We start from the raw sequence: 106,350 nt of genomic DNA on the forward strand, positions 1-106,350 counted from the left end.
CATGAAATGGCTAAGTTAAATAAATGTATGTTTAACTTCTTTAGGAACTGCCAGTTTTTCCAAAATCTCAGACTACAGTGTATGAGAGTTCCAATTGCTCTTCATCTCCACCTACACTTGATATGGCGTCTTTTAAAGTTTTAGCCTTTCTAATATGTGTGTAGTGGTGTCTCGCTGTGGTTTTAATTTGCATTTCCCCAGTGACTAATGATGTCAAGCAATTTTCATGTCTTTTTTTTTTTTTTTTTTTGCCATTTATAGATCTTCTTTGGTGAAGCGTCTGGTCAAATCTTTCACCTTTTTATTGGCTTGCTTTCCTATTAAGAGAGTTCTTCATATATTCTGAATACTGGTCCTTTATGAAGCATGAATGAAATTCACAAGTATATTCTGTCTGTGGCTTTTTATTCAATTCCTTGCAGTCTGTTTTACTGAGGACCTCGGTTCCTTACTGGCTGCTGGTTGGAGGCTGCTGTCAGCTCCTTACAAAGTGGGCCTCTCCATAGGAGCTCATAACAGACTGCTGCACAGAGGCAAATGAGAGGAGTCAGAGAGATTGGCAAAAGTATTTTTCATAATCTAATCTTCAAAGTGGTATCTTATCACTTTTGCTGTATTCTGTTCCTTAGAAGCAACTTACCAGGTCCAGTCTATACTTAGAGGAAAAGGATCCTACAAAGGCATGAATACCAGGAGGCAGCAATCAGGAACTATTTTAGAAGCTGCATTCTATGCAGATGCTTATCATAAATACTGTCTTCATTTTCAGTACTTTAGTTCTTGCTTTTTTAGCTTTCTGGAATTGCTACTAGAAGTTGCTATGTGTACTATTATCCTCTTAATCTTTTCTATTTCTTTGCTTTCTAGTGAAGGAGTTCCTCAATTCAGTGTTCTCACTAATCAGTGGGATGCAGTGTATGTACCATTTATCTAATGTGTTCCTTACTTCAACTATTTTTCACACTTAATAGTTGTATTTGGTTATTTTGATTCTTGCCCCATATTGCTAGTATCTCCACTCTTCAATATTTATCACACCATTTTAGTCTTTTTGAGTATTTCTACTCCAGATGGTATTCACTTTTTCTAAACTTACTTACTTACTTACTTACTTACTTATTTATTTATTTATTTATTTATTTTTAAGACAGAAAGAGGGAGTGTGAATGGGGTAGGGGCAGAGAGAGGGGACAGAGGATTTGAAGCAGGCTCTGCACTGACAGCAGAGAGCCTGACATGGGGCTCAAACTCACGAACCGTGAGATCATGACCTGAGCTGAAGGCAGATGCTTCACCGTCCTGACTCACCCAGGCGCCCCAGTATTCACTTTTTCTTTTGAGGCAGTTTCAGGTATCCAACTACTCTGGCTTGTGGCTCCAAATTCTCCTGGGGGTATGTGTTACAAGTCTGGGAAGGTATACTGGGCAAAGGACAAAGACCAGAATGTCGTGTTTAAGAAGGGGAGGAGACAAACTGTGGGACAGAGTTCCAGGAACCACAAGACCATACATGTAGCTGCTCCCATTCAGTAACATCCCACTAAACCACACTTTATTTCAGAGTCTTACCTTTAAACTAGTTTAGGAAGAAGCAGCTTTGCAGGGGGCAGTCACCTAGATTACAGCTCATTAACGCAAGTTTTAAAAGGGAAAGGCTAGAGAGTGAGTGAAAGGCCTAAGGCAGGCAGGTCATTCTCCACCTATTTTCAACAACTCCTCACTTAGTTTACACTGCCCTGATATTACCCCTGTGGACACCTGTACCCGTAGTCTGGCCTGTAGCCTCCCTTTCTGTAGTAAGGGAAATAGCTATCATTTGTGCCAAGGCAAGGGCCAGCTCTTTTTTCTGTAAAGGGCCAGACAGTAAATATTTTTGGCTTTTGGGGCCATTCTGTCACAACTACTCAACCCCACCTTTGCAGTGAATTCCAAAAAAAATTTAATTTAAAAACAGGTAGCAGGCTGGATGTGGTGGGAGGGCAGGAGTTTGCTGTCCCTGTCCCTAGGCAAAGGTGGGGTTAGGAGGAGGCAAAAGCAGAATGTAAATTACTTTTCTTAATATATTATTGCCTCTACCAGTGTCCCTGTCTTTCAAGTTGTAGCCACTCATCCCCATTTGTAAGAGCTGAAAAGTCTTCTGACTCCCTAGGGGTTTCTTAGTGCTGTTTTTTTATTTTTCTGGATTTCAAGTTCCCTTTATAATTCTAAGGAGGAAGTAAGAAATTCATACTAACTTACTACCTTGGCAGGAATAGAAACCAAGTCAATAGTTGTTTTTGTGTTTTATTTATATATTTTTGGCAGCAAAATTGTTTATTAAAAAAAAAATCTAGACTATGAACACACTTCACTGCTTCAGTTGAAGAACCCCAGGCCAAATAAAAAGACCGATATTAAAAAGCAGCATAACTGATTACTGTTTTAAAGATACATAAAAAGAATCATACACTACAGTGTAGGAAGACAATCACCCCCATGTCAGAAATCACAACTTCTTCTAAATAAAGAATATGACCCATCTGCCATATTGAATTGATATTTATTTCAGGACATGCCATGTCAAAATAAAAACAAAAGAGTCAACCCTTGCCTTTAACAATAATATTGTATTATAAAAGCACTTTACAACTCCATCCCATCTTTGAGTATAAGTTACTGGTATGTGGGCTAATGATTATCTGAAAGCATTTCTCTATTCAGACCCATAATCCAAGTGCTCTCTGAATATTACAAGGTGACAGTAAGTGGGAACTGGAGAAGGAAGAGGAAAGAGAGGGGAATAAGGTTCCCAGTTAAGGGTTTTGTTGCAATGAGGGGATGAGGAAGTATGAAGATATTTTTGTTGTCTTTTCATCTTTATACTGTGTTAAGTAATGCTTACAACGTAAATTCAGCAGGCTTTTCCTGAGCTGTAACTCAGAAATTTTCGTCCTGCAAATAATGTATTTACAAATGTGTTTATTAACTTACACAGCAATCTCACAATAACTAGTAAAGATTAAAATGGTGCACTCCTAGTATATTTGTTTACAGTGTTTTAAGGGAAATATATATTGCCATGGTGATGAAGCTCTAAATAGATCAGACAAAACATCTAAAAACTGAAAGCAGTTTAAAAAAAAAGGCAAAGAAATAAATATCAACAAAGAAAAAAGATTAATTGTAGCTTAAATATAAAACTAAATCACTAGTTAATTAACCAAACTAGACAGATCTAATAAAAAGCAAAACCAGCCTGAAAGACCCAACATTAAAAAAAAAAATGCTAAAAAATAAGGCATAAATCTGCATAATATTAAGTTTTACTTCCATTCTCTCCTTTCCCTCTTCTATGTATGCTTTTCCAGATCTGCCACTAGGGGCTTATAAGAAACCTGTTTCCATTTTCAATTTGACCTCAAATGTCCTGAGCAAAGTATTTGCTATTCTGTTGAGGATTCTTTTGTTGTTAAGCTTTAGATATCATTGTTTCTACAATGATAGCTTTAGATATCATTGTTTATTGTAGTTTTGATAACGGTACCAAGTTTAAATTCTTCCGCTGGTTCTTCTTAAAAGAATTTATTTCTGTAGTGCCTTGCCTGCATAGCATTTTTTGAAACAAAGAAAAACCCAAGAGAAATCTATTGCTTACAAAAGTTTTCTTCTTTTTTTAAACAAACAGAATAACTCTATGTTGAGAATTTTAAAATCCTGGGAGAAATAGTTCACTGGGAGAATTCAGTATTAAAAACATGTTCTGAAGCACTGTTAACTCTTCTCTCCCAGGGACTAACATGTGAAAGGGTCATTTGTTTTGGTCTGAAATACATTTTATGTTCATTTAATTTGAAAGTACTCACTGTGTTCATTAGGACTCATTTTGAAGATGCATCAGAACCCTTTTCTTATTCAAGCACTGCCTACCATGATAGTTGAGTTTTGACCTCAAATAAAGTCTAAGTAATTTATATCAGCGCTCAAGAATAATTTTGGACATCTTGGCCCAAGGCCTAGAGCAAGTGATATCACTAAATTTGAAGGATAACTCCATTGGGTTTGGTCTAACTCCTGCTTTGTCATACCTCATTTGTTTTGAGGGAGAGATGGTAAGAATAGGGAATGCAATAAGGGAGAGGTGAGAAAAGCAGAGAGAGATCAAGTAGGTAGGCAAGTGCTGCTGTGAACAATTGCTCCTTAACCTAGCCACAGACTGTTGGAATTTCCATCATTTTGAAGTACGTTATCCTAACATTGCAAAGGAAACAAAAACTGAGAAAACGTATCTAATTTTTAAAGTTATCACTGGAATATGTTGGAATCATTTGGCTTTTTGTAAAATATAAATAATGAAGACACTGACTTTTTTGTGCTTGTGAAGCTAATAGATCATCTCCACGAGACAGGCAGCAATGATGAATTGCAATACGTTATTACTGAAGGGAAAAGGTTCAAGCCAATATTCACACTGCAGTCAATGAAAGAGTAAGGGGGCCAAAGCAGTGAGCTTCTGAAGAAAAGTTGAAGATGCCATGGAAGATTAGCAGGAACAGCCTCCTTCACTGACTGGTTGCTCCTGAGGCTTTTCCAGTTTTATGTCAATCACTGAAACAAAAGTTAAGGAGCTATAAATGGGAAAGTACAATTCCAATTCTGCTGAACACTGACATCTCTTGCAAGCTCCTTCCATTCTTAACTGGCTTCAGAACTGATACAGCCATTATTTTCTAGTATAGCTAGCTCACTATAACGAGATGCTCAAAGGGAATAAACTTGTTTATATCTACTATATGCAACAAGGGTCAGAATAAAGTTAAGCCCTATTCATGAGAATTTGTTTTAAGGAAATTATAGGAGCAAGAAACCATGTAAAGATTATGTTCCATATGAGATTATCTGAAACTCTGAAAATAGCTTACAAAAGAGTTCAGGGAGAGAATTTAATAAATAATGGGACTTCAACTCCATAGAACACATTATGCTATTAGAAGTAATAAAGGCTTAGGGGCACCTGGATGGCTCAGTCAGTTAAGCATCCGACTCTTTTTTTTTTTTTTTTTCAACGTTTATTTATTTTTGGGACAGAGAGAGACAGAGCATGAACGGGGGAGGGGCAGAGAGAGAGGGAGACACAGAATCGGAAACAGGCTCCAGGCTCTGAGCCATCAGCCCAGAGCCTGACGCGGGGCTCGAACTCACGGACCGCGAGATCGTGACTTGGCTGAAGTCGGACGCTTAACCGACTGCGCCACCCAGGCGCCCCAAGCATCCGACTCTTGATTTTAGCTCAGGTCATGATCTCACGGTTCATTAGATTAGATCAAGTCCCATGCCAGGCTCCATTGCTGATAGTAGAGCCTGCTTGGGATTCTCTCTTTCTCTCTCTCCCTCTCTCTCTCTCTCTCTCTCCCTTCCCCACTTGTGCACACTCTTTCTCAAAATAAATAAACTTAAAAAAAAAAAACCTTAAAAAAATAAAGGCTTAGAAAACATAAAACATCTAGCAGTGGGAAAAGCTGAACACAAAGTGCTATGAATTCTATGGCTTAATTAAAATGCATATGGAAAAACGCTAAATATAAAACAATTAAAATATTAAGATTCAAAATCCTTTGAAATAGCTATTATTACATGTACTTCATTATGTCCTGTTTCTGAAAGCAGAGGCCACAATAACACTCAAGACTGAATTATTTCTTGCCTGTGCCAAGCAGAAAGCTCAAGAAAAAGCAAGGGAGGAAAATATGATCTATACTGTAGGGAAAAAGCCCAGAGCCAATGGGACTCAAAATTAAGAGGCAGAGGGCGGTGATTCTAAGTTTCCTGCTCATTAAAAAGCAAGTAAACAAACACAAACCCTCTCACTGATTAATTGCAGTGAGAAGCGGGCTACAAAGGATGCCCTTGAACCACCAGATCTCATGTGCTACAGAAAACCTTGGAGCTTCAGGGTCCCTAGGTGGCTCAGTCACTTAGGCATCTTGACTTCGACTCAGGTCATGATCTCACAGTTCGTGGGTTTGAGCCCTGCATCAGGCTCTAGGCTGACAGTTCACAGCCTGAAGCCTCCTTCAGATTCTGTGTCTCCCTCTCTGCCCCTCCTTTGCTCGCTTGCTCTCTCTCTCAAAAAATAATAAAATGTTAAAAAATGTTAAAAAGAAAAAAAAAAGAAAATCTTGGAGCTTCTACATTCCTAAGTCATCAATTCCTGGCTGTAAAAGGTGATGGCATATTCCTTAGCCAACCAAGTGGAGCTCTAAAGACTAATGTTAACAATAAAATTTTCTGATGAAACAAAAAGGATACTGTCTTCTCTGCTTCTGTCCTGTGTGCTTTCCATTCCAGGCAAAGCTGCTGCAACACGTCGGAAGAGCTGTGGAAGAAAGAAATGTGATAATTGGAAGGGAAAATTTAGCAAATGGTATCAAGTGAAAGTGGATGACCACTGGATGGTGAATTAAAAGATATGGCTTCTGGGTTATTTCTCATTTAGACCTTAGCATAATGAAAACATATAAAAATGTCTATTTATTCTATAAATGAGTACTATGTGCAGTATGCCACATACAAAGAGGTACAAAAATATGATCCTTACTTTCCAACTGGTGATATCAGACATGAACAAAGAGCTAAGAAGCAAGCAGCAAAAATGCCATTTGAGTCATAAAAACAAACTTCTATAACAACTCCAAGAAAGGATAGATTGCTCATTTAGGAAAACTGGATAGTGGTATTCCTGTCTTTTATAAAGGGTTAGCTTCTAAAGCCAGTGAATATATAGTAAAAGTCTAGTCAAAATTACCCTGGATAATTCCTTAGGAAAGCACTATGTTAGAGACTAACATACCACCTCTCATATCCAACACAGATGGCTTTTCTTCCATCACTAGAAAAAGCACCAGTGGAAGTAGTTGGCTTGTGTCTGAGGTATGATGTTATGAAAAATCTCTTCAAAAGAATCACACTCAAGCCAATGAGGTGGTCACTTTGAGAGACATGTGGGAACAACAGATTCATACCTCCTATCATATGCCCAATACTAGGCATCAACTCATTGGGTAGAATGGCAGGTGAAACTGCCTGATTATTTCATTCTTTTTGGGTTTTTTTTTTGGTACGCAGTGTAAAATTCCTAGAAGTTAAATACGCATGTGATATAACTCCCTTGTACAAAATACCTGCTTGTTTGAGTCATTGTCTCAGGTTCTTTGAGGACATAGAAATGAACAAAATGTAGTTTTTTAATTCAAGGAGCTCACAGTCTAGTGAAAGAGATAGATGCAAACAATTCTTTATGTCACAATGTGATAAGTGCTGTAAACCAATGAAGTACAGGGAAACTTGGGTGGCTCAGTCAGTGCGTCTTTTATTTTTTTAATGTTTATTTATTTTGCGGAGAGAGCATGTGTGTACAGAGAGGGGAACAAAGGATCCAAAGGGAGCTCTGTGCTGACAGCAGGTAGCATAGAGAGCCCGATGTGGGGCTCGAACTCAAGAACCCCGAGATCATGACCTGGGCTGAAGTCTGATGCTTAACTGACTAAACTACCCAGGCGCTCCAAGCGTCTGACTCTTGATTTCAGCTAGGGTCATGATCTCACGGTTCACAAGCCCACATTGGGATCCACACTGACAGTGTGAAGCCCGCTTGAGATTCTTGCTCTCTTCCTCATTTTCTGCCCCTCCCCCATTTGTGGGCGCGCATGCGCATGCTCTCTCTCTCTCAAAAAAAAAAAAAAAAAAAAAGGGGGGGAGGGGGCCCCTGGGTGGCTCAGTCGGTTGAGCGTCTGACTTCAGCTCAGGTTACAATCTCATTCGAGCCCCGCGTCAGGCTCTAGGCTGATGGCTCAGAGCCTGGAGCCTGCTTCAGATTCTGTGTCTCCCTCTCTCTCTGCCCCTCCCCCATTCATGCTCTGTCTCTGTCTCAAAAATAAACAAACATTAAAAAAAAATTAAAAAAAAAAAAAACCAAGGAAGTACAAAATGGTATGAGAACACAGATATAAGAAAAGAAGGCTCTGGGGCGCCTGGGTTGCTCAGTCGGTTGAGCATTCGACTTCCGCTTGGGTCATGATCTCACAGTTTGTGGGTTTTGGCCCCGCATCGGTCTCTGTGATAGCTCAGAGCCTGGAGCCTGCTTCAGGTTCTGTGTCTCCCTCTCTCTCTGCTCCTCCTCCGTTAGTGCTCTGTATCTGTCTCTCAAAAATGAATAAAAATATTAAAAAACATTAAAAAAAAATAAAAAAAGAAGGCCCGTCTCAGGATACTGGGAAAAATCTTTAGGTGGTAACATTTCGGTTGGGATTTAAAGGCAGTTAAAAGTTTTTATTGGCCAGAGTGCCTAGGTGGCTCAGTTGGTTGAGTGTCTGACTCTTGATTTTGGTTCAGGTCATGATCCCAGGGCTGTGGCATTTGGCTCTGCATGGGGCTCCATGCTAAGCATGCAGCCTGCTTAAGATCCTCTCTCCCTCTGCCCCTCTCCCTTGCTCTCCCTTTAAAAAAAAAAAAAAAAAAAATCACTTGGTTGTATTTCACTATGCCAAGTACTCAGAGTTTAAGTGTTCCACAAATGTTGCTGAATTAAAGTGAGAAGGAACAGAAACAATAGAAGGCCAGCAAAGGGATGAAAGACTGGAACTCTAATCTGTTTAGGGAAAGGAATACAGAAAAGGACAAAATTTTCATCTGTAGGCAACAGTCTGGTGGGATAGGATTAGGGAAGACTTGAGAAAAAGTATAATTGTTTTGGTTCTTTAAGGTTTAGTGGCATTTTAGAGATGTACTAAAGTAAGGGCTAGCCTCAATATTCCCCCTTGTGCCTGAATCTACTGAAATCAGAAATGTGGGGACTATACATTATGGCTACACAGCTAAGTGTGAAAATCACTGAGGCCAAGACTGAATATCACCATTATAGAATGAATTTCCAGGATGCACAGTTTGATCTAGCACCACATTTGTCTGCTGCTAGACAATCGAATCCCTGAACCATGTTCAGAGAAAAGCAAAAGGTATATTCAAGAGTATTTAGGTAGTCCAGACTGGCTACAGCACAGAATATATAAAAGGATTAGAAAGAAGCTGTATATATTAAAGACCAGACTAAGAACGTTCTGGTAAGCATATTAACTTTGTCCTGCAGGTAAAAGTAGGCACTAAAAACTGCAGTTTGCATAAGGAATTTTATCGGGGGTTCTATTTATTTTACTATGGCTACAAAGATCTACAAAGCACATATTGAAAGTGAAAGGGAGGAATGGCAAAACCCTAAAAGCTAAAAGGTGAAGTGCAAAGTTTATATTGTGGGCAGGCCACTTAGGGGACAGGTCTTTTTTCTGTTCCTCAGTTTTCTCATCCATAAAATGGGCTTAAAATAATAGTATACTTAACTGACTAGATTATTGTGGAAATTAAGGGAAATCATTAGGTAAATTGCTGAGAACCAATATGTTATACAGAAAATCTATAATAAACAGTAGCTCTATTTCTACTAGAGACTAGCCTAGCCCTGTGGGCTAGGGAAACAAAATTTTTCCACATTATGAAATCTGGCAGTGAATTCTAGGACTACAGCAAAACACTAACAGGTGTAAAATTCTGCTTTAAGAAGCTATTTAAAACTGGTGGGAAAGGTGTGGGAGTTGGGAAAGACCTTCCGAAAATATCAGGGCAGAAATGAAATGTTCTTACTTAGGAATATCTAGAAATCTTTCCTAAGATCTCATAGTTCGCTTCTGACATGAAATATTTATTAAACTGTTTATGTGTTCAAAATGTACAACATTTTCAGCTTTTAAGAATGTCAAAGTTTATTACAGGCTAGCTTAAAAATGGATTTTTTGCGGGGGATGCCTGGGTGGCTCAGTCAGTTAAGGGTCCAACTTCAGCTCAGGTCATGATCTTGGAGTTTGCAAATTCGAGTCCTGCATCAAGCTCTCGACTGTCAGTGTGGAGCCTGCTTTGGATCCTCTGTACTCCTTCTCTCTGCCCCTCCCCAACTTGTGTACATGTTCTCTCTCAAAAATAAACAAACATTTAAAAAAATCATTTAAAAAATGGATTTTTTGTGTGTGTGGAGGAGACATTGGGAAGGTTTATTTACTTTCTGTGAAAATGGAATAAAATGGTTTTTAAGTTTTGATGCTTAAAAAAAAAGTACATATCTAATGAGGTCTTTCAGAGAGGGTATTATTATATTCTTACCTGTCTACCTATTCTCATAATATAACACAGTTTTTAATGTGTTTCTGGAAAGAGTATAAAATTTGAGCCAAGAAACTATACTAACTTCCCCGTTATTATAGCTTTGTGACCTCGAGGATATTAATTTCTCTAATCCTTAGATTCTTTCTAATAAAAACAGGGCTACAGTTGTGACGTTCAACTTATTATTATTATACCTTTGAAAATAATTAGAAAAAAGTTATGTTAGGAATTTCCTTGAAAGGTTATGTGTGAAATCATTCCCTCTAGACCAGTGATTCTTGATACCTACCATGCATCAGAATTACCTGGGAAACTAAAAACAAAACCAGATGTTTGGGTCCTACCGCCAAAAATAGATTTAACTAATTTGGGGTTGGACTGGGCCCTTACCATTCATTAAAAGATCTCTGGATGATTCTAATGTGCAGCAATGGTTAAAGACCAATGCTGTAATACTAATTTGTAAGGAGTGTGAAGTAATCATCAAATAAAGCAAGAAAGAAGCTAATACTGAGTGGCTACTTTGTAGAATCTTCATGTTTTCTCATTTTAATATCTTCCTATGAGGAACATATTAGTGTCCTCATTTTATAGAAATCTAAGGCTGAAGAGAGAATTTACAATAACCAAATAAAATAGCAGAGCCAAGACTCCGAAATTCATATTTTTTTCTACTACCTTATGTTGCCTAGTATAAATAGAAGTCTCTTCTATATGGAAAAGCATTGTGGAAAGGCCTGTGTGAAGAAACAGCTAACAATCCTGAGTAAGAGGAGTTTGCTTTGTGAAATACTATTATTACACACAAATCACAGACATAAAAACTTAATCCATTTTCAAGGACTTAAAGTTTTTAGGGGTGCCCAGATGGCTCAGTTAGTTAAGCATCTGACTTAGGCTCAGGTCATGATCTCGCAGTCTGTGAGTTTGAGCCCCATATCAGGCTCTGTGCTGACAGCTCAGAGCCTGGAGCCTGCTTCAGATTCTGTGTCTCCCTCTCTCTCTGCCCCTCCTCTGCTCACTCTTGCTCAAAAATAAATAAACAGTAAAAAAAATTTTTTTTAATTTATCTATAGTTTTAACCAGTGTATTTGAAAATTTTAGTGTTCCCTCAAAATATTTCAATTAGATTAAAAGAATTGATGCCATTAACCTAAACTCAACTCAGGACATCCTTAAAATGAGCCAAGAAAAAGCTTTTTACAAAAGCAAAGTTCTATCCTTACAGAAACATATGTAAGACAGGAATGAAAAAAACCTTAGAGGATTAAGTTGTCTTAAATAATCATTAAAGGAAAATCAATTTTTTAAATGTCAATGATATGCTAACAGAGCTCTTGCTTTATTAGGAATCACAGATGACTAAGCATGGGGCCTTCCTTGATCATCCTATCTGTATGTGATCTTATTCATTTCTTCAACAAATACACCTCCTTGTGCCAGAACTGATTTTACATCTCAATAATTACTGTGGATCTTACTGTCTCTGTAGCATTGGCTAGGCATTTATCATGTACTACTTACCCTTTACTATATAGTTTTCATGAGAATGTGACTCTTCTCAACTGTATCATAAGTTTTTTAGAAATCAAGAATCATATTTTACGTAAGTTCTCCAAGGAACCTACGATGGTCTTACATACTGTAGGTAATTGATACTTGTGGCTTAAGGTACATGATAAAAGTAGAAGATAAAAGTTCTGATCAAGAACTAAGGCAGACATAGAATAGACTGGTACAGAAAATACACTATCCCTACCAATGCTTAAAGTAAGGTAAATATAATTTACACACACACGTGTATGTGCGCAACCCCCCTGTACACATGCAAGCTTTCATTGATCTGTTAGCACTGATGCACATCAGCTATCACTAATTTTTCACGAAGTCCTTACTTTCTTTCATATAAGATGTTTTTCTTCTGACAAGCATTGATGAGTTTAGAAGTTAAAGATCAAGAAGTATTTCTGTTCTTTTCCCATTTCCCAGTACTGTAAAATTATAGAATATAATAAGAAAGGTGACACCCACACACTTAATACTCCACTAAAAGAATGTACTAATTCTCAGATGAAAAGTCAGGTGAAGCCTTAAATAATTACTTTCTCATTACCATTTCCTTTAGCAATTTAAACACCATACCACTTTCATAAAAGAAAGCAATATTACTGCATTTTAAAAAACAGAAAAAAGAGGGATAAAATTTTTTTCATAGACTATCTTTTTATGAAATATTGAATGCAATGAAAAATATTACTTAAATATCTTATATAATACAAATGATTATGTGAGGTATTATTAGTTATTATAGTTCTAGCCCTGATAGTATTTTTATTAAAAAAAAAAAACAACAACTATGACAATATTCTTTAAGACATAAATAGGATCTTAGAGTTGAATGCTTAAACCAGATTAAAGAGCAAAGGGCTGGGGCACATGGGTGACTCAAGTCAGTTAAGTGGCCGACTTTGGCCCAGAGCATGATCTCACAGTTCCTAAGTTTGAACCCCACATTGGGCTCTGTGCTGGCAGCTCAGAGCCTCGAGCCTGCTTCGGATTCTGTGTATCCCTCTCTCTGCCCTTCCGCCACTCACGTGCTCTGTCAAAAATAAACATTAAAAAAAAAAAAAAAGAGCAAGTCTTATGCACAGAAGAGCAGTACTGTGCAGGAATAAATTTGCTTTATTTTAAGCCAGAATTCACAGGCATTAAGGCCCAATCACTTGAATCATGGTCAGACACTAATGATGCATTAATAAAATCTCTCCCAGAATTACTTATAAATTTTTTACATTTATGAGAGAGACAGAGCACAAGTGGGGGAGGGGTAGAAAGTGGGGTAGAGGGAGAAAGGCAGAGAAAGAGAGAAACAGAATCTGAAGCAGGCTCCAGGCTCTGAGCTGTCAGCATAGAGCCTGACACAGGGCTCGAACTCACAAACCAGGAGATCATGAGCTGAGCTGAAGTTGGACACTTAACCAACTGAACCACCCAGGTGCCCAAATTATTTAAAAAGTAAATGGAGCAACAGAGAAAGCCCATTTTCAGCTTTTATTATGTATATTATAATCCAGTATATAAGGGAGTAGGGAGAAGGAATCCAATTAGCAGATGAGCAGAAAGCTAGAAAACATCTCTGTGCATGGAAAATACAACCAGATGGTACCTTTAATACTGATAAACATATCCTCTATATGGTAAGACTATTACGTACCTTCCTGTGAAAACACATGATGATTTTGTCAAAATCAGTACAATGCACAATCATCAAAAGTAATTGTGCTTTTGAAAACATATACGGCTGAACAAACACACACAATGCTTACTTAACAGGCATGTAAGACTGTGATCCCCAGTGTTTTCCAAGATAGTGACTGAACTGTGAAATTTACCTGGTGAATTTCTGACCACCAGGACCAATTCTGAGTTGTGACTGACCTACAACAAAAACTCAGGAGTCTGAGATTATTTCTTCATAATAATTTCTGCCAATATGTGTTACTTATTGAATATATAATTTAAGTAATAAATCTATTTATTTTGTTATTAGATAACATACAGAATTCAGGAATAAACTAGCTTTCCATGTTAAAAAAACAAAACAAAACTAAGCATGTACATGCTAAATAGTTGTTACATTGATCAGATATATTAAGTTTTACCCCCATAAATTTAATATTAACTCCAGTTTTGGTAATAGCAGTCTAGCTTGTATAGGACTAACACTCTTGCAGGTAGCAATTATTAACTCTGGAGAAACTATAAAAAAAAAAACAACTATTTAAAGGTTCTTAAGAGCAACAAAAAGCAGATACGAATTAGGGGGAATTCAACCCTGGGAAGAAGGGAACTCACATTCACTGGGTAGGATCCATGTTTATACAGGTTTCCCCAAGAGCTATTCCTACTGGGCCTGTACAAAATGGGGTGGTGAGAGCTCATGCAGAAAACTAGAATTTTAAAGGTTTGAGGTGCCAGTGGACTGCTAGTGTGGCTGGACTGAGAAAGGAAATAACAAAAAGGAACAAGCCAAGAGGAGGAACCCTAAAGTCTACATATAAATTTCCTGCAGATCTCAGTTGACTCTTTAATGGTACATATGTAGGAGAGACTACAAGGAGTCCATCTGAAAACAACAGCTAGAAGGCAGGAAGAAATGAGCAGACTTTAGTTACTGCCTGCTTCAGGGATAAAGTTTAGAGTCTGAATCCCACAAAAACAGAAAAAGCTTGATAAATACTACAGGCTTTCTACAGATCCATCAAAGCAAAACATAACATTAAGATCCCACAAGTTCAAGGTGATCAGTCAGCAATATAAAACACTGCCATAATAAAACTCAGCATTTTGCAGAGAAAAGTAACAGAAAGCAGAGTCTCTATGTATTATACACAATGCTGAGCATATGACCAAAACTTACTAGACACATAAAGAAACAGGACAATTTAACCTAAAGGCAAGAGAAAAACTGCCAGTAGAAACAGACTCAGAGATGACTCATATGTTGGATTAGACAATAATTTCAAAGCAACTACTATAGGTATGTTCAAGGACTTGAAGGTAACAATGCCACAATTATCAAACATTGGGGTATTCCAAAAGAGATATGGAAACGTAAAGAAATAAAGGACAAATCTATGACTGAGTATGGTATCTGAAGCGATAAATTCACTGGATGGACTCAATAACAGTTTGGATACGGAAGAAAAGGATTGGTGAACTTGAAGACACATCAAGAATATTATCCAATCTGAAAGAGTAAAAACAGGATAAAAACAATGAGCAAAAGCCTCAGTGACCAGTGGGATAATATGTCTCTCAAGCCATTTAACAGATGTGCCATTGGAATTCCAGAAGAGGAAAGAAGAAAATGGAGGAAAAATACTTAAAAATGACACATTACCTATAGAATTATTCTTAAAATGGCCTTTTAGTCTAAGTGAAAGCTGAGCAAATTCATCACCAGGAGACCTTAATAAAAAACAGTAAGGTTGGGGTGCCTGAGTTGGTTAAACATCTGACTTCGGCTCAGGTCATGATCTCATGGTTCATGGGTTTGAGTCCCATGTCGGGCTCTGTGCTGACAGCTCAGAGCTTGGAGCCTCCTTTGAATTCTGTATCTCCTTCTCTCTCTCTGCCCCTCCCCTGCTTGTGCTCTGTCTCTCAAAAATAAATGTTAAAAAAAAAGAAAACCCACAAAAACCATAAGGTTAAGTTTCCTTGATTTTGGCTCAGGTATGAACTCATGGATTATGACATCAATCCCCATGTTGGGCTCTGAAATGGCAGTGCAGAGCCTGCATGGGATTCTCTCTCCCTCTCTCTCTGCCCCTCCACTCACACTCTCTCTCTCAAAATAAATAAATAAACATTAAAAGAAAAACAGTAAAGACAGTTATATATGCTAAAGGGAAGTGATACCAGGTGAAATTTCTATCTGTAAGAAGGAATGAGGAGCACTAGAAATGGTAAATATATGGGTAAACAGAAAAAGCTGTCCTTTTCTTCTATTACTGTTTATTTATTTAAAAAATTTTTAGGGGCACCTGGGTGGCTCAGTCAGTTGAGCGTCCGACTTCAGCTCAGGTCATGATCTCACAGCCTGTGAGTTCGAGCCCCGCATCGGGCTCTGTGCTGACAGCTCAGAGCCTGGAGCTTGCTTCAGATTCTGTCTCCCTCACTCTCTGTCCCTCCCCCTCTCATGCTCTGTCTCTATCTCAAAAATAAATAAACATTAAAAAAATTAAAAAATTTTTAGCGTTTTTATTTATTTTTGAGAGACAGAGAGACACAGAGCTCAAGAGGGGGAGGGGCAGAGAGAGAGAGGGAGACACAGAATCCCAAGCAGGCTCCATGCTCTGAGTGGTTACCACAGAGCCTGATGCATGGCTGGAACCTACAAACTGTGAGATCATGACCTGAGCTGAAGTCAGACACTTAACCAACAGAGCCACCTAGATGCCCCTCTTAATTATCGTTTAAAGCAAAAATTAAGACATTTATCATGGGGGCCATGATGTATGTAAATATAAAATGTGTGGCAAGAATAACACAAAGGATAGGTGCATAGGTGCAAAGGATGAAATGGTATATACACTCTAGTATAATCCCTAATGCAACCACTAAAAAAAAGTTATGAAAGGTTTAGCTAAAAATAAAGAGGAATTAAATTACAATATAAAAATATTTGATTAAACTAAAAATGACAGAGGGGCAAGCAGATAACAAAGAGCAAATGACAGACATAAACCCAACTATTTATTAAATCTAAATAAACCAAATACTCCAATTAAGAAGTAGAGATTTTTCAGACTGGATTTTTTAAAAACGTGAGATGCAGCTATATGCCATTTAAAAGCAATCCACTTTACAAGGAAAAAGATATACCAAGCAAACAATAGCAATAAGAGAGCTAGTGTGGCTATATTAAGATCAGATAAAAAAATTGGAGACAAGGGAGTATTATTAGAGATAAAGGAACATTTGTGAAGACTTAAAAAGTTAAAGCATTAGGAAGACAATAATAATCCTAAATATGTATGCACTGAATAACAGAACTTCAAAATACATGAAATAAAAGCTGACAGAACTAAATGGCAAAACAGGCAAATACAAATGTTGTACATTTAATACCTCGCCCTTCAGTAACTGATAGAACTACAGACAAAAATTAGTAAACTCTTCAAGATTTGAACAATGCTATCAACCATCTTGATATAACTGAGATCTAAAAACATTATACCTGACAACTGTACAGAAACATTATTTTCTGTATACATGGAACCTTCACCAAGACAGGCCATATGGTAGGCCATAATACAAATATCAATAAATTATGAATGACTGAAATGTTACATAGTATATTCTCTGACCACAACAGAATTAAATCAGAAGCTGGAATAGTATAAGTATCTAGAAATGCTTCAAATTTTTGCAAATTAAATAACATTTCTGTATCTTCATTGATGTAGTCATTACATCCACATATACACTTATCAAAATTCATCTAATTGTAAACTTAAGATATGTGTATTTCACTGTATACAAGTGTTTAGCTCAATAAAAAAATTAATGGGAAAAAAGTTCAATATATGTTTACCTGAATTCAAAGAAACTCAAGATGTAGGAGTATCTACATCTAAGTTGCAGTCAAAATACTGAATGAAGGACAATTTCTCATGTAACCTAGATTCTCTACACTTGTTCAGTCTATGAAAATTCTTAAGACAGAGTCAAGCTCATTAAATAGATCTTTTTCTTATGGCATAACATGGCAGCTCTAAGCATCTGTTAAAAAAATACAGCATATTATTCTCTTATTCAATGAACATTTATTGAGTTCATTATGGTGGGAGGCAGAATTGACAAGAAAACTTCTATATTAAAAGTAAGGAGTGCTACTTCAATTATTAGGAAAGGTATTTAATCTAAATTTGATTATGTTTGAACTGACTTTTTAAATTACAAATAGCAGGTAGAGAAGAAATAGTATTTTACAGAGGGACAGTAACATACAATGGCAATATGGGAACACAGTAAACCCAGGAGACTTTGAGCAGTGTAGTATGGGTATATAGTGGCCAAAGATCAAGATAGCAATGTATACGGGGGCCAAGATTTTGAATAGCAGGGCATAGCATACTAAGGACTTTGCTTAAAATTCAGGATAAAATTCATAAGTAACCTGTTCAAATGTGTATTTTTAAAAAAAATTTTTTTTTATGTTTATTTCTGAGACAGAGAGAGACAGAGCATGAGTGGGGGAGGGGCAGACAGAGAGGGAGATACAGAATCAGAAGCAGGCTCCAAGCTCTAAGCTGTCAGCACAGAGCCTGACACGGGGCTCGAACTCACAAACCGTGAGATCATGACCGGAGCCAAAGTTGGTCACTCAACCGACTGAGCCACCCAGGCGCCCCTCAAATGTGTATTTAAAAACGAAGACCGTGATAGCAGGATGGAGAGTAATCTCAAGTGGGGCAAGACTGAAGGCAGATGTCAGTTAATAAGCTATGGCAGCAGGCAAGGCAATAGACAACAGGGCCTTAATACAGGAGAATCAACAAGAGTAGGTATCTAAATGACTGCTTATAAGACTTGAATACAAATGAGTCAAAAGAAATGAGTTTCACAGGTTTGTTCTCCTACTGCATGGAGGCACATTTTGGCACCGGGATATGTATTTAATTCCTTATTTTGGCTGTACACAAGACAGGGCCTTTTAAGTGTGGGAAATCTGTCTTTTGTATCTAGCAAGGGTTAGAGAATCAATATTTGTCCTATCAAAATGAGTAATTTGACATACTTGCTGAACCATCTCCATGGCTTAATAGATCTTCTTACAAAGTATAGTTTGCATGAGAAACTTCTTGAAATTCGTGTTAAAAATGTAGATTTTTAGGGCACTATCCTAGACTTACTGAATCAATATGCAGAAGTTGTGCCCCAGGAACCTGTTATTTTATATAGGTTTCCAGGAAACTACTATCCACATTAAAGTTTAAAACCATTAAGCCATTCTTTAATGGTAGGAGATCTTCCTAGGGACAATGTGTCATTCTAAAAACCTCTGTACTTTCTTACCTTTGTTTGGATATCAGGTATTCTACTCTCTACCAAAGATAATAGGATGGAGGAAAAACACATTCCTAATCTCAATAGTATGCTATATGAGTTTCAAAAACATCTGTCTTAGGGAAAACTTGTCACTAAGGTTTTGTCCCCTACTGCCAACGTTTCCAAAGGCATGATAAACATTAGATCTGCAAAATAGGCACTGAACTCCAGCCACACAAAGTTTACTGCCCAAAGTCAGGAGTAAGTAGATTTGACTTAGGCTTTATTTTTAAAAAATCTGAATATTTCAGGGCTGCCTGGGTGGCTCAGTTGGTTAAGCATCTCACTCACTCTTGAATTTGGCTCAGGTCATGATCTCATGGTTTGTGAGTTTGAACCCCACATAGTGCTCTGTGCTGACAGTGCGGAGCCTCCTTGGGATTCTCTCTTTCCTTCTCCCTCTGGCCCTCCCCTGCCTTCACTCTCTCTCTCTCTCAAAATAAATAAAATTAAAAAAAAATTTTTTTTAAATATTTCCATATGGCCAATATATTAAGTGATATCAAAGGATATGTTTTTTGACTTTTAAACTTCGGGGTAGTTTGTGAGTGCAACCACAAGAAAAAAAAAACATTTCTTCCATTCCTAGTCATTTAAATAATTAACACTTTAAATGATACCCTATTTGTTTAGTTTTAAGGTCCTTTATAAAAACGAATTCAAGGAAAAGACAACCCATTATAATGAGATGTATTTTTTAGCTAAAATTTAAAATCAACCAGTAATTTTCCCACATGACAGAAATATACTCCATATGATTAATCACTGACAAAGGGGAAGATCTGAACCTATTATTTAAATGTGCTTATTAACGTAAGATTTAAATTCATTTTTTGGTTTCATTGTCTTAATTGGTGGGGGAGAGGGAGAGTGGTTCCAGGATTTTTGTCTTAACTAAATTATGCAAGATTACAAAGCAAAGGTCTATAAATATTGAAATAAAATTCTATTACTATGGTAGTCCCTATAAAATGCAAAGTAATGGTTTTCATGAGTTAAGAAAGAAGCTACAAAAAAAAAAACAAAACCGAAGGCAGCTAGCTCTCTTCCAAATTTGAAAACATTAATTTTAATCATATTTGTATTTAAAAGACAATAAAATCAAGTCCCAGTAGAATTAGGCACTTCAGCAAGATCACATATTCAGATGTATCTAAATAAGGAGAAATAGGGGCACCTGCGTGGCTCCGTCAGTTGAGCATCTGACTCCTGATTTTGGCTCAGGTCATGACCTTGCAGTTTGTGGAATCGATCCCCAGGTCAGGCTCCTTACTGACAGTATGGAGCCTGCTTGGGATTCTCTCTCTCCCTCTCTTTCTCTCTGCCCCTTCCCTGTTCATGCTTGCACATTCTTTCTCTCTTTCTCAAAATAAGTAAATAAACATTAAAATAAAACAAATAAATAAGGAGAAATAATAAAGTAGCAAATAGGTTTTGCATTCAGAGTAAGATTGTTTTGTAAAAGAATTCTCCCTTCGTTATCACTGGCTAGCTATATCTAGTGTTTGTATGGGTCAGGCTTTTAGAAAAAATTATGTGCCAAATGCTGAAAAAGTTCTAAAATCAAATTGAGGTAATGGTTGCACAATTCTATAAATTCCCTAAAAAAAACCCTAGATGTTCAACATCGTTCATCATCAAGGAAATACAAATCAAAACCACAATGAGATACCACCTCACACCTATTAAAATTAACTATTCTACAACCCAGCAACTGCACAACTAGGTATTTATTCAAAGGATACAACAATGCTAATTTGAAGGGGCACATGCACCTCAATGTTTATAGCAGCACTATCAACAATAGCCAAATTATACAAAGAGCCCAAATGTCCATCAATTGATAAATGGATAAAGAAGATGTGGTGTATGCGCACACGCGCGCACACACACACACACACACACACACACACACACACACACAGGAATATTACTCGGCGATCAAAAAGAATGAAATCTTGCCATTTGCAACAACATGGATGGAACCAGAATGTATTATGCTAAGTAAAATAAGTCAGTCAGAGAAAGATAAATATATGATTTCACTCATATGTGGAATTTAAGAAATAAAACAGATGAACACAGGGGAAGGGAAAGGAAAATAAGATAAAGAGAGGGAGGCAAACCATAAGAGACTCTTAAATACAGAGAACAAACAGGGTTGCTGGAAGGTTGCTGGGTGGAGGGATGGGCTAAATGAGTGATGGGCATTAAGAAGGGCACTTGTTGAGATGAGCACTGGGTAAGTAACTGATGAATCACTAAACACTACTCCTGAAATCATTATTATACTATATGTTAACTAACTTGGATTTAAATAAAATTTTAAAAATTAGAAGAAAAAAAAGCAAGAAAACCCTGAATTATTCATTTAAAACAAGTGATTTGTGGTATGGAAATTATGCTTCAATAAAACTATTAAGAAATAATGTGCTTATAAAATAGCAAATGAATGACATACCTCATTTTCTCAACATCCTGAGAGTTATCTAAACTTAGAAGCAATTAAATATCATCAAGATGCTAGCTGTCACTAGTGACCAATGTATGCTGAGGACTTTAGACCTCCAAACCTATGAGACTTCTCAGTGTTAGGACTAGAGGGCCACAGCAATCCCTTCAGACATTAACCCAGCCTGAAAGATGTCCCAAAGGCCATACTTTGACATATAAGCAACTAGCTCATATCCTTATCAAAATGTCTGTAATAGAAAAAGCTAGATGAGGCTACCCACTGCTTTGTCCTAGAACAGTGACAGATGATAATAATTGTGCTAATTACTTCTATTACTCAAAAAATTTTTTTGAAGTTTTATTTATTTTTGAGAGAGAAAGAGCATGAGTGGGGGAGGGGCAGAGACAGAGAGGGAGACAGAATCTCAAGCAGGCTCCAGGTTCTGCGCTGTCAGCACAGAGCCCGATGCAGGGCTCAAACCCACAGACTGCGAGATCATGACCCGAGTCGAAGTTGGATGCTTAACTGACTGAGCCAACCAGGCACCCAAATATTACTCAAAATGTTAAATTATCTGTGGTTCCAATGGGTTCATTTACTTATCATTTTCTTTCTTTCTTTTTTTTTAAACATTTTTTAATGTTTATTTGTGAGAGAGAGAGAAACAGAGACAAAGCATGAGCGGGGGAGGGGGACAGAGAGAAAGGGAGACACAGAATCTGAAGCAGGCTCCAGGCTCTGAGCTGTCAGCACAGAGCCCAACATGGTGATGGAATCCATGAACCACGAGATCATGACCTGAGCTGAAGTCAGACACTTAACCAACTGAACCACCCAGGTGCCCCTACATATCATTTTCTAAATTCCATAGACATTGGCAGGCTCTGGGAGTACATAATTTTGATGGGAGAAATATTTCCAGTATAACGTGGTAACTTCTATGACAGTGGTTTCACAAAGGTCAGGGGCCTGAGAAAACACAGAAAACTCATTTACTGCTAAACAGGATAGCGTGTAGATACAGTATGGTAAAGAATGTCAGGAAAAAAAATGTCTTTGAAGAGCTGACATCTAAAATGAAACTTAAAAGGATGAATACGTTATCAGTCAAGAAAGAAACTGAACATTCTAATCAAAGAGAACACCATGAACAAAGATTTAGAGCCATGGAAGAGTATGCTACAAGGAGGGAATTAGTAACAGTTCAAAATTACTTAAATATATCTCAAGACAAGGAGAGATGGGAAAGAAAGTGTCAAAACTGAAAATAATATATAAAATTTTTCTTAAAGCTCAACTTATTCAGTTTATAGGATTTTATTTTAACCTTCTACTGATCACCTAGAAATAAAAAAAATCATTTATTGGTTTGAAAATCCTATAAATCTGGGACCACTACTCTGTATGATATGCAGCCCTAGAAAATTAAGGAGTTCAGTTTTTGGCTACTCCATCTTTTAGAGAAGTTTGATAATGTGAGGTCTCTTCATATTTTCCAGCTTCCCCAAAACACTGCTGTTATAAACACTGTTAAAACAGCAGCAGTTATTAAGGATAAAGTAACCAGAATATACTTTCACAACCACAAGCAAAATACCATTTTCATGGCATTTTCTCATGGTACTTTCTTTTGTCATTAAACTCTAAAATTAAAAAAAAAAAACAAACTTTTTACCTTGAAACAATGCAATAGGAGGCAGGGTATGGTTAAGTTTACAACCTTGCGATCATAATGAAATAGTTGTCCTGTGCACAATCTGAAAAGTTTGGCAAGCCTTTTCTCTTTTTCCAAAAACTGTGTCACATTTATCTTTTTTCACTGTTTATCATGTTACTAGTTCATGAGGTCTGCTGTCCAACCAAAAGAAAATCTTACACTAGAGAATACTCCCACAATTATTTTATAACATCTCTTTTCAATTTGATAACCTCTATCCATACTCTAAGGACACTCACCTGTTTTACATTGTATCCTGCTTTTGCACTTGTTTCAATAAACATAACATTCAGCTCTTTGGCTTTCCTCTCTCCTTCCTCAATTGATACTTGCCTGTAAAACAAATTCAAAAGATAAATTCCTCTTTTTGCAAGATGGTATTGTAAAGAATATAAATAAGATTCTGAAAATAACTTTTCTTTTTGTTAAGTTTATTTATTTGAGAGAGACAGCACGAGTGGGGGATGGACAGAGAGAGAGCGAGACAGAGAATTACAAGCAGACTCCATGCCATCAGCATGGAGCCTGATGTAGGGCTCGAACCCATGAAACTGCAAGGTCATAACTTGAGCTGAAACCAACAGCTGGATGCTTAACCAACTGAGCCACCAAGATGCCTATGAAAATAACTTCCCTCGTATGTGTGCTGGTTACACAGATAAGAATAGTTTGAAAATTCATCAAGCTGCAGTACACTTAAAATTTGGGTACTTCTTTGTGTATGTTATACCTTACTAAAATTTTTTAAAAAGGCATTTTTTAATGATTTGCTTTTATTTGGCTGACCTCATCCTGTAATTTTTTTATTTTTAAAATCTTAATAGCCTGCTATTTTCTCTTAATATTAGATCATAAGCATTTAGTCTTATGATTAAAAACTTCATGTAAAATAATTTTTTATTACTGGACAATTTGTCAATTTGCTACTATAATTTATGTAACCACTCCCAAACTGTTAAAAATGCTAAAATTTTTTTTTTCAAATTTCATACTACTGTGAAAAATGTTGCTATAAATATCTTTGTGCATAATATTTTATGCACTGTGGATCTTTAGGATAGATTTTGTGGATTTCTCTAAGTGGAGTCAAAAGGCATGTATATTAAATTCTCTTGATACATTTTATAGGGCATTTGGTGACACATTATAATTAGCATCAATGTGTCTCAAATTGTAATATGTTCTTTAAGTACAAGATTATGTCACTTATCTTGGTGTTCCTAGTGCCTAGCTGGCATATAGATATGTAATAAATATTCAAATATTCTAATTAAATGGATCTAAAATATCAGCTGACAAACTCAGCTTCCTACAACACAGAAAACCAAAGCAATGCAAGAGAATTTCCACAAGCTCTCACATCTATCCACCAATCTATGTGTGTGTACCCTTATATTCTACTTCTAGTCCTGCTACTATGGAGGAAACTGTCCTTACTCCCCAAACTTCACCTTTGTACTAGATTCCACTCTCTTCCTGCCTACAAGATATTATTCTAGAAATTCTCCACTCTCTATAAAAGTTAGGAAAGAAGAAAATGAGTATTCTTAAGCAAAGAGAACAACAGCACAGAAATTCTCTTATATAGCAATCCACCTGTTAATAATGTTTTACTACATCTGCTTGTTTTATCCTCTCATTTCTATGTATTTATGTATGTGTGTGTGTGTATGTGTGTGTGTGTGTATAAATTAAAAAAAAAAAACACACACTGGAGAGTAAGTTGACAATTTGCAGACCTTTAGCCCTAAATATATCAACAATGTGGGTTTTTTTTTAATGTTTACTTATTTTGAGAGAGTGGGGGAGGGAGAGAATCCCAAGCAGGCTCTGTGCTGTCAGCGCAGAGCCCAACATGGGGCTCAATCTCACATACCATGAGATCATGACCTGAACCAAAATCAAGAGTCAGATGCTTAACTGATTGAGCTATGTAGGTGTCCCAACAGTGTGCATTTCTTTAAAACACTTCTATCAGACACCCTAAAATTTACTCTTTGGACCTCTTCTCTATTTATAATTACTCCCTTGGTGATCCCAGGCAGTATTATGGTTTTAAATACCCATCTACATGCTGATTAATCCCAAACTTATTTATCTAGCCTGGACTGCTGCTCTGAATTCCAGGCTCATATATCCAATTGCCTACCTGACATCTAATTACATATTAGAATATCTAATAGCAATTCTAAATTTAAAATGACCAAAATTGAAGTCATAATATTCCATCCTAAACCACCTCTTTATGAAGTGTCTCCCTATCTCAGTTAATGACAGTTAATCAGGCCAAGAATCTAGGCATCATTCTTGACACCCCATATTCTGTCCATCATTATGTATTCTATCCATTGCATGAGTATATCTTCAACAGTTCTACCTTCAAAATGTATCTGAATTTGACCACTGATCACTACACATGCTACCACTATCCTGGTCCAAGTCATCATCATTTCTTGCTTCGATTTCAGCCTGGATTACTCTCTTCACTTCTACTCTTACATATTTTCCACAGAGCAAACAGTGATTTATGAAAAGTTACTCTTTTGCTTGAATCCTCCAATTTTTTTTTTTAATGTTTATTTCTGAGACAGAGAGAGACAGAGCATGAGTGGGGAGGGGCAGAGAGAGAGGGAGACACAGAATGTGAAGCAGGCTCCAGGCTCTGAGCTGTCAGCACAGAGCCTGATGCGGGGCTTGAACCCACAAACCATGAGATCATGACCTGAGCTGAAGTCAGTTGCTCAACTGACTGAGCCACCCAGGCACCCCATGAATCCTCCAATTTCATTCAGAGTCTTTACTTTGCCCTACTTGACCTGGTCTTTATTGTCTTTTTCAAAAACTATTATTTTTTAACCTCATTGCCTACTACACTTTCCATTATTCTCCTCACCAGCTATATACGATTCCTTGCTGTTCTTCAAATAAACTAAATGTATTCCCAACTCAAGGATTTTGCATTTTCTGGGCCATCAGCTTAGAACCTTTTCCTCCTCAGGATATCTGCATAGTTGACTCCCTTGCTTCCTTAGCATATTTACTCAAAACTCACCATTTTCTCAATGAAGTCTTCCATTTCTATTCCATCTAATATCTTAAACTCACACCTGACATTTCATATTTCTTTTCCCTGCTTTCTTTTGTACTTTTAGCATGTTATCATTATCAAACATACCATGCTTTTTTTTTTTAACTATGTTTTTTTGACTTATTTATTTGCCTGGTTCATTTTCTGAAATAAAAGTTCCTTGAAGACTTGGCTTTTTTTGTTTACTATTCTACCCTAGAGTAGCATCTTCTGAAACATAAGTGGTACTCAATAAATACTTCTGAATGAATGATTATTATGAGTGAATGACTATCCTACATGTAAAGGATTCCAGAGAAATTCTTCCTACTTTTAAAACTAGGAGTCACCCTAATCAAATGGTTGAAGGTCAGCTATAGCAATGGTCCCAACTGTGGTTTGATTTTGTCGGAATCATGGGAATGCAAGCTGGTGCAGCCACTCTGGAAATCAGTATGGAGGTTCCTCAAAAAACTAAAAATAGAACTACCCTACGACCCAGCAATTGCACTAGTAGGCATTTATCCACGGGATACAGGTGTGCTGTTTCAAAGGGACACATGCACCCCCATGTTTATAGCAGCACTATCAACAATAGCCAAAGTATGGAAAGAGCCCAAATGTCCATCGATGGATGGATGATAAAGAAAATGTGGTATACATATACAATAATTTTGTCAGAATCAGCTAGACGATTCATTAAAATACAGATTTAAGGATACCATTCTAAACTCATTGAATCACAGCATCTAAAAGTAGGATCTAAAACCCTCAAATTTAACTGCTGAAACAACTACAGCACCGTAAGTTAACTAAAATTTAAATAAAACAAAAAACAAAAAACAAAAATTGAAAAAGTTGACCATGATCTTTATAGCCAGAATCTTAAAAGAGGGTCTAATAAGCCAATTTACCCACTGATTCTCAAAATTTAAACATCTGGGAATCACTGGGCTACAGGGGACAGAAAGTATTGAGCATCAGGACACTTATTTTGAAACACTGAAACAGATATACTCTGGTCTTTTCTACAAGTTTTTACACACAACAAATGTAATTCTCAATGTGATAAAGACATTTATCTTTGAATCATTTTTATTAAAACTTTTTCTCCTAATTACCAAAGTAATTTTTAAAAAGGGCAATCATTAGGGGTGCCTGGGTGGCTCAGCTGGGTGATCACTGGACTTCGGCTCAGGTCATAGTCTTACGGTTCGTGAGCTCAAAACCTGCGTCAGGTTCTGGGCTGACAGTTCAAAGCCTGGAGCCTGCTTCAGATTCTGTGTCTCCCTCTCTCTCTGCCCCTCCTTCACTTGTTCTCTCTCTCTCTCTCTCAAAAATAAACGAACCTTTAAAAAAAAGAAAGGGCACTCATTAACATTAGAGTCCTCCATAATCCTACTCCTTCTCAAAGATGTAGAGACAGACAGTTAAGTCCCATGTATGCTTATACAGATTTATTCTAAAAAAAAAAAAAGAAAAAATATATATATACATCTACCATCAATTTTCTTTAAAAAAATTTTTTAATGTTTATTTATTTTTGAGAGAGACAGAGACAGAATGCGAATGGGTTAGGGGCGGAGAGAGAGGGAGACACAGAATCCAAAGCAGGCTGCAGGCTCTGAGCTGTCAGCACAGAGCCTGACGCGGGGCTTGAACTCACGAGTGAGATCATGACCTGAGCCGAAGTCGGAAGCTCAACCGAAGTCGGAAGCTCAACAGACTAAGCCAACCAGGCACCCCTACCATCGATTTTTTTTTTAACACAAAGAATATCATGCTATACATACTGATCAAATCATTTTTTAAGCTTCATGTGTTAGACATCAATAAATTCCTCTCATTCTTTTTAGTAGCTACGTGTACTTCATTTATAAAATGCTACTGCTACTGATGGACATTTAGATTGATTTTAATTTTTAATATTACAAATAATGTTGAAATAAACATTCTTTTTTTTTTTTAATGTTTATTTATTCTTGAGAAAGAGAGCATGAACAGGGGAGGGGCAGAGAGAGAGGGAGACACAGAATCTGAAACAGGCTCCAGGCTCTGAGCTGTCAGCACACAGCCCAACGTGGGGCTCGAACACACAAACTGTGAGATCATGACCTGAGCCGAAGTCAGACGCTTAACTGACTGAGCCACCCAGGCGCCCCTGAAATAAACATTCTTATATGTTCATTTTTTTCCCCACATTTGTGCAGGTGTATCTGTGCAATTACTGGAGGTGGGTTTGAGTCCATGAGTATTTTAAATTCTGATACTGTTAAACTGCTTCATCCCAATATATTAGTTACATTTTCAGTATATGAAGAGTTCTTGTTTATTAAATTCTTGTCAATACTGTGTATTATCAATCTTCTGAATAACGGTTGATCTAACAGGTAAATATGATCTTCATATCGATAATATTCAGACTTAACCAATCTTTGTCTTTATGGCTTTAAGGTTTCATGTCATGATTCTAAGAAAAAATTTTTATTAAAAACAATATTTTTTATTTAATTTTTTTATGTTTATTTATTTTTGAGACAGAGAGAGACAGATCATGAGCAGGGGAGGGGCAGAGAGAGAGGGAGACATAGAATCCGAAGCAGGCTCCAGGCTCCGAGTTGTCAGCACAGAGCCTGACACAGGGCTCGAACTCATGAACCATGAGATCATGACCTGAGCCGAAGTCAGATGCTCAACCAACTGAGCTACCCAGGCTCCCCTTATTAAAAACAGTATTTTTTAATGTTTGTTTTTGAGACAGAGAGAGATAGAATGTGAGTGGGGGAGGGGCAAAGAGAGGAAGACACAGAATCTGAAGCAGGTTCCAGGCTCTGAGCTGTCAGTACAGAGCTCAATGTGGGGCTCAAACTATTGAACAGTGAGATCATGGCCTGAACCAAAGTCAGACACTTAACCCACTGAGCCACCCAGGCGCTCTTCATGTCATGCTTATAAAAGGTCACCCACTCACTACCAAAACATTTTTCTTCTAATTCTTTTTTAACAAACATTTAAATCTTTTTCTCATTTTAAAATTAATTTAGTGGAATGAACAAGGCTTTAATTTTTAAAAAATGTTAACAGTTGAAGGGTGATAGTCTGACAAAAATTGCTGAGAAAGGCAGTAATTCCAAACCAATGGACATACATTACCTTGAAGAAAAAATTACTTCAAGTATAATTTTCTAGCATTTGTGTACTCAACTGAAATATTACATAATAAGATAAAAGATGATATACTCATCCATTTGGCTAACTCTACCTGTTAAAACAAAACAATTCAGATACACAATTTTTCTATTTAAAAATTAAAGTATTGGGGGGGTGGTGCTCAGTCAGTTAAGCATCCAATTCTTGATTTCAGCTCAGGTCATGATCTCACAGTTCATGGGATCAAGCCCTGCGTTGGGCTCCATGATGACAGTGTGGAGCCTGCTTGGGATTTTCTCTCCCTCTTTCTCTCTGCCCCTCCCCTGCACACACGCGCACGCACTCTCTCTCTCTCTCAAAATAAACATTAAAAAAGAAAATAAAAGAACTAGAGAGTCTCTACTAGAAGAATATATACCTATATCATCTTTAAATTCTCATAGTGTAGATAAATAAAATAGTGAAAATTTATGATGCCAATTGATGTCCAAACAATTATTTTCATAAAGGAAAGATGATTATACTCTGAGTTTACTTTTAAATCAAGAAAAACTTTTTTGTCACTGTACTGCCAATTCCAAATGAAGTACCATGGGAAGAAATGGGCTTAACATTTGCACAAGCCTTGGAACATATTGGATTTCTTTGCAACATTTTAATTAATAGTACAAATTCAATACCCGAATTTCAATATCCGTCTCATGAATAAACAAACAGCAATAGTAAAAGCTTCTACTATTAAGTGAAATGGTCAAGACTATTTAAAGCAGAAAGACTATCCAGTAGATTACTTAGGATGCTGAAGGCAGATATTCAAGCCATGGGCTCTACAGTGAATGTTAATAATTTTGCATCCTGTGACTTGAATATGGCTTTGCTCATTTGACTAAGGTATTACAATCAAGCTATTCAGTTCAACTACACAGTCTGGTTCAACCATACAACTTATAAAAAGAAAAGAAAAACTACACCACTGAATTATAATGAATATTTATAAGAAGTCTACCAAAAGAGTGTGCATTTAATCATTATGAATAATTTTTAAAGATAGGATTTGTTTCCTCAAACATTTTGTCCTTTAACAAAATACTGCTCATGTTTATGAGGCCTAAAAAATGCAAAATAGTTACCAGCTTCGTGTGTAAACAATCTTTGTTTCCCCCCACATGTAAACAATCTTGCACAAGAACTATTTACACACGGGCTTACACAAAACAAAAAAACTCATTTTCCTTTAAGGAAATGTTCAATGTTTACATTTATATTTCAGGTTCTCACACTGAAGAAAAGGGGGGTATAAACTTAAGAATTAAACATGTCTCCTTTCAAAACAATTCTTTAGTAATAAAAATAACAGGTTGTTTAAGGAAGAAATCAAACATTTGATACACATACAAAATCACTCTATACCTCTTGTCAGCAAGATCTGTTTTATTTCCTACTAGCATGATGATAACATCACTTCCTCTTTCTGTTCTGACATCATCAATCCATTTTGTAGTTTGCTGGAATGAGTTAACATCTGGTATAGGAGGGTGGACAGAGAGATTAGTGTTACCGCAAAGTCTCCCCAAGTGACAGACTAAAAAAACAAAAATAAACGAAAACAAACCCTGGAAGTTGGAGGGGGGGTGGCACATTAGGACCCACTTTTAATGTGCCTGCAACATAACTCCATTTTATCTGAGTACAACTGTCAGTGACAAATCACAAAAATAAAGTCCTCAAAGTTCCTTTTATAGTATAAAAATTTTGAACATGACCAAATGAATGCAATGTACCATATATAATAAAAATTTTTAAAAAAAAAGCGTTTTAAAATTTACGGACAGCTACGGCAGATAACATGGTGTCACATTGCCACAACGTTTTTTTGATTACTTACACATACCCAACATGACAAAGAAAGCATCTCCAAAAGTATGTCAGCCAGTAAATCCCAACACATCCAGAAAATTTGTAAAGCTTTAAATAGCTTTAAACACCACTGTTTGCACGGCTTGTTCAGTTTGTGATCACTTTAACTTGAAGTTTATTAGTTTAATGCACCAGAATCACTTGTAACAAAATCCATCTTTCCTAGCACCCAATTCTAAGTAGAATACTTAAACACTTTTTATAGCAGCTCCAGAAAACAGTTTACTAATATTTTAACCACATGTGCATTTTTAAAGAAAAAGACACCAGGTTTCACTTGATTTGGTTAAAGTAAGCACAAACATTTTAAAGCTGCAAAACTTGTCAATGCACAATGAACATACATTGTTTTAAACAAGTAGCAACCCAAAGTAAAGCTTCAAGAAAAGAAAGATTGCATATAGCACATACCCCACCCCCCCAAAGGTCTCTGAATGCAAACTTATAACTTATAATCCTGCCATTGCAATTATTAAGTAGGTATGACTTCTAGCAGATATACAAAAATGTATAGTATCACTAACGCAAATCAATAGTTTGTATATGTAACACTCTTTTTGAAATAAGTCTAAGATGTGACACTATTCTGGTTTTCCTACAAATTATGGACTACTATATGGAATGATGGCTTAATATTGCCTGATATATATAATAAACCAATTTACAAAGACAATTTTAATCAGAGAGCATTTCTGTCAGTCACCATGTTCTGTGGGAAATTTACAGGCACTTAAAATGCCAAAGACATTATTCAGTCTTTAGGGAAAAGAAAAAGGAAGATCATCACTTGTTTTAGTCTCCTATTTAAAATTTCTTTTTGGAGAGAAATGAAAGTGTAATTTGTTAGCAAAAAAAGTCAGTCACAGAATCCAGATGTGATTCAAATGAAAATGATTAATAGAAAACTGTACATTACATGTTTTCTCTGCCTTCTCTAGAGAGAGGATGGCTGGAAGTGGAAAGCAGAGAAAAGTTGGCTAGCAGAAGCTTTTAATAGCCTCAACAGAGAGCCTTGGAGAATCTGAAAATTTTGGCAAGAGGCTTAAATGCAGATTATTTTATTTTAGAGAAATCTGAGATCAAGTTAAATGAAAAAGGAGACATTCTTCCAACCATAATTATGGTGTGACTTAGGGATAACAGGATACTAAGAAAGCCTTGGAGAGAATTCATGATTAGATCTGAAGGAAAATTTCCATGGCAAAAAAACCTGGCACAGTGGAAATAAAGCATATTGGTACAAACACAAAAGCAAATATTTCTGACCTAGCTGGTCTATAAGGTTTGCTATGACAAAACTCATTTTTACATGCTAGTATAGAAAACAAGCACAAGACAAGAACATGCATGCAGCTAAGCTAAAGGTTGAAAGAAGATTAGAAATGCATAATTCCCCCCACTCACTTGTGATATCATAAACAACAACTGCCACAGTGGAGTCACGAATGTAGCTAGGAATCAAGCTCCTGAACCGCTCTTGACCTGCTGTGTCCCACAATTGCAATCGTACCTAACAACAAAATCAGTCAAACAAGCAAGAAAAATAAGAAAGGTCAACCCATTGCAAAATACCTACTTGTGATATCGTAAACTACTACGGCTGCAGCAGAATCACGGATGTAACTGGGAATGAGGCTACGGAAACGTTCCTGACCCGCAGTATCCCACAGCTGCAGCCTGATCTGTGGGATGGGAAAAAATAAATAAAAAAAAAAAAAAAACCAAACTCATACTAAAAAGAAAAAAGAAATAATGTTTTTAAAGGGGAGAAGGTGGGAAGGAGGTAAAAAGTAGACTCATGCAAAAGGTTGCAGGGATGAGAAGAATGAAAATAACACAAAACTCCTTTCCTTTTTCAAAAGAGAATAGTATTAAAAATTTGCTCTGAAGGTACAGGACTTAAAAATGGCAATAGGGGAATATTTCACAGAATCAGAAATACAGCTCCCTTTTTTTCACTCCCTATAACCTCTCTTTGAATCTTATGCCTTCCAGACAGCAAAAAGTAGATTCTGTTGACGTTCAGTGAGCATAAAAGGGAAAAATGAAAGTAAATGTCAACAAGCAGCCCTGGCTATCAGAGTAAAGGAGTGAATGCTTCTCTGAAAGCCTCTCTGAAGTTAAAAGCATCTCTTTTCTATTGAGTCCAGAAATTGGGTCTTTGACTACTGTGCTTATGTTTCTCCCACATGTTTCTTCCCAGAACACTGTACATAACCCAACAAAAAAGGAAAAATATCTTTTTGCAACTCTACATAAAAATTTCTTTATTTTCTTACTTTTTCACATCTACATTTGAGGAAGAAAAGCCTGAAAACAAGTAGTACTGTACTATTACAAAGCAATTTCTAAGCTTTCAAAATTTAAGAAATGGCATGCTAAACATTAAAACATAAAAGAAAAACCCACACACTTCTAGGAAATAATATTAGAAGCACAATAATGTTTTTTTGGGTCTAGGTCCTGAAATAATGCATTTAAGACAGTCACTGCTTAGTTGATAGGAATCTCTTCCAGAGACAATAGGCTGGAATACACTGTGCTTAAAGGGAGCATTCCAAAAGACAGGTGTCTAAATCCAACAAATAAATACATATTACTTCTTCTATTCACAGTCACTTTGGTATACATCATATTCTGACAAATTAAATCTCGAAATTCACAAATGATGTGATATTCAAATGAAATATTTCTGAATGCTTCAAGAGTAGCACTCAAAAAGTCTTTAGCAGCTCTAATTTCTTGATGAAAATACTCTTCATTATCTCAATGCTATCTGTTATCATTTTTCCAAATCAGGATGACATATTTTATTTAGCAAGCCTAGGGCCTTCAGGGCTTTCCAATAACTTGGCCTTCTCTCCCCTTTGCATTTTACTTGGGGATTAAGTCAGAATGCTAAGTACTACCACTCTGTAATAACAGTTTTTCTCAAAGCTTATACACTAACTCTGTCAACTTTACTAAGAACTTCTTACGATGACAATTACTGATTACAGCTTTGATCACAGTTTTCTATCCTGGAGTGCTGCAGAAAATTGCACACTGAAAACATTACTCACTGTTCGATCCTCCAAGTACATTGTTTTTGATAAAAAGTCAATACCAATTGTTGCCTGTAAAACAAAATAAAACAAAAAAATTAAATAATAATAATAGTTTAATGGCAGTCATCAGTTTAGGGTTCAAATGATAATTATGACTTCTATAATTAGAAGAAATAATTAATAAACATATCACAGCTAAGTATAAATGACCAAAATTTTTAGTGATAATGGCTTCCACCACTGAACATGTGCTATGTAGTAAGGGATTCTTTAAGGCCCTTTACATGACCATCTCTAATCCTCATACATCTCTGCAAGGGTAGCTATTGTCATCCCTATTTTAATCTTTTATAGTTAATAATATTGGGGTTCAGAGAAGTTAAAAAACTTGTCTAGGGAAACAAAGCTTTTGCTATGGAGCTGAGAGTAAAAGCCCAGCTTTTTCCAATATATAAAGGTACAGAGATTTTCCACATACCCCCTACCCCCACATATGCATAAAACCCCCTACTATCAACATCCCCCACCAAAGCAGTACCATTGTTACAGCTGATGAACCTACTGACACTGATTTCATACATATACATAAGTATATATAAAATATAAACATTATATATTATACAAATAAATAATGTATATAAAATATATGAACTTAAAATTATATATACATATAATTACACACACACACATATATATATACACATATATATAATTTCTTTTAAGTTTATTTATATATTTTGAGATAGAAAGCACAAATGCGCCAGGGAAGGGGGGATGGGTGGCAGAGAGAGAGAGAGAGAGAGAATGAGAGAATGAATCCCAAGCAGACTCTGCACTGTCAGAGCAGAGCCTGATGTGGGACTCAAACACACAAACCATGAAATCATGACCTGAGCCTAACTAGGACACTTAAAAGACTGAGCCACCCAGGCGTCCCTGACACTCATGTATTTTTTTAAGACAGATTTTACTTCTAAATTGTGGTAAAATATGTATCATAAAATGTGACATTTTGACCATGTTAAGTGTACAATTCCACGGCAGTGATTGCATCCACAATGATGTACCACTGTCAACACTATCTGTTTTTAACACTTTTTTATAACCCCAAACAAAAACTCTGTGCCCATTAAGCAATAACTTATTATAATGTATGGATATACCAAAATTTCTTTATCCATTCATCTACTGTCGGACATGGGTTGTTTCCATCCTTTGGCTACTCTGAGTTCCTATTTTCAATTCCTCAGTATATACTTAACAGTGGAATTGCTAAGCCATATAATTCTATTTAAACTTTGTGAGGAAATGCTAGACTGTCTTCCCACAGTAGTAGCATCATTTTAAATTTCCAATAGCAATGTATGAAGATTCCAATGTTTCCACATCCTTGTCAGCATCTGTTAGTTTCTCTTTTTAAATATAATACTCAACCTAGAAGGTAGGAAATGGAATCTTTTTGTGGTTTTGATTAACAGTTCTCTAGTGACTAATAATGTTGAGCATCTTTTCATGTGCTTACTGGTCATATGTACATCCTCTCTGAAGAAATGTCTATTCAAGTCCCTTGCCCATTTTTAGTTTTTTAATTTTTTTTTTTTTTACATTTATTTATTTTTGAGAGACAGAGCACAAGTGGAAGAGGGGCAGAGAGAGAAGACACAGAATCCGAAGCAGGCTCCAGGCTCTGAGCTGTCAGCACAGAGCCCAACGTGGGGCTCCAATTCACAAACCATGAAATCATGACCTGAGCTGAAGTCCGATGCCCAACCAACTGAGCCACCCAGGTGCCCCTCCCTTGCCCATTTTAAAATTGTGTCATTTTATTATTGATTTATAGTTCTTTATATATTTTAGATATCAAGCCCTTATCAGATATGTAATTTTCAAATATTTCCTCCCATTCTATAGGTTGGGCCTGGTGCTTTAATTGAAAACCAGTTGTCAATAGATATATGCATTTATTCATGAACTCTTAATTCTATTCCACTGGCCTATATGTCTATCTTTATTTTGATTACTGTAGCTTTGCAGTAAATTTTGAAATTGGGGTTGGGGGAGCCTGGGTGGCTCAGCTGGTTAAGCACCAACTTTGGCTCACGTCATGATGTCACAGCTCATGAGCCTGCTTTGGATTCTGTGTCTCCCTCTCTCTCTCTGCCCCTTCCCTGCTTCCACTCTGTCTCTCTCTCTCTCTCTCTCTCTCTCTCTCTCTCTCTCTCTCAAAAATAAAATAACTGTTAAAAAATTTTTTTGAAATCAGTATTAGTCTTCCAATTATTATTTTCCTTTTTCAAGACTATTCTGGCTTCTGTAAATTAAAATTGACTCTTTCATTTCTACACAAATGGCAGTAGAAATCTGACAGGGATTGCACTGATTCTGTAGACTGCTTTGAGTAGTTAGTATTGACATCTTAATATTAAGTCTTCCAATCCCTTTGCCTGGGATGTCTCTCCACTTACTTAAGTCATCTTTAATTTTTTTTTTTTTTTTTTTTTTTGTGAGCAGTGCTTTGTAGATTTCAATTATATACCGACTTTTATTAAGAAAGCAAACAAACTTACAAGCAAGCAAGCAAGCTAGCGTTCTCCTTTATCCTAAACTATGTGACTACATATTACAAGTATATCTCTCTCTCTCTATAATTCCATCTTATGACATTTAATCTGAAAGTGTGTATCCTATTCTGTTATAGGCTGGGAATAATGGGCTTATAAATTCAAATTATTGTGCAAAAGCATCTAATTGACAAACCTGAAAAATATACAGGAATGGTATAGGGCTACATTTAAGAAATCTCATTACTAGAACCTCATTTAATCAGATAATGTGGTAGAGGCAGCTAATTGTCTAGACAAATATCCCATTTTCCCCTTCTTCCTTATTAAAAAAATCAAACATTTATTTAAATCCATACTTTTCCCATTAAAAAGACTACATTTTCCAGTCTTCTTTGTGCTTTAAATGGGGTTGACTCAGTTGAGAGGTGCACTGTTGGTATTTTTCCTTTTCTCCTTCTTCCTGCCTGGATATGGATACCACACCCAGAACTCCAGGAACCATTCAGTAACCATGAAGCAACCTTCACAAGGAAGTCATATATGAATGAGATCTGATTAAATTTAGAAGGCATCTTAGTCCCAGATGACCATGGAGCTGCCACACAAGCCCAGGACTACTTTACCTCTAAACTTCTTTTACATGAAAAAAATTCTCATATCACTTACCAATGTTATTTTATGTTTATTATAAACAGCCAAAAATAATTTTAATAGCTACAAACAAAAATATGCATTCTCAGATCTCACAGTCAACACATATAAATGTTTTTAAAATTAGTACAAAGTAAGACTTTATGATAAAATGTATAATAATCCCCTCCTTCCACTGCACTGTCCTAGTTTTGGGACATCATTCATACACTGAACTCATAAAGGTCAAAATTAACCTGAAAAGCATAGCCTGTTCCTGCCTGCTCTTCTTTTCAGTTAATTTTATTCCAAGCAGAACTACAATGGCAAAGAAGTCGATCAGCCACAGGAATTATGCCAACAGCAGGAAAAATAGAAAGAATGGCTAGGAAACTAAACATTATCAGCTATTCTAGGATCTTAAATGTTACTGATGTGGAACTAATTCAAACTTTCATAAAAGAGGGATGAGACATCAGTGCTGCCTCTTGCTCATCTTCTTTATAGAAATGCAGAAGGCAATAATTGTAGAAGAAACCAAAGGTTAGAGAAAATTCTCCCACATATCTTAATTTATAGCTTCGCATTATTTTAAGTGTTAATTAATTCACTGGGTAAGGAAAGTCTACTTTGTAAAAGACAAAAAATTAAACTGAGTACTTTTACTGTGGGAGCACACAATTCAAGATTGAATAATGACTTACCTAATACATCAGCATCAAGATAATAATGATAACTGTAGTTTGGATATTTATACTTGGATGCTCTCCACTCAGAACAGTGTTTATCTGCCCCAATAGCAATTTTATAAAATACTGCAGATGTAAACTACTATTTTGTCTGACTTCCTTCCTACATAACTGTTTATCACCTTTTCTGATTCCATACACAGTCGAGACCCCTCAACATCATGATTTCAAGGAACATGAGTTTTCCTACACAAAAGTAACTAAGTAAGGAAAACAAGTTTTCCTCTGTACCAAGCAATGATAATCAGCTTCCTTTGTGGTCCAAACATACAAAGTTCTATTGCCTAGCTGCTGCTTTCCCTAGCAGGAGAAAATAAATCAAGAATAAGTGTTGAGAAAGGCAAAGACTAGAATAAAGAAAGAAAAGAGTGGACAAGTTAAAGAAGAGTCTATCTAACACTGACTAACAGAGATAAGTAAAAACAATGAAGAAAGGCAAAGGATCCCAGAAGCAAGACGCTGATATGGGTTCCATTTTAGAAAGGTAACCATCCCATTACTACACATGTTTATATATATTTATGAATGTGTATATTTATGTATGTATGTATACTTTTCTCTTAGATATCTTTGTGCCACATTACTTAGAACAGAAACTATGTAGAATCTATTTCAGAAATGAATCGCTATAATAGGCATAAAATTTTACTTATGCAAGGTGAACAAGTTCTAGAGATCATTGTGCATATATTTAATACTGTATTGTATACTTAAAAATCTGATTAGGAGGTAGATTTTATATTAAGTGTTCTTAGCACAGTTTGAAAAAAAAGGAACTGTTCTCCCCCTACCTCCCATAAAATGACAATACTTCTGATAGGAGAAAAAAGAGTCCTTAAAAATTAAAGAAAATTTAAAAATAAGAAATCAAACACTGGATGAGAAAAGTAGTCCCATTAGTGGGGCGGGGGTGGGGGGGGTGGGAGTTGGGTGCAGATTTTATTTCCATATAACAAAGTATAATTTTGTGTAGAATAATTTAAAGCTTTAACTTAAAGAGGTTAAGGATGTATTTGATCACCACCATCTTCCTAGAAAAATTCACTTAAGCTGTTTTAAACATTTCAGTATTTTAAACTATACAACCCTGAATTTATGGTTTTTTTTTTCCAATTAAGACAAATACTTTATTCAAATCCATCAGAGAAATGGACAGCGTGGGTTGTAACAAAGCATTATGTTTTAAAGCACAGATCAGTAATTGTATATAAAGAGTATACACTGCTACATACAAATTAAACTGATCAGAGCACAACTTTAAAGCAGCACCTTTGTGATATTTTTAACTTTAGTACTCCTCTCCTCCTTCATTTCTCCTTCAACTGAATGCACACCAACCTCTTCATATTCTTCTCAAGGGCAGCCATGTCCTCAGAGGCTTCAGAAAACTCTTCTTCATCCATGCCCTCACCCACATACCAGTGAACAAAGGCATGCTTAGCATACATCAGGACATCAGGTCCAGGTGAGCCCAGGCCTCAGCAATGGCTGTGGTGTTGCTCAGCATGGCTGTACTTTGGCCAGGTCTCCACCAGATACCACAATGGGAGGCTGATAATTAATGCCAACTTTGAAGCCAGTGGGGCCCCAGTCCATAAACTGAATGGTACCCTTGGTCTTGATGGTGGAAATGGCAGCATTGACATCTTTAGGAACCATGTTGCCACAGTACAACATGCAGCAAGCCATGTATTTTTTTTTTATTTCTTTTTAATGTTTTTTTTTTTAATTTTTTTATGTTTATTTATTTCTGAGACAGAGACAGAGCATGAGCAGGGAGGGACAGAGAGAGACGGAGACACAGAATCCAAAGCGGGCTCCAGGCTCTGAGCTGTCAGCACAGAGCCCTACGCGGGGCTCGAACTCACAAACTGTGAGATCACGACCTGACCTGAAGTCGGTCGCTCAACCGACTGAGCCACCCAGGCGCCCCTTTAATGTTTATTTTTGAGAGAGAGGACGAGTGGGGGAGGGCAGAGAGGGAGACAAAGAATCTAAAGTGGCCTCCAGGCTCTGAGCTGTCTGCACAGTGACTGGCACGGGGCTCAAACCCCCAAACCGTGAGATCATGGCCTGAGCTGAAGTTGGACACTTAACAAACTGAGCCACCCAGGTGCACAGCAAGCCATGTATTTACCATGGTAAGAATCATATTTCACCATCTGGTTGGCTGGCTCAAAGCATGCATTAATGATCTCTGCTACAGAAAGCTGTTCATGGTAGCCTTCTCAGCAGAGATAACAGGAGCATATGTGGCCAGAGAGAAGTGGATGTGGGGATAAGGCAACAGGATAGTCTGTAATTCTGCAGATCAATATTCAGGGCTCCATCGAATCTGAGGGAAGCAGTGATGGAGAACACAATCTGACCTATCAACCTATTTAGTTTAGTGTTGGCTGGGCATTCAATATTGAGGTTTCCACGACAGATAGCATAGATGGCCTCATTGTCTACCATGAAGGTGAATTTATGTTGATTGTCACTTTGTAACAGCCTTTGGAATAAGAAACCCTCTAAATTCAAAGTAATCTCAGAAGTTAGTCTGAGCAATATAATCTTTCTCAAATAAACGAATCAATCTAAAACAGAAATAAACAAAAAAAGAAAAATCTGTGGGTTTATAACTGGATAAAGAAAATAAGTGGTGAATAAGAAGAGCAACTTTAAGAGAATCAATTCCAGACGCTCTACTTAAAAAGAACAGGTTTTTTTTTTCACTTTGACATACTGCCCAAATTTTGGTCAATTAAGGACTCTTTTGGCCAGTTTCCTTCTTTTTAAATGAAATGAAGTCAGTGCAAAGGAATCATACAGAGAACATGAATTATTAACTAAAGCTTATCATTTTTGTAAAATAAAACTTCACTTAAACTAAGTTTGATACATACATTACACATGGCTCCTATAAGCCCAATAATAAATTTCTAGCAATGAGACTAGCTCTTTAATTAGTCATTTCAGAAGTCTTTCTGATGTGTGTGTGACGGGGTGTATATAGGGAATCTTCAAATGATTCACTGAAGAACTCTTCACCTGATAACTAAGTTGGCAGCTAACTACAGAAGGTCAATTCTTCATATTCAAAGGTAATACTTAATATATTGTCAAGCTGATTTCATTAAATAAGGACCTAGGGTACTACATTGTCCAAATTTTCCTGTTAGAGCTAAACTAAAAGAATATCTAGGACTGTACCTAATTGTTATAAAAACCTGTAACTCACATTGTTAATAAACGTCTCCTGTTAATGCCAAAGTACAATATTTTAGCTTCATTAGCAACAACTTTTCCACAAAGAATCAAAATCCTTCCCTATCTGTCAAATTCTATCAATATCACTATATTTATGTCAACATCACTACCCTTATATATGTGACTGAACAGCAGCATGAAGAAACAGCAATGGCACTTTAATATATGCTTGAAAGATCTACTTAATTTCACTGAGACCATGAGTGTAACAAAATCCTTTAGAAACATCCAGAGAACTCTAAATAGGCTCTAGCTAGTGAGTCTTTAGCCCAAGACTCTGACCCTAGTTCAGATTTTTTAGCCTATGGTATTTGGGTCTACTCCCAAACAGTTAAGCTTACACTTTTCAGGAATTTTCCACATATGGCTCAATGACATCAATATTTTTGTTAGTCTCTAAGACTTGTATTTGTAGTTTTTCTGATGAGAAGAGGCAGAGCATTGCTCAGAATCAAGATACTGTACAAAAGACAAGGTCATCTAGGTAAGGCCTATAAGCCATAGAGTTGTAGGCACCTAGAAAATTGGGGATATATGATATAAAGGAGTCCAAAAGAAACTGAAGCATTCTTGTTGACTGAGCTATTTTTCATTTTTAAACTCGCTTTTCTCATGTCTTATGAAGTAGCTAAACCATTTCTGAGATATTCAAAAGAATAATAAAATATATACAGTACATGTTAACTGGTTTTTTATTTAAGAGACTTTTCTAAAATGTCAGATTTATGGATGAATCATTTCTGTTCTATGATATTTATGGTTGTTAATAAAATGCTTAATTAAAAACAAATTCCTTCTCAGGATGATGGAAATGTTCTTAATCTTGACTGTGGTGGTAGCTTCATAGGTATACACATCTATCAAAACATGTCAAAATGTAAAGAGTTAATTCTTTACTACTATGAGATTTTAACAGTTCTGTATGTTTGGGATAACAGTTCTTTATCATGTGTCCTTTGCTTGTTTTAGGTTTAGTTTACTTTTCTAATTTCTTAAAGTAGAAGGTTAAATTACTGATTTAATGTATTTCTTCTTTTCCTTACAGCACTGCTTTAGCTGTTATCATATAAATTTTGGTATGTTGTGGTTTCGGTTTTTTTTTTTCCATTTGTCTCAAAGTATTTTCTAATTTCTTTTGTGATTTTTTTTTTCTTTGACTCACTGGTTATTTGGGAATTTGCTATTTAATTTCCACATTTGTGGATTTCCAAAATCTCCTTCTGTTAATGATTTCTAATTACATTATTCATTTATTCTTGACTTTATGTGTAGATCAAAAGGTCAGATAATCCTAGGCTTGAACCACATAACAGAGTATCTACAATCACTCCTACCTCTATCCCAAATGGTAATTACCAATAATCTTTTGGAAAGGACTTTGGAAGAGGAGATAAAGAAATCAAGTGAAAAGACTGAGGACAATGAGCAAAATCAGTTATACTCTGTATTTATAAAGCATTTTACAGATTACAGTAAGTGCTTTTATGTAAATGTGAACTTTTAAAAAGTCCTTAAATATTACTTCTAACACAAAATAGAGACAATCAGTAAATTGGCAAAAATAAAATACCTGGTAGGTGTTGTCAAAACTGTCATACATGAATCTGGTGATCAAGGATGTCTTTCCAACTGAAATGAAAAGGAAAAAGATTCACTTAGTTAACATATTACACTGGGTTCTCAAGCCATTCTTCTACAGAGGACTGCAATTACAGTCAGTGGGAAATATCTGCAATGGTTCTACTAATAATAATTTTAAGATATATAGCCCCTAGTTTGTTGAAACACCTTTCTCTAATAACAGATAACAATCTCTCAAATTAAGAGCACAGGTAAGGAGTATATAGTTAAGAATTGAGGAAAATGAAAAGATGGAGGAAAACAATCAATTATGTTGACATTTCTAATTCACAAAAGGGAAAGCAGATATTCACTTGGGCCCTAACAAACAGAACTAAGATTAGACTCTGAAGAAATTATAATTCACTTATTGGACAGTAACCTGGAAAAACTGAGGTTCACATTCACTTCATTTAATGAATCAAACTCCTGGGAATATAAAGACTAAAGATGGAGAATCCTAGGAGGAATAGGAGGGCCACAAGAACTACAATGTTTTAAGAGTAACAAAGAAGTGACAAGGAAAACTGTATTGAAACTCATCTCAGGATCACATCTCTCCACTTCTCTGGCAAGGCAATCCCAAAGATTCATAATACTACTTTGCACTGGTATTTTCAGGTTAATCCACAGGAAAGTGTCACTAAATAAAAAATAGAGGAATACTGGCAATTTCCTTACCAATGGGCATACTCTCCAAGGGCAAGAGCCATATCTAATTTTCCTATTTTTCCAGTAGCTTGACACAGATCCAACAAATACTAAATTAATACAAGTAAGTGTATTAATTATGTCAAAGAGCTGTGCAAATAAGTATCTCAAATGCTCCCCCAAATGTAAAAAAGGTGTGATCCTGGCCTCTATATTATATTCTCTAATCATATATCATATGAAAACCTGAGGGGAAAAAATGGGCCAAAGAAGGAAGAATCCCACTAAATCATGTACCCCAAATGTCTTATTTCAGAAAGCCTAAAACAGCATGTTGAAGAGAAAAGCTATAGCTAGTCCCCAAACCCTAGTCAAAAGCAAACTGATGTTTGAGAAGAAGTCTCTTTATAAAGCAACAGTGGAACTATGTACTTCTTCATTAGTAAATAGTACATATAGTTTTCATTTTTTAAAAAAAAACACCCACCACCTCTTTCACATAAAAGAGTAAAATGTATATTTGTAAAGCAGGCAGCACAGAAAATAACAAGAACAAAGTGAAAATTATGTATATCATACCACCCATATATAACTAATGTTAGTATATGTTTTTCTGAAATATTTTTTATATTTAAAAATACATACTTAAAGGTAAAATGCTAGAACCATTCAAAGGAAAGCCAGAAACAATATACGCAGTACTATTTTGAACACTGATTGGACTCTATAAAGTAAATGTAGGGCACCTGGGTGGCTCAGTTGGTTGAGTGCCTGACTCTTGATTTCAGCTTAGGTCATCATCTCATGGTTCATGAGATCAAGCCCCATATTGGGCTCCAAACAGAACCTGCTGGGGATTCTCCCTCTCCCTCTCTTTCTGCCCCTCTCCACCCCCTCAAAATAAGTAAGTAAACTTAAAAAAAACAAAAAAAGGTAACATGGCCATAATGGCAGAAGAAATTATGTTGCACTACCTACCCAGCCTCCAGGTTTTAAAGAACCTGAACATAGACCATAAGAAATTACAAAATGAAAGATACTATATCCTTGAATGAAAAATAGCAAAGTGAGGTTTTCCAGTCTGTAATTTTTTGCATGACCACACTTAGGTTTCTGGCAGCCCACAACCTAACTGACTTGAGTTGGAGGACAAAGTTCAGGGCACAGAACAATTAGAAAGATTACGGGGAAGAAGCTACAAAGAAAGTGAATTGGAAAATCTGCATTTAAAACATAAAATATCTCCAAATCCTTAGCTGATTTCCTAAACTACCTATGAGGATTGATGGGAAGACTTCAGGATTCCCAGTGAAAAGTAGCAGCTGGGTTTTGAAACAATTGAGCTACTACAGGACACGGGGAGTTTAGAGTTTGAATCAAGCCAAGGTAACTGCCTTCTCAGCCACAAAAAACTCTTTGGAGGAACAACAAAATCCAGAGTCTCTGTATACTTTCTCCATCATGTCTACTATATGATAAAAAAAATAGTAAATGCAAAGAAATAAAAACACATAATTCATACTCAAAAAAAGAAAGAAAGAAAACAGGCTCCAATCCAAGATGACTCAGATGTTATAGTTAGAAAACAAGGATTTAATGCTGCGATTATAGATATATTCTCTGTGCCCCCCATGTATAATATATATACACACACACACACATATATTGAATGACCTGAGCCGAATATATATTTGAACATGTACACACACACACACACACACACACACACACACACAGAGAAAGGGACAGAGAGAGAATCTTAAGCAGGCTCCATGCTCATCACTGAACCCAACTTCCTATGACCCTGGGATCATGACTGGAGCCAAAATTAAGAGACGGATGCTCAACTGAATGAGCCACCCAGGTGCCCCTAAACTCTTTTTTTAAAAAAAAGTGACTCTTGATTTTGGCTCAGGTCTGATCTCATGGTTCATGGGTTTGAGCCCTGTATCAGGCTCTGTGCTCACAGTGCAGAGCCTGCTTAGGATTCTCTGTCTCCCTCTCTCTCTGCTCTTCATCCCCGGCTCAAAAAAAATAGACATTTTTTTTTTTAAGTGACAAAGAAGACTTTCCAACTCATGATATGAGATGAGCATAACCCTAACAAAGACATTACAATAAAGTGAAAATTATGGATCAATTATCTCTCATCAACACAGACTCAAAATTCCTTAACAAAGTATTAGCAAATCAAATCCCTGTAAATATAAAAATATCTTCATAAGTAGGTGGGGATTATCCCAGGAATAAAAGGTTAGATCATACAAAATAAATAAAATAATGTAATCCAGAATATTAACAGAATAAAAGAAATCCGTAAGTTTATCTCAATATATAAACATAGTATATGACAAAATTCAACAGATTCATGATGAAAACTCTAAGGAAACTAGTAAACCCGAATGGAAGGAAAATGTAGCAATCAGATAAACAGTATGTACAATGAAATCTATAGTCACCATTGTAATGGTAAACTAAATGGTTTCCTCCAAAGAATGGGGGGGAAAAGCAAGGATGTCCAACCCACCACTTCTTTTTTACTTTTTACTTTTGTTTTTAGAGGGAGAGAGTGTGTGTGTTAAGTGAGTGGGGGTGAGGGGCAGAGATACAGGAAGAGAGACTCTTAGGCTCTCAGAGCAGAACCCAACTCAGGGCTCAATTCCATGACCCTGGGATCATGACCTGAGCCAAAATCTAGAGTTGGACGCTCACCTGACTGACCCACCCTGATGCCCTCAATCCACCACTTTTATTCAGTATGGTATTGGTGGTCTTGGCCAGTGCAATACTGATAAGAAAAATAAATAAAAGGCACACAAAACACTGTTCTCTTTTACTGATGACACAACTTCTCATGTAGAAGAATCCTAAGAAGCGAATTTTTAAAATCTACTAGGACTATAAACAAACAAACAAAAATCTACTAGAACTAGTATATTTGGCAAGGTCTCAGTACAGAAGGTCGATATACAAAAATCAACTGCGTTTCTAAATGCCAGAAGCAAACAAAACCAAAAATGTTAAATTCCACATAAGGTGAATAAACTTAACAAGATGTGTAAGAACTCTACATTGAAACCAAAACACTCTATATTTAAGAATATTAAGAAAATCTAAATAAATATAAAAATATACCATATACTAAATTAAGGGGAATCAATATTAAGATATCAATTTTCTCCAATTTACACGTTAAACATAATCTCAATCATAATCCCAACAGCCTTTAAAAAATGGAAAATGAGAAGCTGATTCTAAAGTTTACAGGAAAATGCAAAGGATCTAAAATAGTTAAAACAATCTTGAAAACAGTGAGCAACTAGGCTGTTGAATAACCACCTCTATCTCTGTGAGACCAAAATTTTTTCTCCTACCCAATGCCCCTAACAAAAGGACCTGAAAACCAACAATTTTAATTTTCTTCCACGTTAGCATCTCAAGGATATTATAAGAAAATTAACAATTTATTTTAAATCTTAAACAACTTTCCAATATGAAATTAACATTTTATTCCCAAGCAAACATCTCCACTGTAATGACACTGTTGTATCACAAGGAATTTTAGAGAACAAATGTTTTCATCCTAATCCTTAACCTTTCCAAAATTTGGTAGAGATCTAATTTTTTTCTGCCAACTCTTGTTTAAGGAAAAGATTTAATTTTGCTAGCAACAGAGAAAAGTAGCACTGGGATGAAACTAACGAAACACAGTTAATGCGAAAAAGTGAAATTTTCTAAGTGATACGTTAGGAAAGAAGATTTCAGAGAAATCTCAAGGTGGCTCTGTTTCTTTCCTAACAACCCTTACAAAAATACTCTTCATTGATGAAAGCCATACCTTCAATTAATCCTAATTCTGCAAATTTGTCTCTAAAACTGTCATTAGACGTAAGGTCTAAGTAAGTTTATTTTATAGACATAATTTAAGATGAATTTAGGAACATATGGGTAAAATGTCTTTTTTTTTTAAAGGGGGATTTAAAAACTTAAATGAAGGGTCTCTATGGAGCAAGCAAAAATAAAACAGTGCTCTCAATATATACTAAAAAAAGAGGCATTTATACTTAGTCCAGGGCTCTTTTTTCATTATGTTATTTATACTGTGCCAGACACTGCACAATGTTTCAGGACCATTTTTTCAATCTCAAAGCCATTTAAACAGCCACTGCAGCCTTAAGAAGGCTATTCCACTTTTTAGAATGTTCTTTCTTATAAAAAGAGCAAATCAATTCCAAAAATCAGTAACCCCAGTCTAATCATAACGAAAAGATCAAATTCCAGCAGAGGAGCATCTCACAAAATACTTGACCAGTACTCCTCCAACTGTCAAGTTTATTAAAATAAAAAATCTGGGGCGTCTGGGTGGCCCAGTCGGTTAAGCGGCCGACTTCAGCTCAGGTCATGATTTCGCGGTCCGTGAGTTCAAGCCCCGCGTCGGGCTCTGTGCTGACAGCTCAGAGCCTGGAGCCTGTTTCAGATTCTTTGTCTCCCTCTCTCTGACCCTCCCCCATTCATGCTCTCTCTCTGTCTCAAAAATAAATAAACGTTAAAAAATAAATAAAATAAAATAAAATAAAATAAAATAAAATAAAATAAAATAAAATAATCTGATGGGTGCCTGGGTGACTCTGTCGGTTAAGTTTCCAACTCCAGCTCAGGTCATGATCTCACAGTTTGTGAGTTGGAGCCCGCCCATTGGGTTCTCTACTGATAGCGCAGAGCTTGCTTTGGATCCTCTTTCTCTCTGCCCTCCCCCTGCTCACGCTCTCTCTCTCTCAAAAATCAACATTAAAAAAAAAAGTCTGAGAAACTGTTACAGCCAAGAGGAGCCTAAAGAGACGTGAAAACTAATGTAATAGGATATCTGACAGAATCCTGGAACAGATAAAGGACACTGGGGAAAAAAGTAAGAAAACCTAAGTAAATTATGGATTTTACATAATAATAATGTATAATATTGGTTCATTAATTATGAAAAACGTACCATATTAACGAAAGATGTCAATAATAGGAGAAACTGGGTACAGGTTTATGGGAACTATAGTTATCTTCTCAGTTTTTCTGTAAATCTAAAACTATTCTAAAAATTATAGTTTATTTTAAAATTGTTTAATTCATTATTCATTTATCCTTAAAACAAAATAAAGCAAACAAGAAAGGTAGATCAGTGGTTTCTTAGGGCTAGTAGGTAAAGTATAGAATCTTTCAGGCATGATGGAGATGTTCTTTATTTTGTGATTATTGCACTGTCAAGCCTCAAAGAATTGTAGTTTTTAAGAGAGTGAGAGTATGAGTGGGGGAGGGGCAGAGGAAGAAGGAAGGAGAATCTTTTTTTTTAAGTTTATTTATTTATTTTGAGAGAGAGAGTGAGTGAACACATGCAAGGTTGAGGGACAGGTGGGGAGGAGAAGAGAGGGAGAAGGAGAGAGAGGGAGAGAAAAGGAGAGAGAGGGAGAGAAAGGGAAGGGGGGGAAGAGAGAGAAAAAGAGAGAGAGAGAGAATGAATGAACCCTAAGCAGGCTCCATATCCAGAGAGCCCAATGCGGGGCTCAATCTCACGAAACAGGACATCATGACCTGAGCCAAAACCAAGAGTCAGACACTTAACTGACTGAGACACCCAGTTGCCCCTTTTTTTGTTCAAATATTTACAGAGAGAGAGAGAGACAGAGAGAGAGAGAGAGGGAGAGAGAGAAAACACATGAGCCAGCGGGGGAGGGGCAAAGAGACGGAGAGAGAAAATCCCAAGCAGGATTGGCAAAGCCTGACGTGGGGCTCAATCTCAACCCCACTAGATCAAGACCTGAGCCAAAATCTAGAGTAGGGCACTTAACCAACTGAGCCACCTAGGTGCCCCTGAAGTGCAGTTTATTGTTTATAAATTAGACAACAGCCTTCCTCAGTAAAACTAGTAAGGAAAAATAATTTGTCACAAAACAGCCTCAATAAAACAAACTGCAAAAGTTTCATTTAAGTGAAGTTTCAAGCAATCGGTAGATTTCTCAAAGATTCAATATTCTAGGACAGTGGGCTCCTAAGTATTCTGACTATAAAAGCACATTAACATATACATTTAAAATCCCAACCCAGTATACAATTACATTACTGAAGTAAAAGTTTTATGAAACTGCTATGGACTATGCATTCTGATATTTTCTCTCCATTGTTTTGTAGGCTAATTGCCAGAACTATTGATAGGATGATTAGATTTCTGGGGCTGGCTTTAAAATATTCCTATGTAGGGGCTCCTGGGTGGCTCAGTCAGTTGAGCGTCCAGCTTCGGCTCAGGTCATGATCTCACGGTTTGTGAGTTTGAGCCCCATATGGGGCTCTGTGCTGACAGCTCAGGGCCTGAAGCCTGCTTTGGATTCTGTGTCTCCCTCTCTCTCTGCTCCTTCCCCTTGTGCTCTGTCTCTCTCTGTCTCTCTCAAAAATAAACATTAAAAAAGATTTTAAAATATTCCTATGGACATCAGTCTTCTGCCCAAACTCAAAAGAAATGAGGTCGGTATTTTTATCAAGTATGGTGTTATTTGTAGGTTATTTTGGGGGAAGGGGGTTCCTGGTAAATATCCTTTATCAGATTTAGGATGTTCACTTCTGTTCTTAATTAAAAGCGTACTGAGGGGCGCCTAGGTGGCTCAGTTGGTTGAGTGTCTGACTTCGGCTCAGGTCATGATCTCACAGTTCAAGCCCCACATCAGGCTTTGTGCTGACAGCTCAGAGCCTGGAGCCTGCTTCAGATTCTGTGTCTCCCTCTCTCTCTCTGCCCCTTCCCCACTGGTGCTCTGTCTCTCTCTCAAAAATAAACATTAAAAAAATTTTTAAGTGTAACTAATTACAAATAGGTTTTTAATTTTGTGATATGCTTTTTCTACATCTACTGAAATGACTATATGGTTTTACTCCTTTAAGTTAATGGAATGAATTAGAATGGCCGACTTTCAAATATGAAATCAATCGTGCCTATATAACTCTGATTTATTTTTTTAAAGTGATGAGATTATTAAAAAGGAAAATTACAGGCCAATATCATTCATGACCAAAGATACAAAATAATCTACAAAATTTTTAAATAAGTAAATTTAGCAAGGCCCTGCATACAAAGTCATTATACAAAAATCAACTGTATTTCTACACACTAGCCACAAATGAAAACTGAAATTTAAAAATACTATTTATGCAGTATCAAAAACAAGATACCTAGGTATCTAATAAAATATGCAAGATTTCTACACTGAAAATTGTGAAACACTGCTGAGAGAACTTAAGGAAGAACTAAATAGATGGAGAAATATACCACGTCCAAGGATTGGAAAACTCAGTATTGTCTCAATATTGTTAAATTCAATGCAATCCCAGGGTGCCTGGGTGGCTCAGTCAGTTAAGCATCTGAATCTGGCTCAGGTCATGATGTCGCAGTCCAAGAGTTCCAGCCCTGCACTGGCTCTGTGCTGAAAGCTTAGAGCCTGGAGCCTGCTTGGGATTCTGCGTCTCCCCTTCTCTCTGCTCCTACCCCGCTCATGCTTACTCGCTTGCTCTCTCTCTCTCTCTCAAAAATAAATAAACATAAAAAAAATAAAAATAAAAAAATAAATTCAATGCAATCCCAATTTAAAGAGCAGGGTCTAGGTTAGTTTGGTATAAATTGACAAAGTGATTCAAAAACTTATTTATAAAAGCAAATAACTTAGAAGAGCCAAGACAATCTTTTTTTTTTTTTTTAATTTAAATCTAAGTTAGCTAACATACAGTGTTATAATGATTTCAGGAATAGAATTTAGTGATTCATCACTTACATATAACACCTAGCGCTCATCCCAACAAGTGTCCTCCTTAATGCCCCTTGCCCATTTAGCCCATGCCCCCACCCAACACCTGACCAGCAACCCTCAGTTTGTTCTCTGTATTTAAGAGTCTCTTATGGTTTGTCTCCCTGTTTTTGTATTATTTTTGCTTCCCTTCCCTTATTTTCATCTGTTTTGTATCTTAAATTTCACATATGAGTGAAATCATAGGATATTATCATTCTCTTATTTCGCTTAGCATAATACACTCTAGCTCCATCCACATTGCTACAAATGGCAAGATTTCATTCTTTTTCATTGCCGAGTAATATTCCAGCGTATATATATACACATCTTTATCTATCCGTCAATGGACATTTCGGCTCTCTCCACAGTTTGGCTGTTGTAGACAGTGTTGCTATAAACATTGGGGTGCATGTGCCCCTTCAAATCAGCACTCCTGTATCCTTTGGATAAATACTAATTGTTTTTATTGTTGGATCACAGGATAGTTCTATTTTTAATTTTTTGAGGAACCTCCATACTGTTGTTCAGAGTGGCTGCACTAGTTTGCATTCTTACCAATAGTGCAAAAGGGTTCCTCTTTCTCCACGTCCTCACCGACATGTTGCTGTGCCAAGACAATCGTGAAGAGTAACACTGAGGAATCTACGCTACCAGAGGAACCTACACTACCAGATTTCAAGATTTACTATAAAGCTATAGTTATAAATAAGACAATATGATATTAATGTACACACAAACAGGCCAATAGAGTAGGGTCCAGAAATGAACCCACATATGTATGGCTACTTAATTTATTACAAAGGTGTAAACAGAATTCAGTGGGGAAGATAAGGGACACTGGACATCTAAACATAAAATATAAAAGAATCTTAATCCCTACAACACTTTACACCATATACAAAAAAAATTACTTTGAGATGGATCACAGCCCTAATTTTAAGTTTAAACCCTAAAGCTTCAAAAGTACAGGATACTATCTTCATGTGCTGGGGGAAGCAGAGATTTCTTAAATAGGGCTCAAAAAGCAGTATAAAAGAAAAATATTTAAAAGTTGGACTTCAGGGGCACCTGGGTGGCTCAGTCAGTTAAATTTTCGACTTCGGCTCAGGTTGTGAACTCGTGGTTCGTGAGTTCAAGCCTCACGTTGGGCTCTGTGCTGATGGCTCAGAGCGTGGAGCCTGCTTCAGATTCTGTGTCTTCCTCTCTCTCTGTTCCTTCCCGCTCGCACTCTCTCTCTCTCAAAAATAAATAAACATTAAAAATAATTAATTAATTAAAGGTCTATGTATCATTTTTCGTTATTCCCCATTATATGACTTTTGGTTAACTGATTACCAACACTAATGTCTACTGAATTTCTTTACAAAGAAGCGGTAGTTTTAAACACAAAAAGGTATACATTTACTCAAAAGATAATTCTCTAAATAGCTCATTTTAGATTAGCAAACTGGAATGAAAAGTTAAAAAATCCCATTCTGATGCAAATATTTGTAAGTGATCTCTAAAACTTATAACATCACTTACAATGCTGTCTTAATGCTCCCTCCATATAAAATAGAAATTCTAGCTCAAATCCAACACTTATAATAACATTTCTGAAATGACACCATCTGCAAAATACTATGTACTCTCTTGTAATTCTCTAAAGACCAGGCATGACAATGATTTCAGTGAAATTCCAATTCCATTTTACTATAATGACAACCACTGGCAAACAATTTAGGTATGAAATCTAATCCAAATGGTAGGGCTGTATCTTTTAAAGATTTGTAGCCCAAAGCAAATGTAAGAAAAGATCCTACTCCTATTTCTTCATTTTAATGAACACACACACTAAATGCCAAGGATAATGCGAATGCTAAGATTAAAACAAAAACAAAAAAAAAAACATAGCCCCCATTTGGTTTAAATAGGGGAGACAGAAAAAATTAATTATTGAGTGTGATAAAAAGTACAGAAGTGGGACACCTGCCTGGTTCAGTCGGTAGGGCATGCAACTCCCAGTCTTTAGTCATGAGTTTGAGCCCCCCGTTGGGGGAAGAGGTTACTTTACGCACAGGGTGTTGTGGGCAGGAACAGTCTTCTATAAGGCTGGAAGATTAGAAAAAACTTCCCAGAAAAAAATGACTTTAAAGTTGAGGTTGGAAGGTGAAGTTAGCTAAAAGAGAGAGGGCAGATGGCATCACAGGCCTTTAACAAGCACCATGAGCTATCCTTTATTTGAGGGCCTACTTGCAGAGCTTTATTTAACTTTCTAATCTTATTCGGAATATACTCGAAATAAATTTAAATATGTAATTCCATTTATACATGGGAGTACCTGAATTACTGAAAAACCAGAACATTTGCAATAGGCCATATATATCTCTAAAGGATATATCTCTAAATTATAGTCTTTCTGATGAGATTTTACTTCTAATACTGAACCTGTTCCAACCTCAAAGGTCTACTGAATGAAAAAGGAATATATGAAGCAGTTTCTGGGTTAGAATCTCAGTTTTTTTGTGTGGTTTTTTTTTTTGAGAAATAATTCACAGACCATAAAATTCACCCTTCTACAGAACAAAATTTAGTGGTTTTTAGTATATTCACAAAGTTGTACAACCATTACCACTAATTCCAAAACATTTTCATTACTCCAAAAAAATACCATACCTATTAGCGGTCAACCCATATAATCCTTACCCCTGACAACCATTAATCTACTTTCTATCGCTATGGATTTTTTTTTCTGTTTTCCAGCCCACCTTTACCATCTATGTAACTTGGAGTTTAATGAATCTTTCTGTTCCCCAGTTTCATCTATATAAAATAAGTATAATAAATCTTATGTCACAGAACGGTTGCTTATACATATAAATGTGGTTAGTGTGATTCGATATGCTCAGTGAACATAAGCAATTCTTAGCATTTTAGAAGACAGTCCTCTTTGTAACAATCTAAGACTTCAATGGAAGAGTAAAGGTAATTCTAGATGAATCTAGAATTTAGGTATTCCCTAACTGAAAACAAATGCTGGATCATAAGACAAGTCTCAACAAATTTAAAGGTATGAAATCATAGGATATGTTTTCTGCCCTCAGTGAAACTAAACAAGAACTTTATAACTCAAAGATATCTCGAAAGTCCCAATGTAGGAGCCAAGATGGCAGAACAGCATGGAAGTTTTTTTGTGTTTTGCGTCCATGAAATACAGCCAGATCAACACTAAACCATCCTGCACACCTAGAAAACTGATCTGAAGATTAACACAACAATCTGCACAAACTGAACCACAGAACTCAGCAGGTACGTGGCATGGAGAGGTTAACTAGGGGAGAGAGAAGCGACGGAGGGCAGGGAGCTGTTTTTGCTTGCGGAGAGAACATGGAGACGGGGAGAGTATGGGAAAAGCACCTCTCACAAAAGCAGCTAGAGAGAAAGTGGAAAAGTGGAAACAGCCACAGGGACTGAAAAAAAAAAAAGGGAGAAAGGAGAGGGTTTAAATTCCATTAAGACTCTATAAACAGAGGGAGTGCGGAGTCTAAAACTTTGCAGCTCGGTACCTGGCAGTGCTCTGGTGGGAAGGGTGAAACCCCAGGAGCAGAGTAAAGTCTGGGGAGTCTTCGGGCCACACAGGGAGAGTCAGTTCCCCTGCTGGGAGGACATTTGGTAGAGTCTGTGCGACCACCCCAGCAGACCCCAGGGGTCCCAGCAGACCCCAGAGAACAACCACATTCACTGGTGCTGGAACAAGATCATTAAGGGTGAAGCCTGGTGCCAGACGTATGTTGTGATTTTCCATAATCCCTGAAACGCTGCTGCTACACAAATGCGTTAACTTTTTCTGGGGCGGGCTGGCACCCAGCCACAGTCTCTGGGCATCAGCAGCAGCACAATCCCGCGAACGTTCCTGGGTGCAGCTGGCACCCAGCCATTGCTTGGTGAGACCCTCCTGCAGAGGGTCAGAACGGGTCAAAAAGGCAGTCCCTCATAAGTGAGGGGTCGGGAAACACAGCAGTATCTGAGAATACACTCAGGAGGGAGGTGCCGTGTGGCAACCTGATGGCTTGGTCACAGACAGTGTAAAAGCAGGGAGCAGACAGAAGCTGCAGACAAAGGACGGGTGCGTGGTTGCTGACTGGGGAGAAAAGAGTTCTGATATTAGAGACTGGGTAGGTGGGTGACACCATTTTCACCCTTCCCACTCATGCACATACATACCTAAAAGCACCACAACAATCCACCCCAGTAAGCTAAGCAGCGCCATCTAGTGGAGAACGGAGCTGTTAAACTGAGCCCCACCCAACTGGGCCAACCTTGCTCTTCAGGAACAATACAAGTCTCTCTGCCTGCTTAGTTTATGGACTATAAAGTGCTCCATAGTTTGACTTCTAGGGGAAAACAGTGTAATTTCAATCATATTTCAGGATGTTCACTGGTCCATCTATTCAATTTTCTTTTTTTTGTTTGTTTCTTTTCTTTTCCTTGAATAAAGAAAAAAATTTATTTTTATTTTCAATTTTTCTTAAAAATATTTTTAATTTCTACTATATTTTTTACTTTTTTGTTAATTTTTCAAATTCTACTTTACTTCCATCATTTCATTTTATTCTATTACATTGTATTCATTTTTTTCAAATTTTCAAACGTTTTCTTTTTTTCTTTTTCCCTTTTTTCTCTAATCTATCAAGCCCCTTTCAACACCCAGACCAAAACACATCTAGGATCTAGCATCATTTATTTGATTTGTGTGTGTGTGTGTGTGTGTGTTGTTTTTAATTTTAATTTTTTTCCTTACTAATTCCTTTGCTTCCTTCAAAATGACAAAATGAAGGAATTCACCCCAAAAGAAAGAGTACAAAGAAACGACAAGCAGGGATTTAGCACAGATACAAGCAAGATGTCTGAACCAGAATTTAGAATCACAATTATAAGAATACTAGTTGGGGTCAAAATAGATTAGAATCCCTTTCTGTGGAGATAAAAGAAGTTTTTACTTCTAGCTTTTGCTACTCAGGATGAGATAAAAAACGCTATAACTGAGATGCAATCTGAAATGGATGCCACAGCGGTAAGGATGGATGAGTTAAAGCAGCATATCAGCACGATTTAAGAATTAGAAAATTCAGTGAGTCATTAAAAAGAACATCAGAATCATAGGGGTCCCAGAAGACGAAGAGAGAGAAAAAAGGGTAGGAGGGTTATGTGAACAAATCATATTGGAAAACTGTCCTAACCTGGGGAAAGATACAGACATCAAAATCCAGGAAGCACAGAGGACTCCCATTAGATTCAACAAAAACTGACCATCAACAAGGCGTATCATAATCAAATTTGCAAAATACTCAGGTAAGGAAAGAATCATGAAAGCAGCAAGGGAAAAAAAAGTCATTAACCTACAAGGGAAGACAGATCAGGTTTGCAGTAGACCTATTCACTGAAACTTGGAAGGCCAGAAAGGAGTGGCAGGATATATTTAATGTGCTGAATCGGAAAAATATGCAGCCAAGAATTCTTTATCCAGCAAGGATGTCATTTAAAATAGAAGGGGAGATTAAAAGTTTCCCAGACACATAAAAATTAAAGGAGTTTGTGAACACTAAACCAGCCCTGCAAGAAATTTTAAGGGGGACTCTCAGAGGGGAGAAAAGATGAAGGGAAAAAAAAAAAGAAGAAGAAGAAGATCAAAAGCAACACAGACTAGAAACAACCAGAGAACACCACCAGAAACTCCAACTCTACAAGAAATATAATGGCAATAAATTCGTATCTTTCAGTACTCACTCTAAACGTCAATGGACTAAATGCTCCACTCAAAAGACACAGGGTAACAGAATGAATAAGAAAACAAGATCCATCTATATGTTGTTTACAAGAGACCCACTTTAGACCTAAACACACCTTCAGACTGAAAGTGAGAGGATGGAGAACCATCTATCATACTAATGGTCACCAAAAGAAAGCCGGAGTAGCCATACTTATATCAGACAATCTGGACTTTCAAATAAAGACTGTAACAAGAGATGAAGAAGGTCATTATATCATAATTAAGGGGTCTATACACCAAGAAGATCTAACAATGGTAAACATTTATGGTTCAAATGTGGAGGCACCCAAATATATAAATCAATCACAAACATAAAGAAACTCGTTGATAATAATACCATAATAGTAGGGGACTTCAACACCCCACTTACAGCAATGGACAGATCATCTAAACAGAAAATCAACAAGGAAACAATGACTTTGAATGACACACTGAACCAGATGGACTTAACAGATATATTCAGAACATTTCATCCTAAAGCAGTAGAATACACATTCTTTTCCAGTGCACATAGAATGTTCTCCATAACAGATCACATACTGGGACACAAATCAGCCCTTGACAAGTACAAAAAGATTGAGATCATACCATGCATATTTTCAGACCACAACGCTATGAAACTCAAAATCAACCACAAGAAAAAATGTGGAAAGGTAACAAATATTTGGAGACTAAAGAACATCCTACTAAAGAATGAATGGGCTAACCAAGAAGTTAAAGAGGAAATTAAAAAGTATATGGAAGCCAATGAAAATGGTAACACCACAGCCCAAAACCTCTGAGACGCAGCAAAGGCAGTCCTAAGAGGAAAGTATATACCAATCCAGGCCTTCTTAAAGAAGGAAGAAACATCTCAGATACAAAACTAACCCTACACCTTAAAGAGCTGGAAAAAGAACAGCAAATAAAACCCCAAACCAGCAGAAGACAGGAAATAATAAAGATAAGGCCAGAAATCAATGCTACCGAAACCAAAAAAACAGTAGAAAAGATCAATGAAACCAGAAGCTGGTTCTTTGAAAGAATTAACAAAATTGATAACCCCCTGGCCAGTTTGATCAAACAGAAAAAGAGAAGGACCCAAATAAATAAAAACAAGAATGAAAGAGGAGAGATCACAACCAACACAGCAGAAATACAAACAAGAATAAGAGAATACTACAAGCAATTATATGACAATAAAATGGGCAATCTGGAAGAAATGGACAAATTCCTAGAAACATATACACTACCAAAACTGAAACAGGAAGAAAATTTGAACAGACCCATAACCAGTAAGGAAATCAAATTAGTAATCAAAACTCTCCCAAAAAAAACAAGAGTCCAGGGCCAGATGGCTTTCCAGAGGAATTCTACCAAACATTTAAGGAAGAGTTTACACCTGTTCTCTTGAAGCTATTCCAAAAAGACAGAAATGGAAGGAAAACTTCCAAACTCTTTCTATGAAGCACTGCCTTGGTTCCAAAACTAGTCAAAGACCTCACTAAAAAGGAGAATTATAGACCAATTTCCCTGATGAACGTGGATGCAAAAATCCTCAACAAGATATTAGCCAACTGGATCCACCAACACATTAAAAAAATTATCCACCACAACTAAGAGGGATTTATACTTTGGAGGCTGGGTTGGTTCAATATCCACAAAACAATCAATGTGATTCATCACGTCAATAAAAGAAAGGACAAGAACCACATGATCCTCTCAACAGATGCACAGAAAACATTTGGCAAAATACAGCATCCTTTCTTGATAAAAAAAAACCCTTAAGAAAGTAGGGATAGAAGAATCATACCTGGAGAACATAAAAACCATATATGAAAATTCCAATGCTAATATCATCCTCAATGGGGAAAAACTGAGAGCTTTCCCCCTAAGGTCAGGAACAAGACAGGGATGTCCACTCTCACCTCTGCTATTCAACATAGTATTGAAAGTCTTAGCCTCAGCAATCAGACAACACAAAGAAATAAAAGGCCTCCAAATTGGCCAGGAGTAGGTCAAACTTTCACTGTTCACAGATGACATGATACTCTATATGGAAAGATTCCACCAAAAAACTGCTAGAACTAATCCATGAATTCAGCAAAGTGGCAGGATATAAAACCAATGCACAGAAATCGGCTGCATTCCTATACACCAACAATGAAGTGACAGAGAAATCAAGGAATCGATCCCATTGACAATTGCACCAAAAACCATAAAATACCTAGGAATAAATCTAACCAAGGAGGTTAGAAACCCATACACTGAAAACTACTGAAAGCTTATGAAAGAAACTGAAGAAGACACACACACAAAAAAATGGAAAAATATTTCACACCCCTAGAAAGGAAGAACAAATATTGTTAAAATGTCAATACTACCCAAAGCAATCTACATATTCAATGCAATACCTATCAAAGTAACACCAGCATTCTTCACAGAGCTAAAACAAACAATCCTAAAATGTGTATGGAAAAGGCCCTGAATAGCCAAAGCAATCTTGAAAAAGAAAACCAAAGCAGGAGGCATCACAATCCCAGACTTCAAGCTGTATTACAAAGCTGTAAACATCAAGAAAGTATGGTACTGGCACAAGAACACTCAGATCAATGGAACAGAATAGAAAACCCAGAAATGGACCCACAAACATATGGCCAACTAAACTTTGACAAAGCAGGAAAGAATATCCAATGGAATAAAGACAGTCTCTTCAGGAAAAGGTGCTGGGAAAACTGGACAGCGACATGCAGAAGAATGAACCTGGACCACTTTCTCACACCATACACAAAAATAAACTCAAAATGGGTGAAAGACCTAAACATAAGACAGGAAGCCATCAAAATCCTTGAGGAGAAAGCAGGCAAAAAACTCTTTGACCTTGGCTGCAGCAACTTCTTATTCAACACGTCTCGGGGGGCAAGGAAAACAAAAGCAAAAATGAACTATTGGGACCTCATCAAAATAAAAAGCTTCTGCACAGCAAAGGAAACAATCAGCAAAACTAAAAGGCAACGGACGGGATGGGAGAAGATTTACATATGACATTATCAGATAAAGGGTTAGTACCCAAAATCTATAAAAAACTTACCAAACTCAACACCCAAAAAACAAATAGTCCAGTGAAGAAAAGGGCAAAAAACATGAATAGACACTTCTCCAAAGAAGACATCCAGATGGCCAACCGACACATAAAAAATGCTCAACATCATTCATCATCAGGGAAATACAAATCAAAACCACAGTGAGATACCACCTCACACCTATCAGAGTGGCTAACAATAACAACTCAGGCAACAACAGATGTTGGCGAGGATGCAGAGAAAGAGGATCTCTTTTCACTGCTGGCTGGAATGCAAACTGGTGCAGCCACTATGGAGGTTCCTCAAAAAATTAAAAATAGAACTACCCTACAACCCAACAATTGCACTATTAGGCATTCATCTAAGGGATACAGGTATGCTGTTTTGAAGGGGCACATGCACCCCAATGTTTATAGCAGCACAATCAACAATAGCCAAAGTATGGAAAGAGCCCAAATGTCCATCGATGGATGAATGGATAAAGAAGATGTGGTATAAAATGGAGTATTACTAAGCAATCAAAAAACATGAAATCTTGCCATTTGCAATGTGTGGATGGAACAAGAGGGTATCATGCTAAGTGAAATTACTCAGAGAAAGACAAATATCATATGACTTCACTCATGTGACGGCTTTAAGACACAGATGAACATAAGGGAAGGGAAGCAAAAATAATATAAAAACAGAGAAGGGGACAAAACATAAGAGACTCTTAAATATGGAGAACAGAGGGTTCCTGGAGGGGTTGTGGGAGGAGGATGGGCTAAATGGGTAAGAGGCATTAAGGAATCTATTCCTGAAATCATTGTTGCACTATATGCTAACTAACTTGGATGTAAATTAAAAAAATAAAAATAAATTAAAAATTAAAAAAATCTAATAATGGAACACCAAAGATAACTAAAAGGAATGCTTTAAAAGGGGCAGATTATTAAAGATTAGAGAAACTCCTTATTGGACCTCTAGAAAAACAATTTATACTAATTTAGGGCAGAATTTCTGTAAGTTGTATAATAATTCCTTACATAATATACTCTTCAAGAATACTTAAGATTCAAAGAAGACAGATGTTTGTATAATAAGAGAAGTCTGAATTATTCTACAACCTATATAATGAAAATATATGAACTGCTTTGTAATTCTTAGCCAATTATACTGGTCAGAAAATACTGAAACGGACCAACTGGTTATTTATATTTTTCTAACTTTTTCCCACTAAAATAAGCCACTATAAAAGATTATTGTGCTATGATACTAATAGTAACTTAAATCAGATGCTATGATTTTAGTAACAGAGCTAACAAAAAAAACCCTATCTGGAGTCACTATTCCATCATGGTAATGAAAGCAGCTAAAAAAGGGGCCATAGGAGTAATGCTCAACTGCAAGCAAAATCCAATGCAATATCATGTATAAGATATCGCTCATAAGTAATGCAATTCTAGAGCAAAACAGAAAAGTGGGGCACAGGTGGAATAGCATGTGACTCTTGGTCTCAGGGTGGTGAGTTTGAGCCCCAGGTTGGGAGCAGAGTTTACTTGGGGGTGGGGGGGGGAGTAGGGGAGAAACTCAGAAAAATCAATTAACCAAGCTAATGCTACTTCAATATAGCTAACAGTACTAAAGTTCAATAAATCTAGTGGCCTTTTTCTAAAAACCTAAATTGAATAAAGATTTTGTTCCTCCTAGGGGCACCTGAGTGGCCCACCCGGTTAAGCATGTATCTCTCTTTTTTTTTTTAATGTTTATTTATTTCTGAGACAGAGAGAGACAGAGCATGAGTAGGGGAGGGGCAGAAAGAGGGGGAGACACAGAATCAGAAGCAGGCTCCAGGCTCTGAGCTGTCAGCACAGAGCCCGACACAGGGTTTGAACTCACAGACCGCAAGATCATGACCTGGGCTGAAGTCGGACGCTTAACTGACTGAGCCACCCAGGCGCCCCATCATGTATCTGACTCTTGATTTCGGCTCAGGTCATGTTCTCACGGTTCGCGGAATCAAGTCTGCTGCGTTGGTCTCTGCGCCAACAGCATGTGGAGGATGTTTGGGATTCTTTCTCTCCTCCCTCTCTGCCCCTCCTTCTACCTGCATGCATCCTCTCTCTCTCTCAAAATAAATAGACTTGGGGCGCTTGGGTGGCTCAGTTGGTTAAGCGCCTGACTTCGGCTCAGGTCATGATCTCAGTTTGTGAGTTCAAGCTCCGCGTCAGGCTCTGTGCTGACAGCTCAAGAGCCTAAAGCCTGCTTTGGATTCTGTCTCCTTTTGTCTCTGCCCCTCCCCACTTGTGCTCTGTCTCTCAAAAATAAGTAAATGTTAAAAAAAATTTTTAAATAAACTTAAATAAACTTAAATAAAATAAACTTAAATAAAAAGTTTAAAAATTTTAAACTTAAATAAAATAAAATAAACTTAAATAAAATAAAAGTTAAAAAAAACCCAACTATCCTTATACAATCATATTAAAAAATAGGGATTATGAGTTTGTGTAGAAGATTTGTTGAAATAAGTAATTTGATATGTATGTCTTGAAAGTTGTTTTTAATAAAGGTGCTTTAGCTTTCCAATAATAATTTATATGAGAGGCATAAGACCTTTAGTATGGGTTTCCAGGATGATGAAATTGAGACATCCGGGGGAGGGGGAGGAATTAGAACATGAGATGAAGACAGGAGAATTAAAATAAAAACTTAAGGGGTGCCTGGGTGGCTCAGTCGGTTAAGTGCCAGACTTCAGCTCAGGTCATGATCTCACAGTTCGTGGGTTCAAGCCCCATGTCAGGCTCTGTGTTGACAGCCTGGAGCCTGCTTCAGATTCTGTGTGTGTCTCTCTCTGCCCCTTCTCAGCTCACACTCTGTCTCTCTCTCTCTCTCAAAAATAAACAAACATTAAAAAACATTTTTTTTAAACTTAAAAAAAAAAACAAACACACACTGGGTGATATTTGGAATTGTTTAATCACTACATTATACACCTGAAACTAACATAACATTGTATGTTAACTAACAGGAATTAAAACAAAAACTTAATAAACAAAAAGAGATAAAGATAGGAAAGATACTCACACGAAGGTAAAGACTGACTGGCTAATCTTACTAAAGATAAATAAAAAATAAATATTTGGGGGCACCTGGCTAGGTCAGGCAGTTGAGCGTCGGACTCTTGATTTCAGCTCAGGTCATGATCTCACTGTTTATGGGACTGTGAGCCCTGTGTCAGGCTCTGCTCGGGCAGTGCGAAGCCTGAGTGGGATTCTCTCTCTATCCCTCTCTTCCTGCCCCTCCCCTGTGCACACTGCCTGCTGAATGTCTCTCTCTCTCAAAATAAATAAGCATTAAAAAAAAGTAAATGGGGCACCTGGGTGGTTCAGTCGTTTAAGCATCTAACTTAGGCTCAGGTAGTGATTCACGGTTCATGAGTTTGAGGCCAGCATTGGATCCTCTGCCCCTCCCTGATGCTTGCACACTCTCACTCTCTCTCTATAAATAAACATTTTTTTAAAAAAGTAAAGAAATATTTTAATTCTATGTTTCTCACTTCATTCCAAAACCAAGTGCTAGAGAACAATGAGGTTGGTGGATGAGAATGAGAAACAAGTGATAAAGCACTTACCACAAAAGAGTTCACAATCCACTGAAAGAGATACGTATAAGAGAATGAACAAGAGAAGAAAGCACTGGGCAAAGTGTCCAGCCTCTATACTGCTAGAGGAATCTTTTCTCAATTTATAAAACATTCCAGGGGTTAAACATCTGATTCTGGATTTCGGTTCAGGTCATGATCTCATTGTTCATGAGTTTGAGACCCTGCACTGGGCTCCAAGCTGACAGTGCGGAGCCTGTTTGGGATTCTCTCCCTCTCTCTCTGCCCCTCCCCTGTTTGTGCTCTCTTTTTCTCTCTCAAAATAAATAAATAAACTTAAAAAATTTTTCAAGGCTCCCTAGTATCCATTAAGATAAAGTTAAAAATCCTTAGCAGGTATTCAAGGACCTTTACAATCAAACTGGAACCTAGCCTTCTAGACTCATCTCTTACTCTTGCCAAACAAATTTCATCTGACAAGAATAGAAAGCTATTAGTTATTCTTCAAGTATAACATGTACCTTAAAGCCTCTGAGATTTTGCTCATGGAACCTAATTTTGTGGAACTTTTCTTTCCTGGTTACATTATGAACTTATAAATTCAGTATCAGCTATGGTTCTGCCTGAAAGAAAGAAAAACTAAATTACCTCTCAAAATTACTTTCAGCCTAAGATTGTATTTCTACAAGTATTTTAGATGGCAGCAAGGCTTTTATGGTATTCCTACAACAAACTGAACATCCATCTATGGATGTATTTTAAGGATAAAAAAAATGGATTGGAAATCATCTGTACTCTCAAAGAATAGTCCCGTGGAAAGTTTAAAATAAGTACTAGCATAAGATTCATTTTACCAGCATTTTTACTCAAAAATATTAAGTCCAGGTGTAGACATTTAACATAATAAAAAGCATGATCTGCTTTTTCTTATGGGAAAAAATAAGAAAAAGTAAGAAATAATAGAAAAGATAAAAAGAAAATAAATAATAAATAATAGATATATAATAAAAAATAAAAAGATAAATAAATAAAAATAAAAAGATAAATAATAAATAATAAAGAAAATAAATGATAAATAAAAGAAAAAGAAAAATAAGAAAAAAAATGGCAATACCAAAAACACTCATCTCAAATTATCTTGTTTGTGCATTTATTTACTAGTTTACCTCTCCCAACTTATGAACTATAAGCTGCAGAACAGGAACTTCATCTATCTTGTTCATGCTATCTACACTCACAGTATCAGTTCCTGCTGGCACCGAAAAATTAACCAATAAACAGAAACTTCACCAAGTAGACAACATTCATTACGAAGGTGGCCCAGAGTGTAGCATACAATAGTCTATGACAGCCTTTCATTCTTGAAAAGATGGAAGTAGATACAGCTCATAAGACATGCTTAATAATAAAGCTCAGGAAATTGAGATTTTAAAATCAGAAGGTCAAATTTACTAATTTACAGTAAGAAATAACTTTCGTAAGTATGCAATATTCAAGTCAATATGACTAGCAAATTTTCTCATTCAAGCTGTACACTTATGATTTGTATGCTTTTTTACCTGTTGTACTTCAAGAAAGTTTTCCTTATTAAAAAAATCTAAATAATCATTGTTTAAAACAATAACATCATACAGGGTTTTACATACACACACACTTAAAATACACATAGTAAAGTCAGAGGGAGTAGTAAGTAGAGTTCTAAGGTCCTTACATTGTACAGAAGGGTAAAGGAATCAATTAGCTGCAAACTTTTGTAAGTCATGGCTACCTGCCACAATTTCTACGGTAATCAATAAATGGAAAAAAATTTATAACTTCCCAATTAATAAAGCAAAGAATATGGAATAACTTTTTAAACTGGGAAAACGCAAGCAGGGGAGGGGCAGAGAGAGGAAGAGAGAATCAGAAGCAGGCTCTGCACTGACAGACTGACAGCAGCGAACCTGACGTAGGGTTTGAACTCATGAACCGTGAGGTCATGACCTGAGCCAAAGTCAGATGCTCAACCGGCTGAGTGCTCCAAGAATATAGAATAATTTTTAAAGACTATAAATTCAAGTGACAGAAAAGAAAAAGAAATATCAAGGACAAAAATAAGTACATTAAAATGGTAGATTTACTTTAAATCCAAATATACAATTATATTAAATGTAAACGTAGTAATGCTCCAATTTTATAAACAGATTATCAGCCTGGACAAACACAAAACCTAACTGGATGACCACTAAAACACATCTGAAACCTAAGAATATAAAAAAGTTGAAAGTAAAAAGAAATAAATATAAATGCTATAAAAACATTAAAAGAAAGATGGTATACCTAAATTAACATCAAAACAAACTTTAGGGCCAAAAGCATTACTAGAAATGAAGTGGAACACTTGAAGATGATAAAAGGTTCAATTCACCAAGAACATATAACAATTACACATTTGTATATATCTAATCTCAAAGTCTCAAAAACACATAAAGTAAAAATGAAAAGAACTATAATCACTGGGGGAGATTTTAACATATCTCTTTCAATAGCAGGATAGACAAAAATTCAATAAAGAGAATATTTGAACCACATGATTAACAAAATTGATCTAGTAATCTTACAAAGAATTCAGCATCTGACAACTATAAAATACATTCTTTTCAGGGAAACATGGACTATTTATTAAAATTGATATGGGGTAACTGGGTGGCTCAGTCAATTGGTGTCTGACTCTTGGTTTCAGCTCAGGTCAGGATCTCATGATTCACTGGACAGAGCCCCACATCAGGCTCTGTGCTGACAGCACAGTACCTGCTTGTGATTCTCCCTTTCCCTCTGTCTCTGCCTCTTTCCCACTTGCTCTCTCTCAAAAAATACATAACCTTTAAAAATAAAATAAAATTGATATGACATGGGCCACAAAAAATTCTCAAGAAAATTAAAAATACTAAAAATATATTCTCTGATTACAGTACAATTAAGGTGGAAAATATAAAGAAAACTAGAAAATCCCCAAGTGTTTGGAAATAATATACTTCTAAATAACCAATCTGTCAAAAGAGAAATCACAATACAAATCAGAAAGCATTCTGTACTGAGTAACAGAAGTATTGCATATCAAATTTTCAAAACACAACTGTAACAGTATTCAAAAGGAAATTTATACAACATGCACACTTACATGTAGCATATATTAGCTAAAAGTCAGTCAGCTGCATGTATTGCTCAAGAAGTTGGAAAAGACCAGCAAAAGAAACCATAATACAGGAATTAAAGAGCAGAAATTAATGAAAAAGAAAACACACAACTGAGAAGACTGACTAATAATTCTTTGGGGGAAAAAAACACTATTAAATTTATAAACCTCTAGCAAGTCTTATCAAGAAGATAGAAGATACAGATAGCCAGTATCAGACATTGAAGAAGCATGATTACTTGGGGCACCTGGGTGGTTCAGTTGGTTGAGCGTCTGACTTCGGCTCAGGTCATGATCTCACAGTTCATGGGTTTGAGCCCCGCATCAGGCTCTGTGTTGACCGCTTGCTCAGAGCCTGGAGCCTGCTTCGGATTCTGTGTCCCCTTCTCTCTCTGCCCCTCCCCTGATCACACTTTGTCTCACTCTGTTTCTCAAAAATAAATAAGTGTAAAAAAAATTATAAAAAAAAAAAAGCATGATTACAGATCCCACAGACATAAAAGGGCAATATGAATAATTTGTAGTAATAAATTTAAAATCTTAGGTGAAATGTTCAAAATCCTAGAAAAACACTAAGAAGGCAAAATATTAATAGTCCTATGACTACTAAAGAAACTGAAGTTCTATTATTTCTTTAATGTTTTTTATTTATTTTTGAGACAGAGAGAGACAGAGCATGAGCAGGGGAGGGGCAGAGAGAGAGAGGGAGACAGAATCCGAAGCAGGCTCCAGGCTCTGAGCTGTCAGCACAGAGCCCAATGTGGGGCTGGAACTCATGGACTATGAGATCGTTACCTGAGCTGAAGTCGGATGCTTAACCAACTGAGCCACCTAGGCGCCCCTGAAGTTCTATTTTAACAACCTTCTTCAAGATTGCCAAAGGCCTAGAATTGCCAAGCCACGCCACTCTTAAATAAAAAAAATAAGGTGGAAGGATTTACTCTCTGGGAAATCAGTCATTTTTTAAAAAAATGCTTATTTATTTATTTTTGAGAGAGCACACACAAGCAGGGGAGGGGCACACACACACACACAGAATCCAAAGCAGGCTCCAGGCTCAGAGCTGTCAGCAAGAGGCTAATGCGGGGTTTGAATCCACAAACCATTAGACCATGACCTGGGCCAAAGTTAGACGTTTAACCAACTGAGCCACCCAGGCACCCTTCAGCCAATTTTTTTTAAGTTTGTTTATTTTGAGAAAGTGCACATGCACACAGATGTGGGAGGGGCAGAGAGAGGAGAGAGAGAATCCCAAGCAGGCTCCATGTTGTCAGCACACAGCACAACATGGACTCAAACCTATGAACATGAGATCATGACCTACACTGAGACCAAAAGCAGGCTGCTTAACTGTCTGAGCCACCCAAGTGCCCCAAATTAGCCACTTTAATATAAACTTATGGTAAGTCTGGTATTGTTATAAGGGTAGACAAACCAACTGGCAGAACAGAAATTCCAGAACCAAACTGATTAATTTATAGACAGCTGATTATTACAAAACTGACATGGCAAAGCAGTGAGGAAAGTACTGTTTTTTTAATACATGTTTGGATAAATATGTACCCATGCTGAAAAAATTTAAACCTGACTGACATATACTTCAAAACACACATCAAAATCAATTTATAAACCTAAATGTGAAAGGCAAAGCAAACAAACAAACACATAAACCCAAAACACTTCTAAAACATAATACAGGAATCTATCTTCATTACTCAGTAGATGGAAAAACTTCTTTAAAAAGAACGCATCTACCACACTAAAACTAATATTTTCTGCCCATGAAAAAGTTGTCATTATTGTAAAAAAAAAAAAAAAAAGGCAGGGCACCTGGGTGGCTTAATCAGTTGAGTGGTTGAGCATCTGACTTGGGCAAAGGTCATGATCTCACGGTTTGAGCCTCGCATCAAGCCAGCTTCAGATTCTCTGTTCCCCTCTCTCTCTCTGCCCCTCCCTCCCCTGCTCACTCTTCTTCTCTTTAAAAAAAAAAAAAAAAAAAAAAAAAAAAAAAAAAAAAGGTAAAAAAAAGGAAGCAAGCTAGGTTGGTCTATTCCGAAAACCAAAAAAAAAACAAAAACAAAAAAAAAACCAACCACACACTTTGTTTTTCTTCATGGAGAATGAAGAACACACACTTTGTAGGAGGATGAAACAATACTTTAAGACTCTACCACACAGTATCTGTATCATGGGTTAAGTCTTTCTTTAAACTGTGACTATAAACTCTCATGTGTACCTTAACTTTTCCCCCGTGGCAAAATTTAAGCAAGAATTTTTGACTTTGGAAAAATGTTTCTGGATATTACAATAATAATCAAAACTAAAACCCCAACAAAGAAAAACAAGGCTTGAAAATATTCTCCTTTCCCAAAACCAAGACCACACTGTATACACTATGTTAGCCAACTTGACGATAAGTTAAAAACAAAAATTCTTCCTTCAACTCTAATAAAACAAATTTTACAGACTATCAATGTTTTTTAGGTCCCAAGAAATAAGGAAATGAACATCTTTGCTCACATGAGCTTAAACTAACAATAAGTACACTTTAAAATATGGGTTATATATCACTTAGGTATACAGAATAAATTGTTTCATATTTTAGTTCAAGTTAGTTTTGTTCTGTTTTAAAGAAGCAATCTCCAAATAGTAGATCAGGAACTCAATCTCTCATGGGGTCAGTGTTCATTTGAGTCATTGCATCCTCCTTGTACTGAGGTTACCCCAAAATTCCAGAGAAAGAGGAGTACAGTCCACTTAGGTGGCCCCTTTACATTGTCCAAAGACATATTTTAGTATCTTTTCATATATTCCTACCCATTTATGATCACAAGACTTCTAGAAATTAAAATAGTTCCTTTTCGCATATATTTTAGGCATAATTTTAAATCAGCATTTCTACTATATTTGCATTTCTTCTATATTCTTTCAAAGCTGTTTAAGCGAAGTTTACTCTCTTTTCCAAAACACTTTTCAAAATCCCTAATAGTGCATTTATTATATCCTCCTATAAAAAGCAGTTTATGTGACAATTTCAATCAGAGCCTAACTAATCTTATCCTGAATACTGTGGCTATTCATTTTTTGTTGAACATTATTTTCACATTTGTACCTAATACTCCAGTGCAACCAAATACACAAAACTTCATTCAGCATTATGCTGAAATGCTCCAAAAAATCATTTTTTCACTTAAAAAAGGAAATATTCTCTAGGTGATTTCATAACCTAGTGTAATCTACAACTTTTTCAGCTTAAGCATTTCTTGTTCAGATCTTATACCTGCAAAGTAATTAGCTATTATCTTTTTTGTATAGTATCATAGCAAACTTAAAGCCTTTTTTCAGTTGTGTTTTTGCCTTCTTGATGACTGAACAATTCCCAGTTGAATATCACATTTTAATTCCATAATTAAATAGATCTATGGTTTTCCTTGTGTATAAACAGTATTTTGAAATGATTCTGGTAACTCAGTAATATAATCATTAACAAAGCAAATTTTGGAGCGCCTGGGTGGCTCAGTCAGTTAAGCATCCAACTTTGGCTCAGGTCATGATCTCACAGTTTGTGAGTTTGAGCCCTGCGTCCGACTCTGTGCTGACAGTTCAGAGCCTGGAGCCTGCACTGGATTCTGTGTCTCCCTCTCTCTCTGCCCTTACCTGGCTTGCTCTCTCTCTCTCTCTCTCTCTCTCTCTCTCTCTCTCAAAAATAAATAATAAAATATTAAAAAAAAAAAAAAAAGAATTCTGTCATACAAATTACAAAAGTCTGGGAGTGCAAAATACCTGAGAAACACTTAACTTTAACAGATTTAGTTCATATAGCTCAACTTTCAAGAGATGATTAGTTACTTCACTTCTGTGTTTGGGGGAACACCTAAGTATCCTGTATTTTCTGCACATATTTCACCTATATAAAACTTAACAAGGAAAGGTAATAATAGTTTAGGGTTTTATTACTGGAGTTCTAGAACTAAACTGTTCAGCTGAAATCCCAACTTGGCCATTTACCAACCTTATACAATTGGGTTAAGTTCTTTAACCTCTCTGTGCCTCAGTTTCCTCAAGGTAAAATAGGAATAACAGTAGTACCTATCTTACGGGACCGTTTTAACTTTTTATTTGGAAATAATATTAAATTTACAGAAAAGTTATAAAACTAGTACAGAGAATTCCAGTATACCTTTCACTCAGCTTCTCCTAAGGAGAACATCTTAAATAGCACAATTATCAAAACTGTGAGATGAATAGTGATACAATGCTATTAACTAAACTACAGAACTTATTTGCCTTTCACCAGGTTTTCTACCAATGTCCTTTTTCTGTTACAAGATCCAACCCAGGACTATTAGGACACTATTTAGTTGTCATGTTTCCTTAGTCTCCTCTCATCTGTGACATTTCCTGTCTTTCCTTGTTTTCATAACGTTGACACTTTTGAAGAGTACTGGTCAATTATTTTGTGTATGTCCCTCAATTTAGATTTGCCTAATGTCTTCTCATTAGATTGAGATCATGCATTTTTTTGACAAGACTACCAAAAACTGATAAGCATTTCTCACTGCATCATAACAAGAGGAACATGATATAATGTTAATGTCTTATTCCTGATGTTAACCTTGATGACTTGGTTATGGTCATCTCTACATAATTTTTCTACTATAAAAGCTACTGTTTTTCCTCTTGTAATAATTATCTTAGGGGAGATACTTTGAGACTAATTAACAAACGTCCTGTGTCTTTTCAAACTTTTGCCAACCAATTCTAGCATTCAAAAATGGATCTTGCCAGGGGCACCTAGCTGGCTCAGTCAGTAGATCTTGCAACTCCAGACTCTTTATCTGGGGGCTCTGAATTCAAACACCATGTTGGGGTACAGATTACTTTAAAAAAATCGATCTTGCATGCAACAATTACTGCAGTATTCCTTTTTTTTTTAAGTTTCTTTATTTTGAGAGAGAGGGAAAAAGAGAATCCCAAGCAGGCTCCATACTGTCAGCACAGAGACCAATGTGAGGCTCAATCTCACATATCGTGAGATCATGACCTGAGCCAAAATCAAGAGTCGGACACTTAACCAACTGAGCCACACGGGTGCACCATTACTGTGGTATTCTAATGGTGATTTTGCATTTCCCTCATTCCATCTATATTTATTAACTGGAATTCTTCTATAAGAAAGAGTGGTTCTTATCTATTTAACTCTGGATTCATGGATATTTAATCTGTGGGTTATAATGTAATATCATCATCATTTATTTTGCTCAAATTATCCCAACTTTCTCTATTGGGTGCTCTTTCACATTGGTTCCTGTGCCCTTTTAAGAAGCCCCATTCTTTCTTAAACACTTCCTTACTTTGTGCCACCAGAAGCAGCTCTGGGCTCATCTTGTATTTTCCCTGCCGTAGCCCTGAAATCAACCATTTCTCCAGGAGCTCACAGAGCTGGTTTTAAGGATTAAATCAGTTAGATTGTAAGGTACTTAAACCAGGGCCTGGTATGTAGTAAGTAATCAAATGTCAGTCGACATTATTACTTTGTATGCAAAACAAATATATTAATGTCAGGAAACTACAAAACATAAATTTACTCACAAAATTAAGGTATTCTGACTATTGAAAAAATTTAGTGGTTTGATAAGAATTACATATTTTCCAGTACAGTTGTCAGGAGGTGCTACATGGAGTTTTACATTTAGTTACAAAGGAATACTGAGCACTTTATTGGTCTGGTAGGGCTACTATAACAAAGCACCACAAACTGGTTTAAACAACAGAAATTTACTGCCTCATGGTTTTAGAGGCTACAGTTTTAGAGACTAAAAATTCTGAAAAATAAAAATTATCACAGTATTTAAGATAATACCAACCAGACTAAGGTTGAAATAACTATTTAGATTGTTTACATAAAAGACTAAATTATTTCAGGGGCGCCTGGATGGCTCAGTCAGTTAAGCACCCAACTTTGGCTCAGGTCATGATCTCACGGCTCGTGGGTTGGAGCTCTGCATAGGGCTCTGTACTGACAGCTCAGAGCCTGGAGCCTGCTTCAGATTCCGTGTCTCCCTCTCTCTCTGCCCCTCCCCTGCTCACGCTCTGTCTCTCTCTCTCTCTCTCTCAAAAACAAAATAAAACTTTAAAAGACTTAATCATTTCAGTATCAGAAACTTTGAAAACAAATGTACAATATTTTAGAAAGAAAAAGAAGTTCAATTAAAGAATTTTGAGAGTACAAAAGGAATGCTTTATTTAAAATTAAATGTACTCAATCTTTTGTGGGAAGGAACTACTTTCAATTTCTGGAAGCTTTGTGAATATTAAATATGTAGAAATATAGGACAGTGCTAACATGAAGTCCATGGGTAGAGCCTACAAAGAACCATTTATGCAATCCATACCATATATGGGGATGGGAAGATTCTTCTCATTTTACATACAAGGAAACTGAGGCATGGAAAAGTTAAAGTGAACTCTTTAAAAGCACATAATTTATAAAGTGGGAGAGCAAAGACCACAGTTCAGTTCTCCTAACTCTTGCTCTAAGACTTTTCCCCATATCATATTAAGTTTAAAAGTTTTACAGGCCAAAGGAAAGAAATGTCTCATAATAAACAACTTGATAAATATGGAAAGTTTACAAATGAGTAGTAACTTTAGTAGTTTTCTACTTTTTTCCTATTTACTCAACATCAGTATGATAATGCTTCTGTCACCTTCTTAAAGAAAGACCTCCTCAGGCTGCCTGGGTGGCTCAGCCAGTTGAACATCCAACTCTTGATTTCAGTTCAGGTGATGGTCTCACAGTCATGGATAAGCCTCAAGCTGGGCCCTTGTGCTGGGTGTGGAGCCTACTTGGGATCCTCTACCTCCCTCTCTACCCCTCCCCCACTCTCTCTTCAGCTCAGGTCATGATCTCACAGTCCGTGAGTCTGTGAGTTCGAGCCCCACGTCGGACTCTGTGCTGACAGCTCAGAGCCTGGAGCCTGCTTCGAGTTCTGTGTCTCCCTCTCTCTGCTGGATCCATCACCAGAAACTGTTCACAATGTCAGAGATTCCTTGGTCTTACCTGTAGGCAATTTCTCCAATAACCTGTTCCCCTGCACTAAGGAGATATACAAATGGGCTAACTCCTTTCTGCAAGACTTAGAAAAGTCCTCTTTAGTATGGGATGGTACCTCACAGAATGTCATCTAAATTCCTCTGATCCCTGTCTTGAAAAGGTCAATCAGGAAATTCCAGCTAAGGGATACCTTACTCCTCTGCACTCTGCCTGGATTCACTTTTGTCTACAGTAGATAGCATTTCCCATGGGCATACAAATGGTTAGATAGCTGGCAAACTGGAGGTCAGTGCTTACTGGGACATTTAAGTGTCCCTGTCAACATCCGTAATAAATAAAAAACCTCTCATTGTTCTGCCCCATTAAACATCCATGGCTGCTTTAAATGGAAACTGAAGGAGGCCTATATGACTCCGGGTTTACCTACACAGGGGAGAGCTTTCTCCTCAGGTTGGGTAAGTGCCAAGGAATGCATGGTCAGAAACTCCCTAACTTTAGGAGAGGTAGCTGATTTCACAGCCAAAGCAGCGGCAGCCCAACAGTGATCACTTGAATCATTAGATCAAGTGGTTTTGGATAACTACACAGTCCCTGATTACCTACTTGCTAAACAAGGAGGCATTTGTGCAATAGCAAATACTACCTGTTGCACATGGATAAATATCTCTGGAGAGGTAGAAATTCAATTAAACAAAATCAGAAAACAAGCCCTCTGGTCACTGCAAATTTCACCTAATGACCCCTGATCTTTTGACCTATTTAACTAATTACCTTCAAGCCTGGGCTCCTGGTTTAGAACCATCAAACTGTATTTTTCACATACTTTTGATTCTGCTTTGCATAATTATTTTGAAGTCTTTTACTTGTCACATGTCAAACTTATACAAAAATGACATATACAATAGGATGATGCTAGCTCAGTGCTTCAAGATTTTCTCTAACATTTATGACCCTGAAAAGATATAGACTAGGTAAGAAGTGTCTGAGAGTTCTCCCGCCTAAACTTTCTTGTTACTCAAATATGGCCTTAAATGGTTTCCAACTGCTATGTACTTTCCCTCCTATGTGGAACACAACATGGGGGAAAGGTCATCTTTCCTGACACCAAGGGACAAAAGCACTAAATACAGAAAACCTGACTCTTGACCAGCGAGGCTTTCAGAAGATCTTAATCTAAGGGGGAAAACAACAGAAACCTCATTTAAAATGGAGTCACGACACCAGAAGGGGGAGTTCTCGGGCCATACCACTCACTGCAGCCCTTTGCAGACCCACCAGGAAGAGATTTACCTTGCATTCCCAACAGGGAGAAATCTACTTTACTACCCCAGAAGGAAAGATTCCCTCCTTGCCTAGCAACAGCCCAACCAATAGGAGACTATCACAACTCAGCCAACAAAAAGTCACTAGGCTTCAAACTCCCAGTTTACTCCAAGGGATTTTTGTTTATAACAGCCCCTTCCAATTTCCCTTCCTCTATAAAAGAGCATATCTCTGATTTGTTCTCCAGACTTGCCAATGGTTCACAATGGCTTACTTTTCCTGATCTGGCATTCCTCTGCTATTCCAAATAAACCCATTTTGCTGGTGAAATAACTACCTGGCTGTTTTATTTTCAAGGTTGATTTTATTCTGAAAGTGACAAAACAGGGGCACCTGGGTGGCTCAGTTGGGTAAGCACCCGATTTTGGCTCTGGTCATGATCTCACAGTTTGTGAGTTTGAGTCCTGTGTCAGGCTCTGTGCTGACAATGCAGAGCCTGGAGCCCGGAGGCTGCTTTGAGTTCTGTGTCTCCCTCCCTTTTTGCCCCTCCCCTCCTCACACTCTGTCTCTCTCTCCCAAAAATAAATAAGCATTTAAAAATAAATAAATAAATAAAATTAACATTAAAAATAATAAAAAAATAAAAATAAATAAAAGTGACCAAATAAACCTACAAATGTGAGGCTTTTGAGTTTTTGAAAATTAATTTTTTATTGTGATAAACTATACATATAAATTTACCATTTTTAAGTGTACAATTCAGTACATTCACAATGTTTTTAAGATAAGAAGTTACTGATTTACATTTTTATAAAATTCATTCTAATAATTTAAAGGATAGACTGAAGAAGAGGTCCAAGAACAGAGATTGGAAGGTCCAGAGCAATGTAAAAGATTTAAATCTACTTTATTGTCAGACTGTAAGCAAGAATAGAGAATATCTGATTTATTAATAACTATATCCCCCAGGACCTAGCTCCATGCCTGGCACACCATGAGCATCTGTTAAATGAATAAATGATCTTTAAGATTCTATTATTCTAAGAATGGAAGACATGTATTCTGCATAGCATGTAACAACCTAATGATGATTAAAAAAAACTCTTCTGTAATATGCATAACAATAAAGGGTAAAGATGAATATTAGGTATAAGATCAGAGATAGGAGGGTAGAAGCCAGACTATGACAGTCTTTAAACCCAGAAGAAGAGTTTGGACTTCATCTCAAAGAGAAATCTATTGGGGTGTCTGGTTTCATACAATCTCACAATGACAGTACTAATAATGCTTAGTATCCGTTAATTTAAAGAATCCTACAATATTTAGCCCTTTAGTGACTGACTTATTTCACTTAGCATAATGTCATCAATATTTATCCATGTTGTAGCATGTATCAGAGTTTCCTTTCTTTTTAAGGCTGAATAATATATTTCATTTTATGTATATAACACATTTTGTTTATCCATGTATCCATTGACAGACACCCTTTGGCTACTGTGAATGCTACTATAAACATGGGTACAAATGAGTTGGTTTTAATTTTATAAAATGAAAAAGGAAAAGGAAAAAAAGAGAAACTGAAAACCCTAAGCAATTTTAAACATCTAAAAGCACTGGTTCTCAGAAAATCTAAGTCATCCAAGTTGAAGGTAGAAAGTAAATGGAAAAGTGGTAATTAACCTAATAGGTTCTATAAAGATCAACTTTAGACTGACAATGGAGAAAGCTGAGAAACAATCTGATTTGTGCCAGAGAACCCCCAAATGGCTCAGGAATTGCGGGCACCAAGCATATCTAAGAAATAAGTATAAAGGTGGTGCTAAAAACAAAACGAACAAATGAAAGTCCCCTCCACTGTTCCACACAGCCAGGTCCCTCTCCCGCTTCACCAGAAGATTAGAGAGTTATTCTATGAGAAAGGAAAATAGAGAGCTTCTGGACTGGGAAATAAAAGAAACAAGTGAGGGCTAAAATACAAACAGTATTAAAAACAAGGAAATTAAATCCATTACTCTATGTTATCATCAAACTCTGTCTGCATTCAGCACCAAGAAAACTGGGAACTAAGCTTACTCCCTCCAGCAAGACACTGGATAATTCTTTACGAATCTGATGGGCAAAATTAAGAATTAAAGGAGCTAACTCCCCCCAAAAGAACTCAGCCAGATCATCCTACAGAGAAGCTCCCTAAACCCGCACAAGTGCTTAAAATCAAGCTTTTAGTGCTCAACTTTTTTAAACATAGGAGGATAGCCAAGAATTACTTGTTTTTTGAGGACCACATCAAGCAAGAAAGAATAATCAAAATAAACAGAGGTACTAAAAATATACAAAAAACTGAGTATTGGGAATAGGAAATACATCTCAATAATATCCTCAAAATAATAAAAGATACTGGAGGGGCTCCTCTGTGGTTCAGTCAGTTAAGCAAATGTCTCTTGATTTTGGCACAGGTCACGATTTCACAGTTCATGGGATTGAGGCCCGGGCTGAGCTCTGCACTCATAGTACAGAGCCTGCTTGGGTTTCTCTTTCTCCCTCTCTCTCTACCTGTCCCTTGTTCACTCGCACACATGTACACACGTGTTCTCTCTCTCTCAATATCAATAAATAGAAACTTTAAAAACCAAAGATACTAGAATCAAAAAGATGCTACAGACAAGGAACATTCAGAAAACAAAAAAAAAAAACTCTTTGAAATGAAAATGATAGAAATAAAATAGGATGGAAGAAAGCTGAAAAAATCTTTTGAGAATTAAAACAGAAACATGAAGAAAAAGAAAAGACATAAAATAAGACAAAATCAGAAGATCAATCCAGGTCTAATAATTCAAGAGGGAACCAAAAATGGAGAAGAGGATATCATACTAGTTAAGAAAATTTCCTAAAAACTAAGAACATAAGTTTCCAGTTTGAAAAAAATTATATCTATTATTCAGCACACAAAATGAAAATCGACACATCAGTATGAAAGAATAAAAGACCAAGAGTCAGAAAGGTAACACTAAGAATCTACAAGGCTATATATACATTAATGTTTTTGAACTTCTTTAGGAATGTGTCCAACTTAAAATTCTAAACTCCACCAAATTTCCAGTGTAAAAGTTGTCCAAATACATTTTCAGAAACACAAGGTCTCAAAAAACTTTCTCCCATGTTTCATTTATTAGGAAACTACCAACTGGAGAGTATGTTCAACCTCATGATAGAGTAAACCAATAAAAAAAAAAAAGGAAAATGTAATCTGAGAAACAATGGATCCATCTAACACAAGAGAAAAGGAAATCCTCAAAATGATGACAAAGGTAGATCCCAGGTTGACAGCTGAGCACCCATCATGGGGGTGGTAACTAGTATATATTAGAATAGGTCAGAAGGTTCTGGAAGAGAGGTCTTCAAGAGGTCTTCAAATTAAATGAATTTCTTCTGAGGAAAAACCTGATTCATTCTTATACACAGAGACGTGATTTACATTGTGGATAAAAAGTTGGGGGATTGGGGCGCCTGGGTGGCTCAGTCGGTTAAGCAGCCGACTTCAGCTCAGGTCATGATCTCGCGGTCCGTGAGTTCGAGCCCTGCGTCAGGCTCTGTGCTGACAGCTCAGAGCCTGGAGCCTGTTTCAGATTCTGTGTCTCCCTCTCTCTGACCCTCTCCCATTCATGCTTTATCTCGGTCTCAAAAATAAATAAACGTTAAAAAAAAAAAAATTAAAAAAAAAAAAGTTGGGGGATAAATTCAGGATATGTATATAAATTAAACAAAGGAAAACAAAAAAATATGCAAAAAAAGTATAAGTAATCAGTATACTACACGACTCAGCTGTGAATATCAATTACCTAATTACAATACTGTATAAATTAAATACCAACCTAACCAAAATGTATGATATCTATAACTAGAGGGTAGAAAAAAACACTACTACCAGGTTAGTGTTGCCATATAAGAAATGGAAAAAACGCTTAGCAAAGTTAAATAAACTTTCCAAGATAACACTGAAATACTGGGGTCAGGATTAGCGACAAAGTCTGATTGTCTCTGGAGCTGTCTATATCAATACATGTTGCCTCCCCAAGGACAAGAGCTTAACAATATAGCACAGGAATAGATTTGAAAATTTCAAACAGGGAAATTTGATATTAAAAATTACAGGGGCACTTGGGAGGCTCAGTCGGTTAAGCATCCGACTTTGGCTCAGGTCATGATCTCTCGGTTCCTGAGTTCAAGCCCCGCATTGGACTCTGCACTGGCAGTTTGGAGCTTGCTTGAGATTCTCTCTCTCCCCCTCTCTCTGCCCCTCTCCTGCTCATGTGCCCACTCTCTTTCTCTCTTAAATAAACAAACTTTAAAAAAAATAAAAAATGTGTTATCTTGGAGATTTCTATAAATGAAGTAACTTAAGAGTGATCCAATTTAACTGTCATAACTAAAAACAGCATAAGGAGAACTAATAACAAATCAAATGTGGTATCCTTGATGGAATCCTGGAACAGAAAAAACACTAGATAAAACTAAAGAAATTTAAATAAAATATGGAATTTGGTTAACAATGTATCAATACTGGTTCATTAATTGTGAAAATGTACAAATGAATTATCTTTGCAGTTTTTCTGTCAATATAAAACTACTCTGTTTTTTTAAGTATTTATTTATTTATTTATTTTGGGGGGTGGTGGAAGAGAAAGAGAGACAGAACAAGCCAGGGAGGGGCAGAGAGAGAATCCCAATAGGCTCTGCACTGGTAGCAGAGCCTGACGTGGGGCTCAATCTCACAAACTGTGAGATCATGACCTGAGCCAAAATCAAGAGATAGATGCTTAACGGACTGAGCCACTCAGACACCCCTAAAACTATTATAAAATAAAAAATATTTTTTTAAAGTTTTATTTATTTAAGTTATCTCTACACCCAATGTGGGGCTTGAACTTATGACCCTGAGATGAACTGAGAGTCCCTATGCTCCTCTGACTGACCCAGCCAGGTGCCCCTTACAAAAATTTTATTGGAAAACAAAAAACAGAAATGGAAAGCTGTTTTTGTATGTACAAATAATATGGAAAGATCTCTAGGATGTATTGTTAAGTAAAAAAAGAAAGGTGTGGAGTAAGAGTCTGATACATCTTATATAAGAGAAAATAAGAAATTATATTTGTATTTGCTTGTATTTGCATAAAGAAATCCCAGACTATACACAAGAAAACAATATATACAAACAATATATAAGGCAGGAGGGGGTGGAGTAGAGAAAGGAGCTACCAGAACAAGGGTAGTAGTAAGTTTTCTCAGAATACACCTTTTTATGTTTGTATTACCTATTAAAAATAGAGGGGGGGGGGAAGTTATCCAGTTTAAAGCCCTAAGAGAAATGGATAAGATGAATTCTGAAAGTCTCCTCCAATTCTGTAATGTTCTAATTCAAGAATTTCAGCTCAAAGTACTTAAATTATTAGTCATTTATAATGTGTCTTCCCTGAAACCCCATGCTCCTGTCACTTCTTTATACCTTTTAACTCTATTTTTCTAAGCAGCTGCACTTATTACACTGTATTGTTTTAGATATTATATGCAATATTTCTTTCCTGATAAAATGTAAATTTAAGCTTATGTTCTATCAAATCACTTGACAGCATAGTTTTACATGCACATGTGTTAAATTAAAATAGTTACCAAGCATGGAGTGCCTGGGTTAAGCACCCAACTTCAGCTCTTGCAGTTCATGGGTTTGGTTTATGGGTTCGAGGTCAGGCTCTGTGCTGACAGCTCAGAGCCTGGAGCCTGCTTCAGATTCTGTGTTTCCCTCTCTCTCTGCCCCTCCCCTGCTCGCGTTCTGTCTCTCTCTCAAAAATAAACATTAAAAAAAAATTTTTTTTTAAATAGTTTGAGCACTTCCCACGTGCCAGGCACTCTTGTAAATGCTTCACATTTATTAACTAATTTAATCTTCACAATAGCTCTGTATTATAGTTCCTATTACCTTTAGAGAAGGAAATTGAAGCACAAAGAAGTCAAATAATTTGCCCAAAGCCAGTGGCCAGTGCTAAAATATGAAACCCAGACTCTGTGCTCTTAATCACTAGCTCTACTGTTTAGTTTTAAGGCTCCAAAACCAGATCTGGAAAACATTCTCTTTGACTGCCCTAACTTGCAGTATGAAGCTCCATGGTACAAATGGCTTAATATCATCTAATCCAGCAGTTCTCAAAGTGTGGTCTACTGACCACCAGGATCCCCAGGACTCTTCAGTAGAGGGTCCAATACCCTCCTGGGAGTCAAACCATTTTCATAATATTGTTATTTGGCTTTTTTCACTCTCATTCTCCCATGAGTGTACAGTGGAGTTTCCCAGAGCCTATATGACACGTGACATTACAATAGATTGAATGGAGAAGGATCTGAGAATCCAGATATTTTCTCATGAGTCAAAGACATTAAAGAGATTTGCAAATTTGTAAAACAATGCCATTCTCTCACTAAATTTTTGTTTGCAAAATAGTTCTTTCATGTAATGGGTTTAATTATTTTTATTTTTAAATGAATTAAGTATTTTTAAACTGTTTAATTTTCAATAAATATTGATATAAACCATATGAACAGTTCTTTAGGGGCCTCAACAATTTGTAAAAGCATAACAGGTAACGGTATCTTGAGAAGAAAAGTTTAAGATCACTGATCTAGCCAATCTAAACTGTTCAGTACTCCTGATCCCTGATGGAAAGACACATTTTCCCTATCTAGCATGTTATAATTCAAAAGACCTGATGTAAAAAGAGTAACATAGAATGAAAAAATAAGCAGCATTAGGCCAAATATGTGCTTCTACCTGAGATATTTCCTAATTTGTAACCCTATTTGTAACATTTGTTTGTAGTAATATCTTCCACTATAAAACCATGAATGCATTCCTAAAAGTGCCTCAGCATTTCAAGACGGCAGCCAGAGGTAGCAATAAAAGAGATTTCTTAAGGAAACTTCGGTTGTAAATTGTGTACTCCAACATTCCTTTATTAAATCATGTATACTACTGAAATATAAACCCTAAGACTTGTTAGAAAGATTACCAAGACTAGTATCATTAACTTGCTCTGACACTTCATATACTGAAACAACTCATCTTCATTACAAAGCACAGAAGCTTTATTTTTGATAAGCTAAACAGAAGTCTACTTAACTCCAAATCAGTTCCATGAACACATCTTTAATAACATTTGACATACTTTTAGGTTCTACGCTAATAGCAAACAATTTAACAATAGCTTTAACTAAACAAAACTAATTTTTCTCAACCTACCCCCCAAAAAATGCAAAATCCTGGTCTCATTTTTTTTAAGCAAAATGGCAAGAGTTATAAAAAAAAAAAAAAGCAGGTTCCCTGCTCCCCAACCCCAAGAATCTAAAGTATCCCAGCATATAATCAACTAATGTAAGTATAAAATGTTATTGTTAAACTACTAAGTGCCTATGGGAAAAATAAAACATAGATTCCACCACAGCAAAGACTAATACAGGCTACCAGCTTTGATTCCTAGTAGATTCAACCATCATTCATTTACCAAATATTTCTGGTACCTACGAGCCTGGTGCTATGCTAGGCACTGGGGATACAATGAACAAAAAAATAAGTTGTAATCTTCATGGGACTTACGTTCTGCTGTGGGTAACAGACACACACACACATACAAATAAGAATTATAAATGTGGTAAATGCTTTGCCACAGATTAGTTTTTGAAAGCTGAATTGTGGAACTGTAAAACCTAAAAATAAATAATTCATGAAGAGTTACATCAAGATGACATGGGCTCCAAAGACCTTTACTAATGCATAAGAAAACTACAGACACTGCCCAGGAAAACAGAGATCAATCTTTCACTGTCAAAGCTATCGGATGGCATTACTTAGCATTATAGCAGCCTTAAAAGATAATTAACCCCACAGTTCCAGAGTTAAAAGCATGTAAATACAATACTTTAGAAAATATCTAAGAGGAGCCTAAAGAAACACTGACATCTAAACGTAATGTGGTATCCTGAACTGAATCCTGAAACAAAAAAAGATGAAAAGAAATCTGAATAAACTACGGACTTAGTTAATAATAACACATCAATATTGGTTCATTCATTATAAAAAAGTACCATACTAATTTAAGATGTTAAGAACACCGAGGAATACTGGGGAAACTGGGTGGGGCTATATGGGAACCTTCTGCACAATCTTCTCAATTTTTCTGTAAATCTAAAATTGCTCTAAAAAATAGTCTATTAAAAAAAATCTAAGATGACTTCAGGAACTACAGGGAGGTCATTGTCAAGACTTAAATAAAGTAAAAAATGAGAAGGCACGGAACTCTGCAATGTCATTTAGAACATAAATACTCAAGGAATTCAAAGGAAACCTTTAAATATCGAACTTATGATCTCTACTCATACTAAAACCTTCCTAGGGCAGAGATTAAAGGTTTCTTCATGCAAACTAAATAGTTCTTCATCACAACATAAGGCCGGCAATAACATCCCTAGAGTGCACAATAAGCACTTTAGATCCTATTTATCAATAATGACGAATACACTATATTTTACACATGGCATTGTCCTAAAAGTGCCATAAAACACCTAGACTGGGTTCACGCTCACAGGTCTTACCAAGTTACTTAAACAAGTTTATACATGCTTCAGGAATATTCATAAGCAAAGAGGAGACTATCCTTTTCCTTGATAAGGAAGCAAGAGGCAAAGATTATATATGAAAAGAGAGAAGTGATTTCTCAGCTCCAACTAGAAGCAATTTTGCAACTAACGTTAATCTACTTCAATGCCATATATATTAGTATAAACAGTTCAAGGTAGTTGTAAAAGCTCTGAATTTATATCAGTTATCTGCTTTCCAATCAAAAGAAATTTTCTTCCCTACAGCCTAATCTAAGGTACCTAGCAGGTAACTCAATGATGATTTAGGAGGAACTAACCTCTCAATGTGTGAATTTTAAAGATGGTCATGAAAAATGTAAGAAAAACAAAAAAGGATGATAATCTCTAGATTGTCGAGTGCCAAGTTTCATAATTCAGCATAAAATTGGAATCACCACAAGAAGTTATTTTGGAGAAATCCATCACAAAACTATGATCCTGTATGTAATACAAAGTAAGCGACAGCAGAAGCCTGACCAGGTAAGTAAGATCACGCTACTCATCATATACTGTGGAATATTAAGCATAAAAGGGTCATTTAGCCGAAACGGCATTACACATTGAAATCTAATTTAGATAACCAGATGATGAATCTATTCTACTCTACTCCATTACTCCCTAGCCCCTAAGGAAATCCTACAAAACAAAGATGTTCGTTATTCTCAGGCCTTCTCTCACAGGAATCCTAAATATATTTATATGCTGAAAACACTCAGAAGAAATGAAATAATTAACATTTCCCCGGTAATCCCCGTTTGCACCACCATAAAGAGAATCAGACACTGCTTCATGTTGAAAGAGGAGGAGAGGTGAGATGTGAAAAATTCCAAGTAAAACGATCATGACATAGCATCTGGCAGAGATCGGCAAAGCATCAACAGTGCCAGAAGAATTGTCAGGGCTCAAAGTCATGAGAAGAAAATGAGGTTTTCCAACAAGCCTCAGCCTAACCCAAGAAACAAAAATCACCACTGCCGCCACCACCCCTCTTACTCCCCAACCACTCCATCCTCAAGTCGCCTCTAATTCAGACATATATCTTCCAAACTAATTCCCCACCCAAGGGAAAACCATCCAAGAATTTCTACGACCCCCCATTTCCCACCTCCCATAAGATCCGCATATCCCAGGGCCAAGCCTCTAAGGAAAACAACGCCCTAATCCCCCCACCCTCCTAGTCCAAGGTTGAAGAGGGTCGGTTCCCGGGAGCGGGGCTTCCCGGAGTGGGGCTTCCCAGGGTGGGCCTTCACAGAGCTGACGAACTGGAATAAAAGCAAAGATAAGGGTGGGGCTCAAGGAAGGGGGCTACGGTTGGTGAGACGGCGGAGACGGGAGGAATAAAGGGATGGACAGCAGGCTGGGGCTGGGCGGGGTGAGGACTGGGGGGAGGGGGCAGACCGACGGGAGAGGCCCGGGCTGCGGCGGGGGGGGGGGGGGGGGGGGGAAGGTGGTGGAAGGAGACGTCTGAACCGGGGACGGAAGGGTCAAAAATCTGACCGACGGAACAAGACGAAGAGGAGCCGGTGGCTAACAGAGGTCAGCAAACACCGGGCAGGGCTGGGGGTTACCACCGAGCGTAAACGCGAGGCCGGTAGAGAGAGCCTTCGCGGACAGAAGGGCCGCACTGGGGGCGGTGCGGGGAAGCCGCGGCCAGCTGCCAGGAGTGGGGGAGCCGCGCACTCACCGCTCTGCTCCCCCAGGAACACCAGCTTGAATTTCCTCAGCGGATTCCCGAAGTCTCCGCCCGCGGACATGATGAAGCCGAAGGAGCTGCCGCCGCCTCAGCCCAGAGACCTCTCGGACCGACGCTGCACCAATCGGCTGACGAAAAAGGTGAGAGGAAGGACCGGCGCCGAGCTCTCTTGGACCCTGCAGGGCCCGGCGGCGGAACAAGACTGGAGGGCAGGACTCCTCCCCACAGACAGGCAGCCGTCGCCGCCGCCTCCCCGCAGAGTCGCCTTAGCACCGAGAGGCCCGCGGCTGGGAAAGGAAGGATGGCAGTGTCGGAAGCAGCCAAAGGTGGGCTCTAAGTTACCAAGGCTAGCGCCGTTCCCTTCTCAGCACCCGGCACCGAGACTGGGGTGAGAGAAGAGGAAGGTGGCGGAACCGGAGCCGCAGACGCGTCTGGGACCTCTCACGCGCTGCGCCTCAGCTCCCACAGCTGCCGCCGCCGCAGCCCAACCTGCTGAGTGCGCGAGCCTCTGGCGCGGCGCGCGGCGAGCCCGGGCGCGAGCGTGCCGCCCCTCCGGCCGCCGGCGTGCGTGCGTGCGCGTGCGCGCCACAAGCCAGCGCCTTCCTGGTTTAGCCTGCTCTCCCGGCTTCTCCTTCACAGCGGAGACCAGGGCAGGTTAGGTTGCCACGCCAATCGGGAGAAGGAAGGGGGAGGCGGGGCGGAACCCTGGGGAAGTGACGGGGATAGAATAGGGAGCATGTACGTCACTAACGTGAGAGCCAATCGGAAGGGGCCAAAGGCGGGCAGAGATAGCAGTGAGGTGGCGGCGCGAGAACGCGCGCGGCCCTAGCGCGATGGAAAGCGACTACGGTGACTACCATGCGAAGTGTGGCGCGTCGCAGCCGGAGGGGAGGGGAAGCGTGGGGAGGGAGGAGGCGGGGCCGGCACCTAGGTTGAATTGACCCCAGCACAGTGCGCGTGTGGTGTGAGATCCCTAAGGTGTCTACTGTGTTTCTCTTCTCGAGAACCCTCAGCCCTGCCTCGTATTCCTTAAATCTGCCCTTCACCCGTGCACCCACCCACCTACTCCATTTTTTTTTTCTTATCATAATTCCTCACTGTTGCTCCCAGGAGTTTCATAACTACCAGAAGCAGAGCCTCTACATGAGGAAATTGAACCTCAGAGGAAGGAAATGACTTACAAAATCCACGAAGCCATAAAGTGGAACCTAGGTTATGTCTTTTTCCCCCATTGAACCTCTGCGACCTCATTATTGATAAGCCATTCCACTTCCCTGACCTGGCTTGGTCTGTTAACAGCCTTTGTTCCTTTGTGGGTGACGCCCACCTTCCACTGTGCTAGAAAAGGATTTAGACATCATGTAAATCAAACCCTTCATTTCACAGATGGTGAAACTGAGGTCCAAGTAGGAAAACAGCTATGCAAAAAGGTCACACAACAAAGTAGAGGTAGAGCCTGACCTTGAGCCTGAGTGTGAGGGAAGAAATATTTTAAAGATCACCTTTTCCTCCTGAAGCTAGGTTTCTGAATCAGTTATGGGTGGACCTCCCTTAAATTAGACCTCTGAAGCAGGTGCATTTTTCTGTGGAGAGGATCCATAGCTTTCATCAGATTTTCAATCCAGTTTATGACTCAAAAAATGAAGGTTAATGTGACAGCCAAGAAGAACCTCAGGAGACCCGGCAACTAGGTATAATGTAGATGTAAGTAACAGGACAACTCGGCATAGGCTTTTAAGCTGAATGGGATCCTGGGAGAGAAAAAGGACTTTAGGCAAAAACTAAAATAAATCTGAATAAATATGGACTTTGGTTAATTACAGTGTATCAATACTGGTTCATTAATTATAACAAATGTTTCATACTAACATAAAATATTAATAATAAAGGTAACTGGGGAAGGAGAGTTTATATGGGGACTGCTCGGTTTTTCTGTAAATTAAAAACCTAAAAAAATAAAGTATATTAATAAAACATAAAAAGTTAAGAATCACCGAATTAAAGAATTCAGCATCCACACCCACCACACTATGGGACAGCATCCAAAAATGTAATCTCTATCCTCGAGGAGGACACTTTTAAAAAACTAGTATCAAAAAAACGTGGAAGGAGCGCTGAGGTGGCTCACTTGGTTAAGCGTCTGACTTCGGCTCAGGTCATGATCTCATGGTTCATGAGTTCAAGCCCCACATCAGGCTTTGTGCTGACAGCTCAGAGCCTGGAGCCTGTTTTGGATTCTGTGTCTCCCTTTCTCTCTTCCCCTCCCCTACTTGCACTCTGTCTCTCTCTGTCTCTCAAAATAAATACACATTAAAAAAAAAAATGGGGAGTGACAACCTGGCTGATTCATTCAATAAAGCATGCAACTCTTGATCTCAAGCTGTGAGCTCAAGCCCAATGTTGGGAGTAGAGATTACTTTAAAGAAAAAACTATCAAAAATACTTCCCAAGTTAACAACGAAATAAAATCTTACAGGATCAAACAAGCACCATCTCAAACTCAGTGATGAATTGCTGAACTAGAATTAAGGAGAGACATAAATTAAGGGGGGCTTTCTATGAGAACTCAAAATACTGTCTATTCTGGCCTATCAAGACAATAGCTGTATCTCCAAACCTCCTTCCCTATCAAAATTTACTCACTTTTGGTTCCTCACAGCCAAGTGGCAAAAGGATTTTGGAACACACGTCTAAAATGAAGTGGAAAATTGGGTGCCTGGGTGGCTCAGTTGGTTAAGCATCCGACTTCGGCTCAGGTCATGATCTCACAGTCTGTGATTTTGAGCCCTGCGTCAGGCTCTGTGCCGACAGCTCAGAGCCTGGAGCCTGCTTCAGATTCTGTGTCTCCCCGTCTCTCGGCCCCTCCCCTGCTCATGCTCTGTCTTTCTGTGTCTGTCAATAATAAATAAACGTTAAAAAAAATGTTTTTAATGAAGTGGAAAATAAATAAATGATAAAAACCCAAGTCATGATATGGACATTTGTGTTTTGTGTATTGTTGGTTTTTTTTAATATTTGATTTAAAAGTAGCTTGTCAGGTCTGGTTGGGCCCTCCCCACCAGTAACCCAGAACCGTGGCACACACCAAGAGCAGTCCACGCCAAGAGAATATTCAAAAAGAAAACCTCTTGCAAACATAAGTGAGTGGCTATTTTTTCTTCCTGACGGGTACCAGGTTTTCATTATATTTCCTGAAATAGCTTTTAAAGTAACATCTGAGGATTGGAGCTATAATTACTTTGTACTTCCTCCAGAACTTTATGAATCAATTCCTCCCTGTTGCCTCCCTGGTCCCTGTAGTCACCTAGACAGGTGATGCTTTTCTTATCATTTTGAAGAGAGATGTAGTATAATCCACCTCTTCCCTTAGCTGTTTCAATATTTAAGCTAGCATTTTGCATTGACACATACACAGCCTCACTCTTCTCTGAAGTTGCACTCATATTTATCCAGTACTGTGTATAAGTCATATGTATTGCCTTCAGAGATCTTATGGTCTAAAAATTGTATATCAAGTGCATGGGGTTCATCAAATGGAAAGTTACTTGCGGGGGTGGGCAGGGAGGAGGAATTAAAGAGGCCTTTTTCCAGAGTCCTTTCACCAACACTTTCTGCTCCATGATTTCTTATGCACTTTTCTCCTTATCATAAACACTTTCCCCTCCCTTTCTCTCTCCAATTCCTACTCATCCTTTAGGTATCATCTTTCAAAAGTCTTCAAGAAGAATTCTCTGTCTGCTCCATCCCCACCAACAGTGTAAATACTTCTACCTGTCCTCTGCTTGTACCTTATTCTTCCCTATCACTTAATTGTTATTGTTAATTGTCAGTGTTCCCCACCTGACTGTAAGCTCCATGAGGTCAGAGCTCATGTCTTGTATACCCAACACTTGCAAAATGCTTGACATAATAAGCATGCGACAGTTATTTGCTGAATAAATGAAATAAATGGGAGGCATTATTACTAGCTTTCATTAAAGGATGAATGAGATTTGGGCATGTGAAGATGGAAGGGCGAGAGCTTTTGGAGGAAGAGAACATCACCTAAAATCACATTATGTAAGGACGCCTAAGTGGCTCAGTTGGTTAAGTGTCTGACTCTTGATCTCAGCTCAAGTCTTGATCTCCAGGTTGTGAGTTCAAGCCCTGCGATGGACTCCATGCTGGGTGTGGTGCCGACTTGAAAAAAAAAATCACACTATGTAAATTGATACTACATTCCTTAACACCACTTATGAAAAAGATGCTCAGAACAGATTTGTGACTAAAAATTTGGGACAACGAGAGAGGACAGCTTTGGCAGCTCCAAATCAAAAGTATCTGGAACAGTTTTCTTTAAACAATTTTAAAGGGATCATTAGAGGCACCTGAATAGCTCAGTCTGTGAAGTTTTCCACTCAGATCACGATCTCATGGTTCGGTCCATAGGTTCCAGCCTGGAGTTGGGCTCTGAGCTGACAGCGCCGAGACTGCTTGGGATTCTCCTCTCCCTGTTTCTCTGTCCCTCCCCCATGCTCTCTCTCAAAATAAATAAATAAACTTTAAAAAAAGTCCTCAAAAAAAAAAAAAGAGGTAGATGAGGAAAAACTGCCGTTCTTCTGCCATTAGATGTGATTATATAAGGACATGATATCTAGAGCATTAAGAAAAAACCCAACCCATTGTTGATGGCTGAGCTAAAAGCATCATTGAGCCATTGTACCAATCCAGGAAATGGCCTTCCTCTGGATATCGTTTTAGCAAAACAATAAATGTCTTTGTATTTAATAATGTCTTCAGATGTCTTCATCATTGTTACTTGCAGCTGAAAGCATTTGACATTCTCATCTTCATATCTCTTAAAACATCTCACAAAATTCCTTGAGCATCAGTTATGCAATACTGTGTGTGTGTATACATAATACAGTGATAGTTATCAAAAGGAACTGCCCTTTTCTGTTTACTACTCCCTAAAAAGAATTTATTAATCTTGGAGAGGCAGGAAATCAATAGAAGTAGAAAACTGCCCAGGTAAAAGGACTGTAATCATATTGTTCATATTTGAAACAAATAATAGCTCTGGCAGGAATTCAAATTCCATCAAATGTGAAGCCTTTCTAGCCCACTCTGCAGGTTATCATAATCATCACTGCTAAAAATAATAGTGGGTCAATATACAAAGCATAAAAATGAAAAATGCTCAATAATTCAAGGTGACCAATGAAATGAGTAGAATTAACACAAGGTATGTTTTAAGTGAGTCTCATTTTTTTTTTTAAAGACTATGAGAAAAAAAAAAAAGAGGAGGGAGGCGTCATGTCAAAATCAGTTTTCCAAATACCCTGACCTACAAAGATGTGCCATGGGAGAAGTATAAAGGTTATTCAGTCAAGGTGGAGGAGAAGGTGGTAAAACCTCAATGGAATCATCCTTCCTGTGATTATAGCCAATTCATAAGCTAAGTCAGAAGATATTTTTGCTACAGACTAATCTACAGAATCTATTTTTGATAATTCCATTTTGTTCCGTTCATGTGAATCATGGTCCTTGTTATGAATAATGTGATTTCTCACAGCCTTAGATGTGGGGTGTTACTTCCAGGATTTAAAATTGCAGTGGGGTAAGAGGTTGCTTCTTTTTATGCCAGTCCAGAATGTGTAATACCTGACACATTGCTAGAGCTCTCCTCTCCCCACACTGTATCCCCCACAGATAATAAAGTCTCCTCTAAGATGTATAGGAGAATGAATCACTCCACTTACCACTAAGAGATAATCACTCTCAGAGTAGAAGAGAACAACTGCTTCTACTGCTGTTTATGTAAAGAACAGAGCATCTTAGGACAGAAAAGTGGGACCAATACTGTTTCCACTAAAATGCCAACAGACTGTACAGCCAAATTGTAACTTGCCTAAGAAGCCAAGAGAAGCCATCTTTTTGTGAACATTTCTCCCGATTTTTGAATAGCACAAAGTGACTAGGACTTATTTTTATTTAATTTAATTAATTTATTTAATTTATGTATTTGTTATCTATTCAGTTTATTTATTTTACGAAGTCATTACATCCAGCGATGTGGCTGATATAGCTAGCTGAAACTATCCAGTGAGATAAGAAGCCACAACATCACTTGGGAAAATTAAACTAACTTCCAGTTACAGGATGAGAGATTAAAGATGTTTCTGCTTCCTTCCTTTTCTGGAATTGTTCTAAAACAAAAATAAAAAATAAAAATTCAAACTCTGGCTCTCTGTAACCCAGAGCCATAATATTTTAAGTTGGGAGACAAAGATAGAACAGCAGTAACTGACTAAACAGAGCGTAGAAAGGGCTCCCTGAAGGAGAAAGTAACAAGAAGCAAGTCAAGTAACCAAACAGAACCCCAGAAAGGTTCAAGAATGTGAAGTACCAAGTACTACAGAAGGTAGGGGTAAGGAATGGGGCCAAAACCAAGGGAATTGTATCAAAGACTACATAAATAGTAGTCATGAACCCATCTGCGTCTATGGAAGAATTAAACACAAGGGGCTCTATAACCAGGCACGGTGTACTAGGAGTACTAGGCTCAGATAACCAGGCATAATGGAGTGCTAGGGTAAGGTGCCACCAGAAGATAGGGGAATTGATAACCAAAGGTCTCTCCCAATGCCCCTTTCATAACACTGGCAGTGTTTTATATGCCCTCCCCAAAAGACTGAAAGATAAGCTGAAACATCCCAGAAAAAAAGACTGGTAGATTTTGAATATGGGGGTAACTTTGGTAAAAAAAAAAAAAAAAATGCCAGGTGAGGGACACCTGGGTGGCTCAGTCGGTTAAGCATCCAACTTCAGCTCAGGTCAGATCTCATGGTTCATGAGTTCAAGCCCCACATCGGGCTGTCTGCTATCAGCACAGAGCCTGCTTCTGATCCACTGTCTCCCTGTCCCTCTGCCCCTCCCTGCTTACGTCCTCTCTCTCTCTCTCTCAAAAATAGATAAACATTTAAAAAATTTTTTAAAAGCTGTTTGACCACTAAATCATTCTATAATGAACCCTTCCAATCAGTAAATGCTACCTCCTCACATTGACCTTCCAATTAGTTTGATGTCTGCTATTAAAACTGAACCAACCTTAAAGATTTCCCATATACTTGATGAAAGTCTCCAATATGAAACAAAGAAAATAAAACAAATAAACCAGCAAGAAATAAATAAGAAAGTCTATGATGAGAGAAAAGCTATTGCATTTATGAAAGAAGAACAAGATCATATTAAAAATTTTTTTAATGTTTATTCATCTTTGAGAGAGAGACAGAGACAGAGAGACAGAGAGACAGAGCATGAGTGGGGGAGGAGCAGAGACAGAGGGAGACACAGAATCTGAAGCAGGCTCCAGGCTCTGAGCTGTCAGCACAGAGCCTGATACAGGGCTCGAATTCGCGGACTTCGAGATCATGACCTGAGCTAAAGTCTGACACTTAACTGACTGAGCCACCAAGGTACCCCAAGATCATATTTTTTAAAAAGAAACACTGAAACAAAAACAGGCTTTCTTAGAAGTTAAAATTATAACAACCAAATTTAAAAATACAATAAAAGAGGGGCAGTCAGAAGAGCATATGACTCTTGATCTCAGAGTCATGAGTTCAAGCCCCATATTGGGCATAGAGATTACTTAAATAAAGATAAAACCTGAAGAAAAAAGAAAAGAAAAGAAAAAAGAATTGGAAGATATTAAGGAAATGTTCCAGACAGCACAGTGAAAAGCTAAGAGATGGACACTAGATAATTTGAGGAGTCTTTAAGATTAATCCAGGAGATGCGGCATACAAATAACAGGAATTATATGGAGAGAAACAAAGAAAACTTTAGTATAAAAAAAATTAGAAAATAAATTATATAAATAAAGTTCTCACACCCGGGGGGCATGAGTTTACAGATTGAAGTGTATGTCAGTTGCCCAGCAAAAATAAAAGAAAACCACATCAGCTTATATCATGAAATTCCACAACATCAAAGACAAAAGGAGATCTTAAAAGTTCCCAGAAATTAAAAGCAGGACATATTGAAAAGATTGAAAACCAGAATGGCATCAACCTTCTCAATAATAACACTGGAAATTGGGAAACAATGAAGCAATTTCTTCTAAGTGAAAGGATTTTCCCAGCTATGCAAGGTCTCAAAAATTCACACTTTTCCAAAAAGCTATTGGAAGACCCAAACAAGGAGCTAAATGAAAGAAAAGTTACAGATCCAGGAATCATAAATCTTATACAGGAAAAAAGTAAAAGGTATTCTCAGGAAATACAAAGAGTAGTCACAGGGCAACAGTTGTACAGCAGGCCTAGAGAGTAACCAGTAGAGATGGAGCAGAAAAATGGAAGTTAAATTTAACCACATAGGAAATGGAGTTGAGACAACTAGAGGAAAAGCTGCCAACAAGTGCAACAAAAACTAGGCAAATGGAAATAGCATCTTAGCACTATCAGACTTTATTTAAAGATTTTATTTTAAAGGAATCTCTACACCAATGTGGGGCTTGAACCTACAACCCTGAGACCAAGAGTCACAATTCTACCGACTGAGCCAACCAGGTGCTCCGAGCCCTATTAGACCTTCTTTTGAAATTTAATTAATTAATTTGTTTGTTTGTTTTAAGTAGGCTTCACACCCAGCATGTGAATAAAGGGCTTTGAACTCATGACCCTGAAATCAAGACCTGAGCTGAGATCAAGAGTAACTGACTGAGCCACCCAGGCACGCCCCCACTATTTTAAGACTTTCTTAAATGAGTCATATATACATAAATATGTATGTTATTATACAAAGATACATATATTTTCTTGATTAAACAATTAACTCTTTTAAGTTTTAAAGGTCTTCTCTAATTCTTATAGTTTGCCAGTCCCTCATTAAACACTAACCATATGCTACCTTCTATTGTTGTTAAACTTCTTTCAGAAAACTATTTATTGAGTATCTATTAACCACCCTAATTTATTTACACTTCATAACAATGCAATGAGTTAGATACCATTATCTTCACTTAAAAAATGTGGAATTTAGAAAATCAGTAATAGAGCTAACAGGAGATGGGAATCACTTAAGTCAGGAAAGTTACTGTCGTCCTTGACTTTTTCTTCTTCTGTATCACCCACCATCTAATCAGTCACCAAACCCTATGAAAGCTACTCTTTAACATCCTTCTATTTAATTGTCTCCATATTCACTGTTACCATTAGTAGGATAATTTGAATGAATCTGGGCTTTCATGCTCCTACCACGGGCCCATTTCTCATGGCAGTAGAGTCCAAAGAAACACAAAAATGTCACTCTCTGCACTCCACAATGTTCTCCAGTAGAGACTTTCATTATATCTACGATCAGGATCAATCTGAAGAACTTGTCAAAAATTAAGATTATAAAGCTCTAAACTGAAGCTACTAAGTCAAAATCTCTGAAAGTATGGCTTTGGAAACTGATTTTAACAGGTCTAACAAGTGGAATTTTATGCACTTGAAGTTTGAGAATCAGTCTATTACTCCACACTTTCTTTGTGTCCTGGTTTGTCAATTTGATTATAAGCTATTTAAGGTAGGAGTGTGCCTGATGCATATAATGTACTTCCTGGGTCTTATATGTATTTGGTGCTCAGAAAAATATGCTAAGAACTGAATATTGAATCTATGTGCATGGCAATATATATAAAATTAGTTAAGCAAAGGGTGCCTGGGTGGCTTAGTTGGTTAAGTGTCCCAACTTGATTTCGGCTTGGGTCCTGATGTCATGGTTCGTGAGATCGAGCCCCACATTGGACTCTGTGCTGATAGTGTGGAGCCTACTTAGGATTCTCTCTCTTTCTCTCTGCCCCTCCCCTGCTTGCTTGCACTCTCGCTCTCTCAAAATAAATAAATATTTAAAAATAAAAAATAAATGCATAAAAAATAATAAAATGAGCAAATACCATCAATAATCTTTAGAACTTATAATTTTTGTGGTGCCTGAGTGGCTCAGTCAGGTAAGCTTCTGACTCTTGATTTCAGCTCAGTCATGATCTCATGCTACATGAGATCAAGCCCCACATTGGGCTCTGCACTGACAGTGTGGAGCCTGCTTGGATTCTCTCTCTCCCTCTCTTTCTGCCCCTCTCTTGCTGTTCTCTCTCTCTCTCTCAAAATAAATAAATAAACATTTAAAAAAAAGGAACTTATAATTTTTACTTGACTGCATCATTTACTCCTATATTAAGAGGGCATACATTTAAATGTAGAGTTGAATGTATATTAAATATTTACATAAATTATTACTAATTAAGATAAAAAATGTTACTAGAGACAAAGAAGCATATTTTATAATGGTAAAAGCATCAGCCCATCAAGAAGACATAACACTAATAAAGATATATGGACCTAATAATACATGAATATTTAATAATATATAAAGTAAAAACTGACAGAATTGAGGGAGAAATAGACAATTCAACGATAATAGTTGGACTTTAATACCCTACTTTCAACATGGATGCAACAAATACACATGGCCTAAGATAGGCCTATCTTTATGGCCTAAGATATGGTCTATCATCATATCTTAGGCCACAAAACAAGTCTCAATAAATTGAAAGTATTAAAATCATACAAAATATGTTCTCTAACTACAATGTAATGAAATTAAAAATCAATTAACAGGGGTGTCTAGCTGGCGCAGTAGGAAGAGTGTGCGACTCTTGATATGAGTCATGAGTTCAAGCACCATGTTGGTTGTAGAGATTGCTTAAATAAATAAATAAACTTAAAAAAAAAACTTCAAACATCAATAACAGAAGGAAATTTGGGAAATCCACACATATGTGGAAGTTAAACACTACACTCCTAGGTAATCAATAGGTCAAAGAAGAAAGCACAAGGGAAATTAGAAAATATTTTCAAATGAATTAAAGAAAAACACAACACACCAAACCTTCTGGGATGCAGCAAAAGCAGTACTTAAAGAAAATTTTTAAACTATAAATGCCTATGTTAAAAAGAAAGAGGACCACTAATCCATGACCTAAACTTCCACCTTAATAAACTAAAAGAACAAACAAAAAAGCAGAAGAAAGAATATAACAAAGATTAGAGTAGAAACATATGAGATAAAGAATAGCAAAACCACAGAGAAAATCAATGTAAACCAAAAGTTAATCTTTGAAAAGTTTAACAAAATTTATAAATCTTCAGCTAGATTGAACCAGAGAGAAACAGAGAGAGGAAGCAAAGACTCAAATTACTAAAATCAGGGTGAAAGAGGGGACATTATTACCAACAATAGAGAAATAAAAGTGATTATACAGGAATACTATGAAGAATTAAATGACTACAAATTAGATAACCCAGACGAGATGATCAAATTCCAGAAACAACAACAACCATACAAACAAAAAACCCATAAACTACCAAAACTGACCCAAAAAGAAATCTGAATACATCTATAACAAGTAAAAAGAAAGAATTGGTAATCAAAACACTTTCCAGGGGCACCTGGATGGCACAGTCGGTTAAATGTTCAACTCTTGGTTTCAGCTGGAGTCATGATCTCACAGTTCCTGGGTTTGAGCTCCACATTGGGCTCTGCACTAGAAGTGTGGAGCCTGTTCGAGATTCTCTCTTTTTCCCTCTCTCTCTGCCCTTCCCTCACACTCTCTCTCTTTCTTGAAAAATATATAAATAAACTTAAAAAAAAAAAAAGAATTGTGTACCTGATTAAAAATACTTGATTATCAGGGCACTGGAGACCTCAGTCGGTTAAGTGCCTGATGTCAGTTCATGTCATGATCTCATGGTACATGAGTTCAAGTCCCAAGTTGGGGTCTGTGCTGATAGCTCAGAGCCTGGAGCCTGCTTCGGATTCTGTGTCTCCGGCTCTCTCTGCCCTTATCCATCTTGCTCTCTGTCTGTCTGTCTCTCTCTCTCTCAAAATAAATAAACATTAAAAAAAAGTAAAAAAAAAAACAAACCTGATTATCATTCATCCAAAATAAAAATATAATAATTAAAAAAAAAACTTTCCAGGAACTGGATGTCTACACTGGTGAATTCTACCAAACATTTAAATTTGAATTAATACTAATCCTTTAAAAATTCTTCCAAAAAGTAGATAAGGTAACGCTTCCCAACTCATTCTATGAGGCCAGTATTAACCTGTTACTGAAACTACACAAAGACACCAAAAGAAAAAAAAGTAAACTACAGACCAATACTCCTTATGAATATAGACACAAAATTCCTCAAGAGCATACTAACATACCTAATCCAGAAGCATATAAAAAGGATTATGCACCATGACCAAGTAATATTTATCCTATGAGAATCAATGAACATATTATACCGTACGAACCGAACAAAACACAAAAATGCATTATCATCTCAACAGATACAGAAAAAACATTTGACAAAATCCAACACCCTGTAATGAAAAAAATACTCACCTAGTAAAGGAAGGAACTTCCTCATCCTGGCAAAGTGCATCTATGAAAACCCCAAAGTTAACATCATACATACTGAAAAACGGAACGCTTTCAACCTAAGATCAGGAACAAGAATATCCACTCTCACCACTTGTATTCAACTTTGTATTTGAGGTTCTAGTCAGACCAATTAAAGAAGGAAAAGAAATAAAATGCATAGAGATTGGAAAGGAGAAAATATCCCTTTTTGCAGATGACATCATCTTGTATATACAAATCCTAAGGCTTCACACATACACACACACACAACTAGACCTAATAGTAAGTTAGTTCCATAAGGTTGCAGAATACTAAATAAATATACAAAAATCAATTGTATTTCTATAGATAGCAATGAGTAATAGAAAGTGAAATTAAGAAAACAATTCTACTTATAATAGCACCAAAAAAGAATAAAATATTTAGGAACAAATTTACAAAAGAAGTGCATGATATTTACATTGAAAATGACACAATAATTAAAGAACTGAAAAAAATTAAAGAAGACCTAAATAAATGGAAAGAGTTCCCATGTTCATGGATTGGAATACTCAATACTGTTAAGATGGAAATACTCTCCAAATTGATCCACAGATTCAATTCATTCCCTAGCCAAATATCAGCTGGGTTTTTTGGTAGAAATTGATGAGCTAATTCTGCAACTCACACAGAAATTCAAAGGACCCAGAATAGCCAAAACAATCAAGACTGTAGTACTAGCATAAGGATACACACATAAATCAATGGAATCAAATTGAGAATCCAGAAATAAACCTACACATTTCTGGTCAATTTATTTACAACATGGTGCCAAGACAACTTATAGGAAAAGAGTATGGTCTTTTCAAAAATTGGTGCTTGGACAACTGTATATCCATTATATACAGATTGTATATATATATATATATATATATATATATATATATATATATATATATAAAATCAAAAAAATTAGAAAGGGGCCCCTGGCTGGTTCAGTTGGTAGAGCATGTGACTCTTAATCTCAGGGTTGTGAGTTCAAGCCCCATGTTGGGAGTAGAGATTACTTTAAAATAAACAAATAAATAATTGATTAATTAAAAATGGATCAAAGACTTAAAAGAGCTAAAATTATAAAACTCTTAGAAGAAAATATAGGTGTAAATCTGTATGATCTTAGATTTAGAATGATATTTTAGATCTGACACCAAAAGCACAAGCAATGAAGAAAGAATAGATAAATTAACATTAAAATTTAAAACTTTTATGCACCAAAGAGTACTATCAAGAAAGTGAAAAGATAACACTCAGAATGGAGAAAATATTTACAAATCATAGATCTGATAAAGGTCTAGTATCCAGAATATATAAAGAACTTTTTTAACTTTTTTTTTAATGTTTATTTTTGAGACACAGAGAGACAGAGAGAGAGGGAGACACAGAATCTGAAGCAGGCTCCAGGCTCCAAGATGTCAGCACAGAGCCTGACACAGGGCTCGAACTCACAAACTGTGAGATCATGACCTGAGCTGAAGTTGGATGCTTAACCAACTAAGACACCCAGGCACCCCTAAAGAATTTTTTTTTAAAGATTTTATTTTATTTTTTGAGTAATTTCTATACCCAACATGGGACTGGAACTCACAACCCCAAGGTCAAGATCACATGTTCCACTGACTTAGCCATCCAGGTGCCCCAAGAATATATAAAGAACTTTTATAACTCAACAATAAAAAGACAACCCAATTAAAAATGGACAAAGAATTGAACACACACTTCTCCAAAGAAGACATATAAATGGTAAATAACCACATGAAAATACATTCAATATAATTAGCTATTGGGGAAATGCAAAAAAAAAAAAAAAAATATATATATATATAATGAGATACCACCTTACAAGTGGCTATAATAAAAAAAAAAAAAAAACCAGAAAACAAGAATTAGAATTAATGTAGAGAAATTCAAATTTTCATACATTACTTTTGGGAATATAAAAGGGTGCAACCACTTTGGAAAGCAGTTTGGTACTTCCCCACAATCTTAAACATATGGTTACCATATGACTCAACAATTGTACTTCTAGGTATACATCCAAGAGAATTGGAAACATATGTCCACACAAAAAACTTGCACACTAAGGTTCACAGGAGCATTATTCTTAATATGCAAAAAGCAGAAACAACTCAAATTTCTATCAATTGATGAACGGGTAAACAAAATCAGATATATCCATATGATGGAGTATTACTTAGCCACAAAAAGGAATGAAGTGCTGATACATAAAACAACATGGATAAACATGCTAAGAACCTGGATGCAAAAGGCTTCATATTAGCTTTTCCTTTTGGGGATGATGAAAAGATCTGGAATTAGATAGTGGTGATGGCTGTGCAACATTGTGAATCAATACAAACCACTGAACTATATACACTTTAGAAGGGTGAATGTTATGATATGTGAATCATCTTTCAATTAAAAAAGTAAACATAAGTACAATAGTTTATGTTATACAGAAGCATTGTAACAGGTATGGTTTCTTCTTTATTTCTTATTTCTTTATTAAAAAAAATTTTTTTTAAGTAACCTCTACACACAACGGGGGGCTCAAACTCACAACCCCGAGATCAAGAGTTGTATGCTCCACTGACTAAGCCATCTATGCAACCCTTCTTCTTTATCCTAATCGAAGGTAGGATGAAAAAGGGGTTTTAATGTTCATGTTAACTGGATGTTTATGTTAAATATTCATGTTTCTGGAAAAATCAAAACAATGGAGACAGTAAAAGGATCAGTGGTTGTCAGGGGTTCAGAGAGGAAGGGTTGAAGAGATAATTTTAGGGCACTGAAATTACTCTGTATGATATTAAAATGGTAGATATATATCATTATACATTTGTCCAAATTCAGAAAATGTACAACACCAAGAGTGAACACTGGTGTAAACCATTGTCTTTGGGTGACAATAATGTATCAATATGGGTTCATCAATCCTAATATATGTACCATTCTAGTGGAGAATATTGATAATGGGGGAAGCTATGCATGGGTTGGGGCAGGAGATTCTTAAAGAACTTTTGTATCTTCATCTCACTTTTGCTATGAACATAAATGTGCTCTAAAAAATAGTCTATTAAAAAAATAACAGTACAATAAATACCCATGAACCTAATCCCAAGTCTGTATACATTGTTTAATGTGTTTCAACATTTACTATGTACAAATGAAACACAAAGCAATGTGCCTTGTGCTGAGGAGGGGGGAGAGAAAACAAAGTTTGGACATCAACTTCATGTAAACACTGAAACAGGGGCACCTGGGTGGCTCAGTCGGTTAAGCATCCAGTTTCTGCTCAGGTCATGTTCTCATAGTTCATGAATTTGAGCCTCACATTGGGCTCTGTGCTGACAGTGCAGAGCCTGCTTGGGATTCTCTCTCTGTCCTGCTCTCTTTGGCCCTCCCCTGCTCTCTCTTTCCCTCTCTCTCTCAGAAATAAATAAATAAATAAAAACTTGTTAAAAATAACAAAAATTGGGGGTGCCTGGGTGACTCAGTTTGTTAAGCATCCAACTTTGGCTCAGATCACAATTTCACAGTTTGTGAGTTCAAGCCCCGTGTCAGGCTCTGTGCTGACAGCTCGGAGCCTGGAGCTTGCTTCGGATTCTGTGTCTCCTTCTCTCTCTGCCCCTCCCCAACTTGTGCTAGGTCTCTCTGTGTCTCTCAAAAAATAAATAAATGTAAAATATATATATATATATATACATATATATGTATATATATATAAATGACAAAAATTAAACAAATCCTATTTTATTTGATTCTCTATACCTATTACCACTGAATTATTATATAATTTAGGATGTAAAGGAAGGATATTTTTGTAATCAAAGAAATCTGTTTAGTTCTTAGCAACAAAATACAAAGAACATTTCTAATGAGATTTCTAACTCCTTTGCCAAATCTCTTCTCTCTACACATTCTTAACATTTTAAATTAAAAATTGACAATAAAAAATAAACAATCATTTTGTTTATTTGATAATTTAATAAATTGACAATTTAGAGGCAACTGGGTGGCCCAGTCAGTGAAGCCACCAACTTTAGCTCAGGTCATGATCTCACGGTTTGTGAGTTTGAGCCCATGTCAGTCTCTGTGCAGACAAGTTCAGAGCCTGAAGCCTACTTCGGATTCTGTGTCTTTCTGCCCTTCTCCACTCGTGCTCTGTTTCTCTGTCTGTCTCTCAAAAATAAATAATTATTAAGAATAAAATTAAATTGACAGTTTATTAAAATTGTCAAAAAATAATTCGACAATTTATTAACTAATAGATGAGATACTTGTGTGAGGATACTTTGACACGTATTCAGCCATTGTGGAACTTAAAATGAAGTTGAAAAGGAAAGACATATGAAAAGCTTAAATGTTAACTATACTGGAATAAAAATAAAATAGTTTTTTAAATTTCAATTAAAATAAAAGTTTAATAAAGATTCGAACAACATTTTAAAACAATAAACAGAGATCTCACAAAGCATTGCATGCCCAAATAAAGTACTAAGGCAATTAAGAGATTAGAGAAAAGAGAGGTTACCTCATGATACATTATATTTATGAGAAGGATGAAATCTCAGCTGCATCTCGGCATAATAGCAGAATTTGAGTAGATGGAAGGGGAGTAGAAAAGGTAAAAGTTCTGAAACTTGTATAAAAATATTATAATAATATTATATGTTATACATAATTATCTTTTATATATAAAGATGTGTATAATTATATACTATATATATTATATATATAAAACCAGTGTCAATATATGTCTTCAAGTCTCCTGAAAATTATTACTATTAAGACTGTTCCCTTGTGCTGAAAATGTCAGCATTGCATAGTAGAGCCAGGCTGAAAAGTCTCATTATTTTCATCAGAAAAAGTAAGATCCTAAATTGTTGTTTTTGTTGCCCAGATCTGAGATTATCAAGGTTAGTGTATAAACAGTCTTTCCAGAAGAGGCTTGAAAGAACATCTACACTGCAGCTGTATTCCAATACAGACAACAGGGTTGATATGTGCCCTTTGTCCACACTCCACTGTAGTCTGATGAGAGAGGGAAAAAAAAGGCACAGGTTGTTTGCTTTGTTATTCATTTACTAACATTGTCAGTTAGGAATCCTTCAGAGGAAAGAAAATCCACTTCTAAATAGCTTAAATAATAGGGCAAATCACATTAAGAGATTCCAAGCTAGGGAAGCTTCAGATTTGGTTAATTTCTGCCTAGCAATGTCTGCAATGACGAGGTTCTTCTGTCTTTGCTCTGTTTTCTTCAGCATATGGACTTTTTCTTTAGATACTGGCTTCTCCAATAATGACAAGATGGATGTCATAGTTCAGGTTGACACATCTAGACACTATAAAGTCCAAAGAGAAAAGATGGCTCGATGTATCTCTATTTAGAAGTGAAAAACTTTCCCCAGAATCCCCCCAGCAGATTCCCTATTACAGCTCACTGACCAGAATATCTTCATATACCTATCCTAAATCTGTCACTGGCAAGAGAAATGGGATTACTATGACAAATACAAAAGTATATGACTTTGTGGAAGGAGACAGATTATTGTAATAAAACTATAATTTTGTTATAAAGGGGAAAAGATTGAAAATGACATTTTGCAGCCCACCACCAATGTTCACTACACTAACACATCAGTTCAGTTTCAGGTATGCTCGTTTCCCATACATTCATTTGTTCATTTATTCTGCAAACACTTTTGCCTGTACCAAAGCACTATGTACCAAGCACTGTGTTTTCCTACTGGAAGGACAAAGCATTAAAACATTTGGTTCCTGCTCTCAGGTTTATATCAATCTCCTGGTCAGAAAGCTATGTAAAACTGAACTAAACTAAACTAAACTAAAATATAAAATAAAATAAGTTAGAATAAAGTAAGGAATAGAGATGCAGGTACGTTAAAACTAATTTACAAGATCTGCTAAGAAGAGTGTATTACTGTTTATAGACTTCAGAGATCATACATATATTTCATATTTCATCGACCACTTTGAAACTTAATTACATATGGGTGAATTGTAATTTCCTCCTCCAAGAAGAATAGGACTTACGTCCTATTTTGATGACTTTTCTATGTACATTTTATTATAACCCGAGCCCAAGAAAAGACTCACTGTTGGTGATAAGTCTTTTTGCTACTATACTATACTATACTATACTATACTATACTAGTCTGGAGCTCAGAACTCAAGTCCGAGCTAGAAGTACAGATTTAGGAGTCATCACTTTACAGGTGGTGATTGTAGTCATGAGGATGGATGTGATTACCTAAGTAGAGTATATGCTGAGAGTTCAGGAGAGAATCCTCTGGAATAACAGTATTTAAGGGCAGAGAAAATGGAGTGCCTGGGTGGCTCAGTCGGTTGAGAATGCAGCTTCGGCTCAGGTCTCTTGATTCGTGAGTTCAAGCCCCATGTCGGGCTCTGTGCTGATAGTTCAGAGCCTGGAGCCTGCTTCAGATTCTGTATCTCCCTCTCTCTCTGCTCCTCCCCCACTCATGGTCTGTCTCTCTCTGTCTCTCCCTCTCTAAAATAACTAAAAACTTAAAAAATAAAAATAAAATAAAGCCAGAGAAACTAATCTGTGAAGAAATACCAGAAAGTTAGGTGGAAAACCAGGAGAGAGTGGTGATCAGAAAAGAAGGGAAGAGAAAGTTGCAAAAGGAAAGGTGTGGTTAGCAACACCAAATGCATCAGAGCAAACACCTATGTTGTAGACTGAAAATCATTCTTTGAAACTGCTCTCAAAAGATGAATGGCTGAAAATGGGCACAGAGTCTTTTAGGGTGATAAAAATGTACTAAAATTGGATTGTGATGATGATTGTACAATTCTTTGACTAAAAATCAGTGGATTACTGTGCACTCAACATGAGTGATTTTTATCATATGCAAATTATATATTAGTAAAGTGGATTTTTTTTTTTTTAAAGAGTCACCGGTGGCCTAAGTCAGAGAAGTTTCAATGGCGTGAGAAAAACAAAAACCAGATTTGGATTTAGGAGGACATGGGAGATTAAGTAATAGAAGCAAGAAGTGAAGACTCATTGAAGGAATTTGGTTTTTAAGAGGAGGAAAGAAAACAAACAGGCAGCAACTAAAGAGGCATACAGATCAAGAAAAAGAGAAAGATAGTGAGTTTAGTTGTAGGCATATTCCATTTGAAGTAAGAATCCAAATAATTATAGGTAAATAATTACTACTTTTTCTTTTAGAAGTACAAATTGAAGTAGTAGAAATTTAGTACAAGTTTCCACAGTAAGTGGAGATAGAGCTGAAGCTACAAAGAAAGCAACACACAGCAGATTAAGTTCCCCTCTTTGGTCTCTAGGCAAACTCTTTTCCCAGAATTACTGAGCCATGAGAGTATCAATAGGGCTTTTTCATCTCTATCAGCCTCTAGGCATATATGATTCAGCTGATTTTTCAGTATATATAGTGAAGAAAATCTCTCCACTCTCATTCCAGTTCCTCAGTATGAGGAAGTTTTTCCTAATATTTAACCCAAATCTCTCCATTTGGAATTGAGTGCTTTAACTGTTCATCTAAGGCGTATCCTGGGTGGCTCACTTGGTTGAGTGTCGGACTTAGGCTTAGGTCATGAACTCACAATTTGTGGGTCCATGCCCTACGTCAGGCTCTCTGTCTGGTCTCACAGAGCCTGCTTCAGAGCCTCTGTCTCTGACCCTCCCCTGCTCATGCACTCTCTCTCTCTTTCTGTTAAAAATAAATATTAAAAAAATAAAATAAAACTGTTCACCTAAGGGGGGAAAAATGTATGCTGTTGTGCTTTCTGTTGTCAATGTTTCCAAGGTCACCAGATATCCTCCAAAAATATTAGATCACATCTCTAATCTCTCTAGCCTTGTTTTCTCCATAAGAATTAAATTAGTAATGCCTGTAGAGCATTTAGCCTATACAGAGAAAAAACTCAGTAGATGGTTACTATCATTTGGAGGAGAGAGATGAAAAAAATAAAGAAAAAACAATTACAGATGTCACTCTCTCCCACCTTGGAATACCATTCCTTTTATAGTATTTTATGGAAAACTTAACATTAGTATCTAAACTACTAACCCATTTTCCTTATAAACTCATAAATTAGGGAATTAAATT

General features: G+C 37.0%; 1 protein-coding gene across 2 annotated transcripts; it reads right to left on the minus strand.

Annotated features, from left to right (window-relative positions):
• Positions 1-2,270: 2,270 nt before the first annotated feature.
• Positions 2,271-86,406, minus strand: RAB6A (RAB6A, member RAS oncogene family). Of its 2 annotated transcripts, none has more exons than XM_027039794.2 (8): positions 85,744-86,406; positions 42,920-42,978; positions 34,170-34,223; positions 32,684-32,789; positions 30,601-30,712; positions 23,213-23,306; positions 6,286-6,352; positions 2,271-4,584 (listed from the first exon to the last, which is right to left on the minus strand). In XM_027039794.2, the coding sequence occupies exons 1-8, from the start codon at positions 85,811-85,813 to the stop codon at positions 4,520-4,522; spliced, it is 627 nt and encodes a 208-aa protein (XP_026895595.1). In that variant the 5' UTR covers positions 85,814-86,406; the 3' UTR covers positions 2,271-4,519. The 2 variants fall into 2 exon arrangements, with proteins under 2 accessions (XP_026895595.1, XP_026895594.1); XM_027039793.2 differs by lacking the exon at positions 32,684-32,789 and adding an exon at positions 32,512-32,617 and having other exon boundaries at positions 85,744-86,404.
• Between the last annotated feature and the right edge of the window lie 19,944 nt (positions 86,407-106,350).

Source organism: Acinonyx jubatus, chromosome D1 (genome assembly GCF_027475565.1).
Source record: "Acinonyx jubatus isolate Ajub_Pintada_27869175 chromosome D1, VMU_Ajub_asm_v1.0, whole genome shotgun sequence".
Classification (NCBI taxonomy): domain Eukaryota; kingdom Metazoa; phylum Chordata; class Mammalia; order Carnivora; family Felidae; genus Acinonyx; species Acinonyx jubatus.

What these genes read in the sequence shown, in the direction of transcription:
- RAB6A (XM_027039794.2), bottom strand. Translation starts at nt 85,813, where the DNA reads ATGTCCGCGGGCGGAGACTTCGGGAATCCGCTGAGGAAATTCAAGCTG. An exon ending in CAGGATACAATGTAAAACAG is followed by an intron (nt 6,353 to 23,212) that starts GTGAGTGTCCTT and finishes TTTCTTCCACAG; the next exon opens with CTCTTCCGACGTGTTGCAGC. An exon ending in GGACAGAAGCAGAGAAGACA is followed by an intron (nt 4,585 to 6,285) that starts GTATCCTTTTTG and finishes CTTTTGTTTCAG; the next exon opens with TGATTGACATAAAACTGGAA.